Here is a 114,282-nt window from a genome sequence, read left to right as displayed (position 1 = left end):
TCGAATTGCAAAATAAACGAAACAGAGAATGAAAACCGTACGATGATAACGGCAAACTGTAGTAACATGGGACTAATACATGTTCCTCAAAATTTACCGCGAAACATTAATGCACTGGATCTTAGTAGGAACGACATAAAAGGCGTTACAAACGATGCATTCGACAATTACCAAAGCTTATTGGAACTTAATCTGAACTCAAACAAAATTAATCATATATCAAACTCGTCATTAAATGGATTAGGAAATCTTCAATCGCTAAAAATGGCTGACAATTTTCTTGATCTGTCTGATGTGTATACAATGGATCTGTTTGTGCCTTTAAAGAAATTAAATATTCTAAACATCATGAGAAACATGGATCAGCCGACTAACCTTTTCCGCCATTTTTACGTATCCAGAAAAGGCATTGGGTGTTTTACATCAATTGATAAACTTATCGATTGACTTAATGCCAAAACCAAAGTTCGGACAAGGATTTAAACAATTAAAAAGTCTCAAGAGGATAGAATTCCAGTCGTGTTTTGTTGTAAGCCTTAGCCATGAAACATTTAAGTTTTTCTCGTTTAGTGTTGAAACACTTATAATGCAAAATTGTAGATTGCATTTTGTTTGTGCTAAAACTGGTACTTTATTGCCATTTTCAGAGAGTTTTCTGACACATTTATGCATTTAAAGCAGGCACTGTTATTGCTTAATCCATACACCAATAAAAGCATGATAATTATAAATTTTCATCATGGGAGCGACGTTGTCATTGACAACAAAGGCTTTCCTTATTTTGTTATTTTAACAACTGAGATGACAAAGTATTTACGGACTATTTGTGTTGAAAACTTGGATTTGTCACAAAATGGTATTGTTTATTATGAACCTGGATCTTTATTTACATTTCGTTATCCTGAATGTATAAAGCATCTGTCGATAAGGGGGAATAGATTTAAAATAATATCTAATAAAATACAGTTGCAATATTTAAACAAATTTACGCGGCAAGCTAGCCGTTTGAAAACTTGGGATATGTCCGATAACGTTGTAATAAAATTAACGGTATCAATTTTCTTGCACCAGATGATGCGCATTTCGACAATACATGTCTCTTCATGTAAGCTATCCCGTTTAAAATACAATTTCAGTGTGTTCCATTAACCCTTCCGATTCTATTTTTTTTTTCAAAATCTGTAGAAACATTTGATGCCAGTTACGTGATGACAAATTATTTACCCATTAAATATCTAAGTTCCTCTTAATAATAGTTTAAAGTATCCTGACATTACATATGCATTGTCATCAGGGATGTTGTTTTTCGAATCAGATTCTCAGCTTCATCCCCTTAATTTGGAAACACTTATTGACAGTGGAAGTGATTATTCTTTTTTCTGAAATACATTCGGAAAGTTTAATCACAATAATCTGACAAATGTTGTCTGGAAGGATCGCAATTTACATGTAGGCATAAAAACGCATCCAAAAGAGTTTTTCAGAAACTTGAATTCAGTGGAAACCTTTGATATATCAGAAAATAACATTTGGAACGTCTCTGACCATTTGTTAGACCCAATGAAAAATCTATCTCTTTTAAATTTATCAAAAAATTTACTGTAAAGCATTCCAAACCAGTTGATAAATCATTTGAAAATCAGAGAACTTGATGTTCGCAATAATCTTTAATAGGAATCAGTTTAGAAATAAGGAATTGGCTGGATCAAATGCAGACCATGCATTCAATGTCACTGTTTTTAACAGGAAATGCATTTGAATGTTCGTGTGATAATATTGAATTGATAAGATGGCTGCATAAAACAGATGTAAAGTTAGACAGTCGCTCGTATAAATGTGTACTAAAAAACAGAAACAACAGCAATACATTGAATGCATATAACTCTTTATCCGATCTGTCTGCTCCAACATTGCTGCCAACTGCCTTCATAATAGCGATATTGCTAGTGTTGTATAATAAACGATGGAAAATCATGTTTGCCATGCAAAGAATAATAAATCGTGAACAAAAGTTGAACAAAAATTGAAAAGGTAGAAAACTTGAAGGTAATGCGGTTTATTGGAACAAAGAAACGCTTGTCTCAAATCTGGAAGGGGAATAGGGATTAAACATGTGTATAAGGGAGAGGGATTTCCTTGCTTGGATTTCTCATGCTGATAACGAGGCAGAAGCTATTAAAGGAAGAAGATGCATTATCTTTGTAAAAACTCCAGATTATAAACTATCCCCTGATCGTGCATTCGAGATAGACACAGCTCAATACGAAAGAATTAGAAGCAATATAAAATGTAACGTAATTTGATGAGACTGTCATCAAAGTGAGAGGGTTAGCGCTATAAAACCAGGTTTAATCCACCATTTTCTACATTTGAAAATGCATGCACCAAGTCAGGAATATGACAGTTCTTGTCTATTCGTTTTCGATGAGTTTTGTTATTTGATTTTGCCATGTGATTAGGGATTTTCCGAATTGATTTTCCTCTAAGTTAATTATTTTTGTGATTTTACCTTTTATTAACAGTAATAGTTCTTACAAAGGACATTAAAATTACCAATATACCATGTAAGTTTTTTTATATCTGGAACTATGTTTTGGAATTGACGGATGACAATCAGTGTAATTCGGATGCTATTTGGGAGAAATTGAAATTTTTGCTCACACCCAGGAGGTTTTATTAGACAGTCGCCTTGCTGAAACAAACTTTTTTAAATGAAAAAGGAACTTAAAAGAGGTGGTGTAATAATAAGTGAAAATGTAGTTGTATAGTTGTAATAAAGCATGTAAATTCCAATACCTCACTTGGAAATACTTTAAGTCTACTGGTTTGCTCACTTTTGGAAAAATTACCCAACATCATAAATGCATACCATATGATATTCCAAATCACAAATAGACCTATTCAACATATTGAGTCCTTTGTATTGTAAGGCACCAGCCCCTAATCATTATTACATCTATATAAGAATTTTGTTGTTGATATTATTGTGTGTATTATATGACAAGTACATGCAGTGTTTGAATTGTGTATTTTGAATTGTGCATAGATTTATAATGTTATTTATTTGAATGTTCACCATATGAAATGTGTTGTTTAGACAAGCAACTTTAAGTATTTTTAATCTTTTTGTAATTGTTCATTTTAGAACAGAAACAGTGACATAATAGAAATAGAACATATTTTATTCAATTTTATTATTTACTAGAAAATTTCATAACTGTAATATTCTCATATTGAATGATTTATGGCACATTAAGTTAACTTTTCACAGTTTAAAACTTTGAAACTGCTTTTAACAGAAATAAATTGTCATCACATACTTCCCAATATCTGTATTATATCACAAACTCTTGTTTAACATAACTTCCATGTTAATTCATTTGAAATTGTTGAAACTTTTGTCCTTCTCCATGTTGATATATAAGGCTAAAGTGTCGTCTGCTGCCAGTGCCTCGTTCCAAAATTAATTTGCATTTGTAAACATGTGCTGATGTCAATCCACATAGAGTTACTGTTAGAAAACGCTATTTTTATGCATGTTGTAAATAAACTGTAGTTGTTGTATGAAGAAATGTTATTCCTGATATCAGTCCTGTTGATTGAATCGTTGTTATATGAAGTTTTCCATTGTAGACTATGAAATGTAAATATTACGAGCACCTGTTCTGAGTGTTCATCTTTATGAATGAATGTGTAAATTCCTGCTCATGCGCAGTAGTTATAACATGTCAAGCTAATCGTTGATGATTATTAGTTCGATTTTTAATTTAACGCTTTCACAGTTGTACTCACCGGCATTTCGTATATCCATGAGTTGTATATAAAGTATTCACATAGTTTTTATAAGCTGTCAAGTTGTTTTAGCGGCGAATTTTGTAATTTTGTCAGCCATTAACACACACATGTTTTGTTCTCATAGACAAGCCGCTACTTCCGGTGGCGCAGTTGTAACTTTATTTATTGTTGCCAAGGAGAATTGAAATAAATAACATAGTAGAAGCTCTTATATAAAAATAAGATGAGAAATATATTCTATTTGAATTTACGAATTATTTTTATAAATAATTATTTTTCTTTAAATCTAACTTCCGCGGGAATTTCCTACGTTCCAACATCCAACTATCCAACTTCCCACATTTCCAACGGTGACGTAAAAAACGCTAAAAACGTTAGTCTTGCTTAAAACTTTGGCTTGTTAAGGCAGATTTTTGATTGAAAGTTAATTTTAGACAAAATTTCCACATTTACTTTAACTAAATTTATAGTTATTTAATATAGAAAGGTAAAATAATGTCTTTCTAGTTTTTGTAAAGTTAAATCTTAATTTTAGCGGACTTTTTGGAGCCGGGCTCTTAAGATTTTAATCTTTTATTCTCATCAGTCATGTTAAGTTAAATTTAAGAAACTTCAGCAAATACTTTTAAACCTTTTGTTAATTTTACGGATTTTGCAGGCAATGCTTTAGTTATATAGTTATTTGATGTTTGTAAATTTTAAAACACTTTAAATAGGAATAAATAGGCAATCTTTGGAATTAGGAATTATGGTTTCCATAAGGTTTGGAAACCATATTTAAATTCGTTAACAGTTAGAAAGGATCTAACTGTTAACTTAAAATAGGTACTGTTTCAGGAAGGACCTGGCAGTTACCTTGATTTTATGGAATGCTGTCTAAGTAAGGACTTGACAGTACTTCTTTAAACATTTTTTTTGTATTTATATCAGGAAGGACCTGATAGTTATTTAACATATTTTGAACTGATAAGGAATCAGTTTCCTAAACTTATTTATCTAAATCAGAAAAGGTTTCTGATTAACTTCTGCACATATTATTAAACTTTATATTTATAGAAATTGTAGTTAAATAAGTAATTTATATAGCAAGACTCAACCATGTAAAGGTTTACGTATATATCAGTACAAATTCTTATATAGTACTACCAACAGTACTATATGAGACCAGAGATCACAACCTCCTATTTTTCCATGTATTTCAACACATTTAATAATACCTTATAGAATTGATAAATTGTCAAAAGATTAGAGTTCTTCATTTTTATTGAGAGCTCTGAGACTGGTTTAGAGGTGCTAGAAATTTTATTATGTAATTACTGTATACTTATATTGTATTTTCAAATACATATTTGATGTAAACTTCATGACCTATAGTATAGAAAAATAAATAAATATATGGAAACTCCAAAACTTGTTTGGTGTTCTTTTCACCAGGACAGCATAATCTGATTGTCCGGATTGTATCAAAACAGGAGAACCTTTAGTCATAGAATATTCAGTCTTGTCAGTAATAGTCATATAGTCTTGAGTTTTATACTTTTCCAAAGGGTTGGAAATCAGAGATTAAATTTTGTTTTCTGTTGGGTTAGTCACCCCTGGCTCGCTACAGTATAGATATGAATTATATCTGACCGATGTGTGTGTTGTGTTTAATTTCCATTGATTTATCATTCATATCTATTGTAGTTTGTTTCATTTTCTGCAGAGTGACATACAGTAGCCGATAACGAGTTCATAAATAAATTTAGTCAATGTAGGATGCATGCACAATTTTATATGATATCCATGTCAGTTGTGTTTCAATTTATGTGCTTTGTGTTTTTGTCCCTTTGATTTTCTTTCTTGATAGATTTGTTTGCTTTAATAGTGATTAAGATTATAATATGATGTCTGCTGTTGTAACCCAATTTGTGACAATTTCACCTATTATGCCTGTGAGTTTTGTTAACACATTGTTGTCAATATGATTAAATTTTATGCAACTGTCATACAAATGAGGGTTTTAGCTAGCTATAGAACGAAGTTTAATCCACCGTTTTCAAAAAAAGGAAATCTTTTTATCAAGTCAGGAATATGATAGTTGTTTCAAGTCATTGAGATTTTTATTTTGCCATTTAATAAGGAACGTTTACATTCCGATTTGAATTTAATGAATTTCGGTATTTTTGTTATTTCATTTTTTCCTTTACTATCTTATAATATTGCTTGATAGTGTAATTCCCAGAATTATTCGTCTGTTTCTGAAACTAGTGTGGTTCTTGTCCATAATATTTTCATCAAAGATCAAAACTGAAGGACTTTCTTGAACAGATTTTTATGTATATTTTTCCATTTAATTTTATCATTTGAAAGATCCAGATACGTCAATGTCAGACAAAATATCAACCTTTGTGTGTAAAGCTCAAAACACTTCGTCCTTCAACAGTTGGATGTCGAACTCAAAACGTTGATCTTTGTTTATACATTGATTCATTATTGATATCTTACTGGCACTAAAATGGCACCTGCAGGTTCTGGATTTTCTTACTGTGTTGAACAGTTGAAGATCCTTGGAGATCCTTTGGTGGACGTCGTCTGTATTTGTTTTGATACATTCCCCATTTCTTTTCTCGATTTTTAATAGTAGTTGTCAAAATGTAAACACAAAAAACATGCAATTGGCATTCGACAAAAGACATCAGGAAGTGTGCTGGATGTAGTATAAAACAAAACAGGTGATGAAAAAGTACTCAGACAATTGGTTAGAACTAAGAATGAAGAAATGGTCTCGTCGCTCAAATTGATTATATTTATGTTGAAAGTACATATGGTTATTTTACTGAAAATTAAGAAATAATTCATGGGGGCTTGAGCGAGTGTGTACTCAAAGCGTTAGAAGGACGTCATGATAGAATATCACATATACCTAATTTTATTAAGTATCCATTATCAAGGACCTGTTAGGATAAGTACGTTGGGAGAAATAGGATTCAGAGATTGGTTGGATAGGGAACTGCGAAAATACAGGGACCAAATTCAGATTAGATAAGACCGTTTTGCATTAAATACGAGTCATTTGATTCAAAATATTCTTGCCAAAGAGCTTGGGGTAAAGAGCAGGATGGTTGTAAACCGATGACGTATGTGAGTACAATAACAACTGTTGTTTGAATATTTACAATCTTTAAATGAATAATATTTTTGATGTTGGGATATACAAGTATCGGCCACGTTCACTCGTTTTTTTATGATGTATTTATATTTGTATCCATCTAATGAGTTAAGCCTTTTTCAACTGATTTTAATAGTTCGTTCTTATGTTCTTATGTTGTACTGTTTCACAACTGTCCAAGGTTAGGGGAAGGTTGAGATTCCGTTACCATGTTTTACCCCGCTACATTCGATATGTATGAGCCTGTCCCGAGACAGGAGCCTGCCATTCAGTGTCGTTAGTTTGTTGATGTGTTACATATTTGTTTTTTGTTCATATTTTGTACATAGATTAGTTTTCTCGTTTTTCTCGTTTTATATTTTTCATTTCGGTGTCTTGTATAGCTGACTATGCGGTGGTGAATTTGCTCATTGTTGAAGGCCGTATAGTTTTTAACTTCTGTGTCACTTGGTCTCCTGTTGAGAGTTGTCTCATTGTCAATCATACCACCTTTTTTATATGTTTTTTTAAAAGTAAACCTTTTACAATTTTGTTTTGTGACAGACTTACTTAAGTATTATTGTTATTTTGTTTATTTTCTTTAGTTACATCTTCTGACATCAGACTCGAACTTCTCTTGAATTGAATTTTAAATGTGCGTATTGTTATGCATTTACTTTTCTACATTGGCTAGAGGTATAGGTGGAGGGTTGAGATCTCATAAACATGTTTAACCCCGCCGCATTTTTGCGCCTGTCCCAAGTCAGGAGCCTCTGGCCTTTGTTAGTCTTGTGTTGATTTAATTTTAGTTTCTTGTGTACAATTCGGAAATTAGTATGGCGTTCATTATCACTGAACTAGTATATATTTGTTTAGGGGCCAGCTGAAGGACGCCTCCAGGTGCGGGAATGTCTCGCTACATTGAAGACCTGTTAGTGACCTTCTGCTGTTGTTTTTTCTATGGTCGGGTTGTTGTCTCTTTGACACATTCCCCATTTCCATTCTCAATTTTATTACTATAGCCGTTAAATTACTGCAACTTTTCCAATTTTGACTAGAAGTGGTTACGGTTTTTTAAATCCCTCTAAACCGAAAACCATTCTGAAATAGCACGTGGTTTTTTTTCAGTGATCATATTTCACTTCTTTACTGCAGTTTATCCTTGAATATGGAAGTTGACGGGTATATTTACATATACATCTAGTATAAACCCAACTTTGAGTCTGAAAGTTTGAAAACATTTGTCTTAAAGACGATATAAGCCTTAAGAAACGGCTTATGGGTATAAACAAACAATTTTCTGTGACTGACAATGATTTTGAAAAATATATTAAAATAACTTAGACAAATATATTATTAAATATGATCTGAATGTTGATAAATATTAACCTTTACATGATTTGGGACTATTGCACTGACTAGTCTAAGTATTATATAGTCCAAGGCATGATGTTTGTGATATTTTTAACTTCCCTCAAATTGTGATACATGTAGAACCAACATGGTTTTTTTTCAAAATACTAATAAAAACATCATTATAAGTGGATGATCTGCAACCAATGAAAGGACAATATGTTAATGCCCTCAACACTTCAGCAGGTGTTAGTGATTGTCATCTAAAAGATACCTGATTAACATACACCTTTAAAAAACAAGATACTCTAGAAAAGTATACCGTCATGCACGAAAAGTGATTTGAGAAAAAACATTCACCGCTAACATATGTTCTTGTTACACAAAACAAAGAAATGTAATAACTTCGGGAACCTAAAGAAAACAATATTTAAAATAATGATAAAGGAACAATTATTTCTATAAAAGAGGCTCCAGATGTGCAAAATCATACATGGGGTTTTTGGATAATTTTTAAATCTTTTTTCATAAAAAGGTGTAACTCAGGCCCACAAAAATACTGATACAAAACCAGTTACACAAAAATTGAGTTTTCTACAGTGGATATAGAAATTATTTTTTAATATATGAAAAATCGTCATTCCCAAGCATCTTAGAGATACAACATTATGGAGACCAGGAGATAAATTTCAAATTAAAAAACAAACACCAACAAATAAAAGATGAAATTAAAAACAAATTGTTCAGAAAACAATAAGACATTTCAACTCAACTTCACTTAAGATGAGACTATTCTGATAAAATAAAATCAATATGTCCGGGTTTAAATGCTAAATTATCACGCAGTTAATTTAAAAATACAATGTTTGAGGCACTTTTTCATCAATTAAGGTATTTAATAAGCAACTTCCGGTTAAATCAAAGTCATTTCTGGTGTCAAATAATAGAATCTTTGCTATGATTCAAAAAATTTATAGTTTCTAAATACTCTTGCTCTAAATAAGGGAGATACATTGCTACTTTCAGTTTAAAAAGGTCCCTTCTTGTTGAAAAGGTCATATGTCTACTAACCTAATGCAAAAGTTCAAAAGGCTTTATCGTGTACACATATGAATTTACAGCAAAGGTCCAAATCTAGAACATCAATTTTATTGTTGATCTTGAACTAAGTTTAAAGGTCATCAAGCAAGGACCTCATATCAAATTACCCTTAGTCTCCACTATGTTAGGGAAATGAGTTATATTACAAATATACGACTTCAGTTTCAAAACAAAACTAATAAATAATAACGTCCAATTTTTATGTAAGGTAGCACTACAGTCTTATGAAGATTTTTTAGTGATTTTTTTACCACATTATTTCAAATTATTCATCCATCTTAACATTTTGTAAAAATTCCAAACTCACTATGATGTCACAACAAGGAGTACAAAATTGAAAACAACACGTTTAATAATTTCCTGCGTCCGAAGCCCTTTACCTTTATCAGGAACGCTCAAAGCCAAACATTTGAAATCCGAAGATGTATAAGTACCGGAAATCGTTGAAGAGCTATATGTCAAAAATACCTTAAATAAATAGCTAATTCATCTAAAGCCAACTTGGCCTGAGGGAGTTGACATCTTAGTTTCATAATAATTTCAAAATCTATAAACGGACAATTTTAGTAAAGTTTGTTAAATCATGTCAGTACCGAAGCACTGACTACTGAGCTGATGATATCCTCGGGGACTGAAAGTCCACCAGCAGAGGTATCGACCCAGTGATGTAAAAAATTGAAAACAACACGTTTAATAATTTCTTGCGTCCGAAGCGCTTTTCTTGAGTAAATTATCAATTACAATATTTAAATAAAATCACATGGTACATACTGTATATATAAGAGCATATGGGAAGAGCTATCCATTCAATCATCTGTTGATACCGACTGCCCAGCAGTTAATCTCTGACCACCCAAAAAATAATGTGGTCTTATCTTTAGTGTTTTATTGCAATCAAACACAATTTACATGATTATGAAGGTAAACAAAGAAAATTTAAAATAAAATAAAATAAAATGTAGGGGAAAACAATCTAAAGTGAAGACATATATAGGACGATATATTATATAAATGTGTAAATGTTACTTTAAACAAAGCCTCTGAAAAAAATGTTCTTACAAAGACAAAGTAATGTGTATCTGAATCAGACACCAGCAAAAAAAACATGTACCATAAGAAGTATCAGTTGCAGTATTATGAGGACAATAGATACATATTGAAAATATTTTTAATTGCATAGTTTAAAAAACCTAGTAAATTCACAGTTCAAATGTACCATGGATTTCTTTTCATATATGAATAATAATTACTATTTCATAGGACAAATTATGTAAAATATTGATTATATGTTGTTATTCTCTTACCTCATACAGTCTGGACAAGGGAGAAGCTTTCGCCATATTTAATTACTGTATTACAGATTTTCGTCAAATCTGGGACGTCAGACTCCTGCTTTATGCTAAATAAGTGTTATTGAGGGATGAGAATGCACAAATGATGCAAAATTTATATTTCATTTGTATAAAAGACGCAAACTGTGTGGTTTTAATGATACAATAATGGTTTTAGAACACTCCTGTGGTTTTCCTAGAGGAATGTTTATATTTATGGTGCTTTTATAGGGGTTCAAAAGGGGATTTCCAGTTTAAAATGATTTCTCAAAACGATTTTTTATGAGAATTGTCATTAAAAATGAAGATAAAATTTCTATGGGTACCCCATTTGGTTTAGCTTTGATATATGTGATTAAAAGGATCATTTTCTACAAAACCTTATCCCAGTTGTTGGATAATTTGCTTCTGAATGAATTGATAGGTTTCCAAAGATGAAAGGTGAAATGAAGTTTGGCACCCAGCAGTTGAATCAATATATCTTCAAATTGGAGTCATACATAACAAATCTGAAACACGATTTTGTTGCTTTTTCATGGTAACTTACTGGGATGAAATCAAATTTTCAATATCATTTGAAATGAATGTGCTTTTATCATCCAAGTTTGGAGATCACTATTGTGGTAGTTAATGAGATATATCTTTTAATTATACCAAAAACAAATTTATCGGTAAATTAAAAAAAGATTAATATTTCAGCTTTCAAATTAGTTAAACGGGCACTAGGTGTCAAATTCATGGACACCGATTGGACTCAAATTCTCATATTTTATTTATTACAATGTAAAACATTTATCCAAGCTATCAAAAGTCTGAAGTAGACAATTTACAGAGCATAGGGTCAATAATATGTAGTTTCGTTTCGTGTGTATATTAGTCTAGGCTCCATCTAGTTAACTATCGAGTTGACCTCAGATGACCATATAAGATATGTAAACATAAATATAGATATAAATAGATTAAGCCATAACGTGAAATTGGACTTTTATAGGTCTGTTTAATTTTATTTTGTATATTAAAAATATATGTTTCTCATCGTTTTTACCTATAGAAGAAAGATTTTTGATTCATCAAATGATTTACCTTTGTTTCACTTTTAAAGGAACTTTAAATAACCAGTTCGTGTAAAATGCATGCGTTGTTCATCTCTAGTAAAGGGGTTAAATTGAAGTTCACATGAATACGGATTTAATGGTGTCGAATTATTCACTTGCAAGTAAATAACTCATTATCAATATTATTTAGCCTAATTTGACAAATTTGAACCATTTTGGCTGCTAAAAGCGAATTAATTTTTCACTATTTCACTTTCATTATTGATTGAAAAAAAAACAAATCATACTTTAGATTTTTTATATTTCTCGTAGCTAGTGCCCCTTTAAAGATTATAAAAATCCAATGATTGGTTTATGAGAAATAATTCTTTAGGGGGAGTCAGAAAAGTTTGACTGAAGTACTAGTGCTCCCTGAAACCAGTTTGTTTGGATGTCTAACGTAACTTCCTTGGTGTGAGCAGCACTTTCAATTTCTCCCAAATAGCATCAGAATTAAACTTTTCGTCATCCGACCATTCTATAAGGTAAACATAGTTCCAGATATAAGACAAATTACGAGGTACATCTGATATTTTAATGTCCTTTGTAAGAACTATTACTGTTTCTAAATTGCTCCTAATTCTTTCGTATTGAGCTCTGTCTATCTCGAATGTACGATCAGGGGATAGTGTATACCCTGGAGTTATTACAAAGATAATGCATCTACTTTCTTTAATAGCTTCTGCCTCGTTATCAGCATGAGAAATCCCAGCAAGGAAATCCCTCTCCCTTATACACATGTTTAATCCCCATTCACCTTCAAGTTTCGAGACAAGTGTTTCTTTGATCCAATAAACCGCATTACCCTCATAAGAAATATACACATCGTAAGTGTACTTCCTTTTGATTTTTTGTTCAACTACACGATTTATTATTCCCTGGAGGGTAAATATGATTTTCCATCGTTTATTATACATCACCAGTAGTATGGCTATAATGAATCCAGTTGACAGTAACGTTGTTGCTACTGTAAGCCACAATGAACTTTCACAATGAGCAAAGAGATCGGATAAAGAGTTGTGTGCATCCAATGTATTGCTGTTACTTCCGTTAGGTAGCACACAGTTATACGAGCGTCTATCTAACTTTACATTTGTTGTCTGCAACCATCTTATCAAGTCAATATTATTACACGAACATTCAAATGCATTTCCTGCTAAGAACAGTGACATTAAATGCATGGTTTGCATCTGATCAAGCCAATTCCTTATTTCTAAATTGATTCCTGTTAAAAGATTATTGCGAACATCAAGTGTTTTAATTTTTAAATGATTTATCAACTGTATCGGAATACTTTGCAGTAAATTTTTTGATACATGTAATCGAGATAGATTTTTCATTGAGTCTAACAAATTGTCCGAGAAGTACCAAATGTTATTTTCCGATATATCAAGGGTTTCCACTGAATTCAAATTTCTGAAAAGGTCTTTCGGATGCGCTTGTATGCCCTCATTTAAATTGCGTTTTTTTCCAGACAACTGTCTTCAGATTGTTGACAGGAAATCTACCAAATTCCTGCCAGATGAATGAATAGTCGCCTCCACTATCAATAAGTGTTTCCAAATTTGGGGGATGATTCTGAGAATCTGATTCGAAAAGCGTCATCCCAGACGATATTGAATATGAAAAGTCAATATACCTCAAACTACTATTAATAGGAATAATATTTATAATGTGTAAATCGTTTGCCATCACGTAACTCGCATCAAATTTTTCTACAGATTTAGAAAAATAAAAAATATAATCGGAAGGATTATCGAAACCTGTAGAAACGGTGTTTTCCTTAGACACGGGATAGCTTACAACGTTATAGAAAATATCCCAGGTCTTCAAACGACTAGCTTGCCGGGTAAAGTTGTTTAGATATTGCAGCTGTATTTTATTAGATATTATGGTAAATCTATTCGCCCTTACCGACAGATGTTGTATACATTCAGGATAACGAAATGTAAATAAAGATCCAGGTTCATAATCAACAATACCATTTTGTGACAAATCTAAGTTTTCAACACAAATAGTTTGTAAATACTTTGTCATCTCTGTTGTTAAAATCAAAGAATAAGGAAAATCTTTGTTGTCAATAACAACGTCGCTCACGTGATGAAAATTTATAGTTGACATGTGTTTATTAGTGTATGGATTAAGCAATAACAATGCCTGCTTTAAATGCATAAATGTGTCAGAAAAATCGACCACCTTCAGCTCTTGAAACGGCAAAAGAGTGCCTGTATCAACACGTACAAAATTCAATCTACAATTTTGCATTATAAGTGTTTCAACACTAGACGAGAAAAACTTGAATGTCTCATTGGTTAGGCTTACAACATAACACGACTGGAATTCTATCCTTTGAAGCCTTTGTAATTGTTTAAAACCTTGTCCAAACTTTGGTTTTGGCATTAAGTCAATCGATAAGTTTGTCAATTGATGTAAAACACCCAATGCCTGGTCTGGATACGTAAATATGGTGGAAAAGTTAGTCGGCTGATCCATGTTGCTCATGATGTTTAAAATATTTAATTTCCTTAAAGGCACAAACAGTTTTTTTGTATACACATCAGAAAGATCAAGACAATTATCAGCCATTTCCAACGATTGGAGATTTCCTAATTCCTTAAATGACAAGTTTGATATATGACTAATATTGTTTGAATTCAGATTAAGTTCCAATAAGTTTTCGTAATTGACCAATGCATCATTTGTAATACCTGTTATGTCGTTCCTACTAAGATCCAGTGCAGTAATGTTTCGCGGTAAATTTTGAGGAACATGTACTAGTCCCATGTTACTACAGTTTGCCGTTATTATTGTATTTTTCTCTTTTATCTTGCAATTAGACGAACATAAAACTGGTAAAAGATAGTAAATACATGAATAAATGAACAACATTCTATCATGAACCTCCATCGTATGATTGTGTTAAGAATATATGAAAGTGTTTACTGAAAGACAAATTCTTTCCTCAATTTGTCACAAAAAAGAAATTATAGGAATTCTTTGTCACGAGTTAACACTGTATTCTAGATCGGTATCATATATTTTTGTACTTGGGTATAATAAGCCGAGTGAATCAGTAAGAAATCACCTTCAAAACTGCATAAATTGTTCATTGAACCTTCCTTGTTCGAATATCTTTCGTTCACACTATATTACAGTGTCGTTTAACATTTATTGAAGCATATCGGGTTTTAACTTTTATTTGCAGTTTTTATGACACGATACATATTACGTTTTTGGTTATTCATTATGTAACACTATCTGAAGATATTGACCACAAATTGTTACTAAATTGATATTTGATATAGTTCGTAACACATGTAATTAATAGTTATCCCACAAGGACGCGGTGTGTCAGTGTAAGATCACCCCGATGGCCGGAGGCCAGAGGGTGATCTAACACTGACACACCAAGTGCGAATGGGATAACTATTTTACATCCCAGCTGTTTTAGATTAGACGGAAAACCATTTACAATTCATAAAATCTAGTTTAGAATGCCACACAACCATATTACTATATGATGTATACCCTTAATGACCCTCAAACACGATGAGTAGATATCAAATAATGTCAACTCGCCCCACTTGCTAATCGGCCCACACTGTATCGCCACTTTATAAAAAAAATCGCCCACTCTTGTTTACCGACTCGCCCCACTTTTGAAAAAGTGTAAAATCAAATTGAACAATCAGTCTGAAAACTCACTTATTCATGTTATTAACGAAAAAGGTTTAAACCCCACTGAATAAAGGTTTGACAACTCGCCCCACTTATAAAAAGATCTTGCTTCCTTTAAGTATGTCAAATTACTATTAATTCGTATCCAGTCGTCCTGGTGTAGTGGTATGTGTCGTGGCTTGATATGCTAAAGGTCTTGAGTTCGAATCCCAGCATATACACTGGATTTTTTCTACGTGAATTTTGATAGATAGTCTTTTCCGTATAATTGATTATAAGTTTTATAGTTGATTTGACATTCCCGCCAAAATGTTACAGAACAAAGGAAAGCATGCATAACAAAGAAACTCAAACTGGGGTGATCCGTCTCAGATCACCCCTGTTAGAACAAAGGAGCTGGGATGTAACATACATGATCATTCATTAATCATCATTCTGTGATGGAAGAAATCCTTGTATATTTTGATAATAAATGAACTTCTATTTGTGACGTTTTAACCTATTGTTTCTATTGGTTTTGTTCACGCTGTTTTGTTCACGCATCATTATGAATTTTATTAGAAATGTGACAGTTGTTATCCATTCGTTTGATGTGTTTTATCATTTGAATTTGCCATTTGATTAGGGACTTTCCATTTTGAATTTTACTCGGGGTTCAGTAATTTTGAAATCTTACTTTTAATTTTCTTAGGTTTATCATTTTTGTTTATGAAAATTCAACCCGGAAATATGTGTTTAATTTTAAAGCGTGTTAAAATGCCACTTTCAGTGATAATACACCCACGTCATGAAATTGCAGTGATTCCGAATACATTGATGACCCACAGTTCCAATGTTATAACAGGAGTCCTTGACATAGTTCGTGACCAAGATTTGAAAGTATTCCTCAGTAAAGGACCTATATGTCGTCCCCCGTCAATTATTGAATGGAATGAACGTCGTAAGATGATCCACGACTCACTTCGTACTTACTGCTCAATTGAATAAAACGAGAAAGAAATCCTAATTAGACTGTATGTTTTAATTCAGAAATGAACATAATTGATGAAGTATTCAATATTTTAAAGAACGATTTACTCTTAACAACAACCATATTAACCCTTTTTTTCGTACTATACATAAGTTTAATGAATTCGCCAAGGATTTTTCTGTTCCGGCTCATAAGGCTGCTTATAATATAATTATTGTTTGACGTAAATTTTACATTTAGGTTCTGCAAAAGGAAATCACCAATTCACCAACTATCAAACTGACTCCATTTTCGGAAAATGACATCTGTAACAAACAAAACCTGTTAGCTACAAGCAGAAACAAATGGACAATGACAGATCTAACTATGTACCGGCTCCCAATAGCTGCTAGTAAACAATTAAGTCCGTGTACACATATTATCGCGAACAATGTAGATGTGTTGCTTAAATATTTTCACAGTTTTGTTCACAAAGACAGTGCTCACTCCGAAGGGAATCATAGGACATAGAGAAGTCTGTTATCATGGTAGATGAATCGGAAGTATTCGGAGAGGACCACCGAGCTACTAGGCGTGAAAAAAAAGAAGATTTCAGCAGATATATTTCCTGATCAGAGTCAGGAGCAACTTTAACTAACCAACGCCAACAATGTATTCATGCAAGTCTAAAATGTGTAAAAAAGAAAATCACAAAAAAAAAAAAAAATTAACTCAGATAAGGAAGGGTGAGTATCACCCTTTGCATATTTTGACACTATTTTATTTATTATGTCTGTTTAGTTCACGCATCATTGTAAATATATGGAAATTTGATGAGACTGTCATCAAAGTGAGAGGTTTAGCGCTTTAAAACCAGGTTTAATCCACCATTTTCTACATTTGAAAACGCCTGTACCAAGTCCGGAATATGACAGTTCTTGTCCATTCGTTTTTGATGTGTTTTGTCATTTGATTTTGCCATGTGATTATGGACTTTCCGATTGGATTATCCTCTGAGTTCAGTATTTTTGTGATTTTACATTTTGCTGTACAGAAATTTCAAGTGTCCTGAGACAAAATCGATCTTGGGACCTTCAGCAATGTAGCCATCGGTCTTTTCGTGTGCCAATAAAGACAATGTATGTGTGTTCCTCTTTTCAAATTGTCTATTGATTTGTGTAAAATATGTATTTTTTTATTATTCTGTTTAACTCAATATAGTACATAGTAATTTCTATAAAAATGTGATAAAATATGTTTAACAACTGGGATCACTTTCATTAGGTACTAATCTTAAGGGATTATAAATGTTAAACATGTTTTATTCAAATATGGTTAAGAAACATTGGTTGTATTGTTAAGGTTGAGTTTTTTTTTATGGTATAGAAACATGGGTTGAATTGTAAATGTGTTTCTTGTAACTTTCTAGTGTAGGTGTGGGGATTTGAACTATTCATTTTACCTTGGATGTAAAGTAAATTTGCTTTTTGACATATTTATACTTTTCTAAGAATATAATCGGTAAGTATTCTTCTAAATTTATGATATAACTATTATGATTGGAAATTCATTGTTTTGGTTTGAAAATGCTACATGTGTAAATGATTATTTTTATTTGTCTTTCTTTATTCAGCTGATTCCGTTCCTCAAGGGAAGTAACAGATTCATCGGATATTGCCGATTGTCCGAGTCTCCCCGATGAGGGAGTCTTTGGTAGACGAAACCAGTTTTTGGCGAACAAAATGTTTAAGCTTGTTTTACACCCTAAGGCGTGTTTCAGCTAACTAGCTCGTTTCTCATTATCAAATAAAACACATATTGAATCTTATTTTAGCTGACAGATAAACATTAGGTGTAAACAGTGGTCACATAAAATCCGTAAAGAATCCAACAAGATGGTTGAGAGCGTAAAGTGTCTGTCTGTACTGTTTCTTCTACTGTTATGTCACCATGGAAATAACCAATCAATAGTAAACACACTTGTAAATGAAGCGGTCACATCAGCAGCAAATAACATTCCGGACACAACCAATCAAAGGGTACCACGTAAGTTAAGCATATTTTACAATTTATATTATAATTAAATTGTTTATGTAATAATTGACGGATTAAATCAATGATTAATAAAATTGAGAATAGAAATTGGGAATGTGTCAAACAACAGCCGAAGGCCACCAATGGGTCTTCAATACTGCGAGAAACTCCCGCACCTGGAGGCGTACTTAAGCTGGCCCCTAAACAAAAATTAGTACTAGTTCAGTGATAATGGTTGCCATACTAAACTCCGAAATATACACACTTAACTAAAATTTAAAATTATATAAGACTTAAAAAGGCCAGAGGTACCTGACTTGGGACAGGCGCAACCATTCGTAGCATAGAGAATGGGCACGGGGAAAGAGTATCATAAAAACTACCAAATACCACCAATTTGTCTTCAATACAGCAAGAAAACCCACTCCGGGAGGTGGGATTCAACTGAACAATATTTTATACTAGTTCAGCAAAATGGACACCACACTAAATTCAGAAACATGCAAATCTACCAAACTTAACTGTCAGTTTATCTTTTCTTCATGTTTAATATACCATGAGTGTGAAAATACAGAGAAATTTTACCCCCTAACTTCCTTCAATTTTACTAACTAATAACATGTGGTACACAAAGATAACAATATGCATACATGTTCCGTGTCCGTAAGTAGTGGTCTACTCTTGATTTCCGTTTTCTGTGAGAACCATGTTTACAGAACTTTTGTTTATTTATGTATGATCAGTATAATCCTTACAAAAACAAAGGAAACACCTAAGAAGTAATTGTATCAATAAAAGACAAACAACATTCATCAAAATAATAAACAGATAACTATTTTTTAAGCAAACCGTTGCCCGATTAAATTGACTGATCCGGTAGTGCAACATTTTCTGTTTAAATAAAATAACACCCAATATTTACTTTTTCTTCTTTAAAACTAACTCTCAAGTCCTTCTCAGTGAATGATCATCAAAGATTCATACAACACTTTTAGAAATCCTCAGTCATATAATGGTTTTATTGTAAAACAAATGTAAGCATAGCAATGTTACTGCCAGTATTTCATTGAGCACAACACTAAAAATTCCCTAACAAACAAGTCATTAAGATTGGGTGACTAGCTTCACAATGTATACACTAGTTGTACTTATTTGTAAACCTACTACTGTAATTAACTTTCTTCTCTTAGAAATAGGAAGAAGGGGACCACAACCGGCAAAATCATCAATAGATTTGTTAAACTTGTTCAGTTCATCTCAAAATCAACAACAACTACGAAGGTCATCCAGGGTGGTGCTTATTACCGAAAAAGCTGTCTCCTCAGTGGATCAACGGTAATTGTAACCTGGTTTTAAATTACTCATGCCATATCGGAGGTTTTTCTTTTAAAAAGTTATCAAAGGTACCAGGATTATAATTTATTACGCCAGACATAAGACTCATCAGTGACGCTCAATCTAAATGGTTATAAAGTCAAACAAATACAAAGTTTAAAACTCCAAATTCGATATGAATACACATTACAGTCAAACCTAATTTTCAAAAAAAATTATGACAGTACAAAAAATCACAAACACCAAACTCCGCCAGTGAAGGGACGCAATATTAGATAAAACAATCGTAATAACACCCGCTACATGTACATTCTGTATGTGCCTGTCGCAAAGTAATGAGTCATTTCAGGGTTTTTTTTGTTAGCTGCTATTTATTTTAATTCCTTTTCTTGTTTTGTTTAAGAACGGAGCGGGCCATTGGTTTTCTTTACATATTGTTACTACGGATTTTTTTAAAGCTAATGCACAATATGATTTTACTGGTTTGTAGCGAGTAAGGTTACCAACAGTTTTTAACATCAGCGTCCATAGCTGTTACATTGCTAATCAATCATGCACGCATTTATGAGATTAAAAAATTGTTAAAATCATACATATCAAAACTTATTACCAATGAAACATCAGTGAATGTCCAAAGGGCGATTCTACAAGCATTTATATGTCATTGTTTGACCTTCAATAATTAGAAAAGTCATCTACGAAAAGGTAGAAATTGTAGGAAAAATGGGAAACAAATCCAACGAAAAACTAACGTTCTTAATTCGACAATTTAATAAAAATGAGGATGGACACGGGAAGAGTATCAAAGAGACATAGCCCGACCAAGGAGCAGATTTACTGTTAGCCTACACAATTAAATTAGGTTTACTGTATACTATGATAGAAAGTTAATAGTATATTTTTTAAATGGTTTGCCATCGAAGACATCGAACATCCCTATAGAAATGTTTACATGATATAGTAAAATTGGTTTGTTAATATTGTAGTTTACGGACAATGCGGGCACCTGCAGTACAACCGACAGCTATTTATGATCTTGTGGAAAAAGCGGTCGAGTCGTTTTGTGATCAGCGCGAACAAATTTCCTGTGATAAAGACGCCCCCTATCGGACTATAGACGGTACATGTAATAACCTGCAGAACAAACTTACGGGTGCAGCTTTTACTCCACAATCCAGATTTTTGGAACCAACGTATGGGGACCGTAAGTTGATGTTAAATTTGAATAAAATTAGTTCTTTGCTTTAATTTCTTTCAACTATATTCTCTTTTCCCTGTTGCTAAAAATATTGAACTGTCTGAAGAAAGAAGAGAGAAGGGGTTGTTGGGTTTTTTAAAAGACAGTAACTTTAATGAATTGAAAACCATTTAATCGGCAATTGAATATTTCATATTCGACAATCCTTTAATCTTCGTCGATTTTTTCAAGGAGTTAATATGTTAGTCGGATACTATCAATGATCCGAAATTAAAATCCGATTTCTGCAGAACTGAGAAAAAAACCAAATTAAACCATTGGCAGTATGTCTGACTTGGAACAAGCTCATGTACACGGTTGAACTTTTATAATGGTCAGTATCAGTAAGAATTTCCCTTTTAAGCACTATCTTCAGATAAATAAAATGTAAAAAATACATCGTAGTCTTTGGTTTAAACCAACATTTCAAACCTCTGGTGATTTTATTTGTATTCAGATACTTAGTATTCACTGCCAAATGTTCATCCGGGTATTAACGTATATTTACAGCGAATAATTTGGGTTCTGTTCCACGCATAAAAGGGAAGAATGGAGAAGATTTAAAAAGTCCCCGAGTGATCTCTAATGCTGTGTTGAAAAGTGAACAATCCGCACCTGAAAGCAACAGATTTACAGTGGCCTTGACACACTTCGGACAGTTTGTTGACCATGATATTGTAGCAACGCCGATATTTTCAGGTTTCCATTATTTAAGATACATTTTTATGAAAATTCTGCATTAGAAAATACGCAAACTATACGTTTAAACCAATTTACAATATTAATGCAAATGTTCTGTTTCACTGTACTTTTTTTCGTATACATTAAAGAATTATCATCATCTTACGTGTTTTAAATGCATATTCTACATGCAACAGATACTAATTGATTATGATGATTTACACTATTCTCTGATATTTTTGTGAAATGATTTAATTTATGTCAAGCCTATTGATATAAAGGAAAAAATCACTGTCTCTTTTATTCTTTTTATTTGTATGTATATTTTGAGATTTGTTTTATGAGATTTCTAACTGAAACGGTACCCATTTGTAATACCTACCATCAGCATTGACTGTTGTAAATACGTGTTTTTAAATATGAATTAGAGTAGTTTATTCGTCATAAGAGAACACAAATGATTATTCCGGCTTTGATTTAGAGCTTTGATGATGTATCTGAACATCAAGCTGACAGAGCAAGTGATCCTTCTATTAATTTTATTTTGTTTTAGAGCCAGATGGTACAAGTATTTCTTGTTGTAACGGAAACGAACCAGTTAACAGGTACTGTATATCATTAATTTCTCCATGAATTTGAACAAAAACATTCAATGGACAAAAAAATGAAAAATTATTCAACCCAGTTATTTTTTTATTCACATTGTTTTAAAGACAGAAAATATCAAATCGATCAAATAATGTTATTAGATAATTTTGTAAGATATTTATGATATAAGATATCATTAGGTACGTAGAATATCATTAAGTACCTAACATATCATTAAGTACCGAAAATATCATTAAGAACTAAAATATCATCAAGTACCTAAAATATCATTAAGTACCGAAAATATCATTAAGTACCGAAAATATCATTAAGAACTAAAATATCATCAAGTACCTAAAATATCATTAAGTACGTAATACCGCAGTCCCACTAGGCCACGATCGCACTACGATCTGTGAAAAAAAATACAAATTTTGATGATCGTAGTACGATCGTGTAGATCGTAATAAGGTCGTATCACGGTCGTGGTGAGGTCTTTAAGATCACGATGAGCGTGGCCAACTTTGAACATGTTCAAAACAATCGTGGTGCGGTCGTAGCGAAATCAGGTCGTAGTAGAAGCGTAGTTAGAGCAAACTAAAGTCGTAGAAAGATCGGAAAGGTCGCTGTACCATCGTAGTGAGAGCGTAGCGAACGCGTGATTCTATTCGAAGAGACTGCGCTGCGATCTCACAGCGACGTTATAACGACCTCACTACGACCATCACGTTCCCACCGCGACCCAACTACGCTTCCACTACGACTATACCACGTTTAGACCACACTGTTAAAGACCATAGTACGATTCTAGCACGCTCTTGTCGTCCTCATCACGCTCTTCTTACGACCTGACTACGTTCATACTACGACCATCATTCTCATTGTCATTTTAACATAAAATATATTAAATCTCTCCAGGTTTTGTTTTTCTGTATGTAATTAGGACTTCCTGTCCATTTTCTCTAACGGCTCAATCATGCTTCTCGTTTTTATATAGATTAGACCGTTGATTTTTCCGTTTGAATGGTTTTACACTAGTAATTTTAGGGCCCTTTATAGCTTGCTGCTCGGTGGGAGCCAAGGCTCCGTGTTGGAGGGCGTACCTTGGCCTATAATGGTTTACTTTTACAAATTGTTACTTGGATTGAGAGTTGTCTCATTGGCACCCTTACCACATATTCCTATATCTATTGACACATCTGTGTCATTTCTGGTATCGTTCACTAAAATATCGTCATTTGAGCTTTATGGACCAGCAAAAGGTTGTAATTTAGGTTGGATTGGTCGGTCCGACATCTCTGCTTGATCAGAATTCGTTACTATCAGAGCTCCCTCTGCCTCTACATCAACCCCTACCCCTACACTTACGTGTTCTAGTAGATTTTGGTGGTAACACTGTTTTGTTTCCGCGAAATCTACGTATTAATCAGAAATAGAAGGAATGGAACTGTATTGATATTGAACACGATGTTGACGTTATTGCTGAGAACGTAGTAAAATCGCGGTATGAGCGTAGTATAGTCGTGGTAAGAACGTGCTTTAATCGTAGTAGAAGCGTGGTAAGATCGTGTTGCAATTGATAACTCGTGGTATGATCGTAGTGAGACGTGATGAGCATAGAAAGATCTTGATAAGCGTAGTGAGGTCGCAGAATAAGCGCAATGAGAACGTGGTATAATCGTAGAGGGATCGTTGTAGAAGAGTTATGAGGACGTAGTAGCAACGTGAAAGCAACTAAAATTTACTTGTTCATGCCGTTCATATGCGTCCTCACCACGATCTGAATTTATTTTAGATCGCGTTGAGCGTGGTGCGATCGCGGTCTGTGGGACTTGGGCTTAAGTACTTCATGGAACTTTCGATCATGAACCATAAATCTGTCAAAATTTAAAGAACCGAACTTTGAGTGGTTTGATTGTTTCGCGTTATTTTTTATTTATTTATATGTTTAATTATTTAGAAAGAAAGTTATTTTGGTGGATAATTCAATACAATTTTATATTAAAAATTGATATGTGATTGGAGAGGATATAGCATTATGTTTTGTTTTAAATTTCAGGGATGAATGTTTTTCATTTTCTACACCAAAAGATGAGTTTAAGTTCACGTGCATGCATTTTGTTCGTTCACTGCCTGCCTCGTCACCTGGATGCTCCCCTGGTATGTACAAATTACAACTGGTATCACTTCATCGAGTTCTTTGTTAGTCGATCAATCTTTTCGTAGAAGATTGTTCGCGTTGATTGTCTTAAACAAGTTTGTTCACCTCGATGTCTTGATGATGTGTTCTTGCCTTATTGGTCTCGGAGACCTCAGTGATAGTTCACGCATCGGTTGGCTCGAAGTTGTGCACTTAAAGGTGGTGAGGAAGAAGGAAACAAAGCCAACTCAGAGACTCTAGTTAGATCAACACTGGAATTATATTGCTGTATCAGGTTATAATTGTTCTAGATGAGGATGCAATACTAGTCACCAGACTCAAAAAGCAATTGATTAATCAAGTTGTGTTACATGTACATATCATACGTTTCATTTAGAAAATGTTAAAGTTTTTTTCAGCACGAGCTTATAGATTTTTTGTATCAAATTTTAATGATCATTTTAGTTTTAGCTTTTTTCTAAAATTGATATAAACAGAGTATTACAAAGACTAATTGTTTCGTCTAAGCATGGACAACTTAAATTTCACTAGACAGTTTGCATAGACAGTGTCGAAATATAAACGCTTTGCAAGGGTAAACTTCCATTTTCTAATTCTGTTTTGCGTTCGTTTAAATTTTATATTTCCAATGTTAGGAATGTGTTTAGTTTCAGACTTTGGAGTTGTTGCCAGAACAGACGTTTGTAGGGAACTTGTATTACCCCAGAAGCTAAGATTTACACCATAATGTTGTGTGCTTATTAACTGAATAACATATGTTAATAAAAAAAAATCGATCAATAAACCAAAATTCTATTGTAATAGAAACGAAGAGAAATACAAGAATCCAAATTTACAAGAAAGATGTGAACATTATAATTATTAAACAAATTAACATTTATTTTGTTAGGCCCGAGAAATCAAATGAACGTCATTACATCATATCTAGATTTATCCAGTGTGTATGGTAGCAGTAAAGAGAGATTGGACCAGCTAAGGAAACACGAAAATGGTATAAATCCTTTTATATTTTGTTTCTGAAAGTTTTAATTCCATGTCTTCTTTTTTAGCAATTCATTTTGCCACTTTAAACAAACGTACACCAACAACACTTATTTTCGTAAACAAACTTGGCCATTATGCTTTGTTCACTTTTCAACATATCAAATATTTCGTGAAAATCAGCCTGACAAATGCAATGTTGGTTTCCTCTATCAGAATAAAGAAATAAGTCATACACATTTGCATTTCTTATTCTAGGTTTATACTAATGTTAATATATTTACTCAAACAAGTAGCAACACAACTGTTCATTACAGGTGAGCTAGCAGTTGGAGATAATGATTTACTTCCAAACACGCCACCTGGTGCACCTGAAGAGTGTAAACGGAAGTGTTTCATTGCTGGTATACATAAAGTTTATTTAAGGTGTTATCCAACTTCAAGTTATTTTACTTTGGTTGAAGTTAAGACTGGAATCCGGGTATGAAATGCATACACAGCTGTCATGGCGTTGTCAGTTTATTTTCGATTTATGAGTTTGACTGTCCCTTTAGTATTGTTCGTCCCTCTTTTGTAGAATACATGTCAAAGACGCAGAACATCAAACATCAGTTACGTGTCTATTGCTCTAAATCTTTAATCATAACATTTTAATTCTATAGTTATTCAATTTTTATTTCTCTAAGGTCTATACTGCTATACCGCTATACTCTTAAGTTTGTTAAAATGAAAGATCTTCTCGTAAAAAGGGGCTTTTTATCTACAGAAGTGGAAATTGTAAAAAAAAATTCCAGTTATAGCATACGAAGAATTACACTGACTATTTAGTCATCAAGGTGCAAGATTTTATGACCGACATTATTCAGAGAGCGAATAAATTTCCGTACATGCTGATTTGACATGCAGAATCCGGTCGAATGTGACTGTGTACTGATTAACCCTATACAGCTCAAGCAGACGCATATTTTCTACGTCAACGGTACTCCAAAAACGTTGTTAAAAATCACCTTTAAAACACTGAAAAAAGCCTACTTTTATGTTTGCTAGACGCTTGTTTGTTGACATGACTCAGTAATGCTAAAAAAATGGCAATATAAAATATGCAGATTAATGAATAAAACAAAACTTTAGACGGACTTTTTTTTATAAATTCAGAATCATAACATACACTGTGGATCTATTCTATTTATTCTTGAAACATTACTAATTTTAGGTGACAAAAGACATTCTGAGGTACCATTGCTTGCGATGTTTCACATCATATTTGTAAGGGAGCATAACAGAATAGCAATGGAACTGTCAGATTTGAATTCTGAGTGGAATGATGAGAAGCTGTTTCAAGAGACTAGAAAAATTCTGACAGGGGTCTATCAGCACATCGTCTTTAATGAATTTGTAACTGCCCTGGTTGGACCAAAATATGCTAATATGATTAGCCTAACCAGTAGTTCTAAAGGTCATCAAACTTTTTATTCTCCTTATCTGGATGGATCCTCCCGCAATGAGTTTGGTGCCACCGCCTTTCGATATGGACATTCGCAAGTAGGAAACCACGTGGGTGCATCAGGTGATGATTTCAAGGAACTTCGAAGGTCTTTAATGCAGAATGAATCCTTTGATGTAAAAACAATCCGTGATCCCGAAAATAAATTTGGCGTCAAGCGTATGGGTCGCTGGATGTCTGCGACACTAGGGGACAAAACAGATCGATTTATTTCAGACCAAATGCGTAATCATTTATTTGAAGTTCAACCGGGGGAAGCATTTGACCTTGGTGCACTCAATACGCAACGTGGACGCGATCATGGGATAGCTGGATACAATGAATATAGAGAATACTGCGGTTTGTATCGTGCAAAACATTTTGGTAATGCATATGGTGGACTGGTTGATCATGACAAATCTACTGCACGTGCTTTATCGGAAGTATACAGGTATATTAGATATATTTTGCATAACAATACAATAAAATTTACTTAAGAATTGAATGCTTCTTTTTGTAAATTTATTGGGGTGTAAAAGCGTTGACCGAAGTACATTTTGAATGAAGCACGGAAGCGCTTCATTCTAAAAATGTGCGCATGGTCAACGCTTTTACAACCCTATAAAGTTACAAAAAGAAGCATTCAATACTTATAATTACATTTTTTAGCTATGATCATGAAAACACGAATTTTATATATTTTTTTATTTAATTCACCTGTGCACTTTATTATTGGAACACGTGTTATCATGAATGAAAAGTTGTATTGAGCAATGCAACTGCTTACAGAATAACACGTGATGTGCAGTTAGCCAATCAGAATAAAGTATTATAATGAAACATACATCTAATGTAATTATTTTAGCTTGTTACCACATTTTCTCATGGAATAGAAGTTCTTATATATAATACAAAAAATTCCAAATTGAAGGAATGTACATAATAGTTTCACATGAACCATGTAGAAGAAAATATGAAATATACAGAATCAATAGATCAAATATGATGTTGTACATAAATCGTTGATTTGGTTATCATATCCTTATGCCTTTCTTTCCCTTTAAACCAGTCATTACATTGTTCACCTATGGCGCCATATTTTTTTTAATTTGATTGTTATAGTCTTCCGAGTTAGAAATTATCAAAAATAAATTTGTACAATTCAGTCAGCTTGCTATGATAACTTTTAATGTAATTATACTGTTAGAAGCTAATAAAAAGTTGGAAACTATGCTCATTAGAGCGAATTTTCGTTTTTAAGCACAATATTTGTGAACATATTGCCAATGTACGTGCGAGGTATAGTTTGGATATATTCTATATGTTCAATACCATTAGTCTCATACATTACAACACAGAAGACTGATAACCTTTATAAACATTTATAACCGATTTCTATATATTTTGTAGTCATCCTGATGATATTGATTTATTTGTTGGAGGAATATCAGAAAAACCTGCATCGGGAGAATCTATCCTAGGACCAACATTCAGATGTCTTATAGCTCTTCAGTTCCTCAATTATAAACACGGTGACAGATTCTTTTACGAAAATAACTTCCCAGCGACAGGGTTTACACTAGGTGAGATAATGACCATGAGTTGTCTCAAATACCATTCTCTCATTTGATTTAGTTGCAAAATTGGTTGTGGATATTTGAACTTATTCACGTGTTAAGATCACCGGTTAACTTCTTACCCCTCCGGAGCACATGAGATCACCCCTAGTTGTTGGTGGGGTTAGTTTTCTATGTTGTGTCATGTGTACTTTTGTTTGTCTGTTTTTATTTTTTTATTTTTAGCCATGGCGTTGTCGGTTTATAATAGATTTCTGAGTTTTTACTTTCGTCCCTCTTTTCTGCTGTCTCTCTTATTTGTCTGTTATAAACATTCAGAACGTCATTTATTGAAAGAAAAAAAAACTTCTAAGAACCCAAAAATTGAAATATAAGTTATTTTTAACATCCACTTAATATTTAACTTTGGGTATCTAGTAGTTGTCTCATTGGCAATCGTACCACATCTCCCATATGTTTCTACATCAATGGTCTTTCAAACTCGGAGGTATTTTTTTTACCACAGTACATCTCAAGACTGTCGACCATCGATGAAATCGTAATTTAGAAACACCCTGTCCTTTGAAATACTAATCGATAATATTTATGAATAGCATAGGATAATGAGTTCCACAAAAAGTACACACGGTAAAACTCCAATCGGATGAGTTCAGTTTGTAGACTGAAAGGGGTTGTAACCAAAAATTCATTACTTCTGTGCTGACATGAATTATCATTGATATGGTCATATTTATAAATCAACTGTTTACAAAACATTTTTGAAAAACTAAGGCTTTTCTACATAAGGAGTAGATTACCTTAGCTGTATTTGGCAAAACTTAATCCTGGTATCTATGACGAGTTTATATTCAAAACGTTATTAAGTTTTCTGTGTTATGTTTTTAAATCTAGATGGTTTTTTTTCTTTTGGTCAGTATCAGTTTTACCATGGCATTGTTAGTTCTTGACCACATTTTTAATTATTGGTATCTTTTGTCTCTTTTCATGTACTTTTGTGACATTCTATATATTTGGAACATCAAGATGAGGAAGAAACATGATAGATTATTAAATTGATGTCTTTTATTTAAGATCAATTGAATGAGATAAAACGACAGACTTTTGCGGGAATTTATTGTCGGACATTAAGCCTGGAGTATATACAACCAAATATATTCATTAATCCAGATAGCCAGTAAGTATATTTAGTCAGATAACGATTTATAACGATATATATTGTGAGAGATAAAGTAGTCTACAATATGACAAATCTTTATACTCTCGAAACCATATGAATTATTTTCTCCCTCTGAAAAAAAAAATAATTATTTTTTCCCAGTGATGTCGTAAAAATGTTTTATATATTCCTTTATAAGTATGGGTCACATGAAGAACAAATCAACGAGTCATAACGAAACGACAGGAATTAGTGGGCAAAAATAAGTCTTCTGCAAGATATGTTTGTATCGGTGGTTTCATTTGGTAGTAGCTCTTTAAAGAACTGTTTAAATTATAAAACATATATTTGTTTATTTTATTACGGACATTTTATCGTATCTAAATATTAATAAACACATCTGTTTTAACATGTGAATACAGTGAGTGTTTTAACGAATTTGAAATTATAAGAACATTTTATAATTTCAGAAAACCTCCGGTCAAAAGAATACGTTGTGACGAATTGCCAAGGTTAAATCTTGATTACTGGAAGACTTCAAAATCTATATAAAAAAATATATAAAAAAATTATAAGATTGAAAAAAGACTTTTGTTGATATTTTAAAAAAATTAAATATCAATCAGTCTTGTGTATCTAAAATAGCTAAGCAAAGTTTGTTTGAAAATTGAGTTGATATAACCCTACAGCATATACCAAATTCATCTTTTATTTCTAATTTTTCAATTAACCACTTACACATGTACAACCATACGTGTATTTTTTAGGTCGATTTCTATACGACGCAGTTCATATGATTAATTTTTAAGGATATTGAAATGGTTACAATCGGAACATATCCGTGAACTCATTTTAGCAGCAACACTTCATATGCAAGCTAAGGGATATCAACAAGTACATGCGAACTAAACATAAACAAGAGTGCACACGCTGAAATGTATCGCCTTCTATACTAATCATTGATATTATGTTGATAGTCCTAAGTATAAAGCTAAGCTTTATTACAACTGTCACAAAAACTTTACATTAACAAAGATAACTAAACAAAGACCAATGAACCTTGAAAATGAGGTCAAGGTCAGATGAACCATGCAAGGCAGACATGTACATCTAACAATGCTTCTATATACAACATATATAGTTTACCTATTACTTATAGTTTAAGAAAAATAGACCAAAACACAAAAAACTTAACACTGTGCAATGAACCGTGAAAATGAGGTCATGGTCAAATAAAACCTGCGCAACTGACATAAAGATCATAAAATATTTCCATACACCAAATATAGTGACATGTACACCTTACAATCATTCCATACAACAAATATAGTAGACCTATTGAATATAGTATGAGAAAAACAGACCAAAACACAAAAATTTAACTATAACCACTGAACCATGAAAATGAGTTCAAGGTCAGATGACACCTGCCAGTTGGACATGTACACCTTACAGTCCTTCCATACACCGAATATACTAGCCCTATTGCTTATAGTATCTGAGATATGGACTTGACCACCAAAACTTAACCTTGTTCACTGATTCATGATATGAGGTCGAGGTCAAGTGAAAACTGTCTGACAGACATGAGGACCTTGAAAGGTACGCACATATCAAATATAGTTATCTTATTACTTATAATAAGAGAGAATTCAACATTACAAAAAATCTGAACCTTTTTTCAAGTGGTCACGGAACCATGAAAATGAGGTCAAGGATATTGGACATGTGACTGACGGAAACTTCGTAACATGAGGCATCTATATACAAAGTATGAAGCATCCAGGTCTTCTACCTTCTAAAATATAAAGCTTTTAAGAAGTTAGCTAACGCCGCCGCCGCCGCCGCAGCCGGATCACTATCCCTATGTCGAGCTTTCTGCAACAAAAGTTGCAGGCTCGACAAAAATGTAATTACAAAAAACTGAATCTAAAGGTACATTCAAAATGGGTAAATATGTTAAAACTGACAAAATCAAACACTTAGCTATAGAATATATATATAGAATTGCGCTACTGGAATGTTGCTTTAATTAAATGAGATGGTTTCAATTGAACAGCTAAAATATGCTCTTTTGTCGTACAGATGGGTTCTCAAATTACCCTAATTGTAAACAGTTAAAGGTACCAGGATTATGATTTAGTACGCCAGACGCACGTTTTGTTTACACAAGACTCATCAGTGACGCTCATATCAAAATATTTATAAAGCCAAACAAGTACAAATTTTCTAGATCTACATCGAGATATATGGCTGCATTAACGTTCGTTGTGACAGATTTGCTTCAGCTTTTAATCATTAATCCTGATAGACTTTGTATAAACTCTGCTTCTTATGAACAAAGAAACAATTCGACAGGATGAGGAGCACACATCATATTGTCTATATGAATCCCGATTCTCTGTTAAATATCTGTACTCCAAACGTAAATGGTATTTTCATTTCCCTAGTCAGGAACCTCTTATACGGTTCTCGTTCTATCGTATTAGTTACTTGTTAAGACTAAGTACCATTGCCTCATCGTAGTTGTGCCGTATGTAATTGTAATTGTAATAAGTTTATTGCAAATCAGCATATAATACAATGCTATAGCATGAACAAAATATATAATATAGTAAGCGAGATAATATAAATGAAAACAGAAAGCAAAATAATAACAAAAACAACATATTCAACAAATAATACCATATATAATCTACTTTATCAGTTGTGACCGTAGTTTCCAGTTTTCATTTAACAAACAACAAAGTTTTAATACCAACGTTCTTGAACATGTTTGAATAGATGACAAACATTTTGACATATTAGGCCAAGAACAATAATATTTAGGCAAAAATCTTGACAGTGTTTTCACTATTTCACGTGAACAAAATTCCTGTGATTTTCACGTGGACAAAATTCATGTGATTTTCACGTGAAATTCGCGTGAGTTTCACATGATATTTACGTGAAACTCACATAAACTGATTTCACGTGAGTTTCACGTATCAGCTCGTTTGAGGTGAAATTCACGTGAGATTCACATGAATTTAAATTCATGTGAAATTGATGTTAATGAAATTTGCTTGTGTACAGCCATTTACTGATAGTCAGTCGTAACAAAATCTAAACCAATTAGACGGCAGAGAATAAAAGTATGAAATGCAAAAGTCGAAAGCAGGTTTAGTAACCTATCAACACCCTCCGTCAAAAAGAAAACTTTCGCTAAAGTTTTGAAAGGGATTTTACTATTAAGTCAATAAGGTTGAGTTGTAGAGATTGTAAATTTTACATCTGCCATGGAATCATTTCCTGTTTGTCGATCTTTTGAAACAAACTCTTCAAACTTTTCTTGAAGTGAATAGTTTTCATATTTGGTCAGAAACGATCAGTTTTTAACCCATATACATGGTAACTCAGTCAATTGCAAGCATCGAGACAGGTCCAGAACAAAATTTAGATTTGTTTATATGTAAAACGATGAAATGATATATTCTTATTAAGTATGTTAATTACAGTAATTGGAAGTATGATAAAGAGCTTCTATCTTCTATTATTAGTTGGTGCATATACGGGAATGACAAGGTAGTCGAAGACGAGTTATAAAGCAAAATTAAACATTAAGCTCTTAAATGATATTTAATTATTTTTCAACAAATCAAAATGTTAAATTGAGAATTTTGATTTTGCATACATAAATGCATCTTTAAATCAGTTTATTTGAGGTCTGGAGCTGGCATGTCAGTTAACTGCTAGTAGTCTTGTTATTTATGTATTTTATGTATTTTATTGTATTTTATGTATTTTATTGTTATTTTATTTATTTTCTTTTGTTACATCTTCTGACATCGGACTCGGACTTCTCTTGAACTGAATTTTAATGTGCGTATTGTTATGCGTTTACTTTTCTACATTGGCTAGAGGTATAGGGGTAGGATTGAAATCTCATAAACATGTTTTCCCGCCAATTTTGCGCCTGTCCCAAGTCAGGAGCCTCTGGCCTTTGTCAGGCTTGTAAAATTTTTAATTTTAGTTTCTTGTGTATAATACGGAGTTTAGTATGACATCACTGTACTAGTATACATATTTTTAAGGGGCCAGCTGAAGGACACTTACGGGTGTGGGAGTTTCTCGCTACATTGAAGACCCATTGGTGGCCTTCGGCTGATGTCTGCTCTATGGTCGGGTTGTTGTCGCTTTGACACATTCCCCATTTCCTTTCTCAAACGATATAATTTTCAACATTTTTTATTTACCAATAGCCTCTAACCAATTATACACAAAAGCAAAGAATGTTTTTAATAAGTTTAATGTTTCCTTGTCTTCATTAATCCACAGTCATTCTCGTCAAAATCAACGATATAGAATAAGATTTCCCCAATAATTTAAAACATGAAAAGAAACACTAAACCATTCACAAACTAAAATCAACATAATATAACAATAACATATGTGGATTATCGTGATTATTGACATGCATTTAACTACTGCAGAGTAATCACTATTTCCTAATAAAGATCAAAATCCAAGTCGGGTAAATTTTTACAATCAATGCGGATCGTTGGATCTTGCCTAAAAATAAAAGCAAAGTAAATTTTGAAACATATCTGTAGAATTTATTTCTTTTTTATTTCTCAATATAATTGAAATCAAACAAATCAAACACTATTTCGTCATATGCTTACCCTTCCGGAGAACCTGCAATTACCTCGGAGTTTTGATGGGATTACTTTTACTTAGTCTAGTTTTGTAGACGATATTTTGTCTTTTGATATATTTTTCGGTTTTGCTGCGGTATTACTAGTTTGTCATTGTCTGATGACTTTGGTCTTTTTTTAAAGGAATATGATATGTTCACATTTGTGCTGTAACTGTCTGCTATAAAATTCCCCAAATATGCTTTAAGCCATAAAAAATACACTAAAATAACTACAATTCAGAATAATATTCCCTAAATACAAAAAAAAAACCAAAACAAAACACTAAAGCAATCACAAACTCATATCACCATAACATAACAATGAAATATGTAGATTAGTGACAAACATTTTTCTCCCCGTCACATTTTGAATATGCCTGTTCAAAGTCAGGAGCCTTTAAATAAAGACAACAGTAGTATACCGTTGTTCAAAAGTCATAAATCGTTTGGGAGAAAACAAATCCGGGTTACAAACTAAAACTGAGGTAAACACATCAGCTATAAGAGGAAAATAACAAAACAACAGAAATACTGAAGTGTGTATCATATTTGTTTTCCTTTATTATTTGATACATTTTAAAATGAGGCAATTTGTTTTGTTTTCTTGTTTGAATTGTTTTATATTCTGTTGTTTATAGCTGGCTATGCGATGTGGGCATTAATCATTGTTGTAAGCCGTTTGCTGATCTGTAGTTTTTAATTTGTGTGTGTGTCATTTGGTCTTTGTGCAAAGTTGTCTCGTTGGCAAACATACCATAATTTTGTTATCGGTCGTGACCAAAAAAGGACGTGTACTAGCACTACAAACCATTAAAGTCTGAAATGGCCTATATCTGTACTCGACTATACTGATTTTTACTCGACCAGTCTGAATTGGTCTGACTTTTACTTGACATTACTCGACCCCAGTCTGAACCATACTTGACTGTACTGAATCGTACTTGACTCTTATCTTTGCCGTTGAAAATAGTCTGAACTATTACTCGACCAGTCTGAAACAGTCTTAACCCATTCTCGACTTGTACTCGACCTATTTTCCCAGTCTGAACCATACTTAACCAAAGGTCTGAACAGTACTCGACCAGTCTGAACCATACTAGACCAAAAAACTCTACTTTTTTAACTGTTAAAATAAATTTCTATTTAATGACATATATAACAACAGCCAACAAAATTTATTAAAAAATTTAACCTTATATTAGAAATATATCTATGATTATATTTAGGATGAAAAAAAATATATTATATGAAACTTATATCAAAAAGGGATAATATTAAATAAATAAATAAAATTGTTTTTCTGATTAGTGGTGAAATATAAAGAATAACCTCTACTTGTGGCAAACTCATAAATAAGATCACACCTGGTCAGAGGTATTAAATTCTAAATAACATTGATTCAAAATTGCAACATCCTGTTTAAGTTAAATAACAAGGCCTTTCAAATATACATGTATGTACTAGATAAGTAATACACGAATTTAAGAAAATAGGGCTTTCTTTTTACCTGTAAAACACACATGTATTGAGGAAATTAGAACATATTAAGGTGCTTTCTGTATGCCATGTTAATTTGACAAAAAAAAATTACTTAAATTATTTGAAATAAATTTTTACTGTTACTTTGGAATACATTTCTTTTTTTAAAAAGGTTATCAATGATTGCTATGGAAATTCTATTATCATGATTACATTAAATTCTTGGTTTAATAAAACAAAACAATTAAGCTCTCATTTTTTTTAAATTTATTAAGTTGTTTTATATACTATTTTATATATATATTAATAAAAAAAAAACATTCACTGCATTATTAATTCAACTCAACTAAATCTTTACTAGGTTTAAGTTAATGGTGAAAATAGTCCAGTTACCATAAAATACTTCCGAAGTATTCATAAAATTTTGAATAAATATTGAAAATATTAGTCATTTGTTAGTCACAATTCATTTTTTTAGATTATGTGATCAGCTTGTTTTATGTATATTTTAAAAGTTGATATATATTTTTACGTAAGTGTTGATTAATATTGTGTTGACGTTATATTATGATTGATTATTGTGAAATTTTAATTTCAATACTATATTGAATACATTTTTAATTTCAATTTGTTGTTCAAATTTCATTTTTATTTAAAAAAAATCCTAAATTGATAAAATTCAGTTGATAGATACAAAGAATAGGTCTAGGTTGGTTAAGACTTGGTCGAGTATGGTTCAGACTAGGTCGAGTATGGTTAAGACTTGGTCGAGTATGGTTCAGACTAGGTCGAGTATGGTTCAGACTAGGTCCAGTACGGTTCAGACTAGGTCGAGTACGGTTCAGACTATTTCAAGTACGGTTCAGACTAGTATAAAATGGTTAAGTACTGGTCAAGTACACATTCAGACTGTTAAGTATGGTTCAGACTACAGTCGAGTATTATCAAGTAAATCTCAGACGAATTCAGACTGGTCGAGTAAAAATCAGTACAGTCGAGTACAGATATAGGCCATTTCAGACTTTTAATGGTTTGTAGTGTAGTAAAGTATGACCATCTTTGATCATAATTTTTGTATTTTGTGGTTTTGAAGTTTCTCTCTCGGAACTATTGTTATCTTATTATTACGACAAAAGAGATGATTTCAGCTTTCCAATTATGAACTTTTAATTTCTAAGTAGCAACATTCAAGCAGCACCTGCGTACGGGGTATATATCTCCCAATTGATACGATATTCCCGTGGTTGCATTTCCTATCATGATTGTCTTGACAAAGAGTTGCTGCTCATAAGGAACCTATTAAACCAAGAGTCCCAAAATGGTGAAGTTGAAATCATCCCTTCGTAAATTTTACGGATGCCATCAATAGTTGGTTGACCGTTATCATGGTTATGAAATAATCGTTTCAGAAATGATATCGGATATGTTCCTTACGTCGTGACTACAATCCCCTTCCCTTTCATGAATGTGACCAACCGAATTAGACTATTCACCGGATTTGTTATCAAATAAGCAACACGACGGGCGCCACATGCGGAGCAGGATCTGCTTACCCTTTCGGAGCACCTGAGATCAACCCAAGTTTTTGGTGGGGTTCGTGTTGTTTATTTTTTAGTTTTCGATGTTGTGTCATGTGTACTGTTGTTTGGCTGTTTGTCTTTTTTCATTTTTAGCCATGGCGTTGTCAGTTTGTTTTCGATTTATGAGTTTGACTGTCCCTTTGGTATCTTCCCCCTTTTATTAATATAAACTTACGTGTTATCTGGGTTCAGAAATATTTTTGGTTGAATATTTTTTATTTGCAGATTTTTGCAATATATTCTGGCAAGGGTCTGCTTTTTTATATCATTGACTTGAGCTGAAATAAATAAACATGTTTTAAAGAAGTTTCTTAATATATTGATATTACTATCAATTGGAAACAATTAATTTACATTACTGACATACAAGAGGACGGTTTCCACTAAAGTTATTTATATCCTATGTGTGTTTATTCTAAACAAGGTCAGTGTTGGGTAACTTAAAGATATGTGCGATATTACTCAAAACTGATCGACCCAGATGCAATACAAGTTATTCCAGGGTCGGTACTGCTGTTAATAAATGACTAAATGAACGATTATTAATGATAAATATATGTAAATTATTATACAATTCAATCTTTTCCATTCTCTAAAACTCGTGATACCATAAATACAAACCTGAATGGCTAATAAACATACCTAGAGTGAATCCAGTTACTGGGGAAAAATTTTCATAAAAAAATCTATCTGCATATTTATAGTAGAGGAATTGTACAGCAATTAGACATCTAAATGTTGGACCAAGAACTGTATCAGGCGATTCTGGTCTCTCAGATAAAGCCCCGACATATAGATCAACGTCATCTACATCCGAATCTGCCCTAGAAATTAAATTTATCTTTTAATTTATATCACATTATCTTTTTAGAATTGCCTCCTAATGAAAGTAAATCAGAAATACGAAATGTCTTGGTCTCAAGATTTTCGTGTTTTTTATCATATAAGCCGTTCAAGACGCATACAAGACGCATACAACATGATCTACATATAAATGTAAGAAATGCTTAGCCTTTTGGACTACCCGACTTCACCCTAAGTCAGTATTCAGTTTTCTGTTGAATTTTGTTTTATTGGTGAATGTCTTTTCGACACATGGATGTTGCTGTCAATCCGTCGTCAACATGTCGGACAATAGATATAAAATTCTAAAAGCAATTTCATGAAACTTTTTTGAATTGTTTAAATCTTTTGACGTGAGCACCCTTTCAATTTTAATTACTAGTTTTAGATTCACTTTTCAAATTTTCGAATTTTAGTCATAAAAATGGGTGATTTCTCAATGTTCATGATCAGACAATCTTACCTCAAAAATGGTTTGAGCTTGGATGACTAGTTTATATTCATTTGAATAGGCTCCCTTTAGTTTGTTATTTTTTAGGTTTTTTTGTTTTTTTTTGTTTTGTTTTTGTTTTTTTTTTTGTTTCTTTTTTATGACATTGAGTAGTTATGGAACTTAATTCTTCTAAAAAAAAAAACAACGGAAGGATCATGGGCTTATGGCAAACCTATTAGTTTCTTTTCGTCAATGGTTTGTTTTGTTTATTGTAAATGGACTTAGTTGTCCCCACTTCCAATTCCTTCTCTCTCGTTTTAAGAATTTTTTAAAAAATACTCTGATTTTTAAAGTTACCATTTGGATCTGTTTTCTTTGTAAATAAACTCATCACAGATACCAGGACTGAATTATGTATATACTCTAGACGCGCGTTTCGTCTGCAAAAGACTCATCAGTGACGCTCGAATCCAAAAAAGTTAAAAAGGACGAAGTTGAAGAGCTTTGAGGACTAGAATTCCTAAAAGTTTTCCCAAATACTGTTTTTGTAACAGTTTGATTAAGTGCGAAGTTTTGAAGTTGACGAGAAGACGTATACCTAGTAGACACATCCGTTTTTGTTCCGTTCTTGCGTTTATTTCATTCAACGGGATTCCTTTCTTATAAAAACGAATGTACGGAATTTGAGATAAGTGGTCTTGTTGTAGAGTGCTTGCCTCTCGGGTGGGAGTCAAACCAAAAAAAATTTAAATTGGCATTTGCTAGGCATGCGGCATTAAGGAGTAAAGCAAAGACTGATCGGCTAGTAGTCAGAATAATTAATGTGTTCAGGTTAGGTGAACTCTTTTTCTGTGGACTTTTACCTTGTTAACTAGCACGTTAAAGACCAGCTCAGCATGTCGATCTAGTACAAAGCAGGGTTAATATTCAAAGTACATTAACTGATTCTCGTCCTGAACAGCATTTGCCGCAGGACGTTAAGCAGCCATTCATGCGCCGTCCAGCTTAATCATTGACACAATATCGATATTCTGATTCTGTTTTTTTTGTTGTTTTTAAAGCAAAAGAACATACCCGTAAACCTCACGTAGCTTTGCTACAATCTCGGCCTCATGGTCTACAAATCCCCCTGGTGTGTTTGTCCAAAATACAGCTGGAAAACGGCCACAAAACTGTCTGAATCTATTATATCCTGGTAAACCATGATCTCGACCTCGTTGAATATTAAGTGCTCCAAGGTCAAGTGCATCTAAGGGGTTAATTGTATCTTGAAACAAATGATCCCGTACTTCTTTAGACAAAAATCTATCCATCTTGCTATCATATTGTGAAGACATCCATCTTCCAATCCGTGTTGGACCAAATTGAGCACTGTCTCGAATAGTTTCCGTGTTAAAAAATGTTTCATGAAGATCTTTAACCTTAACCTCGGTAAAAAATGAATTTGAAGCACCAACGGAATTGCCGACGAGAGAGTGTCCCATCCGATACGCCGCTGCCCCAAAAGCATTACGAGTTGCACCGTCCAAAAAACTGCTATACAGATTTGTATGACCTTGTGGTTGACTCATTAAACCAACAGCTATTGACCAATCAAAACCAAGAAGAGCTGGAAGAAATTCGTTGTATACTATATGTTGATAGACTCCTGTTAAAATCTTCCGCGCTTCATTTAATAGTTTGTCATTGCTCCACCCTGTGTGACGACTTCTGAGTGCAGTTGCTATTCTATTATGTTCCCGTAGGAAGATTGTATGCATGACAGTCAGGAGAGGTACTTCGGAGTTTCTATGGTCACCTGAAAACAGTGAGTAAATCATACATAATATGTTCCCATATTCACCAAACAACCTTTAATATTAACGATATTGATATATTGATAATCAATTGTAGTCATTAACACAGACTTAAAGTAATCTACTTATTTAATGTAAATTGATTTTTTAAGACAAGAACGGAGATACCATTGCAATGTAAAAGAAAATCAGACAATGAAAGAATGGGCGAACATGCGTAAATAAAGCAGGCAACAACCATAAGAAAAAAAACAACGACAATCCCGCAACTGTAATACTTTTTGATTTCTAGGCACAAAAATGAATGTCTTCGCATCAAAAAAAAAATAATATTGATTCACTCATAAAAAGGGACGAAAAATACCAGAGGGACAGTCAAACTAATAAATTGAAAATAAACTGACAACGCCATGGCTAAAAATGAAAAAGACAAACAGACAAACAATAGTACACATGACACAGCATAGAAAACTAAAGAATAAACAACACGAACCCCTAAAAAAACTAGGGGTGATCTTAGGTGCTCCAGAAGGGTAAGCAGATCCTGCTCCACATGTGGCACCCGTCGTGTTGCTTATGTGATAACAAATCCTGTAAATAGTCTAATTCGGTAGGTCACATTCATGAAAGGGGAAGTGGATTGATTGTTACGACATAACGCCCTGGTCACAACGAACTCACGACACATCTATACAGCGCCACGACATGAAAATTGGTCAAATCGTGGGTTATTTGTGATCATCGTACGATAGTCGCACGATATTTTGAGCATCGTGGCGCTGTCGTGTGTCGTGGGACGAAATTTGGACACGCACCTTTTTTGCTCTACGATTTTTTATCGTGTCACTGTCTTGTGGCTGTCGTGATAGTGTCTTACCACTGTCGTGCGATAAACACACTGTCGTGGGTACCAACATAAACCATTTTAATAAAGAAAAATCGTACAACTGTTGCACGACTGGCGTACGACAATCCTACGACTGTCGCAAGACAATTGTAATACAGTCGCACGATTGTCTCAAGAATACCAAATTTCGTACGATGCTCGCACAACATTGATTGTCTGTCGTACGACAGTTGTACTTTCGTCGTGTAACATATTTTTGTTTTATTCAGAAGAATACAATTCGGCGGAAATGAATGTTTGGAAAAACATACAGTCTGTCGGTAAAGAGGACGACTATTACACCAGAACGATTACGCTTGGTCCTGTTGAATAGGCGCCTTGCCAGACTCCAACAAGAGCAAAATATTCATGAGGATAGAGCCTGGCATGCTTCAACACAGTGGCAGGACAGTGACACGACAGTAACATGCCCATCCCATGACATGAAAACCTGAAAAATAGCGCTAAACAACTCACGACTGTCGTACGACTGTCGCACGAACGACTTGCGACTTACCTACGATAGTACAATTACCATTCTTTTTCTCTGTCGTGTACCCATCGTGGACATGTCGTAGCTGATGTGACCACTCAAAATATTGGGTTTTTTTTTACATTTCGCACCACAGTGCCACGACAACTTTTTTTATAGATCTTCCACGACAAAAAATTGTACGATATTGTAACATATTCGATATCATTTGTGAAACGATTATTTCATAACAGTCAACCAACTTGTGATGGCGTCCATAATGTATTAGCATCGGAAATAAGCAGGTGTTAGCATGATACGAGTAATGTTTTACTCATATATTTTTTTATAATGGGATACATAGTCAATAACTTTTTAGTGTCTTTAAGTATCGGCTGTATTTGTACGAGGCTAGGAAACAAGGTGTATGCGAGCTTTTAGCGAGCTATTACACCTGTTTCGAGCCGAATACAAATACAGCTGATATTTAAAGACACTAAACAGTTATTGTCTTTATCCTGCAATTCATTCTGTATAAAAAGTAAAATCACAAAAATACTGAACTTACAGGAAAATCAATTTGGAAAGTCCATAATCACATGGCAATTTCAAATAACAGAACGCATCAAAAACGAATGGACAAGAACTGTCATTGGTACAGGCATTTTCAAATGTAGAAAATGGTGGATTCAACCTATATTTACATTGATGCGTTAACTAAAAAGACACAATAAATAAATAGTCAAAATATGGGTACATCAGTCATCATCGTATAACAATTTTAAAAGGGACAATTTAACATTGTGTTTTGAAAGACACAAAAACACATGTTTTGCATTTATTTTCGATTTAAAATCCCTTGAGGCCCGTTTAGTAATACGATTAAGTAATCTCACATTCAGCTGAAGACGGGTTCGCACAAAAAGAATCTCGAATGCTCAACAATAATACATGGCTCAAAGTGAATGGTTATCTATTTGTACATAACAAATAATTTCAACAGTAAAAATAAATAACAAAACATTGTCCAATTTGAAACAGGAGTGTACGAGTTGTCCTACGCTTCAGACTCGACATTCACTAAACATGCATGCTGAAATTGACATGGTTGTTTTTGTTACACAATCATACACATTCAAGTTTTGAATCGATAGTTGTCATCGTAGAAAAGACTGCGGTTTATGTGTGAATGTTTTCAGAAAATTGGTGTGATTCTTATTGCTCTAAAGAAATGTTTGAAGACATACAGAAGGTATAAAAGTCATCGTTAATTCGGAATTGATACGTCATTGGAATGCAATTGCAATACACATACTGAGGTCACGCAGGTTCATACAATACTCAGTCCGGCAGTGGGCGGAGCTTTTAAGCGATATCTGTATATGCAGATACAGCATATCGATGTCTGTAGGGCTGTAGCTGTATAGTAGAACACCAAATTGCAGGATAAAATACTTAACACCCTAACGAAAGGGATTGTGCTTCATATTAATAAGTTGAAAGTATAATCTTTCTGTCAGTTTTATTAAGGTCTGAAGCTGGCATGTGAATATAGCCATTTGTTAAATTATGTATCATTGTCATTTTGCTTAGTTTCTTTTGTTACCTATTCTGACATTTGACTTGAAATTCTTTTAAACCGAGTTTTACTGTGCGACAACTTAAGAGTAGTCTCTATTCATAATTGTTTCATTTTCAACAAGTAATTGAAAACAGATTTAAAGCATTTTTACACTCTTAACGTACATCCATTGAATATTAATCATTATTTCTTATGCAGCAAAAATACTGTAATCTGATTGGTTGACTACCCCGGTGTAAATAACACCCCACCCTTGTTCCCCCGGGGATAAATAAAATTCTGCCAAAATTTAAAAAAAAAATGAAATTTTGCCAAAAAAAAAAAGATATAATATTCTCAAAATAAAGAGAAAAAAAAATTAGAAAAAAAATTATAAGAAGAAAATGCAAAAAAAAAAAAAAAAAAAAAAAAAAAAAAAAAATTTTTAAATATTTTTTTGTTTTTTTTGTTTTTTTTGTAAACTCAAAAGAACACAAAATGTTCTGAATTTTTCCAAAAATAAAGTAAAAAAGTATTTGACAATGTGCAGCAACATGGACATTGAAATAATATTACGCTGGAAATTTTTCATTACCATTTTTACAATTTTACGTCCTGGTTTCAAAATGAGTAAAGGAATTGTTCATAAGAAATAAATTCGTTATCTTGGTGTAATCAGGGGTGTACGGAATTTTACACCGTTGTTGAAAATTCATACACCCATTCGGCTGCGCCTCAGGGTGTATGAATTTTCAACAACGGTGTAAAATTCTGTACACCCCTGATTACACCAAGATAACTAATAATATCCAATACTAATTCAACAACCACATGCACACCTATTACCTTAGAAGCAGTCCATAGCTTTCAAGAAAGCTCAAACTTGTACGATTTTTAATTTTAGTTCATTTACATGTTTGGGAGTTTCGTTTGACGTCTGTTATTGCTAAACTAGTATATATATATATATTTGTTTATAGGCCAGCTAAAGCACACTCCGTGTCCGGGATTTTCTCACTGTGATGAAGACCCATTGGTGGCCTTCGGTTGTTTTCTGCTCTATGACACTTTCACCATTTTCATTCTCAATTGTATTACCCACTTTATCTTTAACAATATTTTTTTAAGAAGTGATGCTTCATTTTCCAGACATATATCGTTTGGGGTTGTAACAGTGTTAAACCAGTTGAACCAATCATCACCTACCTGCATTAAAACATACTGATTGAGATGCGTCGAAACACGAATCATCGCCTGGGTTGTCGGGCAGTAAATCATTGTTACCTACTTTCATCTTACCTAAAGACAAACAGATAACGATTAAGTATTACAGACAGCTATTTACAATTGCTTTTGTGTCTAGTTCTAAGACACATGTATCTAACTAATTCTACAGATCTTATGTTGTGGTGTTAAAGCAATGTCTTGACATGGGGACAGATTTTACTACTCAAATAAGAGTTTAAGGAAGTTCGCTTGTCATGTTTTGGGATTTTTGACAGATTTTCGAAATCCTCTTGTTTTATCCATTTGAATTCCTAAAAAAACTTGTCCATTGACCCCCATTTTCTTTTTATAAATCTTATACATGTATAATGATAAGCCATCTGTAAAAGTCTTATATAATTTTACTTATTTTTTAATCGTTTAATAATAAGAACTTAAACTTGTCAATGATAAAGCTATGAAAAAATATTTTCCTGCCAAAATTTCAATGGCTTATATCTCGAAAACAAGCACATTGACCTGTATATTTTGTTTTTGCTTCTTTGATTCCATTATTAATCCCCTATCAATATAAACTAGTGTTTTGAAACGTTAATTATTTTGAAACTGAGAAGCGAACTCCCTAGACCCAAACTCATTCTTTATTTGCCTGGTTCAGGTCAAACGCTTAACATGTCCACAAAACACTGTTTTACCACATGTACTGGTGTTGTATGTTTTACCACATGTACTGGTGTTGTATGTTTTACCACATGTACTGGTGTTGTATGTTTTACCACATGTACTGGTGTTGTATGTTTTACCACATGTACTGGTGTTGTATGATGAAAATAACACTTTATAAATTTTCTGTTTTCAAAGAAAACAAACCATTAAACGTTTTCTGTATGATCTCAATTTTAACTTAATATATCCAATTTTTAAAGTATATCTTGGCAAAATGATATTTACCGTCGTTCCCGTTTGAGCGTAGGTTTTGCAATTCCTCATCACTGCTTCCATAGACACTTGACAGATCTAACCAAGAAGTTATTGCATTCTCCTGCTGTCGTGGACCTTCAATTTTACATTGAAACATTAAGTATGTAAAATTTCAAAACCTTATACAAACGTACAATTAAAGATATATCCTTATAATATCTGCACATGAAATTAAAAAAAAATCAGGGGACAGTCTAATGTCAGTCAGCATCAAAACTGACCATTTCGTACATATGCAATTCTATGAAATCTTCACAAGCTCAATTTTTGATAACTTGGTATAGCTTTGTTTTGTTGAAAAGAAAGCACAATGCTTAGAGAAAACTCAGTTTATGAATATTGCATTGAGAAAGTAAGATTCAAAAAGCTGTATAAAACAATTCGTACCAATCGGAATAATACACGATTTGCAACACTAAACTTCAAACGTTTCTTCCGCAATAATGATCAACGGAACACAACGGACTTTTTTCCTATCTAATTTTATACAACTCTAATTCATCCGAGTACCGCCATAAACACGGTGGGTATGGTTGTCCTGCGAGAGAACGTTCTGTGATTTGGTCCTGTCAGGTGCTGGTGGGTCCTGATTCTGTGCTGGTGGGTTTGTTTAAATTGTATCAGGACGGCAATAAAACGACTGTTTTGTTGCCTAATTTTTCTCTGATGCGTCATAAGTACCATGCAAAGTATAATTACAACAATATTATATTGCAAAAGTCGTGCAAGTTCCTTAAACGGAATTGTCCTGACGCTGTGCTGGTGATAAGAAAAACGGTCCTGGTTCTGTGCTCCTATGTCCTGGTTCTGTGCTTTTATATTTTAGTTAAAAGTGGCATATATTCAAGATCATTGATACTGTTATTGATTAATTAACTGTTGTCTGCTTTCTTGAAATTGACATTGTTGTGAATCTGTTTACTGTTATTATGAGAGAAAAAACCCTATTTTTTAAATTTATTTTTAAATTAACTGTAATCTTATTTATTGGCCTGTTAATGGAACCCTTCTTGCCCCCTTTTAAGATAAGAAAATATGTTTACGATTTTCGGGATTACGATCATTTTGCAAGATCACCAAAATACGTTGTAATTTATACAATACTTATATAAAGTAGATGATGTGGTATGTTTGTTGTCAATGGACAAATTTCCATAAGAAACCAAAGGAAGTATGTGTTAACAACCATACGTCATCGTACGACCTTCAACAATAACCCATAAAATAAAAATGTAAAAGGTTTTGCATAAAAATGGAGAGCAAAAATATAGAACAAAGGACTTTTTGAGCGTTTGAATCATATGTCTTTAGCAGCTTAAAACACATTTGTTTGTGAACAATTTAGTGCTGACTATAAGAATGACAATAGTATTGCGGGTTTGTTTTTTTGTTTTTTTTGGGGGGGGGGATGGGATATAAGCGAGGTTACAGTGAAAGTTTTAAGCTTGGAATAGTTTCTCGTAAGATTTAAAAAAATCACTATTCTATGAAAGGGCAGACTAGAATATGTCAGAGAATGAAGACGAGATAACCTTTGTACAGAGATTTTTGTTATGTTTAGCATGGGATCAACACAAGGGTACATTATCCTTAAAGGTCTATTTAAAAGTATTTGAAATTACCGTTTGCTTTGTTAATTGTGCCTTCAATTTCAAATATTTAAAATATCTCGTAGCTTCATACTACCAATTGAGTATAAAACAAGTATATAAGTTTAAAAAAGAAATTCTTAGATTAAACACCTACATTTAACTATAAAAGGTCATAACAGTTTAAAACAATACAAATCTACACACACAAAAAACTGGCTTACTTTCTACTGGTTATCAACCCCAATCGCTATAAGATCACATATAAGCTCACCTGTGTCGAGGGGTCGTGTGAGGTTCATGTATTGTCTTGGCGTCCGCAATTACAATAAGATCTTTTCTGAAATTACTTGACCAAATGTTACCAAATGATTTTTCAAGAGTGAATCTAGGAAAAACAATATTCATCAACAAACATGACCACTGTCTGTTAAAATGTATTCGAGTTTTTAGTTACAGCCGATTCCATTGAGTATGTAGGCAAAGGTAATATCTTTGGTTAGCTTGCTTGTTAGCTAAACCGTGAAGTCATTGTTAGGTAAGGTATACTACCCTCCTTTCGAAGTAGCCTGGTCCTACATACAGAAAGATGTGTCATTTGTCGGACTAGTCTACTCGTAAAGTTTACATAACCTAACAATGACTTTTCAGCAAGCAAGATAACCAAAGATATTCCCTTTGTCTATACACTCATTGAAATCGGCTTTAATATTGTAAAAGTTCAAGCAATTAGGGCAAAACCTACCGAGTAAAAAAAATCAAAAGGCCAATGTCTATCTACCTTGCACCTTTCAGAAAATTCAGATCAGATAACGAAACTGGGTCCAGCAACATTTATAAGCAATTTAAGATTTTGACCCTCACAGTTTCTATTCACCACAAATATTCTCGTTACAACGAATCATTTTAAATACAAAAATACCAGCTGCAGCCTTTTGTTTATCTATAAATATATGTATACGGATAAAGCTATGAAAGGCAGCAGGGTCACCAGGGTGAGGAGTCCATGTCATCTGAAATAAATACTAAGCATAGATCTAGAAAGCGACTGATAATCATGACATTAAAAAAACTCTCTTCTTTTCGACTTTTTTCGAACAAATTGACATATAAAATGAATTATATAGTATTGTGGATTTTTTAACCTGTATTCAATTCATTGGTTACACCTTTAACTAGGATGACAATCCTGTCAAATATGAGCTGGGAAAAATATTTCAGAAAAGAAGATGGAAATGTGAAAGTTTCCGTGCGTCAGGTGCAACAGCATACGAACAGCTAACATGCCTCGTCAGGTTGGAAGCTAAAAAGTCCACGAAAATTTGATTTAAAGCCTTTATTCGTTCCAACAAAGTTATTGAGATTTTGTTGAGGATTTAAGCATCTACGACAACAAGAATTTTTTTTTTTAAATTTACAGCTCTTCTATAAATATATGCAAAGCAAACCATTGATCAAATTGCTTGTTATGATTGTTTGGATGTTTGTAAACGACAGGTAAGTAGTCTGTTTACTATATACTAGAATTTGTTTGGACAATAAACATGTACTTCAATTCCTGTCAGTTTGTATTTGTCCAATCAAATCCCAGTATGTATTGAAACTCCGCCTACCTATTGTTTGAAAACACCCAAGCAAACATTTTTTTTGTATGCTTTTATAGAAGAGCTGTACTATATAATGCAAAGAAGTCTTTCGCCAAAAAAATACTATCAATTTCTTTTTGTCCTATGTAAACTTCCGTACCATTTCCTTCCATTCATGATCATTAAATTGAACTGTAAAATATTTCTTGGTAATTCCTTTATAAATCTTATGTAATTTTAAAACATAATTATGACCATAACTGTTGTTAGCACAAGCTTCACTGCACACTTTTAAAGTTCTGCTTCATCAAACATTAAAACGTGAGACTTTTTTAATCGACACGATTGGAATTTTTGTATATGAGAACATGGTTTATATATTAGTTGAAAATTCGACTTTGAACTAGCTTCCAGTACCTGCGAGCATTTGTTGTTCAATAATGTGTGTCTTTGTATTATTATTTTATGTGATAAATTGTTGTGTTGGTACACCACTGTAATAATGAAGGAGGAAATGAGGAGAGTTGGTTGGGCTAACAAACATGTCTATGCGGCATGGGCTTTGATCATTGTTGAAGCATCAATGTAAGGGGCATTTAATATCGTAATAAAACTATTCTCATTTTAGATACTATATATTGTTATCTGATATTGGAAGAAATATGTTGCATTTTTTTGTAATTATGTAATACAAGTTACGATCATTTGAAAACACATATCAAACAGCCAAATGGATGCACAAGAGCTAAAATAGGAGTCATAGATCCTATTGACAACAATTATCTGCCCAATTTTATTGCGGATTTTGTAACATTTGTTTCAAATTTAACCAACTTCTTATCCAAAATCACCAGCACCGTATCAGGACTCACCAGCACAATGACAGGACCCACCAGCACAGTATCAGGACATGAATAAATTGAGAAAATGCTAAATTTTAATAAATTGCAATGTTTTCTCACAAAATAGTTTTGTCGTGTTGATTGCGGTATAGAAAGTGGACTCTATGAGCATTTTTGTTTTATTTTTTCAATTATAGATTTTCTGAAAATGAGCATTTTTGTGTTACGCTTACTGGAACAGTTTAGAGGGTCAACTTTTTAATGGTTTACATATGAACCCATAAGAAACAAAATTGAAAAATCTCAACTGTTTTCTTCCATTTTTTATGAGTGAAAACGTCAAAAATCATCATTTTCGTCTTTGTTTACATTTTTTCATTGATCACCAGCACAGAACGTTCTCTCGCAGGACAACCATACCCACCGTGATAAATGACGAAGCAAAATGAGTTAAGAAAGATGTGCATCATAATAATCATTCTAAAAATGAAATCAGTAAGTAAAAAATACCTGCATAAGGGGGGTACGTCAATGTTGGTGCTGAACGAACAAAATTCATACAGGTGTATAAAAACTCTCCCGGTGGTGTTGAAAACGGAAAACATTGAGATCTGAAATTAACATTGAAAGATGAAGATTAGGTGTTTCTAGTTTCTCGTATTTTATATAGATTAGACCGTTGGTTTTCCTGTTTGAATTGGTTAACACTAATCATTTTTCGCACGCTTTATAGGTTGTAATTCGGTTAAAGCCAAGCCCCCGTGTTGAAAGTTTGGCCTATAATTGTTTTAATTTTATGCATAGTAACTTGGATAGAGAGTTGCCACAGCTTCTTATTAAAACATGTATGTACATTTTAATTTGATAATTCTCAATAAGGTTAAACTAAAATGATACCTTTTCATTCGGCAAATAATGAAATCTTAACAAGTTTTTGTAAATTAATATGAAATCAGATTTAAGAATAACTCTGACTGTATAGATATTCATACATATATTATATTTAATTAAAAACGAAATATACCTCTTTCGCGAGAGTCTGTATATAAAGTGAAATCATGTAAGGAAATAAAAGTTCTAGAATATCGTAAGAAATGGGATGTATGTACTCTATATGCAGGCGCTGCAGGAAAGTTGAAACATAGAAACTTTTAAAGATAAAAGGTGACGATTTGCTTAATTATGACATGACATAAACTAAAAACATGTAGCAGCTAATTTAGTGAGCAAAAAGGCCGACCTTTATTTGTTCTGCTGCGATGCCACCAACTCCTCGAAACCTAAATGCACTATTTGAGAGAATATTTAATTAATGCGTATCCCAGTCAAATAAAAAATACAGATACGCTTATCTATAACAACGTTTGATTTCATGACATTGTGGTTTTAGTTCTGATTTTTATGCACAATTGTGCTGATGGGAAGCTTTGTAGCTATAGCACTTTTAAGACTCACTTTGGTCTTGAAAGATATCTTACTTTATCATATACTTAGACTTAATAACATATGATTTTTACTGTATGAAAATAGCATTAAATTAACGTAAATTCCATATTTTTCGAATTGGTGCTTAGCGGGCTGATATGAAAAGTTTATCACATGCTTCGATTGTTATCACATGCCTTTCCGTAACGTTATCACATGGCATTCCGGTGATACTCGGCAATTTCCGGAAAATACACCTCAATGCTACGTTTTCAGTGAAAAACATTACGAAATAGTGTACAAAACAACTATTTAGATACTAAAAAGTATATTATGTAAAATAATAACAAAAAAAAATAAAAATAAAAAAACAAACAAACAAATTATAATTAAATAAATGCATTCTTTATAAGTTTCAAACATAATTTAGAAAGTTACTTTGAAAAAGTTGACTTTTCCAAACAGTGTTCATTATGCATATTGTTGGTTTTTTTGGGGGTTTGTCGAGTCGTCCATATTAAAAATGTTTTCTCCTCTGTTGAGGCATATGGTAGAAAGATTTGATATCGAATGTACTAAATTTGGGTCCGATGTTCGTGAACTTTTCAATCTTTAAACTTCTATTTGAGAACCACGTAAAAGGATCAATATATAAATCTGTTATTTTTCTCCATTGTTGAAGCATATGATAAAAAGATCATAACATGTTATTTTTCATATCGCATGTATTATCAGCCCTCGGTCAATATCAGCCCTCGAGCCATGCGGCTCTTGGGCTGATATTGAACCTAGGGCTGATAATACATGCGATATGAAAAATGACATGTAATAATCTGATATTATTACCATCACCTGAGCAGAGGAGACATTTCACTCGATTGCGTATTTCTTCTCAGACTAAGAATTGAACAAGGTCGCTATCAGGGTACTCTCTGACAAGACAGAATATGTCTCAGGTTGATGATGAAAAACATTTTTTACTTTCGTGTACATCATCTCAAGATAAGAAAAATTGCTTAAATTCCACTATCAACTCACTATGCCCAAACGTTACGCATTTTCTTCCTAGCCAAAAACTGATATGGCTTCTTAATGTAGAGAATCTTGATATCTTGATATCTGTCCGAGTTAGTTACTGAAGACAACATATAACTTTAAAGATAAATATTTAAATCAGGCTTTATGCACTAGACACGAGGTTGGCATGGTGGTGTACAGGACACATCGTATAAGTTCTATTACCTCTCTGTTTGTGATATTTTTTATTATATAAAACAAAAAAGATGTGGTATGATTGCCAATGAGACAACTATCCACAAAAGACCAAAATGACACAGACAGTAACAACTATAATAGGTCACCGTACGGCCTTCAACAATGAGCAAAACCCATACCGCGTAGTGAGCTATAAAAGGCCCCGATAGGATAATGTAAAACAATTCAAACGAGAAAACTAACGGCCTTATTTATGTAAAAAAAAAACAAAAACGAACGAACGAACGAAAAACAAATATGTACCACATAAACAAACGACAACCACTGAATTTTACAGGCTCCCGACTTGGGACATGCACATACATAAATAATGTGGCGGGGTTAAACATGTTAGCGGGATCCCAACTCTCCCCCTAACCTGGTACGGTGGTATAACAGTTCATAACTTAACTTCTTAACATAAGAACGAACTATAAAAATCAGTTGAAAAAGGCTTAACTCATCAGATGTACAAAAATACAAGTGGACGTGGCCCGGTACTTATACATAAACTGGTAATATTTTATCCTTTTCGTAATATGTGCACTTTGGCATGTCAATTAGCATTGTCCCTTGGTGCCTCTTGCAGTAGTGTCACTTTAAATAGTTTTGACTCCTCTGCACCAGGCACGAGGATGACATACCAGTTATGTGCAACTTCTTACAATATCTTACTATATCATTAATGTCCCGATACACATTTTAATATGCACCCACCATGCCATATATAGCACCGTCTCTTATTTGTGTTTGTAACTATGTATACTTGTTGTTTATTATATTTGTGAAAATAATATTATAATGATATTAAATTATGTTTCCTTGTGGGCCCATTTGATGGAAATAAAGCATCTTCTTCTTCTTCTTCTTCTTCTGGTAACCTCATATATTCCAATTGACAAATAACGCCTCGAAGCTAAGAAACCTCATATTTTACTGTATTTGCCGATTATCTTCGACAACTACTATTTTATAAATCAATATTTTCGAACTCACCTGATGACAGGGAAGTTTCCATTGCAGCATTCTATATCATTCCCATCATTATCTGTAAGTAGGTTAAAGTGACCAAATTGAATAAAAAAGTAAGAAAAATTATTTCAAATTATCGTGCGACTCTTATAATGTTCCATGTCAATTTTTAATAACAGCACGGAGAGCGCTACATAAAATTGAGAATGGAAATGGGGCATATGTCAAAGAGACAAAAACCTGACCATAGTACAAACAACAACAGAAGGTCACCAACAGGTCTTCAATGCAGCGAGAAACTCCCGCACCCGGAGGCGTCCTTCAGCTGGCCCCCAAACAAATATATATACTAGTTCAGTGATAATGAACGCCATACTAAACTGTATATATATCAGATTCAAATGCAATGGTAATACCTCCCTAAACACCTCTAATAATATACTTCAACATTAGGTTTCAAAGTATACTTCATCTTATTCATCTGGTTGAACTACAGTTATTTAGAGAAAACAATTATAATGTAACTCATTCGACGGGATATCTAACATGCTAAAACTTCGTCCGACAAATTTTTTTGGATGATCAAGAATTAAAGTGTTAAATATCTTGAAGTTCTTGAAATCACAATGCTAAGAAATTTCAAGTTTGTTTTTGCTTTTTTTATGCCTCGTTCACACGGACATTTAATTCGAATGGAATGCGAATCGAATTCTCTAATCGCGTTCACACACTCTTCTTTTACAATTCGAATCAATTCGAATTCACTAGTTTGAATTATCCAAACATAGAAATACGCTTGTGTGAATACGAATTAAACGTTAACGTCGTTTGGACAGTAAAGCGAATTTCACGCGCATTGTAATTCAAATTAGAATTGACGTTAGGACGTAAAACGTTTCGAATGCGATTAAACTAATTCGAATTAGTTAATGCGAATCGAATTCGAATAACGTGTGAACTCAGCATGATATTAATATTATCCTTTATTCATAACAAAAAGTACAAAATAATATCCATTTTCTTTTTTTTTACTGAGGAGTTATAAATAGACATCAATGTCAATATGATGGTATAAATATAACAATAAAGATATAATTCATAAAATAAATGTTATAAATAATATGCAGCGAAATGAATTACGTCCTAAAAACTTTTTTTTAAAACTTCTAAATATAGGTGCAGTAGTCATAGGTTACCTATTGAATGTGGTAGATTTTATAGCATTGATAGATCAGAAAGAATATGTGATTTATGTAACAGCAATGTGCTAGGAGATGAATTTCATTATATATATGATTGTACTTTCTTTAAGGCTGAAAGGCTGAAATTTGTGCCTGCAGATATTTGTAAAGTTAAAAATACGATGAGTTTCTCTAATTTAATGAACAGTAAAGATAAATTTGTTCTTGTTGGCTTAGCCAAGTTCTGTAAAATTGTAATGTCAATTTACAAATGATATTTACCTTCCCATTTATTCATGCATAATTTGTAAATATGTTTGTTCATGCATTATATCTTATTTGTTATATTGTTGTACTATCATGCCTCATGTGAGGCCTTTAGTGAAATTAAATGTTTCAAATGTTTCAAATGTTTCTATTTACTATTTTGGAAGCAATTATTTGAGTTTCCATTTGAAAACACTAAGATCTAATTTTCTGCGTCCAAAATCTCATAACATCTTCGTTTTGTTCACCTTAGATTTGACTTACCAATTTCAATCGGAGTTGCGACAACGTCGTGGTCAACGAATTGACCAAAATGTGTCAAAGCAACATTAAACTTTCCACTTTTTGGTGAAGATGGTATACTCTTAAAAATCTTGTTTGATATGTCTCTTGGGTTTGGCAGTTGATTACCATTTTTCCCAAGTGTACGCGGATACAACCCTAGATTCCATACTGTAAATATATTTAAGATGTACTTTAAATGCCTATATCAATGAAAACAATTGCATCAATTTAAACATATACACGTGTATGTACAAATACAAATATAATATGTCGATACGTATGATATTTTCAATTCTTTTAGTCAATGTCATCAGAAATCCATCCATTCTAAATTCAGTAATCGAAATTTTAAGTACAGTACTTTCACTTAAGCTATTTATGAACTGTTAAGAGATTTTAGCGTTAACTGCATTATTCATAAAGTATTGTTATTACAATACCTATTAGGAAGACTTGATCAGGGTTTTTTTCTAATAACTTAGATTATTACTTTTATTAAAATATAATAGATGTTCTTTTCTGTGATCGCTTCGAACTTGTTTTATATTGGTTTACTTACTGTCACCATACTCTGGTGGTACAAATCTAGACTGTGGCGTCCCTGCTGCTCCCATGTTTGTCCGATACAAGTTATTGCATGTACCATCAATCGTCCGGTATTTAGCAGAAGGATTACAAACAATACTTTTAGCAATAAATAGCTCAGGTTCAACAGCTTTAACTCCATCGGAGATTCTTTTACTTAAATTTTCGTTTAAAGATGGTCGTGCTGTTCTTGACCTACAAAAGTTAAATAATGAATTGACCGGTAACACAGTTGGAATAGTGTCCTGTTGGAACTGTGTTTTTTTCGAAAGTGACCACTTTTGATCCAATAGATAGGTACTAGGCCCATAAAACCAATCTAATAAAAACACAATACACACAAAGCATCGTTTTAGGAGTACTTGCAGTAAATGATGAATTACATGTATGTAGTTCAAAACCATTAAATTGACGTGGGTGGATGTTAAGCCCTTTCCACCTTTTTCATATTCATATATTTATTACAGAGCATGCCAGTTTTTATATTTATGTATTGTTCAATAAGTGTATAATTTTTTTCAAAAAGGAGACAGATTTGTAAAAGCAAATTACTTGTTTCTAAATCCTTAATATTATTTTATTTGTATAATATTTTTTAAAGTTGATTTATCTAAATAATTATTGTTAACACTAAGCTATACCCATGAATGTCTTACACTGTCGGCAAAAAAAAAATACTATTGAAATAAGATAAGGTAAGAAACTTGCGATCTGATTGGTTAATTACATGTACGTAGGGGTAAATACCACAGCATCCCAGTTCATCAGGGGATTTTTCCAAATTATAAAAAGAAGAAATTTTCCAAAATAAAAAAAAATATGATAAAAATTTCCACAAATTGTGTTTCTCAAAAAATCATCCAAAATCAGTTTGTTTTCAAAAAAGTAATATTTGACAAAGTGCTCAAACTTCGCTGTTGAAAATGTGTGTTGTAGGAATTCCTCGTAATAATTTTTCAACATAAGACCCTGGTATAAAAATCTGTAAAGGAACGCTTCATAAAAAAATGCATTCGTTATCTTGGTTTAAAGTCATAACAAACCTCAAATTAAAAAAAATAATGCATAATTATGTTTTTTTTGTAACTCAATGGATAGTTTTCATTATAAAACTTATAAACATTTTCTTTTTTCTGAAGAAAATTCTTTAATATGTTCATATTTAGAAGAAATTTACTTTATTTTAATTGCTTTCAGGAAGCAATTCCCCGACATATCTTCCGTATGCAAAGTGACCTCAGTGTGACCTATCTCGTAAAAATCCGGTGATCGCAATACGCGTGGATGTCCTTAAAATAAACTATTATCTGACTGTACATGTTAAACACGTGCTCAATATCCATACCTTTTTGTTTATTGTTGACAAACAGGTGACAATCGTTAAACTTCGGCTTCAAAACACGAAATTTAATTACCTGTCATATTTGCACAAAAACAGTGACCGATTGAAAAAAAAATTGACGTTTATACGAAATTTATGCAAAAAAAATGATAAAATCGTGCACAGAAGACTAAGTTTATGATGTTTGTATGCATTGGTTCTAGAATCAGAATAACATCATTTTTCACCGGTCACTCGTTTATTATGACTTTAATTAAGGATGTACATAAATTTAAACGGTGGTGAAAATGTACCTCAGAAGGTATGAATTTTTAACACCGGTGTTAAAAGTAAAATAACAGAAATACCGAACACCAAGCAAAATTCAAAACGGAAAGTTCCTTATCAAATATCAAAATCAAAGGCAAATACATGAAATGAATGGAAAACTACTTTCATATACCTAACTGGGTACATGATTTCCTTTATGTGCACATAATTGAGTAAACCTGGTTTTATAGATAGCTAAATCTCTCAAACAATACTGTACACCCCTGATTATACCAAAATAACGTATATTCTACAAGACTAAAGTACTTTGTTTTATCTAATTGACATCCAGATATGTCAAGGTTCTATTTGGCTATGATGCTCTAGAAAGGAGTATTGTTCTCTGTAATTTCAAAAATTGTTAACAGTCCCAACTTTCTAACTTTAACAGCAAATTTTATAAAATTGTCAAAACAAACCCAACCTATTAAAGAGAAAAGAGGGCTGGTGTGTAAGCTGTAACTCTAACATGTATGCATTTGACGAATAAAAACTTAGAATATAGTCAAAGTATTACCAATGTTATTTCAACTGATCGGGCGGAGCTTATGTTTTAATTTGCATAAGGACAGTTTATTTGAAAATGTGTGTGATAAGGATGTTTGCCGTTATAATTATTATTGAATTCTAATCACTAATCAGTGTCATCAAAGGCATATACAAAAGAACTGAGTATATGGTATGGGACGAATAATTGGACACTTCATTGATTAGCTTATCCCAAAACTCCTGTCTATAGATGGACTGGTCTTCAATGAGCGAACTTCAAAACTCCGCCCGGTCAAGTGAAATGAATCTAATAATACATATAACAACTTTATAATGATTTTATGGGGTAAATGATTACCTGTTTTGTACATTAGCAGCTGTTTTCTCAATTAGAGTAGCAGCTCTTGTTCTTGTCAGGCCTTCCTGCCTTACTGGTCTGCGTCTTCCGAACAAGTTAGCACGTCGTGTGGACCCTCGTCGTGGAACTCCGGATGCCGTCTGTGATACTTGTGGTGACTGTGCTGCGACTCCTGGTCTTCCTGCTGCTCCTTGTTGAGATCTCAAGACTTGATTGAAGTCTGCAATATAAAATAAAACGCTTATATATTTAATGATCCTTTTGTTATGTGTTTGTTTTGTTATACCTTTTCGTGTTGTTTACTGACGCATGTTTGATATTCTCTATACACATGACAATCATGATTTATTTTAATCTTTTCAAATTCTTACAGCTTCTTATAAAATTCAATATATGTATACATGTACGTAGTAGCAGAATGCCAGTTTTTGATTTCCAAAGTACAAATGTAAAAACTGATTTCTACTGCGATACAGAGATTATTTCGATTACAAAACAGTGATATATGGAATTTGAAAACATAATCAGGCCATGCAGATATATGTCTTGTATGTAAATGAGTGTATGAGGTTTCAACTTCCTCAGGCAACGTTAACCTTAGATTGATTTGGCTATTTGTTCTTGGTGTATAGATCTACAACAGGTAAGGCTCTTTTAGATGCTTAGCTTTCAAATATTCAGCTTTGAACGTTCCTGATGAAGGTACATCCAAAAATGAAATTTATAACGTGCTGTTTCAATTTTTTGATAGTTGACCAAGAGCATCGGTAGGCATTATTATGGGATAAATGATACATGACAATAAAAACATGAATAGATCACATAAACTCAATATCTGGACTACAGTTCGAAGAAAAATTAAGCTTAAATACAACAGGTAGCAAATAAGCAAGCCGATGGCTTCCACCTCTTCAAACATGATTATTTAGATACAGACATATATTTTCTACTTACTGGTATTAATTTGTTGTGCACTCGTTTTAGGAGTGTCTTGTATTGCAGCATCAACTGCCCCTCTAATAATATCGTCAATGTTTTGAGCATAACATGTAAAAAATCCCAAGAAAGCTGAAATAAGTAACAACCTCATCTCGACCTACAACATAAAATTTGACTAACTAGCTGTCAGTAACTGCAAGTACTCTCGAATCGTACTTTCTTTTTATTTTGACCTGTTAATACCATTTGTAATGTTTTTTGTTATTTTATGTTAATATGGATATTGTCTATATACGAGCTTTAATTTTTTGGAATATCTACAATTTTTTTCATTTCTCCTTAAATACTTTTTCGCACCTGTACAGGAAGTTTTATCTAGCTCTAATTATATAGTTTTTTGTTGATATTCACCCCATATGTAACAAGTGTTAAATTAGTTTTATTTATATTACAGAACTGTCTTGGTATTCCGAATTGGAAGATTTTATTCACACAGACGAAGAAGTATACTTAACGACACAATTAATTTTTATTTACCTGTCTAGGATATATATGAAACATTTTTTTTTTCAAAAGAGATGATTTTCTAAAAATTGTTTAATATTTAGCAGTGGTATCGTACTTTAACTTTGTTTAAACCTGTTTATTTACTTTTGACCTAATTATGTATCCATAATAGTTTTATTAACTTTGTATTTGCATTCAGGTATCGCAGATCAAATTTATTCGTTCATAGTGTGTTTATTTACTTTTTTGATTGAATTAAGCCTTTCAATTGATATTTTATCGCGTGTTTTTCTATGTTGTGATGTTATACTATTGTTTCAGTTTCAGTAAGGAGAGAAGGTTTGGTATCATAAAAAAGTTTAATCCCGCTGCAAATGTTTGCACCTGTCCTAAGTCAGGAATCTGATGTACTGTAGTGGTCGTTTGTTTATGTAATTTATACGTGTTCCTCGTTTTTAATATTAGACCGTTGGTTTTCCCGTTTGAATGGTATTACACTTGTAATTTTTGGTGTCCTTGATAGCTTGTAGTTCGGTTTAAAATCAGGCTCCGTGTTGAAGGCCGTACCTTGACTTATAATGGTTTACTTTTATAAATTGTTAAATTGTTATTTGGATGGAGAGTTGTCTCTTTGACACGCATACCAAATCTTCCTATATCTATTTTTTTTCTTTTCTTTTATCTTTATGTTTCATAACGATTTAGAATTGGATATCAGTTGAAATAAAGTAGAATTTTTCAAATTTTAATGCAATAATAACCAGCCGTCAAAAGGCTGTAATCACTGTGTTGTTATTAAAATCATCCTAGTATACGATATCTACTAGTAAATATAGTAGCTAAGGTGTCTAAATGTCTAGATCTTTCTTAAACTCCTTGATCAATATACCTTCAAACTTCAGTATAAAAACTGGGTGTCTCGGACTTTGTTTTTTCATCAAAATATACTGACCGACTTTAGAAACTCAACACTAGATTATTTTGATGTTATTTTTGAATGATTGTGTCACCGTCAAAAGCGATGACTGCCTGTTACAAACGCCAAAATGATAGTCAGAAAGGTCAACAAATTCTGTCCGACATGTTTTAAGTTCTGTTTTACACCTTCTGATTTTGCATTTGTTCAACCCATTTGTTGGTTTTGACAATAATGCGGTTGAAACTTGAGGGCTTTAAAGGTTTTCTTTCAGTGGATTCTTTGGCAATTCAGTTGATGGGAAAGATTTATGGCATGAATCTGTACGCAATGGTATTCGCCAATTTTATTAGCAGTTGACGTTGCGGCCGTAAACATGTCTGGCAAATGATGTTGCGTAATCAAATTCTGTTGACGTTTCCTTGTTACTACACGTTGATCTATTTATTGATGGCCAGCAACAAATCTTGTCTACTTGTATCGTTGTCGGAAGGGCAGTAAAACGAGTTTCTAAAGTCATACAGTAAAAAAAGAAGCATGGTAAGCATGAAAAGTAGTTGTAAAAGACCCAAACAAGATTTGGTAAAATGAGGGTTGCGTTTTTAAAGTCGTTCAGTATACTTTAAAATCAACGAAATTGCACTTATTTTGTATGAGTTATATTGGAGAAACTTTATTATTTCTTATTGATGAATCATTGAACAAAAGAATCGGTTAACATTTAATGTGAGAAATGCTTTCCATTGATACTTTCGAAATTGGTTAGGGTTACGAGCATTATTTAATAAAAAATACAATCCTATCAGGTCAGTATATGTATTTACATGCTCTTTATTTGTGTATAAGTGTGTTTGCACACAGGATGGTGATATGCGTCTAGTGTGGTGAGCTCATAAACTTAACACCAATCATCAGCTAGTTCACTTTGTGGATGAAAAGAGGACCAAGTGCGTCAGTCTCTCCTACTGGTACAAAGCATATATACCATCAAGACTCTTGCAATGCCTTCTCGCGGCAATACACGTATTCCGGGGTCCTTTTCCTCTCAGGCTAAATTGCAAGGGATCTCAGAGCAGCAAGGGCCTGGCACTCATCAACAGTGCCCCAGCTATGGGTTAAATGCCCCACTGTCTTGTGGGTGACTTGGGAATAGCGAAGGCTATGGAAGTTAATCCAAGCAGAAAATCCGGGTAGATGGAACTCGTTAGCAAAACCAATCGTATGAGGGATGGAAAACCTCCACAGAACAACCCGATCCTTCACGTAGGAGGTTTAGCTTAGGGCCAACACCCCTAACTTGTTAAAAAAAATACGTTACAGAAACGACTACAGAAGAAAACCCTATTACTCGTCAACGGCTTGAGATAGAGGTAAACACAAAAACAAAACCAAGAGGACAACTTATGAGCCGATAAAGTTGTTCTCACCTAAATATCCAACCAAAATTGGGACTTGGGACACTGTATCAAAGTCGAAAGAGCTTGCAGACAGCCAAAGAAATGGACAGATACAGTATTGAAATTTTAGGAATCAGTAAAGTAAGATGGAATACATCTGGCATGACACCGTTAAGCACTGGTCATACCATCATCTATTCGGGTAACACAAACGCCACAGACGCTCATGATAAAGGTATTGGATTCGTGCTTACTAAAAAGGCAAATCAGTCTCTCTTAGAATGGAACCATGTGTCATCTAGAATCACTGCCAGGTTTGACACAAAATTTCAGAAAACAACCATAGTCCAGGTTTACTCACCAACAAATAATGCAGATGAAGAAGAGAAAGATGACTTTTACAACTCTCTGCAAAACACTGTAAATTCCGTGTATAAACGAGACATCCTCATGATAATATGAGACCTCAATGCAAAAATGGCTAAGGATAGGACAGGGAGAGAAAGAGAAATGGGACCAAATGGAATTGGTGAAATGAACAAGAATGGTGAAATATGTGCTGATTTCTGTGCTGTAAAGAGTCTAGTAATAGGTGGTACACTTTCCCCCATTAAAACTGTTACAAAGTTACTTAGATTTCGCAAAATGAAGTAACAGAAAATCAAATAGACCATATTGCTATATCACAAAGATGGAGGTCATCTCTACAAGATGTGCGAAACAAGAGAGGAGCCGATATTGCATCAGATCATCACCTAATCATTGCAAAGATACAACTTATAAAAAAGAAGATGTGGTATGATTGCCAATGAGACAACTATCCGCAAAAGACCAAAATGACACAGACATTAACAACTATAGGTCACCGTACGGCCTTCAACAATGAGCAAAGCCAATACCGCATAGTGAGCTATAAAAGGCCCCGATAAGACAATGTAAAACAATTCAAACGAGAAACCAACGGCCTTATTTATGTAAAAAAATTGAACGAAACACAAATATGTAGCACATAAACAAACGACAACCACTGAATTACAGGCTCCTGACTTGGGACAGGCACATACATAAATAATGTGGCGGGGTTAAACATGTTAAACTACTTTCAACAAAAAAATAAAGACTGGAAGAAAGAAATTTAATGTTCATCTATTTAAAGACCATGAAGTTGTTCAAGACTATCAAATTCAGTGTACATGAAAACCTACATGAACACAAAACTAACATCAACACAGCATAGGAAATGACTAGAAATTATATTGTTCAATCATGTGAAGAAACGGTCGGTTATCTTCAACAAAACCGCAAGCAATGGATGTCAGAAAATACATGGAAAATTATCAACGAAAGACGACAAGTGAAAGAAAAAGTTCTGACGGCTATAACTACACAGAAGAAAAAGTAGACACAGGAACAGTATAGCAATAAAGATAAAGAGGTGAAGAAAAGCTGCAAACAAGATAAAAGGAACTTCGTTGAACAACTAGCCAAAGAAGCCTAAGCGGCTTGTAGTAAGGGAGACATAAAAACCCTATACAAATTTACCAAGCAATTAAACGGTAACCCACCAACCTCAAATACACCAAATAAAGATAAAGACAACATGACCCTCAATAAACTGGAAGAGCAACTTGAAAAGTGGAAAGATAATTCACACAACACGTCTAGAAGACCTAAAATTTGCTGATGACATGTCACCATCGCTTCCAAGATGCAAAACATCGGACTAACAGTCTTAAAACAGCAGCAAACAAAACAGGCATATACATCAACACCAACAAAAGCAAAATCAATGAGGCTAAATACAAACCAGCAAGATTGTCTTAAGATCAACGACTCTACTGTTGAAGATGTACAACAATTCCCTTACCTTGGAAGTATTGTCAGTACATCAGGAGGAACTGATGAAGACATATCAGCGAGAAAAAAGAAAGCACAACGTGCTTAAACCTTTTTAGTGGAGAAATGCTTTAAGAGCTAGCATAAAGTTAAGGATATTTACTAACAATGTTATACGGATCAAAAACCAGGAGAGAAACAGCTGCATCCATCAAATCTATCCAAACTTTTGTCAATAAATGGTTGGGAAACATCCTCAACATCAGATGGCCAAACAAAATATCCAATAATGAGTTATGGAGAAGAACCAAACAACAGCCAACAACTCAGATAATAAGAACTAGAAAATAGAAGTGGATCGGACATACCATCAGGAAAAAAGACTCAAACATTACCAAGCAAGCCCTAGTATGGAACCCCCAAGGACATCGAAAAAGGGGGATACCAAAAACATCTGGCACAGGAGACTAACAACTAGACTGAGCAAAATTGGGAAGACATAGCCATGGACAGGAAGAAATGGAAAGAAACTATAGTCGCCCTATGTCCCCCTTTGGAAGAATTCGAAGTGGATAAAGTCAAGTAAGTCAAGTCCTTTTTTTTAAATATTTTTTTCTGAAAATTTTAAACAAACATAACGACACTTAATTTCCTGAGTAGTTAAATATTTAAATTTCAAGTTATACATGTTTCTATTGTAAACATGTATCTAATGATATTTGGTATTCTATTTTTACTTATGCAGTTTTTAAAAGACTGGCTTGAGAGACCCGTGCTTGTCTAAGCCAATTGAGAACATACATTTAGGTCAATTCATCCAACATTTAGGTCAATTCATCCAACATTTAGGTCAATTCATCCAACCAACTACCTGTCACTTAGTTTGGCTAAAAAACATAACTGCTCCCTATTCCACCAAACAATCATTCGCGCAAAAAAAAAAATGAAATCAATGTTAAGAGTTCGTTTTCTGTATAGACAAAGAGAAACTACCAAACGAAGATGGTGATTCTTAAATCTGAGATTAATCATGTGTATTGAAGACTTCAGTAGTGAAGAATACTTTTGTTGTAAATCTATATCATTACAGAGTTAGCAGTTATATTGAATCTACAAATATCTTATGAAAAAAAAATGGAAAGCAAAATAGTACACGATACATAGAAAACTAAAACTAAGCAGCACTTTATCCCTCATATCATTTTCATGTGTTCCTGCTATGACCTTGCGAAAAAAAAAGAGCCCGGCATTAGTCATGCATTCACAGCATAGTATTGGTAGCGTGATAGAAATTTATTTGATTTAAAACAGTTATTGTACGTACCTACTCCTCTCCCGATGAACGCTATTGCAGTGCAATTTTCGTAAGGAGACGATTTAACAGTTGCTCAATATGTTGCATGTAAATTATCATAATACTATAAGTACTTATACAAATATTATAATATTTAATGTTCACTATACAATATTAATTTAGTAAACCACTTTTTACTTCAATCAAAGGGTTATACGTTTATCAATATATTCATAGTATATGTGTTATAGAAAATGTCTATAGGGAAAACGGTGGTATTTATTCTTCCATTTTAAAATGATTTTTACATTTTTGTTCCTGTATAGATATAAGATGATGTGGTATAAATCATTGCGTGCCAATGAGACAACTATTCATCCAAGCCATATTTTATAAAAGTAAACCATTATAGGTACAACCTTCAACATGGAGCTTTGACTCACATTGATTAACAAGCTGTACAGGGTCTAAAATTACAAATGTAAAACCATTCAAACAGGAAAACAAACGGTCTAATCTTTATAATAAACGAGAAACGAGAAACTTATGAACTACATCAACAAACGACAACTCCTGAACAACAGGTTTCTGACTTAGGATAGGTGCAGACAAATGCAGCGGGTTTAAACGTTTGAACAATTTAGCAGGCACCAACCTTCACCCTTAGGGAACATCATTATCTAGAAAGACACACTATAAAATAGCAATTAAGGATTTTGATGCTGCGTTAAAGACCTATTTTGGCCTTCAGTTGTCGTAAAAATAGTTTTGTTGTAAGGAATATATGAAGTAATGAAATATTTTTACAAACAATATATAAATTTGCTGTTCAAAGTACGAAAAAAAAGTAAACATTTGTCGTCATACTTAATACTTAGGTATAGTGGCATCGGTGGCCAAGTGGTCTAAGTAGTTCTAGTACTGTAATAACTAGCCAGTCAGACCCCTCCCCCCACTTAAATCCGCCTCTGAACATAAGACAAGGTCAATACAATTTCCGAATAAATATCAATTAAGTTCCGGGGCTATGAATTTTGAGAAACCGTGAAAACAAATCTACATGTATAAACAAATGTTTTAATATAAGCTTTTTATCAGACCTCAGAAACCACGGTATATACATATCTATAATTGTTGTTTTGCCATTGGTATCAAAGAAAGTATTTACTAATTATTTTAAGCCAGCTGATTTTGAATACACTATGTGACGGGAAGTGACCTTATTTATCTTTCTCCTCCTAAAAATATATCTTTAGTAAATAGGAGTTTCATAGCTTGCAACAAATATAACGCAAAGTTCCTTAACATGATATAATCTACCTATTCATTTAATAGGTATTATCCATGTAACAGAAAATTAAAACAAATGTAAAACTGATGGTGTTTGGACACTAAGAAAATAAACCTTATATAATTGGAAAGCGTTTAAGTCATAAATATACAGAAAAAGAGTTGGCAGTTATACCACATCTTATTTCTTTTTAATAATATACTAAAATATTATCGTTGATATATCGACATTAACATAAAAATATATTTATTTGAATTTCAATCCTCATACAAGGAAACATTAAGGAAGTAATTAAATGTCGGCTTTACCTATATCATTATAATGTAAAACCAACTGGTTCGTCACAAAATACGATTAGACTCCAATCAATATGGTATAAATACTTGGATGACGTTGGAGGTCGTAAACTTTTAACTTCTAGACGCCTTATCTGCGTGTAGTATGCAGTATCTGGATTTTGTTAACGGATTGTGGTAGTTCAATCGACGTCAAACTACGGATGTTTCAAATTTGTTTTAGCTTAAAAAAGGTGAACAAAATAACTATTTATTTTCAATATTTATGCAGTCTCTGTTGTAAATGGCTGTATAATATACGTTATTTAACTTATTTTACATCATCATATGGCGGCTATGCATAACACTGATGAAGGATAGATACATTTTATCCGAAATATTTATAGATAATTACATTTAATGTTTTCTATTTTTAATATTGGTGTTGTTTTGTACACATTTTAGGCGTTTACATATTTGGTGCCACTGTATCTCAGTAGCATGAGTACGAATTCTGGCAAGGGAAGAACAAAATGTTGCTTCCTCAAATTTCCAGACCTAGTATGTTTATGCGGTTATTTAGACCAATTTTATGTACAGAATGTGTTTTCAGCTTTGTATCACAATCACTGGTGACCCAGTAGATAAACTCTTTTGTTAAGTTGTCACTGGTTCAGACGTACTTTTTTCACTAGTCATTTTTGGGTCCTTTATAGCATGCTGTTCGGTGTGAGCAGACTCCGTATTGAAGACTGTACTGGTTTTTGTTTTACAAATTGTGACTTGGATGGAGAGTTGTCTCATTGGCACTCATACCAAATCGACTTATATCTATTATATATGTGACCTAGCAAACCCGAAATCAATGGGCTTCTTACAATCCCCAGATACTTGTATAAGTTTAACTAATTTCAAGTCACCATCTAAAAACCATTTTTCAGTGTTTTTCATTTTTCTTACAGTGACCTTTGATCAATTGACCTCAAAATCAATCGACTTTTTTCCGTAGTGTTAGTTTTCATTGTATAAGTTTCATTTCAATCAAGTAAGAATTCCCCAATTCACCAGCTGAAACCATATCACACACGGACAAGACAGACAGACTGACAGACAAAAACAATTACGACATGCCCTGATTGTTTTTCAGTCACCATAATAGCAGGAGAACAAAACAAAATAGCAAACAGGACTAGTATACAAGACGACACAAAATAAATCACTGATTCTTTTAGGGAAAAGACAATCAAACAAACACAGCATCAATAAAGACCGCGATTACCCACATAAATACCCTCCATAAATAACAGAGCAACAATAAAGACCGCGATTACCCACATGCATACGCTCTATAAATAACAGAGCAACAATAAAGACCGCGATTACCCACATGCATACGCTCTATAAATAACAGAGCAACAATAGAGACCGCGATTACCCACATGCATACGCTCTATAAATAACAGAGCAACAATAAAGACCGCGATTACCCACATGCATAAGCTCTATAAATAACAGAGCAACAATAAAGACCGCGATTACCCACATGCATACGCTCTATAAATATCAGAGCATCAATAAAGATCGCGATTACCCACATGCATACGCTCTATAAATAACAGAACATCAATAAGACTGCGATTACCCAAATGCATACGCTCTATAAATAACAGAGCATCAATAAAGACCGCGATTACCCACATGCATACGCTCTATAAATAACAGAGCAACAATAAAGACCGCGATTACCCACATGCATACGCTCTATAAATAACAGAGCAACAATAAAGACCGCGAATACCCACATGCATACGGTCTATAAATAACAGAGCAACAATTAAGACAGCGATTACCCACATGCATACGCTCTATAAATAACAGAACATCATTAAAGACCGCGATTACCCACATGCATACGATCTATAAATAACAGAGCATCAATAAAGACCACGATTACCCACATGCATACGCTCTATAAATAACAGAGCAACTCATTTGTTTCATACAGGATTTTAATGTACATGCAATGACTGGTTGAAATGCAAACTGAACAACGATGAATTATTTTATGACTGGGCCTGATTTACAGGAAATTTGGTAGGATCACCTAAAGTAGCATCCCAAATAGTGTTTGTATCACTTTTCTGCTTTGAGTAAGTCGGGAATTTGTTCATTTGGTTCACAGGTACACCAAACATGGCGGCACCAAGGTCAGAACTTAGCTCTGATAATATTTTAGGGTCTTTGTAATGAGTAACGGCTTGTGCCATGGCAACTGCTCGCTCTGGAGGATTAGAACTTTTGAATATACCAGATCCCACAAATACGCCATCTACTCCTAATTGCATCAGTAAAGACACATCAGCGGGAGTTGCTGAAAATAAAAACAAAACATGACAATCATCTTTCTGCAAAACATATTTTAAATCTGACAATAACAATATAAATTGTGATTGTTGGAGTTTCTCGCTCAATGTTGGAAATTACCAGTAATTTAAAGAGGTTTCGATGAATCCCCGTAAAAACCTCTCCCGTTTAAACCCCTCCCGTTTAGTGCGGGTTGTACCGCTCGATCTTTAATTTCTTACAGTGTTTTGTGAATAATTCGACATTTCGTCGTCTCTTGTGTTTTTGACATGGCACTGCCAGTTTCTTTCGACTATTTAAGTTTTAATGTGCCCTTATCATGCTTTTTATTCAATCTACTGATAACAACACCTCCAGTAATACATACCTAATCCACCAGCAGCAAAGTTTACAACTGGCAATCGACCAAGTTCAGAAGTCTTTTGTAGTAAATCAATTGGGACTCGGAGTTCTTTTGCATAAAAGTACAGTTCTGTTGAGTCCATTGCCTGAGCAATTTTAATTTGTTTTCTGATTGTCCTTGCATGTCTTACTGCTTCTGAAACGTCCCCGGTACCAGCTTCGCCTTTTGTTCTGATCATTGCTGCACCTTCAGATATTCTTCTTAAAGCTTCACCTAGATCTCTTGCTCCACAAACGAATGGCACTTTAAAATCGTGTTTGTTCACGTGATTCTCCTCATCTGCTGGTGTCAAAACTGTAAAATATTATGACAGTGTTATAAAGCGCTCCAAATATTTGTATTTATAAATCCAAACCAAGATATTTTTGGTATAATATGTATAAGACATTTCAATGGGTTGGTCGTTTTATTACGGCATTTACACTAATAGTCCATTTTCATTCATATTATTTATGTAAGCTCTAAATAATTCATTTCCATGAAAAAATGTATACCGCCATTTAACGCAATGTTTACATGAAAATTGATTTTGGTAGTTTTTTTTTTTGTTTTTATTGTTTTTTTGTTTTGGTTGACCCATTCAAGCGATTTTTAATTCGAGGTAGGAGTCATTAAATGATTGTGTCATTACACAAACAATACCTTCCGACTCGTCAATCATATCAACTCCTAAAGCCTCCAAGATCTGTCCTTCAGCGAAATGTCCTATTCTACACTTGGCCATTACTGGTATCGTTACAGCAGCCATTATTCCTTTAATTTTCTGAGAAAATATAATTAAAAATGATTAAGCTAAGATGTAAAAACAAAAGTTATGGCAATATTGACAAAAACATATCTAGAAACGGTTAGCAACCTTAACGACATGTTGCTTCAAAGACAATCATGTAGTAGTTTTTGACAAAAGTAGGTCTACTACAAATAAAAAAGACAATTTAACGTATCGTCGAAATTAAAACAGCTATATTTGAGAGCTGTTGAGTTATAGTCAAGAGGCATGCAAACTAGTTAAAAAAATAACCAAAACATTTTCCGATATGTGCAAGCCAAATTCTCTTTATCATTCTGGTAATAGAAAGAGGGATATGACATGATGAGTCCAATAATCCAACTCACTGATCACAAATTCAAATGTTTAAAGCTACTTTATTAGACCCTATATAATTCTTTTAAGAAATAAAATGTATCTTATGGTGAAAAAAAAAACTTACGTCATATCGTTGCTATTTTGTAAAATATTTATAAGTGCTGTCACAATAACAAGAACTATTTATTAGGTTTTGAGATATAGTACCACTCATAAGTGTTTGTATTTTTATATTATAATTGTGACATTGCAGATAGTGTACGAATTACGAGTTTTTATATATTATATAACCTTTGGATCCGTCATTCTCGCAACTCCGCCTTCTCGTCGTATGTCTGCAGGAACTCTCTCTAATGCCATGACAGCGCATGCTCCGGCTTCTTCTGCAATCCTTGCTTCCTCTGGTGTTGTGACATCCATGATTATACCACCCTTTGTCATCTGAGTCAGGCCTGCTTTGATTTTAAAGGTTCCTAAAATATAAATACAAATGTATTTAGATGTCATAGACAATCATTTTGTATAAGAAGGTTTCTGAAAATTGGCACTTTGTCAAAGATTTAATTAAAATTGATAGAAATCATTTCCGGATTATTTCCGAAAAAAATGTACCAGATCATAACAGACGAACGACTTCAAAAATAGAAAAAAATAGTTTGATTATAACAAGATCGATTGCATAAATTCAAACACGAAGAAAATATAATGAAAATATAGCGGAAGATACCAAGGACAGAATATGAGAAGTGACAAGTAAACTCAAATATTCATTTATTCCTTAAAAAGATCCACTTAACACTTGTTAAATCTGAAAATGGTCATTCTACTCGCCTGTATGGCCGTTAGATGTACTTCCATCCTTCAGCGTTAAATTCATTACGTCTAAAATATCTGTTCCGAAATAAAAAATAAAACAGTGTTAAAGAATATTTGACGGATTGCACAGTTTGTGTCAAGTACTAGTCGTTCAAGGAAACTTATATTTCAATCGTGTCGGGTTTCATATCTTCGGAAATTAAAAAATAAATTAAGCAAACAAAGACAAAAAATATATATATTAAGAAAAGTGCACATACAAATTAGATGGAGTCTAAAGATAGGCGTAATATAATGAATTATGTGCTTTTATTTTTCTCAAGAAGACTATTTAAAGAAAACGGAAAACACGAATTAAGTTACGATAAAAAAAAATACATGTCTAAGATAGTATAAGTCTCAGGATAAACAATTAATTATTTCCTATGTCATTATTTATGCATAAAAAACAACAAAATTAATGTTTGTAACATTCACGACGTTAGGTGTTGATTAATAACCTATCTTGAAAGGACATGTTTTCATTACATGTATCGTAAAGACTGGTAAACCTGTTAAAACATGAAATGAAGAATTGCTATTATCACAAGAGTGCACACACTGAAATGTCTTGCCTTCTTGATATTATGTTGATAGTCCTAAGTATAAAGCTTGATTACAACTGTCACATAAACTTAACATTAACCAAGATAGCTAAACAAAGACCAATGAACCATGAAAATGAGGTCAAGGTCAGATGAACCATGCCAGGCAGACATGTACAGCTAACAAAGCTTCCATACAACAAATATAGTTGACCTATTACTTATAATTTAAGAAAATAGACCAAAACACAAAAACTTAACACTGTGCAATGAACCGTGCAATTGAGGTCATGGTCAAATAAAACCTGCGGGACTGACATATAGATCATAATATATTTCCATACACCAAATATAGTTGACCTTTGGCATATAATATTAGATAAAAAGACCAAAACTTAAAAACTTAACTTTGACCACTGAACCATGAAAATGAGGTCAAGGTCAGATGACATCTGTCCGCTAGACATGTACACCTTACAACCATTCCATACAACAGATATAGTAGACCTATTGCATAAAGTATGAGAAAAACAGACCAAAACACAAAAACTTAACTATAACCACTGAACCATGAAAATGAGGTCAAGGTCAGATGACACCTGCCAGTTGGACATGTACACCTTCCAGTCCTTCCATACACCAAATATACTAGCCCTATTACTTATAGTATCTGAGATATGGACTTGACCACCAAAACTTAACCTTGTTCACTGATCCATTAAATGAGGTCGAGGTCAAGTGAAAACTGTCTGACGGGCATGAGGACCTTGCAAGGTACGCACATACCAAATATAGTTATCCTATTACTTATAATAAGAGAGAATTCAACATTACAAAAATTTTGAACTTTTTTTTCAAGTGGTCACTGAACCATGAAAATGAGGTCAAGGATATTGGACATGTGACTGACGGAAACTTCGTAACATGAGGCATCTATATACAAAGTATGAAGCATCCAGGTCTTTCACTTTCTAAAATATAAACCTTTTAAGAACTTAGCTAACGCCGCCGCCGTAGCCGCCGCCGCCGGATCACTATCCTTATGTCGATCTTTCTGCAACAAAAGTTGCAGGCTCGACAAAAAACAGACCAAAACACAAAAACTTAACTATAACTACTGAATCATGAAAATGAGGTCAAGGTCAGATGACACCTGCCAGCTAGACATGTACACCTTACAATCATTCCATACACCAATTATAGTTGACCTATTGCATACAGTATAAGAAAAACAGACCAAAACACAAAAACTTAACTATAACCACTGAACCATGAAAATGAGGTCAAGGTCAGATGACCTATTGCTTATAGTATCTAAGATATGGACTTGACCACCAAAACTTAACCTTGTTCACCGATCCATGAAATGAGGTTGAGGTCAAGTGAAAACTGTCTGACAGGCATTAGGACCTTACAAGTTAGGAACATACCAAATATAGTTATCCTATTACTTAAAATAAGAGGAAATTTAACATTACAAAAAATCTTTACTTTTTTTCAAGTAGTCACTGAACCATGAAAATGAGGTCAAGGAGGACATTGGACATGCGACTGACGGAAAGTTCGTAACATGAGGCATCCATATACAAAGAATGAAGCATCCAGGTCTTCTACCTTCTAAAATATAAAGCTTTTAAGAAGTTAGCTAACGCCGCCGCCGGATCACTATCCCTATGTCGAGCTTTCTGCGACATAAGTCGCAGGCTCGACAAAAATTACATGTAATTGTCACCAAAAACTGCATTTTTAAAACAAAAACTTAATGTGTAATTTATTTGTTATATAATCATGAGAGCCTTAATATCTTTCTTCAAATTATCTTTTCCAAATCGTATTTAAATGCAACGGAAACCTCAAGTCAAATATTTCATTTTATTATGATTCACCTACTATCAAAATACCATTTAATGATGAATGAGGGTTTCTTTTCTTTTGCCGAGATGCCCTCTTCTTTATTTTCGATTATCATAGTTATTAGCCTAACATCCAGTGGCAAGTATTTCAGGCATATTTAGGACGAGAGAGAAAAAATGTGTAGACCGTCAGGATAATTGGCTAGACGTTTAGTTTGATGAAAAAGGGTTTGTTTGAAATGTTTTTGTTGGGGAAAAAAATGTTGACTAGCAATCTTTAAAGAGTACAAAACTGAAAATAACGCTAAAAAAGTTTGTACATTTGGTTCATTCGTAGGTCTTTGCTAGATTTACCTTCATCAGGAACACAAAAAAAAAATAAACATTCGAAAGACAAGAATGTATGAATACTAAAAATAGCTATTAGACCAAAAGGAACATAAAAAAATAAAAACAATCCATGGCACCTATAAAGTCTATTTGCCGAAAGGAACTGGAATCTTAATTTCTTAATAATATCTTAATTCATCACCGGAGACCGGAGAATTTTTTTCAAAAAGTGTATAGTATAAATCATTTCAAATTCGAATTCTAAACATCGAATTTAGTGTTCTAAATCAGACCGGGCATGACTACGTGTTATAGAATTCAAGCAACTTAAATAATCACCCCTCTGTAGCATGGATTTTTAGTGTCTATTGTGAGGGATCGAAGTAACCCCGAACTGGGAAGTAAAATCCGTTGACTAGAATCTGGGAACATGTTGGAACACGTCAAAGTTAAATTCATACTTGAGTGATGGGTCAAAGTACCTTTTTCGAATGAGTGATGGGTAAAAGTACCCTTTTCGAGTGATTTATGGGTCAAAGTACCTTTTTCGATGTAGATGTAGATGTAGATGAACAATGTTCCTGCTAGAATTCATACCTTTTTCTTTGCATAAATAAATATTAACTTCGACAGGGGCTGTTTTACAATTTACATAATGAATTATAATGTTGCGTTGTAAATATATATATATATATATATATAGCAGCAGAATTCAAGAAAAGTTATGTAACTGTGGACTATATAGTCTAGTGGAAGTGTAAATGCTCTTTTGTTCCGACGTTGGAAAGTTCCGGGCGGAAAGAAATAACTAGCCGAAAAAATCCGGAGGAACTTATCAACTAGTTACTTTATTGAAGACTGTATTGGCTTTTGTTTTACAAATTGTGACTTGGACGGAGAGTTTTCTCATTGGCAGTCATACCACATCGACTTATATCTATTATATATGTGACCTAGCAAACCCGAAATTAATGGGCTTCTTACAATCCCCAGTTACTTGTATAAGTTTAACTAATTTCAAGTCACCACCTGAAAACCATTTTTCAGTCTTTTTCATTTTTTCTTACAGTGTCCTTTGACCAATTGACCTCAAAAACAATCGACTTTTTTCCGTAGTGTTAAGTAGTTTTCATTGTATAAGTTTCATTTCAATCAAGTAAGAATTCCTCAATTCACCAGCTGAAACCATATCACACACGCACAGGACAGACAGACTGACAGACAAAAACAATTACGACATGCCCTGATTGTTTTTCAGTCACCATAATAGCAGGAGAACAAAACAAAATAGCAAACAGGACTAGTAGACAAGACGACACAAAATAAATCACTGGTTCTTTCAGGGAAAAGACAATCAAACAAACACAACATCATTAAAGACCGCGATTACCCACATGTATACGCTCTATAAATAACAGAACATCAATAAAGACCGCGATTACCCACATGTATACGCTCTATAAATAACAGAACATCAATAAAGACCGCGATTACCCACATGTATACGCTCTATAAATAACAGAGCATCAATAAAGACCGCGATTACCCACATGTATACGCTCTATAAATAACAGAACATCATTAAAGACCGCGATTACGCACATGTATACGCTCTATAAATAACAGAGCATCAATAAAGACCGTGATTACCCACATGCATACGCTCTATAAATAACAGAGCATCAATAAAGACCGCGATTACCCACATGCATACGCTCTATAAATAACAGAGCATCAATAAAGACAGCGATTACCCACATGTATACGCTCTATAAATAACAGAGCATCAATAAAGACAGCGATTACCTACATGTATACGCTCTATAAATAACAGAGCATCAATAAAGACAGCGATTACCCACATGCATACGCTCTATAAATAACAGAGCATCAATAAAGACCGCGATTACCCACATGCATACGCTCTATAAATACAATGTAACAGAGCATCAATAAAGACAGCGATTACCCATATGTATACGCTCTATAAATAACAGAGCATCAATAAAGACCGAGATTACCTACATGCATACACTCTTTAAATAACAGAGCAACTCAATTTTTCAATCAGGATTTTAATGTACATGCAATGACTGGTTAAAATGCAAACTGAACAACTATGAATTATTTCATGACTGGGCCTGATTTACAGGAAATTTGGCAGGATCACCCAAAGTAGCATCCCAAATATTGTTTGTATCACTTTTCTGCTTTGAGTAAGTCGGGAATTTGTTCATTTGGTTCACAGGTACACCAAACATGGCGGCACCAAGGTCAGAACTTAGCTCTGATAATATTTTAGGGTCTTTGTAATGAGTAACGGCTTGTGCCATGGCAACTGCTCGCTCTGGAGGATTAAAACTTTTGAATATACCAGATCCCACAAATACGCCATCTACTCCTAATTGCATCAGTAAAGACATATCAGCGGGAGTTGCTGAAAATAAAAAAAAACATGACAATCATCTTTCCGCAAAACATATTTAAAATCTGACAATAACAATATAAATTGTGATCTGAAATTGCAACTGTTATACACCTACCATCGTTGTAATTGTAGGAGTTTCGCGCTCAATGTTGGAAATTACCAGTAAATTTAAGAAGTTTCGATGAATCCCCGTTTAAACCTCTCCCATTTAAACCACTCCCGTTGAGTGCGGTTTGTATCGCTCGGTCTTTAGTTTCTATACAGTGTTTTGTGAATAATTCGACATTTGGTCGTCTCTTGTGTTTTTGCCATGGCACTGCCAGTTTCTTTCGACTTTTTAAGTTTTAATGTGCCCTTATCATGCTTTTTATTCAATCTACTGATAATAACACCTCTCAGTAATACATACCTAATCCACATTCAATCTACTGATAATAACACCTCCAGTAATACATACCTAATCCACCAGCAGCAAAGTTTACAACTGGCAATCGACCAAGTTCAGAAGTCTTTTGTAGTAAATCAATTGGGACTCGGAGTTCTTTTGCATAAAGGTACAGTTCTGTTGAGTCCATTGCCTGAGCAAGTTTAATTTGTTTTCTGATTGTCCTTGCATGTCTTACTGCTTCTGAAACGTCCCCGGTACCAGCTTCGCCTTTTGTTCTGATCATTGCTGCACCTTCAGATATTCTTCTTAAAGCTTCACCTAGATCTCTTGCTCCACAAACGAATGGCACTTTAAAATCGTGTTTGTTCACGTGATTCTCCTCATCTGCTGGTGTCAAAACTGTAAAATATTATGACAGTGTTATAAAGCGCTCCAAATATTTGTATTTATAGTTAACAATTATAAATCCAAATCAAGATATTTTTGGTATAATATGTATTAGATATTTCAATGTGTTGGTCGTTTTATTACGGCATTTACACTTATAATCCATTTTCATTCATATTATATATGTAAGCTCTAAATAATTCATTTCCATGAAAAAATGTATACCGCCATTTAATGCAATGTTTACATGAAAATTAATTTTGGTAGTTTTTTTTTTTTTTTTTTTTTTGGTTGACCGATTCAAGCGATTTTAAATTCGAGCTAGGAGTCATTAAATGATTGTGCCATTACACAAACAACACCTTATGACTCGTCAATCATATCAAATCCTAAAGCCTCCAAGATCTGTCCTTCAGCGAAATGTCCTATTCTACACTTGGCCATTACTGGTATCGTTACAGCAGCCATTATTCCTTTAATTTTCTGAGAAGATATAATTAAAAAAGATAAAGCTAAGATGTAAAAACAAAAGTTATGGCAATATTGACAAAAAGATCTCTAGAAACGGTTAGCAACCTTAACGACATGTTGCTTCAAAGACAATCATGTAGTAGTTTTTGACAAAAGTAGGTCTACTACAAATAAAAAAGACAATTTAACGTATCGTCGAAATTAAAACAGCTATATTAGAGAGCTGTTGAGTTATAGTCAAGAGGCATGCAAACTAGTTAAAAAAATAACCAAAACATTTTCCGATATGTGCAAGCCAAATTCTGTCTTATAACCACTTTATCAATTTTGTAATAGAAAGAGGGATATGACATGATGAGTCCAATAATCCAACTCACTGATAACAAATTCAAATGTTTAAAGCTACTTTATTAGACCCTATATAATGCTTTTAAGAAATAAAATGCATTTTATGGTGAAAAAAAACTTACGTCATATCGTTGCTGTTTTGTAAAATATATATAAGTGCTGTCACAATAACTAGAACTATTTATTAGGTTTTGAGAAATATTACCACTCATAAGTGTTTGAATTGTTATACTATAATTGTGACATTGCAGATAGTGTACGAATTACGAGTTTTCATATATTATATAACCTTTGGATCCGTCATTCTCGCAACTCCGCCTTCTCGTCGTATATCTGCAGGAACTCTCTCTAATGCCATGACAGCGCATGCACCGGCTTCTTTTGCAATCCTTGCTTCCTCTGGTGTTGTGACATCTATGATTATACCACCCTTTTTCATCTGAGCCAAGCCTGCTTTAACCTTAAAGGTTCCTAAAATATCAATACAAATGTATTTTAAATGTCATAGACAAACATTTTCTATAAGAAGGTTTCTGAAAATTGGCACTTTGTCAAAGATTTAATTAAAATTGATAAAAAAATCATTTCCGGGTTATTTACGAAAATAATGTACTAGATCATAACAGACAAACGACTTCAAACGTCAGAAAAAAATAGTTTGATTATAACAAGATCGATGGCATATATTCAAACACGACGAAAATATAATGAAAATATAGCAGAAGATACCAAGGACAGAATATGAGAAGTGACAAGTAAACTCAAATATTCATTTATTCCTTAAAAAGATCCACTTAACACTTGTTAAATCTGAAAATGGTCATTCTACTCACCTGTATGGCCGTTAGATGTACTTCCATCCTTCAGCGTTAAATTCATTACGTCTAAAATATCTGTTCCGAGATAAAAAATAAAACAGTGTTAAAGAATATTTGACGGATTGCACAGTTTGTGTCAAGCACTAGTCGTTCAAGGAAACTTATATTTCAATCGTGTCGGGTTTCATATCTTCGGAAATTAAAAAATAAAATAAGCAAACAAAGACAAAAAATATATATATTAAGAAAATTTCACATACAAATCAGATGGAGTCTAAAGATAGGCGTAATATAATGAATTATGTGCTTTTGTTTTTCTCAAGAAGACTTTTTAAAGAAAACGGTAAACACGAATTTAGTTAGGAAAAAAAATGTACATGGAAAAAAAAATGTACATGTCTAAGATAGTATAAGTCTCAGGATAAACAATTAATTATTTCCTATGTCATTATTTATGCATAAAAAAGAACAAAATTAATGTTTGTAACATTCACGACGTTAGGTGTTAATTAATAACCTATCTTGAAAGGACATGTTTTCATTACATGTATCGTAAAGACTCGTAAACCTGTTAAAACATGAAATGAAGAATTGCTATTATCAAAATTATATGAAATTGTGATCAAAAGCTGCATTTATAAAACAAAAACGTGATGTGTAATTTATTTGTTATATAATCATGAGAGCCTTAATATCTTTCTTCAAATTATCTTTTCCAAATCGTATTTAAATGCAACGAAAACCTCAAGTAAAATATTTCATTTTATTATGATTCACCTGCTACTAGTATCAAAATACCATTTAATGATGAATGAGGGTTTCTTTCTTTTGCCGAGATGCCCTCTTCTTTATTTTCGATTATCATAGTTATTAGCCTAACATCCAGTGGCAAATATTTCAGGCATATTTAGGACGAGAGAGAAAAAATGTGTAGACCGTGAGGATAATTGGCTAGACGTTTAGTTTGATGAAAAAGGGTTTGTTTGAAATGTTTTTGTTGGGGGAAAAAATGTTGACTAGCAATCTTTAAAGAGTACAAAACTGAAAATAACGCTAAAAAAGTTTGTACATTTGGTTCATTCGAAGGTCTTTGCTAGATTTACCTTCATCAGGAACACCCCAAAAAAAATAAACATTCGAAAGACAAGAATGTATGAATATTAAAAATAGCTATTAGACCAAAAGGAACATAAAAAAAATAAAAACAATCCATGGCACCTATAAAAGTCTATTTGCCGAAAGGAACTGGAATCTTAATTTCTTAATAATATCTTAATTCATCACCGGAGACCGGAGAATTTTTTTTCAAAAAGTGTATAGTATAAATCATTTCAAATTCGAATTCTAAACATCGAATTTAGTGTTCTAAATCAGACCGGGCATGACTACGTGTTATAGAATTCAAACAACTTAAATAATCACCCCTCTGTAGCATGGATTTTTAGTGTCTATTGTGAGCGATCGAAGTAACCCCGAACTGGGAAGTAAAATCCGTTGACTAGAATCTGGGAACATGTTGGAACACGTCAAAGTTAAATTCATACTTGAGTGATGGGTCAAAGTACCTTTTTCGAATGAGTGATGGGTAAAAGTACCCTTTTCGAGTGATTTATGGGTCAAAGTACCTTTTTCGATGTAGATGTAGATGTAGATGAACAATGTTCCTGCTAGAATTCATACCTTTTTCTTTGCATAAATAAATATTAACTTCGACAGGGGCTGTTTTACAATTTACATAATGAATTATAATGTTGCGTTGTAAATATTTATATATATATATATAGCAGCAGAATTCAAGAAAAGTGATGTAACTGTGGACTATATAGTCTAGTGGAAGTGTAAATGCTCTTTTGTTCCGACGTTGGAAAGTTCCGGGCGGAAAGAAATAACTAGCCGAAAAAATCCGGAGGAACTTATCAACTAGTTACTTTATTGAAGACTGTATTGGCTTTTGTTTTACAAATTGTGACTTGGACGGAGAGTTTTCTCATTGGCAGTCATACCACATCGACTTATATCTATTATATATGTGACCTAGCAAACCCGAAATTAATGGGCTTCTTACAATCCCCAGTTACTTGTATAAGTTTAACTAATTTCAAGTCACCACCTGAAAACCATTTTTCAGTCTTTTTCATTTTTTCTTACAGTGTCCTTTGACCAATTGACCTCAAAAACAATCGACTTTTTTCCGTAGTGTTAGTTTTCATTGTATAAGTTTCATTTCAATCAAGTAAGAATTCCTCAATTCACCAGCTGAAACCATATCACACACGGACGGGACAGACAGACTGACAGACAAAAACAATTATGACATGCCCTGATTGTTTTTCAGTCACCATAATAGCAGGAGAACAAAACAAAATAGCAAACAGGACTAGTAGACAAGACGACACAAAATAAATCACTGGTTCTTTCAGGGAAAAGACAATCAAACAAACACAACATCATTAAAGACCGCGATTACCCACATGTATACGCTCTATAAATAACAGAACATCAAAAAAGACCGCGAGTACCCACATGTATACGCTTTATAAATAACAGAAAATCAATAAAGACCGCGATTACCCACATGTATACGCTCTATAAATAACAGAGCATCAATAAAGACCGCGATTACCCACATGCATACGCTCTATAAATAACAGAACATCATTAAAGACCGCGATTACCCACATGTATACGCTCTATAAATAACAGAACATCATTAAAGACCGCGATTACCCACATGTATACGCTTTATAAATAACAGAGCATCAATAAAGACCACGATTACCAACATGCATACGCTCTATAAATAACAGAGTATCAATAAAGACCGCGATTACCCACATGTATACGCTCTATAAATAACAGAACATCATTAAAGACCGCGATTACCCACATGTATACGCTTTATAAATAACAGAGCATCAATAAAGACCACGATTACCCACATGCATACGCTCTATAAATAACAGAGCATCAATAAAGACCGCGATTACCCACATGCATACGCTCTATAAATACAATGTAACAGAGCATCAATAAAGACAGCGATTACCCACATGTATACGCTCTATAAATAACAGAGCATCAATAAAGACCGCGATTACCTACATGCATACACTCTTTAAATAACAGAGCAACTCAATTTTTCAATCAGGATTTTAATGTACATGCAATGACTGGTTAAAATGCAAACTGAACAACTATGAATTATTTCATGACTGGGCCTGATTTACAGGAAATTTGGCAGGATCACCCAAAGTAGCATCCCAAATATTGTTTGTATCACTTTTCTGCTTTGAGTAAGTCGGGAATTTGTTCATTTGGTTCACAGGTACACCAAACATGGCGGCACCAAGGTCAGAACTTAGCTCTGATAATATTTTAGGGTCTTTGTAATGAGTAACGGCTTGTGCCATGGCAACTGCTCGCTCTGGAGGATTTGAACTTTTGAATATACCAGATCCCACAAATACGCCATCTACTCCTAATTGCATCAGTAAAGACACATCAGCGGGAGTTGCTGAAAAATAAAAACAAAACAAAACATGACAATCATCTTTCCGCAAAACTTATTTTAAATCTGACAATAACAATATAAATTGTGATCTTAAATTGCGACTGTTATACACCTACCATCGTTGTAATTGTAGGAGTTTCGCGCTCATTGTTGGAAATTACCAGTAAATTTAAGAAGTTTCGATGAATCCCCGTTTAAACATCTCCCATTTGAACCCCTCCCGTTTAGTGCGGTTTGTATCGCTCGCTCTTTAGTTTCTATTAGTGTTGTCAAATCGTACACTTTTGCCTAATCGGTTACTCGGACAATCGTTCGACCGATTAACCGGTTAACCGGTATAGTTCAGATTGGGGTTTGAAAGTCTTATCAATAGTACCCTACACATAGATATAAGATGTAGTATGAGTGTCAATTTGACAACCTTTCATCCAAGTCATAAATTTACGCTTTTAAAATTTAATATTGTCCTTTTGGCTTTATACGGCTTGCTTTGAGGATTCCTGGCGAAGTTTGATCTTTAATAATCAGATGTACCGTATCAACTATAGCGTCTGTACCAACTTAAGATTGAAAAATAAAATAACACTTCTATATCTCGTAGGATTGAATATGTCTGAAACCGATTATTCTTTTCTTTTCTCTTGTTGTCTCCGAAAATAATGTGGAGTGTTTCAATTTGAAATGATTAATTATAAAAAAGAAGATGAGGTATGATTGCCAATGAGACAATTTTCCACAAGAGACCACAATGACACAGAAATTAACAACTATAAGTCACCGTACGACCTGTTTCTTTGCTTTGTTTGCTTGTTTCTTTAAGTATGTTACTTGTACTATCACGTATTCATTGAGAACATTCACATTGGTTTGCATTTCACAATTTTTTAGTAAGCAGTTCGTTTCAAGTAAGACTACGCCTTGCACGACGGAGGTTGCACATTTAGATGTAGGTCTACACAAAAGTAGATTAAAAACGAACTTATGAAGTAAATCATAAAATTTAATCGCATTACTGATTTAAAGTTACTGTTAAAAAAACATGAAAACTAATTATGTTTCTTTAAGATCCTGCCCCAAGCTGAGAGACAAGTTCTAATTAATTTTATATTCAATTTGTTGGATTAACAATAGCAATCAATATACTGGACAATTGATCTGTCAAATTAATTACCACGACGACAATTTTAAATAAAACATAACTATTTAATGGTTTCAATACAAATTTATATCAAATCTATCAAAATTGAAAAAAGTCCGGTTAACCGGTTAGCGATTTTGGTATTCGGTATTCGGTCGTTCGAACGGTTAACCGGTTAACCGTTGACAACACTAGTTTCTATACAGTGTTTTGTGAATAATTCGACATTTGGTCGTCTCTTGTGTTTTTGCCATGGCACTGCCAGTTTCTTTCGACTTTTTAAGTTTTAATGTGCCCTTATCATGCTTTTTATTCAATCTACTGATAATAACACCTCTCAGTAATACATACCTAATCCACATTCAATCTACTGATAATAACACCTCCAGTAATACATACCTAATCCACCAGCAGCAAAGTTTACAACTGGCAATCGACCAAGTTCAGAAGTCTTTTGTAGTAAATCAATTGGGACGCGGAGTTCTTTTGCATAAAGGTACAGTTCTGTAGAGTCCATTGCCTGGGCAATTTTAATTTGTTTTCTTATAGTCCTTGCATGTCTTACTGCTTCTGAAACGTCCCCTGTACCTGCTTCACCTTTAGTTCTGATCATTGCTGCACCTTCCGATATTCTTCTTAAAGCTTCACCTAGATCTCTTGCTCCACAAACGAATGGCACTTTAAAATCGTGTTTGTTCACGTGATTTTCCTCATCTGCTGGTGTCAAAACTGTAAAATATTATGACAGCGTTATAAAGCGCTCCAAATATTTGTATTTATAGTTAACAATTAATCCAAACCGAGATTGTTTTTGTATAATATGCATTAGATATTTCAAGGGGTTGGCGGTTTCATAATCATATACACTAATAATCCGTTTGCATTCATATTATATATGTAAGCTTTAAATAATTCCATTTCCATGACAAAATATATACGGATATTTAACGAACTGTTTCAATAAAAAATTAATTTGGGTAATTTTTGGGGGTTTTTTTGGCTGGCCGATGCAAGTGATTTTTTAAAAATCATAGCTAGGAGTCATTTAATAATTTTGCAATCGCAAACAGTACCTTCTGACTCGTCAATCATATCAACTCCTAAAGCCTCTAAGATCTGTCCTTCAGCGAAATGTCCTATTCTACACTTGGCCATTACTGGTATCGTTACCGCTGCCATTATTCCTTTGATTTTCTGAAAAAAATATATAACTAACACTTCAGATTGGATTAAACGCAACAGTTATGGCAATATTGACAAAACCATCTGAAGAATTAGTTAGCAAGCTTCAAAGTTGTTACCATTAACCCCTACCACACACACAGTATGTTGCTTCAAAGACATTTATATAGTGGCTATCGACAAGAGTAAAAACAAACTGTTGAGTTAAAGTCAATTGGCTAGCAAACCTGTTAAAATAAAACATTTTTTGATATGTGCAAGTAAAATTCTGTCTTATAATCACTTTATCATTTTATTAATAGAAAGAGGGGTCTGCTATGATGTATACAATAGTCACACACTCATTACAAATGATTAAAGCTAGACCCTATATAATGCTTTTAAGAAAATATAATGTATCTCATGCTGAAAAGAAACTAACGTCATTTGCTGTTTTGTAAAATATATGTAAGTGCTGTCAAAATTTCAAGAATTATGTATTAGGTTTTGAGATAATTCAACTCATAAGTGTTTGTATCGTAATATTATGATTGTGACATTGCAGACAGTGTACGATTTACAAATCAGAGTTTTTATATATTATATAACCTTTGGATCCGTCATTCTCGCAACTCCGCCTTCTCGTCGTATGTCTGCAGGAACTCTTTCTAATGCCATTACAGCGCATGCACCGGCTTCTTCTGCAATCCTTGCTTCCTCTGGTGTTGTGACATCCATGATTATACCACCCTTTGTCATTTGAGCCAGGCCTGCTTTGACTTTAAAGGTTCCTAAAATATAAATATTATAAATGTCATAGACAATCATTTTATATTTGGAAGATTTCTTTGTTAACATTAGCCAAGTGTGTTTGAGTAAAAACGTCAGAAGTATAATGGTTTGTTATAACATGATCGATGACACCAATTTAAATCAGTAAAAGTAGGCAGGAGATATCAAGGGGACTTTCAAAACTCATAACCGAAGAATAACTGACAATGCCATTGCAAAAAAAAAGCAAAACAAAAAGGTAAACAATGCCACAAAACAGTCTGCATACAAGAAAAAAAAATAGAACAACACGCATCCACCACAATACAGGGGGCGAACTCTCCAGGTCTTCAGAAACGAAAGATAGCGACCAAATTATAAAATTATAATACATCCATTGTGCTGTTCCTTGACACATCGTATATATAACGACTTGTGATAAGTAAACTGAGATATGTATTAAATCATTAGAAAGATCCACTCAAAATGTTTAAATCTTAAACCGGTTTGGAACAAACCCTCTATATGGTGTTAAAATCTTCATTGTACTAACCTGTATGGCCGTTAGATGTACCTCCATCCTTCAGCGTTAAATTCATAACGTCTAAAATATCTGTTCGGAAAGAAAAAGAAAACAGTGTAAAAGAAAATAAGTCTAGAAAACGGAACGCACATTTTGTTCCAAGCATGAATAGTTCAATTAACCTTCATTTCAATCGTGTTGGGTTTTATTTTTTCAGAAATTCAAAAAAAATAATTTGAACAAACAAAAACAAAATATATCAAGACACATGCACATATAATTCAAATGGAGTCTAAAGATAGGCGTGATATAATGAATTTCTGTGCTTTTGTTTTTCTCAAGAAGATTATAGGATTAATACTTGTAAAGATTGAGCCATTTAATACTGGAAAACATGAATTTAGTTACGATATAAAAAAATACATGACTTATATAGTATAAGTCTCAGAATAATCAACAAATTATTTCCTTTATCATTATTTATGCATAAAAAACAGAATTAATGTTTGTAACATTCACGACGTGAGGTGATAATTAATTACATCCCAGCTCCTTTGTTCTAACAGGGGTGATCTGAGACGGATCACCCCAGTTTGAGTTTCTTTGTTATGCATGCTTTCCTTTGTTCTGTAACATTTTGGCGGGAATGTCAAATCAACTATAAAACTTATAATCAATTATACGGAAAAGACTATCTATCAAAATTCACGTAGAAAAAATCCAGTGTATATGCTGGGATTCGAACTCAAGACCTTTAGCATATCAAGCCACGACACATACCACTACACCAGGACGACTGGATACGAATTAATAGTAATTTGACATACTTAAAGGAAGCAAGATCTTTTTATAAGTGGGGCGAGTTGTCAAACCTTTATTCAGTGGGGTTTAAACCTTTTTCGTTAATAACATGAATAAGTGAGTTTTCAGACTGATTGTTCAATTTGATTTTACACTTTTTCAAAAGTGGGGCGAGTCGGTAAACAAGAGTGGGCGATTTTTTTTATAAAGTGGCGATACAGTGTGGGCCGATTAGCAAGTGGGGCGAGTTGACATTATTTGATATCTACTCATCGTGTTTGAGGGTCATTAAGGGTATACATCATATAGTAATATGGTTGTGTGGCATTCTAAACTAGATTTTATGAATTGTAAATGGTTTTCCGTCTAATCTAAAACAGCTGGGATGTAAAATAGTTATCCCATTCGCACTTGGTGTGTCAGTGTTAGATCACCCTCTGGCCTCCGGCCATCGGGGTGATCTTACACTGACACACCGCGTCCTTGTGGGATAACTATTAATAACACAACCTTAAACAGTTAAAGGATTTGTTTTCATTACATTTATCGCAAAGACATGCATGTTTAAAGCTCGTATAACTGTTAAAACATGCAATAAAGAGTTGTTACTATTAAAATTACATGTTATTGTCAGCAAAAGATGCATTTCTAAAATAAATTCTTCTACGCACTTGTCTACATGTAGTTTATTTAAGAAATTAAGATGTGTTATTTATTTGTTATATAACAATTAAAGCCTTGATATCTTTTTCAAAATATCTTTCCCAAATCGTATTTATATGCAACGAAAACTAAGTAAAATATTTCTCATATTATGAATCATTAACTATCAAAATAGCATTTAATGATGAATGAGGTTTTTTTTTTATTTTTGCCCTGTACTTTATATTCGATTATCATAGTAAATTTGCTTAACATCCAGTGGCAAATATTGCATGCATATTTAGGACGAGAGAGAGAGAGAAAAAAATTACATCTCTGCAAATTGTTTAGACCGTGAGGAAAAATGGCTAGATATTTAGTTTGATGAAAAAAGGGTTTGTTTGAAATGTTTTTGTTGGAAAAAAATGTTGACGAGCAATCTTTAACTTGAGAGCACCAAACTGAAAATAACGCTAAAAAAGTTTTTACATTGGTTCATTCGAAGGTTTTTTTTTCTAGATTTACCTTCATTAGGAACACCCAAAAAATAAGCATTTGAAAAACAAGAATGTATTAATAGCTATTAGACCAAAAGGGACATATTTTTTTTTATAAAAATCCATAGCACCATAAGCCTATTTACAGAAAGTAAGTGGAATCTCAATTTGTTAATAATATCTTAATTCATCACCGGAGAACGGAGAATGTTTTAAAAAGTGTATAATATATATCTTTTCAAATTAGAATACTAAACAGCAAATTTAGCATTCCAAATCAGACCGGACATGACTACGTGTTAGTAGTCAAACAGCTTGCACAAAACCCCTAGATGTACATGTAGCATGGGTATTAGTCTCTATTGTGAGCAATCAAAGTAGTGCCCGAACTTGGAAGTAAAATCCGTTGACTAGAATCTGGGAACAGTATATCTATGTCAATATATATGTTCCTGCTAGAATACATATTATTTTTTTTACATAAATAAATATTAACTTCAACAGCGGCTATTTACAATTTACATAATAATGTAGCGTTGCAAATATATATAGCAGCCAGAAGAATTCAAGAAAATTGATGTAACTGTGGACTATAGTCTAGTAGACGGACCCCCACCCCCTGTCTCTTTTTTGTTTTGTTTTGGCGGAATAAGAGATCTAGGCCATATATATTTGTGAATAATGTTTGAAATCAATTAACATTATAAGATAATTAAATTCCAAATAAAGAACTCACTATATGAAAATTAATAGATAATTCCTACTTTTAGAAGAAAAACGCCATCCCATCTCCCCGTTAAGACATGAAAAATAAATCAAAACTAAAGAGAGAGATGGAGAGAGAGGGGGAGGCGTTATCAAAACTATTTTCATGCTAAGAAAATTGTAAAAAATAAAACAGTATTATTTAACTTACCACGTTTCTGCGACATAATTTTTGTTTTTCTGTCCACACAACTCCTATTTCAGATTAAGTATATATATATGAACTAAACTCATCCGGTTTAATACAAGTTTGGTCTGACACTAACATCTGATTGTGGGTTCAATGGAGGGTTAATGAATACAACAATTATTTAACAGATTAATCGGCCATATAAGTACACTGACTTGTTAGGAGATAAGTAATTTGTTTACGGACATGCCCTTAATAAGCCTCTTATATTATCTTGTTTATGTTTAAAGATTTTAAACCATTGACTTATGCAACGTGTTGTTTATAACTTATACAACTAATTTATATAACTCAAATTTATGTAAACGACAAAGGTAAGAAATTGCGTTGTATATTTTTAATTTATATTTCAATTTTGCATGATAAAAAAGTAAGCGAAAGTATGCTTTTTCAAGTAAATGATATATTGACGAATGAATGTAAACAATATAAATAATTCATTTATTTATTAACATATGACATAGGCAAAGCTCTTTTTAACCGTGCTATTTCACTGTTTGGACTTGAAGATATCTAATGTCCGGTACGGTGACGGAACATCAAAAGACAAGCAAAAAATAGGTTTATGTTTATATATTTGTTATTTTTATGATATCGAAGAATACAAATACATAAAAAATAGTTTCTAAACATTGTTATCCGGGGTAGTTTATACAGAGTTTATATCATATCGAATTATGAATAAAGTAAAGGTTTTTAATGTTTTAGCGATGGGAGACTGGTATCGAATTATGAATAAAGTAAAGGTTTCTAATGTTTTAGCGATGGGAGACTGGTTCCTTGAGCTCTCTTAACATGAAACCTTTTAAAATTTTATCTCAATAATAAAGATATGATTTTGGTAAACAGAATTAATTAGGATTTAGAATATTTTGTCCTGTTTATGTACTATTACAAGAATGATGTAATGTTGGTCATATTTTAAGTGTGTGCATCAACACGAAAAGTGAATTAGATGCATATCAATAGACCTCGTTCAATTGGTCGTCGAATACAGTTGATGAAAAAGGGTCCAAACTATGAAAAATACTACTTTTTTTCTTTTCAAGTACCTTGTTCATTAAATTTTGGCTAAGCTTTTAGATTTTTAAACTGAAGAAAAAAACACTTAATCTAAACACATTATCTCTTTATATCTATGATTTTCTCATGGTCCGATTATTTTGAAGTACATCAGACGGAACTAAAACTGTTTGACTGAAAGGAGATGTTGACATTCGATAATGATACAGGAACCTAACGACACATATAACCAAAGAAAATCATCTAGAGGTCAACATACAGCTTTCAACAATGGACAGGAGACGTATAGATGATTGGGTTTAAGGTCCATCGAGCAACAATGTGAACGGTTTTGTCGAGTGGGCACAGCGAACGAACTAAAATGATTCACTGTGTCGAGCATCTGATATTTTGAGATATTTATACGAAGAAAGTCCGATAATATGTTCATGTTATATTGTTTCTGTTCGACTCCTACATGTATAAGTAAAAACATGTAGTTTTACACTGAACTTGTTCAGGTTTAGGATGTTTTGTCAATTGTTCGGACTTTACGATACAGAGTTAAATATTCTCCTCGTAAACCACATTTTTCTTTTCATATAAAACTACAATATCTCATAAAAGGTCATGTTCCAAATTTTAAGGAGATTCTAGATTTTTTTTCTTTCGATTTGACACCCAATTAATACCAATGCAAGTATAAGGTAGGAGTCCTAATTAGTCTTTTCCCGCCATGTTTTAGAAATTACAGATCTCGAAAGAAAAAAAAGCTCCATATCCTGTCGATATTTTCATATCTTATCTTGTTCCTTAACTAATGCTCTTCTGTATAGTATTAGTTTTAAATTATAGAATTTCACCTAAATACATCAAAACTTGATAATGTCTACTCAAAAACACGTCCACTTGTATGTTTGTCCATCTAATGAGTATAGCCTTTTTCAACTGATTTTTATTGTTCGTTCTTATGTTGTACTGTTATACCACTGTCCCAGGTTAGGGCAGTGTTGGGATCCGCCTAATATGTTTAAGATCGCCACATTATAAATGTATGTGCCTGTCCCAAGTCAGGAGCCTATAATTCGGTGGTTTTCGTTTGTTTATGTGTAACATATTTGTTTTTCGTTCATTTTTTAAAATAAATAAGGCCGTTAGTTTTCTCGTTTGAATTGTTTTACATTGTCATTTCGGGGCCTTTTATGGCTGAATATGCGGTATGGGATTTGCTCATTGTTGAAGGCCGTACGGTGACCTATAGTTGTTAATTTCTGTGTCATTTTGGTCTCTTGTGGAGAGTTGTCTCATTGGCAATCATACCACATCTTCCTTTTAATATCGCTACGTCGCTGATAATATCGTATCGTATCTCAAAGCCATTATACCATAATAACGGAGCGACTGAGCAGAGTGATATATAGGCGAAGTGAAGGACGATGATTTTCACAATATGTGAAGTTGTTCGGGTTGAGTAGGGTCACTTTAGCTCTATAACTATATATATAGCTAGCAGTATAACTAACTTGTTCAATAACTATAGCATCAATGCATTTTAAAGAATTATAACTATTTCTAAATGTTTTTAAATGTTCACCTGAGAATATGCTAGAAAATAATATCCCGTCACGATAAGTTTTATTTTGTTGCAAGAACATTTATACAGCATTTTACCCATCGTTCTTCAATTTCACCTCTCCTTGAATTTCATACATGACTGCAATGGCGATAACTTGCTCAAATATATTAGTACACTCGAGACTTAACAGTTCATTGAGGCACAATTTTATACTTTTTAACAAATTTTGTCCGAAGCTTTTGGTCAATAAATAACATTATAGGAGCCAGATATTGGTGTATAGCTAGAACAGCAGTTTTGTGCATTTCCTAAGGTATGAGGTGACTTATTATGAGGTTGACATATGAAGCATGCGTCTGTCTATTTTTGTTTAAGACCGTGAGTTGTTTTTATTGCGTTGTATTGCTTTTTCATTGACAAATATGTCATTACTCTTCAAACATTATTTTAATTTACTTAATATGTTTGTAAAATCTTAACAGGAATCATAATTATAGATCTAAACATCTCCAGTAAATAAGCTCTGTTCACTTCGAGATCACAAATTACTACTTGTCCTTTATATACATTACAGAATGCCATCTGCACTGCCAGAAGACTCCCCCAAAAGAGATAAATTAGCAATTGGTATCTTAGAAGTACAAGGAGCATTCAATGAACATCACGTGGCACTGCGTAAAGCACAAAAATGCTTAAATATTCCTGACTTAGAAATTATTGGTGTAAGACATCCGGACCACATATCTGACAACATGGACGGCCTTATAATTCCTGGTGGTGAAAGTACAACCATTAGCTTATTTCTGAAACGTAATAAAATGGATGAACCTTTGCGGAAGTGGATAAATTCAAAAGTTCATGTGACCTGGGGTACATGTGCTGGAATGATACTGTTATCCAAGCAGACAGAAAACCAAAAGATAGGCGGACAACCCTCGGTATAACGATAAGTAAAACTACATGTACTTTATATTACAGTATAAAATCTCACCAACCTGGAAACTCAATTGCGACAGTCAAACTACCGATGAACGTTTCAAAGCTTCAAACACAAAACAGTTATTTCCTGAAATTCTATACTGTAAGGGGGCAACCATTTAACTTCAAGGAAAAAAGGGGGGGTGCTTTATGGTTGAGTCGGAAAGTTTTAATCATTATAAGGTATGGAGGGAATCATCATTTAAAAGAAATATTTTTGGTCATCTGCTTGAAATTTGTTATTTGTTTTAGTTACAGCACAGACAAAAAAGTCTTTAAACTAGTAATATACTAGCGACAAAACAGTGTGTAATCCAATGTCTATAACACTGTCAAATATAAACTAAATATCATTTTTGTTATTTATTTCAACAGCTGGCTGAAATGGACATAGACGTTTCCAGAAACTTCTTCGGTCGTCAGATCAACAGCTTTGAAGCACCAGTAAAATTAAAGCAAACACTTTTTGTTCCCGCGGATTTTAAGAATTGCGATACAGATGATATATATCATGGTGTTTTTATCCGGGCACCTGCAGTTGTGGAAATCTGTAGTCCGGAAGTAACAGCTTTAGCGACACTCGACAGATCCGGAAGTGGACAGACTGAAGTTATTGTTGCAGTGCAACAGGGTAATATGTTAGCTACCGCCTTTCACCCGGAACTGACAGATGATGTCAGATGGCATACACACTTCATAGAGATGACATGTATGGCAAAGAGAAATAGTAATGTGTGATAAATCATTTTTAACATTTGTATTTTATAATTATTCATTTTAATTAAATTTTCAAATTAATATTTATATTGAGATGATTGGGCATACGAAGGAAATGCGGATCTTATATATATCTTTGGTGATCTTATTTGTGTACATGTACGCGTGTACTATTGTCGGCTTAATGATGTTTTACTATTATGAATTTCTAAGGCCAGTTATCAATTTAGATCTCATTTCTTTAAATTAATTGGTTAAAGTTTATACACGGTGGGTATGGTTGTCCTGCGAGAGAACGTTCTGTGCTGGTGATTCGGTCCTGACGGGTGCTGGTGATCAATGAAAAAATGTAAATAAAGACGAAAATGATGATTTTTGACGTTTTCACTCATAAAAATGGAAGAAAACAGTTGAGATTTTTCAATTTTGTTTCTTATGGGTTCATATGTAAACCATTAAAAAGTTGACCCTCTAAACTGTTTCAGTAAGCGTAACACAAAAATGCTCATTTTCAGAAAATCTAGAACTGAAAAAAATAAAACAAAAATGCTCATAGAGTCCGCTTTCTATACCGCAATCTAACGACAAAACTATTTTGTGAAAAAACATTGCAATTTATTAAAATTTAGCATTTTCTCAATTTATTCATGTCCTGATACTGTGCTGGTGGGTCCTGATACGGTGCTGGTGATTTTGGATAAGAAGTTGGTCATATTTGAAACAAATGCTACAAAATCAATAAAATTGGGTAGATAATTGTTGTCAATAGGATCTATGACTCCTATTTTAGCTCTTGTGCATCCATTTGGCTGTTTAATATGTGTTTTCAAATGATCGTAACGTGTATTACATAATTACATAAAAGGGCAACATCTTTCGTCCAATATCAGATAACAATATATAGTATCTAAAATAAGAATAGTTTTATTAAGATATTAAATGCCCCTTACATTGATGCTTCAACAATGATCAAAGCCCATGACGCATAGACATGTTTGTTAGCGCTCCGCATACCCCTCCCCACTTCCACCCAACCAACCCTCCTCATTTCCTCCTTCATTGTTACAGTGGTGTACCAACACAACAACTTATCACATAAAATAATAACACAAAGACACACATTATTGAACAACGAATGCTCGCAGGTACTGAAAGCTAGTTCAAAGCCGCATTTTCAACTAATAGATAAACCATGTTCTCATATACAAAAATCCCAATCGTGTCGATTAAAAAAGTCTCAAAACTTAAGTTCACATTTGAATGTTTGATGAAGCAGAACTTTAAAAGTGTGCAGTGTATCTTGACGTGCTCACAACAGTTATTGTCATAATTATGTTTACATAAGATTTGTAAAGGAATTAAGAAGGTACCAAGAAGTATTTTACAGTTCAATTTAATGATCATGAATGGAAGGAAATGGTACGGAAGTTTACATAGGACAAAAAGAAATTGATAGTATTTTTTGGCGAAAGACTTAAACGCTTCTTTGCATTATATAGTACAGCTCTTCTATAAAAGCATGCAAAAAAAACTTTGATTGACTTGCTTGCTATGTTTTCTTGGATGTTTTCAAACAATAGGTAGGCGGAGTTTCAATACATACTGGGATTTGATTGGACAAATACAAACTGACAGGAATTGAAGTTAATGTTTATTGTCCAAACAATTCTAGTGTATAGTAAACAGACTACTTACCTGTAGTTTACAAACATCCAAACAATCATAGCAAGCAATTTGATCAATGGTTTGCTTTGCATATATTTATAGAAGAGCTGTAAATTCTAAAAAGAAAATTCTTTTTGTCGTAGATGGTTAAATGCTCAACAAAATCTCAATAACTTTGTTGGAACAAATAAAGGTTTTAAATCAAATTTTCGTGGACTTTTTAGCTTCCACCCTGACGAGGCATGTTAGCTGTTCGTATGTTGTTGCACCTGACGCACGGAAACTTTCACATTTCCATCTTCTTTTCTGAAATATTTTACCCAGCTCATACTTGACAGGATTGTTATCCTAGTAAAAGGTGTAACCAATGAATTGAACACAAGTTAAAAATTCCACAATACTATATAATTCATTTTATGTGTCAATTTGTTCGAAAAAAAATCGAGTTTTTTTAATGTCATGATTTTCTGTCGCTTTCTAGATCTATGCTTAGCATTTATTTCAGATGACATGGACTCCTCACCCTGGTGACCCTGCTGCCTTTCATAACTTTATCCGTATACATATATTAATAGATAAACAAAAGGCTGCAAATTGTATTTTTGTATTTAAAATGATTCGTTGTAACAAGAATATTTGTGGTGAATGGAAACTGTGAGGGTCAAAATCTTAAATTGCTTATAAATGTTCCTGGACCTAGTTTCGTTATCTGATCTGAATTTTCTGAAATGTGCAAGGTAGATAGACATTGGCCTTTTGATTTTTTTTTCCTCGGTAAGTTTAGCCCTAATTGCTTGAACTTTTGCAATATTAAAGCCGATTTCAATGAGTGTGTAGACAAAGGGAATATCTTTGGTTATCTTGCTTGCTGAACAGAAAAGTCATTGTTATGTTATGTAAACTACCCTACTTTAACAGTAGACTGGTCCGACAAATGACACATCTTTCTGTCTGTAGGACCAGGCTACTTCGAAAGGAGAATAGTACACCTTACCTAACAATGACTTCACGGTTTAGCTAACAAGCAAGCTAACCAAAGATATTACCTTTGCCTACATACTCAATGGAATCGGCTGTAACTAAAAACTCGAATACATTTTAACAGACAGTGATCATGTTTGTTGATGAATATTGTTTTTCCTAGATTCACTCTTGAAAAATCATTTGGTAACATTTGGTCAAGTAATTTCAGAAAAGATCTTTTTGTAATTGCGGACGCCAAGACAATACATGAACCTCACACGACCCATCGACACAGGTGAGTTTATATATGATCTTGTAAAATGATCGTAATCCCGAAAATCGTAAACATATTTTCCTATCTTAAAAGGGGGCAAGAAGGGTTCCATTAACAGGCCAATAAATAAGATTACAGTTAATTTGAAAAAAAAATAAAAAAATAGGGGTATTTTTTCTCTCATAATAACAGTAAACAGATTCACAACAATGTCTATTTCAAGAAAGCAGACAACAGTTAATTAGTCAACAACAGTACAGCATCAATGATCTTGAATATATGCCACTTTTAACTAAAATATAAAGGCACAGAACCAGGACATAGGAGCACAGAACCAGGACCGTTTTTCTTATCACCAGCACAGCGTCAGGACAATTCCGTTTAGCGAACTTGCACGACTTTTGCAATATAATATTGTTGTAATATACTTTGCATGGTACTTATGACGCATCAGAGAAAAATTAAGTAACAAAACAGTCGTTTTATTGCCGTTCTGATACAATTGTAAACAAACCCACCAGCACAGAATCAGGACCCACCAGCACCTGACAGGACCAAATCACCAGCACATAATGTTCTCTCGCAGGACAACCATACCCACCGTGTTATATGTTCCGGCGAATATACTCATATAGTCATGACCGTACGCGTATGGTCATAATACTTATATGGTCCGGAACATATACAACTTTATGTTTAAAATTCTAACTGTTAAATAATCAAATGTTTCTTGTTTAAATTCTAGGAACGCGGCGCTTTGAATCTTTTATTTATCCTAAACTGATACAAATAAAAACAATTTGGTGGACAAACCACATAGTTTTTAAACTAACCCTTGTCATTTATATCCATTTATACTATAGATAAAGTGCAACAGTAGTATACCGAATTTTGATCATCGTACATTTATTTTCAACATTCAACTTAAATTCAAAACAACTAAAGGAATGAACTACAATTGAGAGAGGGGGTCGTCAATAGGTTACTAATAGTTTCTCAATATAAAAAAAAAGAAGACGAGACATGATTTCAAATGAGACATCTATCCTGCAGAGTCCATAGGACGTGGTCACTACATACATGTAGCATTGAACGAAGAGCAATAACCACATCGGATAGTCAGCAAAAGACTACACACAGCAGATAGTGCTTACAGATAAATGACAGTACAGTTACCGAAAACAAATCTTACAAACAGCTTCTACCACTACTTTACAAACCATTGACTTGGAACAGAGACATTTGAGAGAATGCGCAATTAATAAAAACTTGTTTAAAACGCCATTAATACCAGTAAATAAATCATGTTCTACAGTATCAATCAGCCACATCCAACGGTTTAATGTAAAGACGTCATAAACAGTCTTGGAAACATTCAACAGTTTGCAATGACAAAATATAAATACTTGGTCCAATGTCCACTTAGATATATGGGATACAACAACTCGCTAAAACATGTGTTATTGTTCCCTTAGATACATGTATATGGGATACAACTCGCTGAAACATGTGTTATTTAGTTTGTAACCAGGATTTGGTTTTTTCTATCGATTTAAGGGTTTCGAACAGCGGTATAATACTGTTGCCTTTATTTACTGAGTGACAGAACATCATACATATATAAAAGTGTAATAAAGAACTTGGTCAGATGCTTTTACTTTTCCTGGAGCTATTGTAATAGGAAAATAAAATTTATTTATTTCATACAGTTAATCAATTAATACATGGAGGATCTCCTGTGAAAAGTGTTTTATATGCAATTATTGCTTAACTGTTCTATACTTGAAACGACAAGCTTTTTTCTTTCGATTTTAAAAGAGGGACGAAAGATACTAGAGGCACAGTACAGCTCATAGATTGAAAATAAACCGACAACGCCATGGCTAAAAATGATTAAGACAATCAGACAAATAGTACATAAGACACAACATAGAAAACTAAAGACTAAACAACACGAACCCAACCAAACACTGGGGGTGTTTTCAGATCCTGCTCCACATGTGACACCCGTCGTGTTCCTCATGTTATGCGTGATATACATTATCTTAAAATATCTATCTGTTCAACTTAACTTCAAGGTAGTCAAATTGATCTTCTGATAATACAAATATGACTTAAACCTTGACCTTCTGATAATTCCAATAATTACAATATATTTGCCTAACAACGTTTAGGCAAATTATGCCATAAAGTTTGACCACCGGTCAACCTACGTCAGCAACCGTATTTGTGTCAAGACATAGGGCACACATTATTACTTTTAATTAAAATAAAAAAATATATATAAATTGCATTTACTATTATATTTTATTCTATGTTATAAATAATATGATAATTTTAAAATAAGAAATTGGAGAAATTAAAGATTTTTTTTTTTTTTTTATGAAACTTGTAGTTTTACCCTGGTTCTGGATCAATACTATAAATATGCGTTATAATTCTGATAAAAAGCATAAAATCTTTTGTTTTGATAGGCAATTAGTGTTAGTTATGAATGGATCAAGCCACTATATGATATTAATAGCGAGTTTCTTGATATTCTAGTAGGTTTTTCTTTCCTATTGTTTTTTCCGGCCTCCTAACACGAGCCTACCTCTAGATTGTGTTACAATGCTAAAAATAAATATCAGGTTAAAATACATCGAACATACCAATATAAACGAGCTTTTGTATGAGAACATATCACATGAGAACAAACACAAGTCCACGTGCAGTTAATAATTATTGATACCGGCTCAGCATATCCACCGTGTAGAATGCCACATGCCACTATGACACGGGTGGCGGTTTTCAAGTATTATTATTTTTTGAGAATTGTTAGTACCAATTTATGTATTGTACGGATGAAACCGTGACATAATTTATTTCCTGCAAGAAGAAGTAGACGTTTTCAGTGCTCATTTTCTCAAACACATCTCCCTAGTTTTACATTTTGCATATTTTGAGGCTTCATATGCAAATTTCTGGATAAAAAACAACTTTTGACGAAATGACCCCGTATGATTTATATAGAATTGAATTCCTATCATGGAATTTAAGCAAATACCAGTTTCTTAGATAAAATGTATTGGTTTTATTACTAATTTTTCATCAAAATATTAAGTGTCGTTGGGGTGTCAGATTTTGCGTCACCGCCACCACATGTCAAGCATAGCCGGCACCGCATGTGGCGTTCTACACGGTGATGTCAATCAAATAATAAATAAATCAGAATTAAAAAAAAGACTTGTTGTCGAACCAGCAAAGATGCACAATTAAAAGAGATGTAGTCGATTTTTGAATAAGTATTTTTTTTGCTGTCGTTCATTGTACTGTACATTAACTACCTTGATTATAGTTATTGATTTGCAAAAGCAAAAATATAAAAAAAGAAACATTAGAAAATCAAACATTTATGCATAAATATAACTATTAATATATTGTTATGGTTATAAATTGTTGGTTTTTTTTTATCATTTTCAGATATTACGGAGAGAATACTTTACATTGGTTGACATGTTATTCTTGCAAATCCTAGCTCGGTATTTTGTAAACACCCATATGTATGACATGATTAAACTGGACCCTTGTTGTGGTCACTTCTCCGTACACTTCGATGCGGAGATTTAGATGGAATGGCTCTACACCTTTACACATCGGACATAGAAATTACCTTAATTGTCCTAATCAGAATCGAAATAGTTGATGCAAGCTATACTTTATTGGTATATTCGCTATCGTTCGGGCAAAAATAATCACGAATATATTGCCTACCCCATGTTAAAGCTACAATAAAGTATAGGTTACATCAAATATTTTAATTTAACTACATTTGGGCAAATTATTTAATCTTTCTATATATTTAAGATAGAGCCCCATTGACATTATTTCAAAAATAAGGAAAAATTTAACTTTAAACATTAAAACATTTAAACAAATGAGCAAATATCAAAATGATACTCGCAATTATGTAAAGCAATCTCAAAGACCGTAGTGTCTGATAAGTAAGTTGAATTAGACTATTTACCGGATTTGTAATCACATAAGCAACACGACGGGTGCCACATGTGGAGCAGGATCTGCTTACCCTTCCGGAGCACCTGAGATCACCCCTAGCTTTTGGTGGGGTTCGTGTTGTTTATTCTTTAGTTTTCTATGTTGTGTCATGTACTATTGTTTTTCTGTTTGTCTTTTTTCATTTTTAGCCATGGCGTTGTCAGTTTGTTTTAGATTTATGAGTTTGACTGTCCCTTTGGTATCTTTCGTCCCTCTTTTGAAACACATTAAACATGTGAAAGCATACATACTAAAAGAAACTTTTAAACTAAAATGCGAAACTGTCGGCAGTTAAATTTGCATAAAATCGTTTCAAATATTTTAACACGATTTCATTGTAAGAACATAAAGGGTAATTTAAATGATGCCAAGACCGGAATTTTGGCGACCTAGGGATGGATGGTTGTCTCGTGGACAGATACGTGAGGGTACCCAAATTGCACCTATTTTGACAGTTAGTTAACCTACGTTTATTTATGCTCAAGACAAAAGTTTCCATTTTGTGTTTATTTTGTAGATGTGTCATTATTTGCTATATGGTTCCACCAATTTAATTTTCAATCCATATCGAATCGTAGAAAATTTGGTCTAAACTGACCTCCAAACCATCAATGATTCTGTAATGAGAAATTGCATCCATGCTTAAATTCGCAACGTCAAAAGTCGAATAGCAGAGCTTTTGTTTAATTTCTACAAATATTTTGAACAATTGGATATTAGTCCATGCTTACTCTTAATTTTTTAAGAAATGAATGCTTGTAACATATTGTATTTGTCAATTTAAAAAAGATGACGTTTTGATGACGTCGCATGGCGACGTTTCCGTACAGTTTCCGTTTTCAGTAAACACTTTATCCGTTGATGTAATAAATACTGTGAACGTTTTGTATATATCTAAATATATTTACCTATGTTGAAAGACGTGCATAATATCAATTTATAAAACAACCAATTGTTTAGTCTCTAGGAATTTCCGCTGCATTTTTTGGTAAATAGGTGCAATTTGGGTACCCGGTGCAATTTGGGTACCGTGACGTTAGTTATATCATTGAATCGAGAAGGTATTTAGCATGAACACATTATGACAGTGGCATATAACTTAGGTCGTTGATTATTCATGTCTTTTTGATTTAAATCGGGTTTTTTTTCTTGCTGCTGGTTATAATGATATCAATTTGTTAAAGTACAATACAAGCATTTCCATGGACAACACAAATGATTACATTGTCAATTGTTTATTGGAAAATGTTGCAAGTTTTACCTGTCTACTATGTTAAAGAAGCGGTATATATATTTTGCATCGTAGTATAGACTTAGGAGATAACTGTATTGTATTTTAAGCTTGGCCTTCGTAAAACGTCGATTTTACTGTCGCAAATTGAGTTTACCTAGCGACGCGGAGCGGAGATAGGTAAACGGATATTTGCGACAGTAAAATCAAGTTTTACGAAGGCCAAGCTTAAAATACAATACAGTTATCTCCATTCTAATGCCACATAGTAACATAAATTTCATTTAATAAATATTTTGTCTTGAAAATGCCATAAATGAAAAAGTCCGCGAAACTGTTGCATCGTCTTTAGCATTTAAACAATGTGACGTCATATGTATGCTCTGGTTGTCAAACATGAATACTAAAAGTATTTCTACCTTTCGTACGCTTCAGAATGGTTTCAATATAGACAAAAAGAAGATTTTGAGGCTCAGAATGCGACTATATTGTTTATTTTTTGAGAAATTACATACCCAAAAAATATCTGAATTCAAAATGGTGGCTTTGTTAGTTACGGACTGGTAGAACGTGGAATCTAACCCCTCAAAATATTTGTCAACGTCCAATGAAAATTGTCGTTACAAACTTATTGCATTAGAATTAATTCTTACATCCAATATATTTGATATGTGGTGGATAGTTGTCTCATTAGTCGTTATACCATATCTCCTTATTTTAAGATAGACGCAATTAAAGGCAACAGTAGTATTATTCTGTTACACCGTTCCGTAATTTATATAGTTGGTTTGATTATATTCTTAATCTATTTATGTGTTCCAACCTAGGAGGATTATTCATCTTTAACGTTAAAACATCGTACCGTCGCTACCTTTCCCTCTCTCAAACTGAACATTGCAAGGTCATACCAGTTCTGGAGAACTTTTCAAAGGACAAACGTCATCTAGGACACAATTCGTGGCTAACCACAGAGTGAGTTAACTTTACAACATTGTTTTTGAAGCCTTCAAATTACTCTATACATATTTGAACATTCTCTCTGTGAAACACTGGAAATTTAACTGCTCTTGAAAGTACAACATTTTCTCGGATTCAACGGACTGTGCTATCTATTACTTTTGACATTTCGTTTTAATAACATTAATTGAACACATTGTAAAATTGTAATTTATTTGTTTTTCAGCTTTTTACCATATGTCAGATTGGTTCATAATTAAAGTATCAGCACCTGATAGTCTTTTCTCCTTGAGCCCAATCGTCGGTTATACTTAATGGTCAGGCCATTACAGTAAAAAGTCTACAACTTGCCTGTTGTGTCTCACAGATAACGCCACTCCACGTTAGTTATACAGCTACATAACAACCTACCTGTTGAGCCCTGCATGTACGCGTCATCCCTTGACGTACAGTAAATTGACAACAACTACACATCTCCTGAACAGGAAATACAACGGAGCATCGTTCGTAGCTGTTACCTTGACACTACGCAACACAGCTTGTGCGTCCTAGGCAGCAAACCAACAACGTTAAACTAACACTGCCTACAAATAGTTGATTTACATCATGGATCTCAGTCACAAGGAACAACAAGAAGAAGTTCAGCCCCCCGAGGGAGATGTCACTGAAGAACCAGAAGAAAATCCGTCTGAAACAACAAACTTAGGTGAAAGCGCCGAGACTAGGCGAGTACGTGAACTTACCGAAAGGGGACAGGGAGCCTTTATAGAAAAACGTGACAAGTTCTATAACGACTTAGAGGCCCTATGGTCAAACCTAGAATCTAGATTATTAGAAACAACCAAGGCTCCTAACGACCTCCAGCAATTGTTAACAGCACAAGATAAAATTGTACAAGCCTGTACTAATTATCGCAGGCTCACAGACGAGTACTTGCAATTTCTCAAAAGTACAAAAACATTAGACAGCCTTCAAGACATTGATACCTGCAAATTATCAACGGATATCCGAATGTCTAAAGTTGACCTGGCAATTGAAGCTTTGCACGAACATCGCCTTACCTTGACAAAGGCTAAATCAACAAAAACGAGGACATCTAAGGGCAAGAAAAGCTCGCACAGTGGGAGCTCACACGCCTCCGACATGTCGAGCCTAGCTAGGAGAAAGCGTGCCAAGGCAGAGTCCGCTAGATCAAAGATAGCCTTTGCCGAGCAAGAAGCTGCCCTCCTTAAGCAGGAGGCCGTTTTACAGGAAGAGACCCTATATAGACAAACAGAAATCAAGGCCGAAATGGAACAAGAAGCTATCCGTGCAAAACAAGAGGCCGCTTATAGAAAAGCCGAAGCGGAACAAGAGGCCGCACATAGAAAAGCTCGAATTGAACAGGAGGAAGAGCACATCAAAGCTAAAAAAGAACAGGAGGCCGTTCGCATGAAAACTCAAATGGAACAGGAAGCCGCACGTGCGGTCCGAGAAAAAGCCGAACTTAAGGCCGCTATGAACATTCTCGAAGCAAAAAGAGAAGCTGCAGCCGCAGAAGCCGAGGCTCGTATCCTGGAATACGATGATAGCCAAGCGGTTAGCGATCTCCCTGACGAAAAGGAAGACCCGCTCCAGCGTGTGCAAGATTTCGTCAATAAACTTCCTGTATCAACTGTTGTAAAGGAAGTAACAGGACCTCAAAAGAAAAAACAAATTCCTGTTAAGATCGAGCTGAGTCACGAAGCACCAGCGTTCGTGCCGTCAGTGGCACTGAACTTGCTGTCACAGACATCTGCTGTCTTACCTTCCGATACTAAGTCACCGGAAGTTACCTTAATCCCAGATCTGGAATTAGTAACTGGCATACAGAGACTAGGCCTTTCGGATGAGAGCCCTACTGAACACCAAAAACAAGGCGTACTAGAAGAGATCCCTGTTTCACACCAAAAACAAGGCGTACTAGAAGAGATCCCTGTTGCACACCAGCAACAAATCAACCTCACATCGGAGATAACTAGATTCCTCTTACGTAAGGACCTGCTTTTCTCCCGGTTAACAAGCTTTGACGATCGGGCAGAATCCTTCCATACTTGGAAAGCAAGCTTCAAGAATGTGACTGATGAGTTACAAGTCTCTGACTCAGAACAGATCGATTTACTGATCAAGTGGCTCGGTCCAGAGTCTGCTACACACGCCATTAGCATAAGAGCGTCGAACGCCAATAATCCTACAATAGGTATACAGAGATTATGGAAGAGGCTTGACGAGCGGTATGGTGCTCCAGAAATGTTGGAAGCCTCTCTCATGAGTAAACTTGCCAAATTCCCAACCTTGACGAATAAGGACAACGCACGTCTCTACGAACTGTCTGACATTCTATCTGAAATAGAATATCACAAGGAAAATCCCAAGCTGGGATGTTTGCTAGCATACTTTGACTCTTCGTCCGGGATAAATCCTATTGTGGAAAAACTACCATACGGACTCCAAGAAAAGTGGATCACAAGGGCTTCAAGATACAAGTCCAAATATGAAGTTGCCTTTCCGCCATTCACAGAATTTTCTGCCTTCATCAGGGAAATGAGCAAAATTAAGAACGATCCTGGGTTCATCTTTGGATCAAAAGTAACACCAAATACAAAAGACTCTACGCCAAGGTTCACACCTCAGACGTACTCCAAAGTCAACGTCCATAAGACGGCTGTTGAACAGCAAACTGAAGACAGCAGTCAACAACAAAATCTGTGTATCCTACACAAGACAAAGCATACCTTGAATGAATGCCGAGCATTCCGAGCCAAACCAATCGAGGAACGCAAGGAACTGTTAAGACAAAACAATGTGTGCTACAAGTGTTGTGAGTCAACCACTCACAGAAGTCGGGACTGCAACGCAAGTATCAGTTGTAACGAGTGTGGAAGTGAACGACATACCACAGCACTTCACATCACTAGACCACAACAATCTGAAAGTTCCCAGTTTAGCTCACCCAGACAAGCCTACGGCGGGGAGCTAACACAAGTCTACGGCGGGGAGCAGACAGAGTCAGCTGAAACAAAGTTAACCTCTGTAAGTTCGATCTGCACAGAGATCTACAAAGATCATAAGAGCGAGAAATCTTATGCCAAGATATTACCTGTGGACGTGTACCACAAGGACAAGACAGACAAAATTATCAGGATGTACGCCATTATTGACGACCAAAGCAACCGGTCTCTTGCCTCGCCTGAATTCTTCAGTCTGTTCAACGTTCGGGAGAAACCTGAAAACTACTCTCTTACGACATGCTCCGGCAGAGTAGCTACTTCCGGGAAAAGAGGAAAAGATTTCGTCATAAAATCTGTACATAGTGACGTACAATTTGATCTGCCTACATTAATTGAATGTAATAATATTCCCAATAATCGAGACGAAATTCCTACTCCTGAAGTTGCAATGCATCATCCTCATCTGACAGAACTCAGAGGAAGTATTACACCACTAGAGGAACGTTGTCAAATTCTACTCCTAATTGGAAGGGACCTTATAGAGGCACACCACGTCCTTGAACAACGCCTAGGGCCATCCCGAACTCCATTTGCCCAAAAGTTGAGACTTGGTTGGGTCATAATTGGAAATACATACATTGACAAACAAACTGTTCCTATTGAAGTCAACACAAAGATAACTTACGTTTCAATCACGGAATCAAAACAACGTCTTGCCTCAAGACCGAAAATAGCCGTTAAGGACAATAATCCAATTGTTGTTCAGTCTAACGACAAAAACCTTCATTCGAATGCCAAGGTCGCTAAATCGCATTCAATACAATCCCTTGAATGTACAGGACCTAGTACCAAGCCTGGTAAACGCACAAATTCATCTAAAGGGACATCACTCGCGTCACTAAAAGCAAAATCTGTGACTTCTATAGAAAAATCTATAGATAAAGAAAGTTTCAATCCGAAATCAACAGAACCTAAAGTTCATGGAGAGGAAATCAATAGCATTCACAAACCTATTCCGAAAGAAGGACCTATTGCCAATCTCAATCTGCCCTTGCATGAGCAACGTCTACTACGAGAAGGAAGCAGTATTGCCAAATCTGACTTGAATATAAGTGAAAAGGAACAAGTAGTCTTATCTGGACATCGTCACAGAGTAACACCTTTTCTTGGACATTACTACAACAAAATCAAACATAGAGGACCCCACTTCACAGATAGAACAACTGGATCAGCAGGATGGAACGTTAGGACGAAACGCTTAATTTCGTCTGATACTCAAAAAGATGTGACATTTCGCCAAACTGGAAGAGGACCGAGTATTAGCTCTCGTCATACCCACCGGAGGACCACCTTCAACTGTCGTTGCCGTCTAACAACGTTGGAGAAAACAGTTCCTACTACCTCAACAACAGCTATGGAACATTCTACAAATCACAGCGATCTCATTGGAGAGATCCTTCTTCATAGGACAAGAAACTGTGCCAAACCCAGTTTTCCGTGGAATTAATCTATTCTGGAAACTTTATAGTGAAATGCCGGAAGTTGAAACCTGACATTTCTCATACGACCAATTGTGGACATTACTCTTGTACATAATCAATTTATGTTCGGATTTTATTTATTAAATATATTCATATGCGATTAAGTTATGGAAAAGTGATATCAGATAGACATCAGACGGGGAGTATTCTGTTACACCGTTCCGTAATTTATATAGTTGGTTTGATTATATTCTTAATCTATTTATGTGTTCCAACCTAGGAGGATTATTCATCTTTAACGTTAAAACATCGTACCGTCGCTACCTTTCCCTCTCTCAAACTGAACATTGCAAGGTCATACCAGTTCTGGAGAACTTTTCAAAGGACAAACGTCATCTAGGACACAATTCGTGGCTAACCACAGAGTGAGTTAACTTTACAACATTGTTTTTGAAGCCTTCAAATTACTCTATACATATTTGAACATTCTCTCTGTGAAACACTGGAAATTTAACTGCTCTTGAAAGTACAACATTTTCTCGGATTCAACGGACTGTGCTATCTATTACTTTTGACATTTCGTTTTAATAACATTAATTGAACACATTGTAAAATTGTAATTTATTTGTTTTTCAGCTTTTTACCATATGTCAGATTGGTTCATAATTAAAGTATCAGCACCTGATAGTCTTTTCTCCTTGAGCCCAATCGTCGGTTATACTTAATGGTCAGGCCATTACAAGTATACCGCTATTCAAAAGACATAAATCGATTGGGAGAAAATTCATCAGGGTTATAAACTAAAACAAAGGGAACACATGAACTATAAGAGGAAAACAACAAAACAATAGAAACACCGAAGTGCAACCAAAAGAACAAACGACAATGCAACACACACAGAAACGAACTTTTTGAAAACAACTACCATTTTCCTGACTTGGTACAGAACATTTTAAGAAAAAATGGCAAATCTCAAATAAATGAAAAATACCAACAGCTGAGACATAATTATGATAATACTAAAGTACAACATATTTGTCATTACTTTACACATTGCTTACGCCCAGTATATGAGTTTAAAGCATGATAAGTACCGTGGATTCATGAATTTTCGTTGGTTACCAATATTCGTAGATATTGTGGTCACAGGTAAACCACGAAATTAAATGATCAAAAAATGACACAATTTTCTATAGGCTTGTATATGTAGACTTCCAAGGCTCCGTGTTGAAGGCCGTACATTGACCTATAATGGTTTACTTTTTTAAAGTTGTTATTTGGATGGAGAGTTGTCTCATTGGCACTCACACGATATCTTCCTAAATCTATTCATCAAAACCACGAAATGCCATTACTACTTTAAATGTTTTCGATCTTAAATCTGTGCAAAACATAATACCCGATCACTTCAAAGATAAAAGTACAACTATCATTTTATATCCAATATATTGCAATCAAAATATCCAGTAACAAAAGTGTATTAAAGATTAAAAACCAAACCTACATAAATGTGCTCTTTAAGGTTGCACTTGTGTAAAACCAGCAATGCAGTTTTCCATAGGAACTGCCTAAATTGCATATGCAGTCACTCTTCATTCAGGAAGTTTTGAGGAGAATGTTATATTTCCCTGGAAAGGAGACATGCACTACTTTTTTTGCACTAATAAAAACATATAGCTGTGCGGCATATTTTCAAGTTTTACTGCCCTCCATTTATAAACATTGCAGGTTCACACTGAATTTTTCCATTAAATTTGACTCAACACCCAAATGTCTTCCAGTCCTCCTAAAAAATAAGTTAAATAAATAAACATTTTTATTTATATCTTAATTTAATTCTCCAATCAAGTCTTAATTAAAAAAAAAATTACTTTGCATCCATGGCAACAACTATGTAAACAGTAGCAGTATTTTATGCACATTCAATTTCTCCCCAAAAGAGGCGTGACTTGCAAATCACACGTGATTTACAAAGTGCAACCTTAACGTTGTCCCCATAAAATTATAGTGCCGCTTGTCCTACTCTTAAAAGGAGACCATGACATTATCTTGCATCGTAAACTTTGACCTACTTAGAGAGTTGTAAGACAAAGGCCCGACACATATTATTCCTTAGAACTACAAGCTACTGATGAATACAGTACATGACAATGACAAAACTGGACAAAGCGCTTGCCAGGATGAACAATCAACCAACTCGTGACGGCGTCCGGTATATTTACGAAATGATGATTTCAACTTCATCATTTATACCTTTTGGTTTATTAGTTTTCTTGTGAGCAGCAGTCCTCTATATATGAAAGCATGATAGGAAACACACGCCCAGGAATATCGTATCAGGCGCTGCTGGAATGTTGCAACACAGAAATGGAAAGTTCACAATTGGGAAGCTGAAATCATCTCTTTTGTCGTAGACCCTCATTGTCAATTTCTAGATGTAAGTCAAGATATGAGGTAGACTTGACTGTATTTGTAGTATCCTTTATCTATAGTTCGATCGGATAGATTCGTTCAATAAATAAACTCATGATAGATACCGGGATTAAAATTTTGTATTAACGCTAGACACGCGTTTCCTCTACAAAAAACTCATCAGTGACGCTTGAATAAAAAAAAAATGTTTAAAAGGCCAAATAAAGAACGAGGTTGAAGAGCATTTAGGACGAAAACTTCCTAAAAGTTTTGCCAAATACAGCTAAGGTAATCTATTCCTGAGATAGAGAACTTCAAGCCTTAGTATTTCTAAAATTCAAAGTTTTGTTAACAGTTAATTTATTATTATGAACATATCAATGATAACTCAGGTCAACACAGAAGTGCTGACTACTGGGCGGGTGATACCCTCGGTGGTGCTAAATCTCCACCATAGTCACAATTTTTTTGTATTATTCAGTGAGAGAACATCATCTATATAGCGGAACATAAAGTTAAAGGATATTGCTTGCTGCTTATCTTTCTTCCTAAAAAGTTTCTGTATGTTCTGGAATAACCGTTTCACAGATGATATCGGATATGTTCCTTAAGGTGGCACGGTAGTATTTCCTGGCCCATAAGGGATAATGATAGCCTTTTTAGAATTTTCACCACTTTCTAACACTGCAAAAAATTCTACATTCACAGTTAACTGAAGTACTTTCATTTTACTATTCAGAAATGAATTTAAATATGTATCATGACCGTTTACTTTTTTTGTTATTTTCAAAAACCTAAGGCCACTAGTACTTTTAGGTCTTTTATGGTGCAGTGAATACAAAATTAAAAAAAATTCTCAAAAATTCATTTTCATCTGTATGTAAAATTATTTCATATTTTTCGACACCTGATTCATCCCTCAGTTTGGGAAAGTATGTTCAGTTGATACTGTATTTTTTGTCCAATCACATTGTTTAGATACATTTACCTAAGTAGGGTACACAAAAGAGCAACCTAAATTCTGGAATGCAAATACTACCGTACCACCTTAACTAAGACATAACAAACTTGAAACCAGTTATGACACCTATGATGCATAGACTTCTTACTTTGGAACATATTACAATAAAGAATACTAGTCTGCACTCATTTCTTACCAAAAAAAATGAAACATTACACCCCTACCCCATCTGGCAGATTTTCACTTTTTTTTTATCTTACCTTTTTTACTTAAGGATTGAACAAACCCCAAATATATGATGTTTCAAATCAACACAGAAGTCAAACATGGTGATTCAGGAGGAATTATTGGATTGCCAACTCTGTTTATGGTTAATCTGACCGAAAGAAACAGTTTAAGCACCAAATCATGAAAACTGATATTAAAGTCCATTCCACATTTTACAGCATGCCTTATATTACTTTAAACATTTCCAGATTATGGGGGCAATACAACAAGAGTCTTTAGATTGCAGTTAACTATTATTCCAAAATCTGTTTGACAATACATGTACTAGAATACATCTCTAAGTTGACTGTTTGTCTATTTCTCATGTATGCATTAAGTTAAATTATGTCCCCTTACATAATCAATTTGCCTTTATTGTGCTTTTCACTGTCAGAAAATCTTAACAACTAATGATATTTGCATGGAAAATGAATAAACCATTTAATCTTGCTGATATAACATCATAAATACATTCTTTGTCAAAAATAATGTCTAGTCAATGCATAGAAACCCCTATTTCTATCTCTATTTTAGACAAATATGAGAGCTAAATGAATAAGTAAGGACCACTTAACCACTCACTGGTTCCCCAAAAGCTCCTACTAGTGTCATGTTACATCAGAACTACAAATTAAACCTCAAGAAAACTAGTATGGCTGTACTTGTGTTGAAAAAAATAAGAAATTATGCAATTTATTTATTTCGGTGAAAAAAATAGGATGTACATGCAACCGAAGAATGTCGCGTCTCAAATTTCAGTGGTTGCACATGTGTCAGACACTGCGAAAAGTTAACGCAAGCATTTATAATTAAAAATGTATTGCAAGTTACATAAAAATAATGAAGTTCTACTTTCTAGGTAAATTTTTACATTATTACCTACAGATCAGGCAAAATTTGCTGAATCAGCAATTTTCACTCCCAGGGGTGTAATTTAAGACTTGTTTTTATCATAGTTGCCCTAAATCAACTTTTTATTGATAAACTTACAAATTGCATAGTTAAAAAAAGTTCCTTTATTGATTTAGTGTAAAAATATGTATCCCCCTTAAGGTGGCACGGTAGTATTTCCTGGCCCATAAGGGATAATGATGGCCTTTTTAGAATTTTCACCACTTTCTAACACTGCAAAAAATTCTACATTCACAGTTAACTTAAGTACTTTCATTTTACTATTCAGAAATGAATTTAAATATGTATCATGACCGTTTACTTCTTTTGCTATTTTCAAAAACCTAAGGTCACTAGTACTTTTAGGTCTTTTATGGTGCAGTGAATACAAAATTAAAAAAAATTCTCAAAAATTCATTTTCATCTGTATGTAAAATTATTTCATATTTTTCTACACCTGATTCATCCCTCAGTTTGGGAAAGTATGTTCAGTTGATACTGTTTTTTTTTGTCCAATCACATTGTTTAGATACATTTACCTAAGTAGGGTACACAAAAGAGCAACCTCAATTCTGGAATGCAAATACTACCGTGCCACCTTAAGTCGTAACTACAATACCCTTCCATTTTCACGAATTTGACCTACCGAATTAGACTATTTAACGGATTTGTAATAACATAAGCAACACGACATATGCCACATGTGGAGCAGGATCTTCTAACGCCTCAAGAGCATCTGAGATCACCCCCAGTTTTTGGTGGGCTTCGTGTTGCTTAGTCTTTAGTTTTCTATGTTGTGTCTTCTTTGCTATTATTTGTATGTTTGTCTTTTTATTTTTAGCCATGACTTTGTCAGGTTTATTTTAATCTTTGAGTTTGACTGTCACTCTGGTATCTTTTTTTTCTTAATTACAATCCCGAAAGCAATTTTACAAGCCAATGCCGTAGGACTTAAGGTTAAGCGTGAAGACTGTGATAACTTGTCTTGATGCCCCCAAATCATGGCAAATGCACATTTTTTTTTATCGATGCATGATGTAAAATATTAAAGTCCAAAACCTTATACAAATTGTCAAACATTTTATTTTATTTCATGATTCTAGTTGTTACAAATGGTGTAGTTAAAATCATCCCTTCTTAAATTTTACGGACGCCATTACGAGTTGGTTGACCGTTATGGAATAACCGTTTCACAAATGATATCGGATATGTTCCTTACGTCGTAACTACAATTCCCTTCCCTTTCATGAATGATGTGATCTACCGAATTAGACTTTTTACCGGATTTGTTATCACATAAGCAACACCACGGGTGCCACATGTGGAGCAGGATATGCTTACCCTTTCTGAGCACCTGAGATCACCCCTAGTTTTTGGTGGGGTTCGTGTTGCTTAGTCTTTAGTTTTCTATGTTATGTCATGTGTATTATTGTTTTTCTGTTTGTCTTTTTCAATGTTAGCCATGGCGTTGTCAGTTTATTTTCGATGTATGAGTTTGACTGTCGCCCTGGTATCTTTCGTCCCTCTTTTTATACACACTATACCTATATCTGTATACATACATGTAAAAAAAACTACCTTTTCCCTATCATACTAATAGACAATAGACAATATCTTATTGGCACAAAAACATTTACAATAAATGGAAATGGCCAAATTGATAAACAATTTACATGGTATTAAAATACAAACAATTATATATCTGTGAATAAAAAAATAAAGGTATAATGAATATATAAATTATTCTTTGCATTTAAACAATTTGTTACGAAAGAGGATGATAGTTTTGGTGCCGTGTATGATTTATATTAAGTATAAGCTTTATTTTTTTTTATTGCACAATGTGGTTATTTTTTTCTGTAATCTTGGACATTTTGAATACCAAAGTCTCTCTAATACTGGAGTAACTTCAGCAGTGTAGCAGCATGTGCTGTTCATTTTCAATTTCGCATCTTTTACAGATCTCTCAAATTCTTTGGTCTCTGTTCACTTATAAATATCTTCCTCTTTCAATGTCAAGGTCATAAAAAGTAAATTCACAAAAATACTGAACTCCAAGGAAAGTTCAAAAAGGAAAGTCCCCAATCAGATGGCAAAATCAAAAGTTCAAACACATCAAACGAATGGATAACAACTGTCATATTCCTGACTTGGTACAAGCATTTTCTTATGTAGAAAATGGTGGATTGAACACTAACTCTTAATTTACACAATGATGATCGATCTGATCTATTTCTTAAAGCATCAATATCAGCTGCCCGTTCACTCATTTTGTAAACACTCGGGTAAAATGTTAATTTTAGAGAGAGTGAAATTTGTGCATGTTGTTCCTGGAATCCCTGGTCAATTAGTCTTTGTTTTATAAAACCAAGAAAGGTTTAATAGTCAGGTTAACGTTTGACATATATGATAAAGCTAAATTTTAAATTATAATATTTAACATTTTAACTCATGGGTTGTTTTTGTAGCATTATCTATTTTTTGAAATAAATTTCCTTCTGAAATGATTAAATGGTCCCATAATACAAGATACAGCTACTAAACCACTCAACGTTCCCTCTTACACGGAACGAACACGGAACAAACACGCGAATGGAATGAAATGAGAACAAACGAGTTAAATCAGTCAGAATCGTGTATCTCCACTCATTTCGTTTATTAAAATCAACTCGTGTTTTTCCGCTCAAAGTCGTGTGTGAACGAAACGAACGAAACGATCAATATATACCGTATAAACAAACATTGTTTCGTTCAGAAACGATACTATTTCACCTGATTGGTTGTTTGGCGATTATGCTAGTTTTCAAATTTCCAAATGAAACGAATAAATATACCAAAGTTAATCGGTATATTGTACTACTCATTGTTTATTTATGAATAGAATTCATTACATTACTTCGATATTGGATTTAAAATAAAAATGATAGCTCTGAAATGAATAGATAAATAGTAAAATAAAAAAAAAATATTTAAATTATGAAAGGCAAACAAGATCAATTTAAATATCAAAATACCTTCTCTTCTTAAAAAAATAGAAACATTCTTTATTTTATTATTCATATTTATTATTAAAGTTGTCATTTTTTTC

General features: G+C 33.6%; 5 protein-coding genes across 6 annotated transcripts; 2 read left to right on the top strand and 3 right to left on the bottom strand.

Annotated features, from left to right (window-relative positions):
* Positions 1-26,847: 26,847 nt before the first annotated feature.
* On the top strand, positions 26,848-29,686 carry LOC143084105 (peroxidase-like protein). The gene is made up of 3 exons (XM_076260511.1): positions 26,848-27,382; positions 28,342-28,514; positions 29,580-29,686. Exons 1-3 carry the CDS (start codon positions 26,877-26,879, stop codon positions 29,684-29,686), a joined length of 786 nt encoding a protein of 261 aa, XP_076116626.1. The 5' UTR covers positions 26,848-26,876.
* A 4,263-nt stretch (positions 29,687-33,949) lies between these two features.
* On the bottom strand, positions 33,950-59,174 carry LOC143084375 (salivary peroxidase/catechol oxidase-like). The gene is made up of 12 exons (XM_076260768.1): positions 59,039-59,174; positions 58,085-58,304; positions 55,561-55,781; positions 54,981-55,169; positions 53,293-53,344; positions 50,128-50,228; positions 45,571-45,675; positions 44,599-44,691; positions 39,752-40,475; positions 38,044-38,225; positions 37,577-37,679; positions 33,950-34,215 (listed from the first exon to the last, which is right to left on the bottom strand). Exons 1-12 carry the CDS (start codon positions 59,172-59,174, stop codon positions 34,152-34,154), a joined length of 2,190 nt encoding a protein of 729 aa, XP_076116883.1. The 3' UTR covers positions 33,950-34,151.
* Positions 59,175-68,587: 9,413 nt separating this feature from the next.
* Positions 68,588-79,109, bottom strand: LOC143082202 (pyridoxal 5'-phosphate synthase subunit SNZERR-like). Of its 2 annotated transcripts, XM_076257783.1 has the most exons (7): positions 78,832-79,109; positions 76,862-77,191; positions 71,225-71,284; positions 70,685-70,866; positions 69,949-70,069; positions 69,271-69,600; positions 68,588-68,910 (listed from the first exon to the last, which is right to left on the bottom strand). In XM_076257783.1, exons 1-7 carry the CDS (start codon positions 78,875-78,877, stop codon positions 68,603-68,605), a joined length of 1,377 nt encoding a protein of 458 aa, XP_076113898.1. In that variant the 5' UTR covers positions 78,878-79,109; the 3' UTR covers positions 68,588-68,602. The 2 variants fall into 2 exon arrangements, with proteins under 2 accessions (XP_076113898.1, XP_076113899.1); XM_076257784.1 differs by lacking the exons at positions 71,225-71,284; positions 76,862-77,191 and having other exon boundaries at positions 78,832-79,077.
* Positions 79,110-81,948: 2,839 nt separating this feature from the next.
* LOC143082203 (pyridoxal 5'-phosphate synthase subunit SNZERR-like) lies at positions 81,949-88,929 on the bottom strand. The gene is made up of 6 exons (XM_076257785.1): positions 88,777-88,929; positions 85,951-86,010; positions 85,236-85,417; positions 84,539-84,659; positions 83,865-84,194; positions 81,949-82,330 (listed from the first exon to the last, which is right to left on the bottom strand). Exons 1-6 carry the CDS (start codon positions 88,790-88,792, stop codon positions 82,023-82,025), a joined length of 1,017 nt encoding a protein of 338 aa, XP_076113900.1. The 5' UTR covers positions 88,793-88,929; the 3' UTR covers positions 81,949-82,022.
* Positions 88,930-89,003: 74 nt separating this feature from the next.
* Positions 89,004-93,169, top strand: LOC143082205 (pyridoxal 5'-phosphate synthase subunit PdxT-like). The gene is made up of 3 exons (XM_076257786.1): positions 89,004-89,129; positions 91,968-92,331; positions 92,747-93,169. Exons 2-3 carry the CDS (start codon positions 91,969-91,971, stop codon positions 93,107-93,109), a joined length of 726 nt encoding a protein of 241 aa, XP_076113901.1. The 5' UTR covers positions 89,004-89,129; position 91,968; the 3' UTR covers positions 93,110-93,169.
* The last annotated feature ends 21,113 nt before the right edge of the window (positions 93,170-114,282 follow it).

The sequence above is a fragment of the Mytilus galloprovincialis genome, chromosome 7 (assembly GCF_965363235.1).
Source record: "Mytilus galloprovincialis chromosome 7, xbMytGall1.hap1.1, whole genome shotgun sequence".
In the NCBI taxonomy this organism is placed as follows: Eukaryota; Metazoa; Mollusca; class Bivalvia; order Mytilida; family Mytilidae; genus Mytilus; species Mytilus galloprovincialis.
Note: the sequence above shows the minus strand (reverse complement) of the source record. Positions and strands in the feature narration are given on the sequence as shown.

Coding starts and splice junctions, on each gene's coding strand:
- LOC143084105 (XM_076260511.1), top strand. CDS start 26,877: ATGATTAGCCTAACCAGTAGTTCTAAAGGTCATCAAACTTTTTATTCT. Junction 27,383..28,341: donor GCTTTATCGGAAGTATACAG/GTATATTAGATA, acceptor TATATTTTGTAG/TCATCCTGATGATATTGATT. Junction 28,515..29,579: donor AGCGACAGGGTTTACACTAG/GTGAGATAATGA, acceptor CTTTTATTTAAG/ATCAATTGAATGAGATAAAA.
- LOC143084375 (XM_076260768.1), bottom strand. CDS start 59,174: ATGAGGTTGTTACTTATTTCAGCTTTCTTGGGATTTTTTACATGTTAT. Junction 50,229..53,292: donor GGAAACTTCCCTGTCATCAG/GTGAGTTCGAAA, acceptor TGTTAATTTCAG/ATCTCAATGTTTTCCGTTTT. Junction 38,226..39,751: donor AAGCTACGTGAGGTTTACGG/GTATGTTCTTTT, acceptor TTTAATTTCTAG/GGCAGATTCGGATGTAGATG.
- LOC143082202 (XM_076257783.1), bottom strand. CDS start 78,877: ATGAATTTAACGCTGAAGGATGGAAGTACATCTAACGGCCATACAG. Junction 70,867..71,224: donor TACATCTAACGGCCATACAG/GCGAGTAGAATG, acceptor TTTATATTTTAG/GAACCTTTAAAATCAAAGCA. Junction 69,601..69,948: donor TATGATTGACGAGTCGGAAG/GTATTGTTTGTG, acceptor AATATTTTACAG/TTTTGACACCAGCAGATGAG.
- LOC143082203 (XM_076257785.1), bottom strand. Junction 84,660..85,235: donor CGAGAATGACGGATCCAAAG/GTTATATAATAT, acceptor TATTTTTTTCAG/AAAATCAAAGGAATAATGGC. Junction 84,195..84,538: donor TATGATTGACGAGTCAGAAG/GTACTGTTTGCG, acceptor AATATTTTACAG/TTTTGACACCAGCAGATGAG.
- LOC143082205 (XM_076257786.1), top strand. CDS start 91,969: ATGCCATCTGCACTGCCAGAAGACTCCCCCAAAAGAGATAAATTAGCA. Junction 92,332..92,746: donor AGATAGGCGGACAACCCTCG/GTATAACGATAA, acceptor TTATTTCAACAG/CTGGCTGAAATGGACATAGA.